Source organism: Oncorhynchus gorbuscha, linkage group LG13 (genome assembly GCF_021184085.1).
Source record: "Oncorhynchus gorbuscha isolate QuinsamMale2020 ecotype Even-year linkage group LG13, OgorEven_v1.0, whole genome shotgun sequence".
NCBI classification, from domain to species: Eukaryota; Metazoa; Chordata; class Actinopteri; order Salmoniformes; family Salmonidae; genus Oncorhynchus; species Oncorhynchus gorbuscha.
Genome location: NC_060185.1, coordinates 23,015,211 through 23,159,389, shown reverse-complemented (window position 1 = coordinate 23,159,389; position 144,179 = coordinate 23,015,211). Strand labels below are relative to the sequence as shown.

The 144,179-nt window shown below is 45.3% G+C and overlaps 2 protein-coding genes and 1 long non-coding RNA gene across 4 annotated transcripts; 1 reads left to right on the top strand and 2 right to left on the bottom strand.

The window, feature by feature from the left end:
- Nucleotides 1-48,846: 48,846 nt before the first annotated feature.
- Nucleotides 48,847-51,978, bottom strand: LOC123993989. The gene is made up of 3 exons (XR_006831550.1): nt 51,349-51,978; nt 50,307-50,776; nt 48,847-50,192 (listed from the first exon to the last, which is right to left on the bottom strand). It is a non-coding gene; the product is annotated as an uncharacterized LOC123993989 (long non-coding RNA).
- Nucleotides 51,979-54,079: 2,101 nt separating this feature from the next.
- On the bottom strand, nt 54,080-83,604 carry LOC123992589 (2-phosphoxylose phosphatase 1-like). Of its 2 annotated transcripts, XM_046293845.1 has the most exons (6): nt 83,447-83,604; nt 82,279-82,422; nt 71,051-71,239; nt 63,793-63,919; nt 56,261-56,400; nt 54,080-56,158 (listed from the first exon to the last, which is right to left on the bottom strand). In XM_046293845.1, exons 2-6 carry the CDS (start codon nt 82,355-82,357, stop codon nt 55,125-55,127), a joined length of 1,569 nt encoding a protein of 522 aa, XP_046149801.1. In that variant the 5' UTR covers nt 82,358-82,422; nt 83,447-83,604; the 3' UTR covers nt 54,080-55,124. The 2 variants fall into 2 exon arrangements, with proteins under 2 accessions (XP_046149801.1, XP_046149802.1); XM_046293846.1 differs by lacking the exons at nt 82,279-82,422; nt 83,447-83,604 and adding an exon at nt 76,973-77,112.
- Nucleotides 83,605-120,173: 36,569 nt separating this feature from the next.
- Nucleotides 120,174-142,830, top strand: LOC123992588 (solute carrier family 25 member 36-A-like). The gene is made up of 7 exons (XM_046293844.1): nt 120,174-120,616; nt 124,872-125,036; nt 128,310-128,387; nt 136,883-136,983; nt 138,885-138,951; nt 139,074-139,357; nt 139,551-142,830. The coding sequence occupies exons 1-7, from the start codon at nt 120,576-120,578 to the stop codon at nt 139,742-139,744; spliced, it is 930 nt and encodes a 309-aa protein (XP_046149800.1). The 5' UTR covers nt 120,174-120,575; the 3' UTR covers nt 139,745-142,830.
- Nucleotides 142,831-144,179: the final 1,349 nt, after the last annotated feature.

Genomic DNA, 144,179 nt, shown 5'->3' with positions numbered 1-144,179 from the left:
AAAAGAGCAGAACAGAGAGAGTGTTATTGAGCTTTCCAGGAGGGACGAAGACAGGAAAAGAGCAGAACAGAGAGTGTTATTGAGCTTTCCAGGAGGGACGAAGACAGGAAAAGAGCAGAACAGAGAGAGTGTTATTGAGCTTTCCGGGAGGGACGAAGACAGGAAAAGAGCAGAACAGAGAGAGTGTTAATTGAGCTTTCCGGGAGGGACGAAGACAGGAAAAGAGCAGAACAGAGAGAGTGTTAATTGAGCTTTCCGGGAGGGACGAAGACAGGAAAAGAGCAGAACAGAGAGAGTGTTATTGAGCTTTCCAGGAGGGACGAAGACAGGAAAAGAGCAGAACAGAGAGTGTTATTGAGCTTTCCAGGAGGGACAAAGACAGGAAAAGAGCAGAACAGAGAGAGAAGAAATGTAACTCTAAAGCCCGGAACATCGTAAATGACATGACTATAATGAAGTAGTTCTCTATATATTATCCTGGCATCTACTGGCTGGCCATGAACCTGGTGGACAGTTCTGAGTGAAATTAGAAACAAGTTAATTACGTAATTTAACGTGAACATTCAATGACCAGGATGCCAATGAACACTTAATGTCATTTAGAAATGGTGCAATACAGTGACAAACGAGGCATATCGATTTATGAGTTAGAACAGTTCCAAAGGACTGGGACTACTCAAAGACACAGAATGGCTACAGTAGCCCACAGTGCCATACCCTGGTAGATATCAATGCACTAATGAGAAATAAACACATGGCAGCCATTTTGTGCCAAAACCACCTTTCAACAGTCCTTTCAGCATAGAGCTCTACAGAATGAAAGGTAATGAACTAATGCAATTCATCATCAGGGAATCACTGTTTCATTCTCACTCAACAAAGGTGGGGCTGGTTGTCAAGGATATTCACTGATGGTACTGATGAGGCAATGATTCATCACATTGAAAGAAAGAGACTGTGGTTCAAGGTACTCAAGTCGCTGACAGGATCCAGACATACAACACACACACACACACACACACACACACACACACACACACACACACACACACACACACACACACACACACACACACACACACACACACACACACACACACACACACACACACACACACACACACACACACACACACACACACACACACAGGCATGCTTACACACGCATGAACAAACACACATACGCATAAATGCACATTCATGTAAACACACACGCTGAAAGCAACACAAAAAGGCTCTTTATTGACATTGACAGATCCAACCTGAGCAGAGATGATTATAGACAGAGAACTTGGTTTCCCATTTGAGTTCCAGTTGAAGAATGTCAGGCTAAATATAACAGTGTCTATCAGAGAACTGATCCAGCCCTGGCCGTCCTCACTCCCTACTGAATGGATCAAATCAAATCAAATGTTATCTGTCACATGCACCGAATACAACAGGTGTAGTAGACCTTACAGTGAAATGCTTACTGACAAGCCCTAATCAACAATGCAGTTTTAAAAAATTAAAATACAAAAAAATGATAAAAGTAACAAATGATTAAAGAGCAGCAGTAAATAACAGTAGCGAGGCTTTATACAGGAGGTACCGGTACAGTGTCAATGTGGAGGCTATATACAGGGGGTACCGGTACAGTGTCAATGTGGAGGCTATATACAGGGGGTACCGGTACAGTGTCAATGTGGAGGCTATATACAGGAGGTACTGGTACAGTGTCAATGTGGAGGCTATATACAGGGGGTACCGGTACAGTGTCAATGTGGAGGCTATATGCAGGGGGTACTGGTACAGTGTCAATGTGGAGGCTATATACAGGAGGTACTGGTACAGTGTCAATGTGGAGGCTATATACAGGGGGTACTGGTACAGTGTCAATGTGGAGGCTATATACAGGAGGTACTGGTACAGTGTCAATGTGGAGGCTATATACAGGAGGTACTGGTACAGTGTCAATGTGGAGGCTATATACAGGGGATACCGGTACAGTGTCAATGTGGAGGCGATATACAGGGGGTACCGGTACAGTGTCAATGTGGAGGCTATATACAGGAGGTACTGGTACAGTGTCAATGTGGAGGCAATATACAGGGGATACCGGTACAGTGTCAATGTGGAGGCTATATACAGGAGGTACTGGTACAGTGTCAATGTGGAGGCTATATACAGGGGGTACCGGTACAGTGTCAATGTGGAGGCTATATACAGGAGGTACTGGTACAGTGTCAATGTGGAGGCTATATACAGGGGATACCGGTACAGTGTCAATGTGGAGGCTATATACAGGGGGTACTGGTACAGTGTCAATGTGGAGGCTATATACAGGAGGTACTGGTACAGTGTCAATGTGGAGGCTATATACAGGGGATACCGGTACAGTGTCAATGTGGAGGCTATATACAGGGGATACCGGTACAGTGTCAATGTGGAGGCTATATACAGGGGGTACCGGTACAGTGTCAATGTGGAGGCTATATACAGGGGATACCGGTACAGTGTCAATGTGGAGGCTATATCCAGGGGGTACCGGTACAGTGTCAATGTGGAGGCTATATACAGGGGGTACTGGTACAGTGTCAATGTGCAGGCTATATACAGGGGGTACAGGTACAGTGTCAATGTGGAGGCTATATACAGGAGGTACCGGTACAGTGTCAATGTGGAGTCTATATACAGGGGGTACCGGTACAGTGTCAATGTGGAGGCTATATACAGGGGATACCGGTACAGTGTCAATGTGGAGGCTATATACAGGGGGTACTGGTACAGTGTCAATGTGGAGGTTATATACAGGGGATACCGGTAGCAGCAGTGTGAAAGAGTGGGGGGGGGGGGGCAATGTAAATAGTCTGGGTAGCCATTTGATTAGATGTTCAGGAATCTTATGGTTTTGGGGTAGAAACTGTTTAGAAGCCTCTTGGACCTAGACTTGGTGCTCCAGTACCCGCTTGCCAGGTGGTAGCAGAGAGAACAGTCTATTACTGGGGTGGCTGGAGTCTTTGACAATTTTTAGGTCTTGGATGGCAGGAAGTTTGTCCCCAGTGATGTACTGGGCCGTACGCACTACCCTATGTAGTGCGGAGGCCAGGCAGAGATGCAACCAGTCAGGATTCTCTCGATAGTGCAGCTGTAGAACCTTTTGAGGATCAGGGGGAGGGTGCTCTGCTACAGACAGTTAGTTACATAGAGCAGGGTTAGGTACACACACACACACACACACACATACACACACACACACATACACACACACACACTCACACACACATAAAGTACACACTCATAATAACACGCACACATGGATACACACATGCATGTACACGCAGGTACTCACACACACACCTAGGGCCAAGACATATTTCTTCAGCCTCCTGAGGTTGAAGAGGCGCTGTTGTGTCTTCTTCACTACACTGTCTGTGTAGATGGATCATTTCAGATCGTCAGTGATGTGTACGCCAAGGAACATAAAGTTTTCCACCTTCTCCACTGCGGACCCATCAATGTGGATAGGGGTGTGCTCCCTCTGCTGTTTCCTAAGCAGGCAGAAAGAAACAGAAAGATTTGACCGCAGATCAACTGTAAATATCACAGATAGAAGGAGCTTAGTTACCATCATCTTTGTTAATATGGCTTGTTCAAAAAAAGGAAAAGTTGACTCTGAAAACGGTATATTCAAAGATGAGTGGACGGAACAGTATGTATTCATTCTCCCCGTAACTAGCACAAAACCAATGTGCCTGATATGCAGTGAGTCCCTAGCTCTCGTGAAAAGTGCCCATGTTCAGCGCAATTATGAGACCAGGCATAGTAAATTGGATCAGACGGAAACACAGAGGGGAGAACAAACAAGATTAATCAACTCGAATCCCAATATGAGAGGTTCACCAAAGTCCTTGTCAATTCCCTGAAAGCCCAACAATGTGCAATGGGGTATTCACTGGGGATAGATTGGTTTTTGGGAAACACAACAAAAATATTTTCAGACGCTGAGATGGTAAAAGAATGAAGTTGCTGACACCTTTTGCTCGACGGTAAACTAAAATATGAGCTCAGGGAAAAGATCAAACAGATCCCACTGTCTGGTTCCAGATGTAACTTCACAACTTGGTGAGGCCATTCAGAAAGCACCGTGCATTTCATTAGATGTGGATGAATCAACAGATAACAATGATAATACCCAGCTTCTGGTGTTTGTTAGATTTGATAATAAATGAAAGAAGGAATTCTGTGAGGAGCTGTTGGTCTTAACACATCTGGAAGCACACACACACGGGGAGAGGATACCCATGAGGTCATCAACGGGATGCTGACCAAAAGGGGAAAGATCTGAAGTCAGTGGTCTCCATCACCACAGATGGAGCTCCAGCCATGACAGGAAGAGGGAGGGGACTGGTTGCACTTTTAAAAGAGGACTTCCCTGACCTGACATCCTATCACTGCATCATCCATCAATCTGTCCTGGGTGCCAGTCTAGGAAAATTGTATTCTGAGGTCCTGACAATGATGATGAAACTGACCAACTTTTTGAGAGCTACATCATCCCCACAACCCCGCCTGCTACGATGCATTCTGACAGAGGCCAATGCCAGTTTTGATGACTTACTACTGCACAACAACTTCAGATGGCTCAGCAAAGGCAGGGTTTTGGAACGCTTCTGGGCCATTGAGAAGCAAATCAAAGCTTTCCTATCAGAGCAAAAGAGTGACAAGACAACTCGGTTTTCTGAGTTTTTGGAATACGAGGAGAAGATGGAAACAGTTGCATTTTGGACAGACAATCCATCACACCTTAATCAACTGAATGTTAAGCTGCAGGGACGGGACAATACGAAAACAGCAGTCCAGGCTTTCCAGAATACATTTAGGCTTTTCAAGACTGATCTCCAGGGAGAACTTGTCCACCTCCCTGATCTTCTGGTGCAAACACAGGGAGACATAGATGACAAAGAAATGAATACCAAAATATAGTTTTGGGTGGAATTTTGGGTGGAATGCTATTAAATTAGATTTTTAGAGAGAGCATGGAGCATTCCTCTGTGTGGCTTTCTGCAAGAATTTTTGTGTTTATTTCTCTCTAAGTGTGAATGAGTAGGAGGCATGTTGTGTTTTTAGTGTGATGAGCTTTCAGTGCCTTCTGACTATCAGACTGTGTATTTTGGCTTGTGGCTAGTCCCTTCCCTCCAGTCCCATGGGACGCTCTCCCTCCTGCTCATGCTTTCTGTCTCTCTGGCACTCTATGACATACAGTTGAAGTCGGAAGTTTACATACACCTTAGCTTAATACATTTAAACTCAGTTTTTCACAATTCCTGATATTTAATCCCAGTAAAAATCCCTGTTTTAGGTCAGTTAGGATCACCACTTTATTTAACTAATGTGAAATGTCAGAATAATAGTAGAGAGAATGAATTATTTCGGCTTTTATTTATTTTATCACATTCCCAGTGGGTCAGAAGTTAACATACACTCAATTAGTATTTGGTAGCATTGCCTTTGAATTGTTTAACTTGGGTCAAACGCTTCAGGTAGCCTTCCACAAGCTTCCCAAAATAAGTTGGATGAATTTTGGCCCATTCCTCCCGACAGAGCTGGTGTAACTGAATCAGGTTTGTAAGGCCTCCTTGCTCGCACACGCTTTTTCAGTTCTGCCCACAAATTTTCTATAGCATTGAGGTCAGGGCTTTGTGGGCTACTCCAATACCTTGACATTGTTGTCCTTAAATTGGGGTCATTGTCCTTTTGGAAGACCCATTACAACCAAGGTTTAACTTCCTGACTGATGTCTTGAGATGTTGCTTCAAAATGTCCACATAATTTTCCTACCTCATCATGCCATCTATTTTGTGAAGTGCACCAGTCCCTCCTGCAGCAAAGCACCCCCACAACATGATGCTGCCACCCACGTGCTTCACAGTTGGGATGGTGTTCTTCGTCGAGCAAGCCTCCCCTTTTTCTTCCAATGGTCATTATGGCCAAACAGTTCTATTTTTGTTTCATCAGACCAGATGACATTTCACCAAAAAGTATGATCTTTGTCCCAATGTGCAGTTGCAAACCTTAGTCTGGCTTTTTATGGCGGTTTAGGAGCAGTGGCTTCTTCCTTGCTGAGCGGTCTTTCAGGTGTTGTCGATATAGGACTCATTTTACTGTGGATATAGATACTTTTGTACCTGTTTCCTCCAGCATCTTCACAAGGTCCTTTGCTGTTGTTCTGGGATTGATTTGCACTTTTCACACCAAAGTACTTTCATCTCTAGGAGACAGAACGCGTCTCCTTCCTGAGCTGTATGATGGCTGTGTGGTCCCATGGTGTTTATACTTGCGTACTCTTGTTTGTACAGTTGAACGTGGTACCTTCAGGCCTTTGGATATTGCTCCCAAGGATGAACCAGACTTGTGGAGGTCTTGGCTGATTTCTTTTGATTTCCCATGATGTCAAACAAAGAGGCACTGAGTTTGAAGGTAGGCCGTGAAATACATCCACAGGTACACCTGTCATGTTTGTCATTTATTGTCATGTCTTGTCCCTGTGCTCCCCATGCTATTCGTTTCCCTCTGCTGGTCCTGTTTGGTTCTTTCCCTCCTTCTATCCCTCTCTCTCCCCCTCCCTCTCTCACTCTCTCGCTCTCTCTTCTCTCTGTCGTTCCGTTCCTGCTCCCAGCTGTTCCTATTCCCCTAATCATCATTTAGTCTTCCCACACCTGTTCCCGATCCTTTCCCCTGATTAGAGTCCCTATTTATTCCTTTGTGATCCGTTCCTGTTCCGTCGGTTCCTTGTATTGTATTCACCATGCTGTGATTGCGTTTCGCCCTGTCCTGTCGTGTTTTTGCCGTGATTGTGTATCACCCGGTCCTGTCGTGTTTTGTGCCTTCATCAGATGCTGCGTGTGAGCAGGTGTCTCAGTCGACTACGGCCTGCGCCTACCCGAAGCGACCTGCAGTCTGTGGCCGCTTCTCCAGTTGTTTTCCCCTCTACAAATCTAGAGGATTTCTGTTATTCCGTTTTGGACTTTAATAAACTCTGTTTCTGTTAAGTCGCGTTTGGGTCCTCTTTCACCTGCATGACAGAAGGAACCGACCAAGGAATGGACCCAGCGACTTCAGACGCTCGTTACACTGCCGTCGAGATCCAAGGAGCCATGCTCGGCAGACACGAGCAGGAATTGTCTGCTGCTCGCCATGCCGTGGAGAACCTGGCCGCTCAGGTTTCCGACCTCTCTGGACAGTTCCAGAGTCTCGTCTCGTGCCACCTGTTACTCCCTGGCCTGCCGAGCCTCCAGAACCCAGGGTTAATAACCCACCTTGCTACTCCGGGCAGCCCACTGAGTGCCGCTCCTTTCTCACGCAGTGTGAGATTGTGTTCTCTCTCCAACCCCACACATACTCTAGAGAGAGCTCGGGTTGCTTACGTCATTTCACTCCTTACTGGCCGGGCTCGAGAATGGGGCACAGCTATCTGGGAGGCAAGGGCTGATTGCTCTAACAGATTCCAGAACTTTAAAGAGGAGATGATTCGGGTTTTTGACCGTTCAGTTTTTGGTGAGGAGGCTTCTAGGGCCCTGGCTTCCTTATGCCAAGGTGAACGGTCCATAACGGATTATTCCATTGAGTTTCGCACTCTTGCTGCCTCTAGTGAGTGGAACGAGCCGGCGCTGCTCGCTCGTTTTCTGGAGGGACTCCACGCAGTGGTTAAGGATGAGATTCTCTCCCGGGAGGTTCCATCAGATGTGGATTCTTTGATTGCTCTCGCCATCCGCATAGAACGACGGGTAGATCTTCGTCACCGGGCTCGTGGAAGAGAGCTCGCATCAACGGTGTTTCCCTGCTCCGCATCGCAACCATCTCCCTCCTCTGGCTTTGAGACTGAGCCCATGCAGCTGGGAGGGATTCGCATCTCGAATAAGGAGAGGGAACGGAGGATCACCAACCGCCTGTGCCTCTATTGCGGAGTTGCTGGACATTTTGTTAATTCATGTCCAGTAAGAGGCCAGAGTCCATCAGTAAGCGGAGGGCTACTGGTGAGCGCTACTACTCAGGTCCCTTCATCTAGATCTTGTACTACTATGTCGGTCCATCTACGCTGGACCGGTTCGGGTGCTACATGCAGTGCTTTGATTGACTCTGGGGCTGAGGGTTGTTTCATGGACGAAGCATGGGTTCGGAAACATAACATTCCTTTCAGACCGTTAGACAGGCCTACGCCCATGTTTGCCTTAGATGGTAGTCATCTTCCCAGTATCAAATTTGAGACACTACCTTTAACTCTCACAGTATCTGGTAACCACAGTGAGACTATTTCTTTTTTGATTTTCCGTTCACCGTTTACACCTGTTGTTTTGGGTCATCCCTGGCTAGTATGTCATAATCCTTCTATTAATTGGTCTAGTAATTCTATCCTATCCTGGAACGTTTCTTGTCATGTGAAGTGTTTAATGTCTGCCATCCCTCCCGTTTCTTCTGTTCCTACTTCTCAGGAGGAACCTGGCGATTTGACAGGAGTGCCGGAGGAATATCATGATCTGCGCACGGTCTTCAGTCGGTCCCGAGCCAACTCCCTTCCTCCTCACCGGTCGTATGATTGTAGTATTGATCTCCTTCCGGGGACCACTCCTCCTCGAGGTAGACTATACTCTCTGTCGGCTCCCGAACGTAAGGCTCTCGAGGATTATTTGTCTGTGTCTCTTGACGCCGGTACCATAGTGCCTTCTTCTTCTCCGGCCGGGGCGGGGTTCTTTTTGTTAAAAAGAAGGACGGTACTCTGCGCCCTGCGTGGATTATCGAGGCTGAATGACATAACGGTTAAGAATCGTTATCCGCTTCCCCTTATGTCATCAGCCTTCGAGATTCTGCAGGGAGCCAGGTGCTTTACTAAGTTGGACCTTCGTAACGCTTACCATCTCGTGCGCATCAGAGAGGGGGACGAGTGGAAAACGGCGTTTAACACTCCGTTAGGGCATTTTGAGTACCGGGTTCTGCCGTTCGGTCTCGCCAATGCGCCAGCTGTTTTTCAGGCATTAGTTAATGATGTTCTGAGAGACATGCTGAACATTTTTGTTTTTGTCTATCTTGACGATATCCTGATTTTTTTCTCCGTCACTCGAGATTCATGTTCAGCACGTTCGACGTGTTCTACAGCGCCTTTTAGAGAATTGTCTCTACGTAAAGGCTGAGAAGTGCTCTTTTCATGTCTCCTCCGTTACTTTTCTCGGTTCCGTTATTTCCGCTGAAGGCATTCAGATGGATTCCGCTAAGGTCCAAGCTGTCAGTGATTGGCCCGTTCCAAGGTCACGTGTCGAGTTGCAGCGCTTTTAGGTTTCGCTAATTTCTATCGGCGTTTCATTCGTAATTTCGGTCAAGTTGCTGCCCCTCTCACAGCTCTTACTTCTGTTAAGACGTGTTTTAAGTGGTCCGGTTCCGCCCAGGGAGCTTTTGATCTTCTAAAAGAACGTTTTACGTCCGCTCCTATCCTCGTTACTCCTGACGTCACTAGACAATTCATTGTCGAGGTTGACGCTTCAGAGGTAGGCGTGGGAGCCATCCTATCCCAGCGCTTCCAGTCTGACGATAAGGTTCATCCTTGCGCTTATTTTTCTCATCGCCTGTCGCCATCTGAGCGCAACTATGATGTGGGTAACCGTGAACTGCTCGCCATCCGCTTAGCCCTAGGCGAATGGCGACAGTGGTTGGAGGGGGGCGACCGTTCCTTTTGTCGTTTGGACAGACCATAAGAACCTTGAGTACATCCGTTCTGCCAAACGACTTAATGCCCGTCAAGCTCGTTGGGCGTTGTTTTTCGCTCGTTTCGAGTTTGTGATTTCTTACCGTCCGGGTAGCAAGAACACCAAGCCTGATGCCTTATCCCGTCTGTTTAGTTCTTCTGTGGCTTCTACTGATCCCGAGGGGATTCTTCCTTATGGGCGTGTTGTCGGGTTAACAGTCTGGGGAATTGAAAGACAGGTTAAGCAAGCACTCACGCACACTGCGTCGCCGCGCGCTTGTCCTAGTAACCTCCTTTTCGTTCCTGTTTCCACTCGTCTGGCTGTTCTTCAGTGGGCTCACTCTGCCAAGTTAGCTGGTCATCCCGGTGTTCGAGGCACTCTTGCGTCTATTCGCCAGCGCTTTTGGTGGCCGACTCAGGAGCGTGACACGCGCCGTTTCGTGGCTGCTTGTTCGGACTGCGCGCAGACTAAGTCGGGTAACTCTCCTCCTGCCGGTCGTCTCAGACCGCTCCCCATTCCTTCTCGACCATGGTCTCACATTGCCTTAGACTTCATTACCGGTCTGCCTTTGTCTGCGGGGAAGACTGTGATTCTGACGGTTGTCGATAGGTTCTCTAAGGCGGCACATTTCATTCCCCTCGCTAAACTTCCTTCCGCTAAGGAGACGGCACAAATCATTATTGAGAATGTATTCAGAATTCATGGCCTCCCGTTAGACGCCGTTTCAGACAGAGGCCCGCAATTCACGTCACAGTTTTGGAGGGAGTTCTGTCGTTTGATTGGTGCGTCCGTCAGTCTCTCTTCCGGGTTTCATCCCCAGTCTAACGGTCAAGCAGAGAGGGCCAATCAGACGATTGGTCGCATACTACGCAGCCTTTCTTTCAGAAACCCTGCGTCTTGGGCAGAACAGCTCCCCTGGGCAGAATACGCTCACAATTCGCTTCCTTCGTCTGCTACCGGGTTATCTCCGTTTCAGAGTAGTCTGGGTTACCAGCCTCCTCTGTTCTCATCCCAGCTTGCCGAGTCCAGCGTTCCCTCCGCTCAAGCGTTTGTCCAACGTTGTGAGCGCACCTGGAGGAGGGTGAGGTCTGCACTTTGCCGTTACAGGGCACAGACGGTGAGAGCCGCCAATAAACGCAGGATTAAGAGTCCAAGGTATTGTTGCGGCCAGAGAGTGTGGCTTTCCACTCGCAACCTTCCTCTTACGACAGCTTCTCGTAAGTTGACTCCGCGGTTCATTGGTCCGTTCCGTGTCTCCCAGGTCGTCAATCCTGTCGCTGTGCGACTGCTTCTTCCGCGACATCTTCGTCGCGTCCATCCTGTCTTCCATGTCTCCTGTGTTAAGCCCTTTCTTCGCACCCCGTTCGTCTTCCCTCCCCCCTCCCGTCCTTGTCGAGAGCGCACCTATTTACAAGGTACATAAGATTATGGACATGCGTTCTCGGGGACGGGGTCACCAATACCTAGTGGATTGGGAGGGTTACGGTCCTGAGGAGAGGAGTTGGGTTCCGTCTCGGGGACGTGCTGGACCGTTCGCTCATCGATGATTTCCTCCGTTGCCGCCAGGATTCCTCCTCGAGTGCGCCAGGAGGCGCTCGGTGAGTGGGGGGTACTGTCATGTTTGTCATTTATTGTCATGTCTTGTCCCTGTGCTCCCCATGCTATTCGTTTCCCTCTGCTGGTCCTGTTTGGTTCTTTCCCTCCTTCTATCCCTCTCTCTCCCCCTCCCTCTCTCACTCTCTCGCTCTCTCTTCTCTCTGTCGTTCCGTTCCTGCTCCCAGCTGTTCCTATTCCCCTAATCATCATTTAGTCTTCCCACACCTGTTCCCGATCCTTTCCCTGATTAGAGTCCCTATTTATTCCTTTGTGATCCGTTCCTGTTCCGTCGGTTCCTTGTATTGTATTCACCATGCTGTGATTGCGTTTCGCCCTGTCCTGTCGTGTTTTTGCCGTGATTGTGTATCACCCGGTCCTGTCGTGTTTTGTGCCTTCATCAGATGCTGCGTGTGAGCAGGTGTCTCAGTCGACTACGGCCTGCGCCTACCCGAAGCGACCTGCAGTCTGTGGCCGCTTCTCCAGTTGTTTTCCCCTCTACAAATCTAGAGGATTTCTGTTATTCCGTTTTGGACTTTAATAAACTCTGTTTCTGTTAAGTCGCGTTTGGGTCCTCTTTCACCTGCATGACAACACCTCCAATTGACTCAAATGATGTCAATTAGCCTATCAGAAGCTTCTAAAGCCATGACATAATTTTCTTGAATTTTCCAAGCTGTTTAAAGGCACAGTCAACTTAGTGTATGTAAACTTCTGACCCACTGGAATTATGATACAGTGAATTATAAGTGAAAAAATCTGTCTGTAAACAATTGTTGGAAAAATGAATTGTGTCATGTACAAGTAGATGTCCTAACCGACTTGCCAAAACTATAGTTTGTTAACAATAAATTTGTGGAGTGGTTGAAAAACGAGTTTTAATGATTCCAACATAAGTGTATGTAAACTTCCGACTTCAACTGTATTTGGGGAAAATATTGACTTATCGTCTCTCTAAAACGTTAGCCCAGAGGATGTGAAAGCTAAAAGGATGTTGAAAACAAAAACAATGCAGAATTCACCAACACAGACACCTATATATAGTATCCTGGTAGAGTCTCCCATCACACACTAATAGCGAGAGAGAGAGAGAGAGAGAGAGAGAGAGAGAGAGAGAGAGAGAGAGAGAGAGAGAGAGAGAGAGAGAGAGAGAGGTGATTGCAGATCCGAGTTAAAAGTCTGACATTCTTTCATAATGTGTTCAAATACCAATACAAGTCTCTGTTAGTTTAACCACCAATCACGTTTCTGGTTCCTGACAGCTAAAAGGGAAATATCTGAACACTTTACATGTAAACCCTGAGCTAGCAGCCTTTAATATACTCCCCCAGAATCCTCAGCAGGTTGAGGGCAATCTGGGAGGTGAGTGGGAGAATCCTGATGAAGCTGTACTTGACTGAATCAATATGGAACGGAGAGAAGGAGGAGGAGCTTAAAGTGTGTTCGTGTGTTTGTGCCGGTATGTTCACAAAGATTGAACACGCTTAGAAAAACCTCATTGATTGTGGTCATGGCTGGCAGTTCTCCTATTTGGTTACTAATCTATTTCTGCTGTGTGCTGAGATCAAGAGTTTCTCTCCCTCCTTTCTCCTCCTTTTCTTTTGAATCTCATTGATGGCCGAGCCAGCAGCTGGAAACCCAACTCTCTACTGAGCCAGTGAACAGAGAAGTTCATGGAAATGTAGAATTGCTCAGTTAGAACTTGTACAAGCAATGATCTGAATGTGCTCATATAAGAAACATCTTCAAGCACAAAGTATAAACCGTATAAGTATAAACAACGAAACATCACTATATCACTTTTGATTATCAGAAGCCCATTGAAGGAGGGGAGAAGTATAGCATGATTAAACAGCTAGGAATGTGTTTCTGAGTGAAACTAGCCATTGAAGGAACATAGTAATTGATTCCACTCATCATTCAATGTAAGTATACAAAGTTGAAGTGCACAAAAGTAAGAGGGCCTGGTTGTTTACTGTATGGCTTCCTAAAGTCATTCATCTCTCTGTCAACCCCACATGTGGAATCATGTGAAAACATGTGTTTTGGGACACTCTTTCAGGTGTAGTTTCATGTTATCACATGTTGCTTTACATGTTGTCACGTTATCACATTAACTTCACAGAAGATCACGTGTGATCACATGAAAACATGTGTTTTTGGAACACTTCTCATGTGTTCACATGTGAGCTTAAGAAAGAAAGTGAGATGGATGTAGGGAGGAGGGAGACACGGAGGAGGGAGACACGGAGGAGGGAGACACGGAGGAGGGAGACAGGGAGGAGGGAGACAGGGAGGAGGGAGGAGGGAGACACGGAGAAGGGAGACAGGGAGGAGGGAGGAGGGAGACACGGAGGAGGGAGACATGGCGGAGGGAGACACGGGGGAGGGAGACACGGCGGAGGGAGACACGGAGGAGGGAGACACGGAGGAGGGAGACACGGAGGAGGGAGACACGGAGGAGGGAGACACGGAGGAGGGAGACAGGGAGGAGGGAGGAGGGAGACACGGAGGAGGGAGACAGGGAGGAGGGAGGAGGGAGACACGGAGAAGGGAGACAGGGAGGAGGGAGGAGGGAGACACGGAGGAGGGAGACATGGCGGAGGGAGACACGGGGGAGGGAGACACGGCGGAGGGAGACACGGAGGAGGGAGACACGGAGGAGGGAGACAGGGAGGAGGGAGGAGGGAGACACGGAGAAGGGAGAAAGGAAGGAGGGAGACACAGCGGAGGGAGACACGGAGGAGGGAGACATGGCGGAGGGAGACACGGGGGAGGGAGAGACAGAGGAGGGAGACACGGGGGAGGGAGACACGGGGGAGGGAGAGACAGAGGAGGGAGACACGGGGGAGGGAGAGACAGAGGAGGGAGACACAGAGGAGGGAGACACGGGGGAGGGAGAGACAGAGGAGGGAGACACGGAGGAGGGAGAGACAGAGGAGGGAGAGACAGAGGAGGGAGAGACAGAGGAGGGAGAGACAGAGGAGGGAGAGACAGAGGAGGGAGAGACAGAGGAGGGAGAGACGGAGGAGGGAGAGACGGAGGAGGGAGACACGGAGGAGGGAGACACGGAGGAGGGAGACACGGAGGAGGGAGACACGGAGGAGGGAGACACGGAGGAGGGAGAGACAGAGGAGGGAGACATGGCGGAGGGAGACACGGAGGAGGGAGACACGGCGGAGGGAGACACGGAGGAGGGAGACACGGAGGAGGGAGACACGGAGGAGGGAGACACGGAGGAGGGAGACACGGAGGAGGGAGACATGGCGGAGGGAGACACGGAGGAGGGAGAGACAGAGGAGGGAGACACGGAGGAGGGAGAGACAGAGGAGGGAGACACGGAGGAGGGAGAGACAGAGGAGGGAGACATGGCGGAGGGAGACACGGAGGAGGGAGACACGGCGGAGGGAGACACGGAGGAGGGAGACACGGAGGAGGGAGACACGGAGGAGGGAGACACGGAGGAGGGAGAGACAGAGGAGGGAGACACGGAGGAGGGAGAGACAGAGGAGGGAGACACGGAGGAGGGAGACACGGAGGAGGGAGAGACAGAGGAGGGAGACACAGAGGAGGGAGACATGGCGGAGGGAGACACAGAGGAGGGAGACACGGCGGAGGGAGACATGGCGGAGGGAGACACGGAGGAGGGAGACACGGCGGAGGGAGACACGGAGGAGGGAGACACGGAGGAGGGAGACACGGGGGAGGGAGACACGGGGGAGGGAGACACGGAGGAGGGAGACACGGAGGAGGGAGACAGCGGGGATGGAGACAGGGTGGAGGGAGACAGGCAGGAGGGAGACAGCGGGGATGGAGACAGGGTGGAGGGAGACAGCGGGGATGGAGACAGGGTGGAGGGAGACAGCAGGGAGGGAGACAGCAGGGAGGGAGACAGCGGGGATGGAGACAGGGTGGAGGGAGACAGGCAGGAGGGAGACAGCGGGGATGGAGACAGGGTGGAGGGAGACAGCAGGGAGGGAGACAGCGGGGATGGAGACAGGGTGGAGGGAGACAGCAGGGAGGGAGACAGCGGGGATGGAGACAGGGTGGAGGGAGACAGGGCGGAGGGATACATGGAAGGATAAACAAAGACAGAAAAGAAAGAGAGATAGAAAGATAGACAGCGAGAGAGTGAAATGTATTGGCTGACAAGCTTGTGAACCATGTCAAAATCCAATACTGCAATTTCAGTTGAGGTATGTGAGAGATCAGAAAAAGTAGATTTTGGTTTTATTGCTAAAGAAAATTGAAGTGCCAGCTATTGAGCTCCATCAATTATAGATACCATCACGGCTTGTCAAGGTTGAGTTATCACTGTTATATCACTGTTATAAAGACACACGCACACACATGTACACCACACACAACTCATCCTTGTACTCAACCTCTTCCCTTTCCATATATTTCCTTCTACAGATTTTTAGAAATCTTTGCACCTTTATTCAAAATCTAAATCAGAAATACCTTATTTACATAAGTATTCAGACCCTTTGCTATACAACTCGAAATTGAGCTCAGGTGCATCCTGTTTCCATTGATCATCCTTAAGATGTTTCCAGAACTTCATTGTAGTCCACCTTGGTAAATTCAATTGATTGAACATGATTTGGAATGGCATGCACATTGTCCGTAGAGCTCCGATACATGATTGTATCGAGGCACAGATCTGGGGAAGGTTACCAAAAAATGTCTGCAGCATTGAAGGTCCCCAAGAACACTGTGGCTTCCATCATTCTTAAATGGAAGAAGTTTGGAACCATCAAGACTCTTCCTAGAGCTGGCCACCCGGCCAAACTCCGCAATCAGGGGAGAAGGGCCTTGGTCAGGGAACTGACCAAGAACCCAATGTTCACTCTGACAGAGCTCTAGAATTCCTCTGTGGAGATGGGAGAACCTTCCAGAAGGAAGACTCTACCAATCAGGCCTTTAAGGTAGAGTGGCCAGATTGAAGACACTCCTCAGTAAACGACACATGACAGCCCGCTTGGAGTTTTCCAAAAGGCACCTAAAGACTCTCAGACCATGAGAAACACGATTGAACACTTTGGCCTGAATGCCAAGCATCACGTCTGGAGGACACCTTGCACCATCCCTACGGTGAACCATGGTTGTGGAAGCATCATACTGTGGGGATGTTTTTCATCTAGTCAGGGTCGAGGCAAAGATGAACGGAGCAAAGTACAGAGAGATTCTTGATGAAAACCTGCTCCAGAGCACTCAGGACCTCAGACCGGGGTGAAGGTTCACCTTCCAACAGGACAACGACCCTAAACACACAGCCAAGATAACGCAGGAGTGGCTTCGGGACAAGTCTCTGAATGTCCTTGAATGGTCCAGGCAGAGCTCGGACTTGAACCCGATCGAACATCTCTGGAGAGACCTGAAAATAGCTGTGCAGCAACGCTACCCAGCCAACCTGACAGAGTTTGAGGATCTGCAGAAAAAAATGTAAATGTAAATGTCATATTTCAGTTTTTTTGCTTTGTCATTATGGGGTATTGTGTGTAGATTGGTGAGGGAAAAAACGATGTAATCAATTTTAGAATACGGCTCTATCGTAACAACGAAAAAGTCAAGGGAATACTTTCCGAATGCAACAGCAAATGCTAGTTGGGTTGTGAAAATCATCATCCTATTTTTAAATGTTCAGTATTTCTTTTGATTGGCATCGCCAACCTGTTCTACTCACCACCTCTGTCACTGTGAACTGGCCACATGGTGGAGTGTGTGCTGGTAAATTCATGGCTTTAACATGATTGCATGCGTGCCTCTCATTAGGGCAAGTCCTTTTAGGATGTCCGTTCTCCTCATTCAGGAAGTGCTGTTGTGAGGCAATTTTATAATTTGTTCAAGTGAAGTATTTTTTCCTTAATTTTTGATCATGTGTACATTTGGTAAATAACCTCTGGATCCTATCTTCTTATCACCTGTACTGTTTATAATAAATAAGACATACTTCTGCAGCTGATCCTCCCTCAGTCTCAACAGTTGCTTCTCTACTCCATCTAACTAGCCTGCTGGGCCATCTATCTCCACACTCTCTCAGATACTGCCTCGTAGCTGTGGAGAAAGTGCAGGCCTGTGTAAGTGTGCCTGTGTGCATGCTTGTAGAGCGTTGGTTGCAGCTCTGGCCTGGGTGTGTTTGCACTGGTCATACAGAGGTTTCAACGGGTTTTATTGCAGCACATTAGCAGAGCTTGTAGCAGTTATCACTGCACTGACTGCAGTGGGTCCACCATTAAGTGTTGATAAGAGACAATACAGCTAGTATGTGTTTATGTACTGTGACATACCAGTGTACAGCCGACAGTTGGGAAAGGGGAGGGCGGAGGGGTGAGGGAGAGGGCGTCAAAATTCCCTATCCCAGCAATGTCAACTATTTCATTCAGTTCTCTAGAGAGCTGAGCCATCTGTCAAATGGAGTACTCAGCTGTCTCCTTCCTCAGGCATTCCCACAGCCGTATCGCAGAGCCCCGCTTAACACTAATGCAACACTATCACTTACACCCACACACGCAAGCTCGCACACACGTCCCTACACACACAGAACATGTTTATAGTATGGGAGTGATGTAAGGTTAGATGGATATTTCACTATTAGGACCTAGAGTCTAGGTGTTCCTAACGGCAGCAGCACCAGATGTGCAGTATTATCTGCTAGTCATGTTTAGACATGCATGTTCAACATCACCTCATGTGTAATCCCAATTCATCAGTAATATTGCTGTGCTGTGTATAAGTATGTGAAGGGTGTTATGTCTCATAATGCTGATTTGTTATGATGTGACAGTAAACTGCAAGAGGACAGAAGGGGGTAGAGGGGAGGTGGGTGAGACGAGGGGGCCTCCTTGGGGAAGACAGAGGAGAGAGAGAGAGAGACAGAAAGAGAGAGAGAGAGAGAGAGAGAGAGAGAGAGAGAGAGAGAGAGAGAGAGAGAGAGAGAGAGAGAGAGAGAGAGAGAGAGAGAGAGAGAGAGAGAGAGAGAGAGAGCGTGTGTACATGCGTGCGTGCGTGTGCATGCGTGTGTGTGTGTGCGTGTATTTGTGTCTCATTATCAGGAGACCTGGGTGGAGAGTCCTCCAGGAGATCAGTGAGTGAGCCACGGGAGATGATGACTTCATTACCGCCTGAAAGGTAGATGAAAACATTGAATCCTCCCTCCCTCCTCCTCTCGTCCCTCCTCCTCTCATCTCTCCATCCGTAAAACAACCTTAAAGTCAAGCCCCAAATCTCTCCAGAGGCAGAGAAGAAAAACAAGGTAAAGAACATTCAATAATAGCAATCATAAAACAACATTATTTGGCCTGCTCTCTAGCCTCTCTAGCCTCTCTAGCCTCTAGCCCTCTAGCCTCTAGCCTCTCTAGCCTCTCTAGCCTCTCTTGCCTCTAGCCTCTCTAGCCTCTCTAGCCTCTCTAGGCTCTCTAGCCTCTAGCCTCTCTAGCCTCTCTAGCTTCTCTAGCCTCTAGCCTCTCTAGCCTATAGCCTCTCTAGCCTCTCTAGCCTCTCGACTCTCTAGCCTCTAGCCTCTCTAGCCTCTCTAGCCTCTCTAGCCTCTCTAGCCTCTCTAGCCTCTCTAGCTTCTAGCCTCTCTAGCCTCTCTAGCATCTCTAGCCTCTAGCCTCTCTAGCCTCTCTAGCCTCTAGTCTCTCTAGCCTCTATCCTCTCTAGCCTCTCTAGCCTATCTAGCCTCTAGCCTCTCTAGCCTCTCTAGCCTCTCTAGCCTCTCTAGCCTATCTAGCCTCTAGCCTCTCTAGCCTCTCTAGCCTCTCTAGCCTCTAGCCTCTCTAGTCTCTCTAGCCTCTCTAGCCTCTAGCCTCTCTAGTCTCTCTAGCCTCTCTAGCCTCTCTAGCCTCTCTAGCCTCTAGCCTCTCTAGTGTCTCTAGCCTCTAGCTTCTCTAGCCTCTAGCCTCTCTAGCCTCTCTAGCCTCTAGTCTCTCTAGCCTCTCTAGCCTCTAGCCTCTCTAGCCTCTCTAGCCTCTAGCCTCTCTAGTCTCTCTAGCCTCTAGCCTCTCTAGCATCTCTAGCCTCTCTAGCCTCTAGCCTCTAGTCTCTCTAGCCTCTCTAGCCTCTCTAGCCTCTAGCCTCTCTAGCCTCTCTAGCCTCTAGCCCCTCTAGCCTCTCTAGCCTCTAGCCTCTAGCCTCTCTAGCCTCTCTAGCCTCTAGCCTCTCTAGCCTCTCTAGCCTCTCTAGCCTTCAGCTCGTTCTTTGTTTTGCTGCACCTTTGATTTACTTTCATTATTCTGCTTCCCCTTGGCAGCGAGAGAGCATGAGGAATAACACAGAAACATATTCATAATCATAATTTAAAATAGCGCTATGGATTTCTGGTGTGAAGCCAGACAAGGCCTAGGTGGTGTATCGATTTTAACTCCAGTACTCCTGTATTCCCTGCTGCCTGGCTGCTGTCACAACAGAAACACAGCCACAGACGTTATTTACTGTTGAGACCGCCATGTCATGCTGAGCCACTTCTCCCTCTCTTATCCTCCCTTTACTTCTCCCTCTCTCGCTCCTCGAACCCCCCCTGTCCTTCATTCTACATCTCTTCCTCCCTCCTGTTACCCAACTGGTCCTGCTGTCCTTGTGTCTCCATAGAAGAATGATATCAAGGTGTCTCCCAGCTGGCTTTCTGTGTTTCTCCTCTGCATGATAAAGGTTACCCACAGTAGGAGCTGAGAGAGATTCAATTTGCAATCTGTACCTCTGACAGGGGCGCACCAGTCGTGTGTGTTTGTGTGTGTGTCCTAGTCATCCAAACAGAGAGACACACACACGCACACACAAACCCTGAATGGCGACACATGTCACTGTACACTGAGACCATATCATAGTTGCAGGCTAACATAACCACACCAATACATTCCATCTACATAACGACCTGAATCAACACACACAAACACACCCAGGACACGGAGAGGCGCCATGCTAGACCAGGTAGCGCCCAGAGAAGCCGTGTTAAGCCCATTTTATGTTCGGCCCCTGGGCCTGCAGGGATTCTCTTCCCCAGCCAGGAACCTCCTGACAAAGACAGGAAGTTGAACCCTGCCGCCTTGCAGAGCCCCAGGGGAATAATGTCAGCGTGACCCACGTGATAAGCTGCTATTCCAGAACTGCTGTTGACCTTCGCTCAATCAGTGGCCCTGCAGGCAGACAGATAGACGGCGTGGTGGGGACTCAGGTCCACACAATGGAACAGAACAAACAAGGTAATGGAGCCAAACAAAGCCACACTTCAGGAGGACTGCATGGCTTCTAGAGAAAGTTGTGCTCTACAGGAGGAACGTGAGGACGTGAGTTAAAAAGTCATCATTCATGAGATGTAGTTACAGGTGACATGATGAGATTAACCTTTTCCTCTCCTCAGAGGTACATGCCTCTTTCCATCTCAGACGGATTCATATGAATCAGACAAGTCTGTATCTTTCATTCCAATCCATTCCATTCTGTGGGAGATTCTCAATAGCATTCTCCTCGCATCCCCTCTCCTCGCCTCCTTCTCAAACCCCATTGGAGGAGACGGTCAGAGGGGAGGGGACAGGAGTAGTATGCAATTTGGATTCTCCATCTGTCTATGTGACTGCTCTAGAACTGCTCTCTCACACAATGTCTACTTCTCTCTTTCACTCTCTATCTCCCTTCTTGATCTCTCCCTTCTCTCTCCCTCTCTCTCAGCCCTATGCTGTACAGTGTAGAGGTCTCTCCAGGGAGTAGTGATTGTGTCCTAGAGATCAAAGACTCACAGACAGACCTGACCTATTTTATAGCTGAGGCAGACTTTTCTCCATCTCTCTCTGCCTCTCTCCCTCTCTATACCTGCCTCTTCCTCTCCGTCTGTCTCTGTCTCTCTCTCTAGAAGGATAGCTTCTATAATTTGCATTCTGAGTTCATCACACACACACACACACACACACACAGAGACAGAAATGCTCAGAAACAGACACACATACTCAATAAATATTTGTAGCAGAGTGAGTGCTGCTGCATGTGTTGTGATGGATCGCTAGCTGAATTAGCTCTTGACAAAGAAGTAACACAGCAGTAATGACCAAACTCAATTAGCTCAACTCTGTCTCTCCGGGTTAAGACTGTCCCTTAAAGCAGATAGACACCCATAAATCCAGATTATTTTAGCTAACAAACACCCACACCAGCCCCAATAAATCGCACACATACACACACACACACACACCCACACACACACACACACACACACACACACTGTCACGTTCTGACCATAGTTATTTTGTTTTCTTTGTTTTAGTGTTGGTCCAGACCTGAGCTGAGTTGGCATTCTATGTTGTGTGTCTAGTTTTCCCATTTCTATGTTTGGCCTGATATGGTTCTCAATCAGAGACAGGTGTTAGTCATTGTCTCTGATTGGGAACCATATTTAGGTAGCCTGTTTTGTGTTGGGTTTTGTGGGTGGTTGTCTTCTTTCTTTGTGTCTATGCACCAGATAGGACTGTTTCGTTTTTTTCACATTTGTTGTTTTTGTATTTGTATTGTGTAGTGTACTCGTTTATTGTCCTTATTAAACATGTTGAACACTAACCACCCTGCATTTTGGTCCTCCTTACCTTCAACGGAAGAAAGCAGTTACACACACACACACATACACACACACTTGTCTAGTAGCGAGCTTTCACAGGGTCCCTCATCTCTGGGTGTTTGCTTAAGTAAAAGTTTAATAACGACTAACATCTGAGAAAACACAGCAGGGTTTGTTCTAGACACTGACAGACTGGACACACAGAGTCTTTGGTCCTGAATTAGCTGACCCTTAGTCTGACACACACACACTTCTAGGCCCAATCCTTCACGGATGTCCCGTTGAGCTCTCTAAGAATATCACATTTCTTTGTTTGGCAGACAGGTTTGTGTTTTCTACACCAAGGTGCTTCTATATACTGTCAATGCAGATACAGTGCATTCAGACAGTATTCAGACCTCGAGACATTTTCAACATGTTATGTTACAGTCTTGTTCTAAAATTGATTAAATGTTTTTTTTCTCATCAATCTACACACAATACCCCATAATAATAAAGGAAAAACAGGATTTTATAAATGTATGCAAATGTATTAAAAACTCAGTACTTTGATGAAGCACCTTTGGCAGTGATTACAGCCTCTGTTCATCTTTGCCTGGATCCTGACGAGTCTCCAAGTCCCTGCCGCTGAAAAACATCCCCACAGCATGATGCTTCCACAACCATGCTTCACCGTAGGGATGGTGCCAGGTTTCCTCCAGACGTGATGCTTGGCATTCCGGCCAAAGTGTTCAATCTTGGTTTCATCAGACCAGAGAATCTTGTTTCTCATAGTATGAGAGTCCTTAGGTGCCTTTTGGCAAACTCCAAGTGGTCTGTCATGTGCCTTTTACTGAGGAGTGGCTTCAATCTGGCCACTCTACCGTAAAGGCCTGATTGGAGTGCTGCAGAGATGGTCGTCCTTCTGGACGGTTCTCCCATCTCCACAGAGGAACTCTAGAGCTCTGTCAGAGTGAACATTGGGTCCCTAAGGAAAAAGGTCTGAATAAGTAATAGAGTCACAAGAAGTTAACCGATTTATTTTATATATGAATTTATTTTTTGGTCCTTAAATTAAACTTGTATACTTTTTTATCACAATTTTCTTTAACCAATTTGGTCTTTAATTTTTTTGTTGCAATTAGTATATTTGAGTTTAAACGAAATATTTGTTATAATATTTGTTCTGTCTTTTCTGGTGGATTAAACTGAAATTGCAACAAACTTTCAATGGCTTGTTTTAAAAAAAGCAATATTATATTATAAAATAACCAAATGTGAGAGGTAATCGGAATAAAGGGGAAAAGGCCATTCTTGAACAAGGGGTGGGATATTCTTACTAATCTGCTGGAGAATCAATTCGGATTTAAGAATAACTTTTGTATGACTGAAGCCTTTAGTGAGAGGTTCAGTGCTTCAATATTTCATCATTTCTGCCTTCCGAAATCATATTAATTATAGAAATAGGCCCATTTAATTTTGTCTGGCTCATCGTTCGCCAGGTGTAGGCTAGGCCATAAGCAAATAGGTATACTGGGATATGACTACAGAGCTAATCAAGGTGATTTTAAAAAAAATAGACAGGTGTTTTCCTTTCCATGGCAGCAAGATCTTCTCTATTTTTGCTAACTTTCTATTAAAATGATTGCAGTGAGATAATTTATTTCTTTCAAGATAGGAATACCGGGTATGTCTACTTCGCCATCAGACAATTTTATTGGTAACCTACACGGTAATGTATAAGTTTTTGTGATCCAATACGTAATACAGTACAATAAAATTGGTTGTAAAAAGTATCTAGGTCCTCTCTGAGGTTGTTGATGGATCCAAATTGTGGATTTAAAAGAAAACCTGAATCATCTGGGTACAATGACACCTTTGTTTTTAAGCCCTGGATTTCTAGCCCCTTGATATTATTGTTGGATCAGATTTTAAAACAAGGTAAAACAAGGTTGTCCGATATCTGCATAGCTATTTATTATGGCCATCAAAACTGGCCTGGTTTCCCAGATTTTCATAGGGTTCTATTGTTTCCAGTACTTATATTATCTCCAATGTATCGTCCATGAAAAAAACCTGTCTGATTTGGATGAAAAACATCCAAAATTAGCTTAAATAAATTAAACCATTATTTAATTAGGAATCTATCGATGCACATGTGCGTCAATCAAAGTAACATCGTTTTAGAAATCCCCATCGAAATCTGTTTTTTTGCAATGGAAGGTGGCCGAGCTACAGCAACGTTTGTAGCTCGGCCACCTGTAGTGTCCGGTTTGGCCTACAAAATATTAAAAGGGGAAACTCAAGAACACAATGGTGTTCTCCGTTTTGTTTTACAGCCCCCAGAGGTGGACTCATCTGAAGTTGCTTCCGAACCGTCTGAACTAATATGACCCCACCATGGAAAGGGGAGACTCTCACAAACACGATGGTGTTCTCTGTTTTGGTCGATGGCCCCCACAAGTGTCACAGGACTCGTCTGAAGTTAACACATACAAACCAATGGGAGTATTGAGGTAGTTTTGTGCCCCAAAGCATAAGGGGTGAAATACAGTCGTATAAAAAAGTTTGGGCACCCCTCTGAGGCTGCATAATAATGTACTCTGTCATCACAGAAAAGGATGACAGTCGCATGCCATTCATTTTCTTAATAAAAGCTGAGTACTGGGGTATTGTCCAGACAAAGATTTTAGTGTAGCAATATTAAGTTGTATGAAATTAAAACAGATGTGAAAAATAGGCTATGTAAAAATTTGGGCACCCTTGTCATTCTGTTGATTTGAATACCTGTAACTTAGCACTGATTAATTGGAACACACAATTGGTTTGGTGAGTTCATTAAGCTTTGAACTTCATAGACAAGTGCATCCAATCATGAGAAAGCGTATTTAAGGTGGCCAATTGCAAGTTGTTGTTCTCTTTGGCTCTCCTCTGAAGAGTGGCAACATGCGGGCCTCAAAACAACTCTCAAATTACCTGAAAACAAAGATTGTTCAACATTATGGTTTAGAGGAAGGCTACAAAAAGCTATCGCAGAGATTTAAGCTGTCGGTGTCCACTGTGAGGAACATAGTGAGGAAAAAACAAGACACAGTTCTTGTTCAGGACAGAAGTGGCAGGCCAAGTAAAATATCGGAGAAGCAAAGGCGAAAGATGGTGAGAACGGTTAAAAACAGCCCACAGACCACCTCCAAAGACCTACATCATCTTGCTGCAGATGGTGTCACTGTGCATCGTTCAACAATTCAGCGCACTTTGCACAAGGAGAAGCTGTATGGGAGAGTGATGCGGAAGAAGCCTTTTCTGCACACACGGCACAAACAGAGTCGCTTGAGGTGTGCAAACGCACATTTGGACAAGCCAGCTTCATTTTGGAATAAGGTGCTGTGGACTGATGAAACAAATATTGAGTTATTTGGTCATAACAAGGGACGTTATGCATGGCGGCAAAATAACACAGCGTTCCAAGAAAAACACTTGCTACCCACAGTAAAATTTGGTGGGGGTTCCATCATGCTGTGGGGCTGTGTGGCCAGTGCCGGTACTGAGAATCTTGTTCAAGTTGAGGGTCGCATGGATTCCACTCAATATCAGCAGATTCTTGGGAATAATGTTGAAGAATCAGTCACAAAGTTGAAGTTACGCCGTGGCTGGATATTTCAACAAGACAACGACCCAAAACACTGCTCAAAATCTACCAGGGCATTTATGCAGAGGAACAAGTACAATGTTCTGAAATGGCCATCCCAGTCCCCAGACCTGAATATCATTGACAATCTGTGGGATGATTTGAAGCAGGCAGGCCATGCTCGGCAACCATCAAACCTAACTGAACTGGAGATGTTTTGTAAGGAGGAATGGTCCAAAATACCTTCATCCAGAATCCAGACACTCATTAGAGGCTATGGGAAGCGTCTAGAGGCTGTTATTTTAGCAAAAGGAGGCTCTACTAAATATTGATGTGATTTTTCTATTGGGGTGCCCAAATTTATGCACCTGTCAAATTTTGTTTTGATGCATATTGCACATTTTCTGTTAATCCAATAAACCTCATTTCACTAATGAAATATTACTGTGTCCATCAGTTATTTGATAGATCAAAATGAAATTGCTGTCCCCCCTCCCCCCCCCAAAGAAAAATGCATTGACAACCTCAAATCTATAGTCTGTTCTAGCGGAGACTACGTCCACAATGTCTGTTCTAGTAGTGACTACCTCCACTCTATATTCTGTTCTAGCAGTGACTACCTCCACACTGTCTGTTCTAGCAGTGACTACCTCCACTCTATAGTCTGTTCTAGCAGTGACTACCTCCACTCTATAGTCTGTTCTAACAGTGACTACCTCTACTCTATAGTCTGTTCCAGCCGTGACTACCTCCACTCTAAATTATGTTCTAGCAGTGACTAACTCCACTCATTAGTCTGTTCTAGCAGTGACTACCTCCACTCTATAGTCTGTTCTAGCAGTGACTACCTCCACTCTATAGTCTGTTCTAGCAGTGACTACCTCCACTCTATAGTCTATTCTAGCAGTGACTACCTCCATTCTATAGTCTGTACTAGCAGTGACTACCTCCACTCTATAGTCTCTACTAGCAGTGACTTCCTCCATTCTATTGTCTGTTCTAGCAGTGACTTCCTCCACTCTATAGTCTGTACTAGCAGTGACGTCCTCCACTCTATAGTCTGTTCTAGCAGTGACTACCTCCATTCTTTAGTCTGTTCTAGCAGTTACTCCCTCCACTCTATAGTCTGTTCTAGCAGTGACTTCCTCCACTCTATAGTCTGTACTAGCAGTGACTACCTCCACTCTATAGTCTGTACTAGCAGTGACTACCTCCATTCTTTAGTCTGTTCTAGCAGTGACTACCTCCATTCTTTAGTCTGTTCTAGCAGTGACTACCTCCAATCTATAGTCTGTTCTAACAGTGACTACCTCCACTCTATAGTCTGTTCTAGCAATGACTACCTCCACTCTATTGTCTGTACTAGCAGTGACTACTTCGATTCTATTGTCTGATATAACAGTGACTTCCTCCACTCTATAGTCTGTTCTAGCAGTGACTTCCTCCACTCTATAGTCTGTACTAGCAGTCACTAACTCCACTCTATAGTCTGTTCTAACAGTGACTACCTCCACTCTATTGTCTGTACTAGCAGTGACTACCTCCACTCTATAGTCTGTACTTGCAGTGACTACCTCCATTATTTACTCTGTTCTAGCAGTGACTACCTCCACTCTATAGTCTGTTCTAGCAGTGACTTCCTCCACTCTATAGTCTGTACTAGCAGTGACTACCTCCATTCTTTAGTCTGTTCTAGCAGTGACTACCTCCATTCTTTAGTCTGTTCTAGCAGTGACTACCTCCACTCTATAGTCTGTACTAGCAGTGACTACTTCGATTCTATTGTCTGATATAACAGTGACTTCCTCCACTCTATAGTCTGTTCTAGCAGTGACTTCCTCCACTCTATAGTCTGTACTAGCAGTCACTAACTCCACTCTATAGTCTGTTCTAACAGTGACTACCTCCACTCTATTGTCTGTACTAGCAGTGACTACCTCCACTCTATAGTCTGTACTTGCAGTGACTACCTCCATTATTTACTCTGTTCTAGCAGTGACTACCTCCACTCTATAGTCTGTTCTAGCAGTGACTTCCTCCACTCTATAGTCTGTACTAGCAGTGACTACCTCCATTCTTTAGTCTGTTCTAGCAGTGACTACCTCCATTCTTTAGTCTGTTCTAGCAGTGACTACCTCCACTCTATAGTCTGTTCTAACAGTGACTACCTCCACTCTATAGTCTGTTCTAGCAGTGACTACCTCCACTCTATTGTCTGTACTAGCAGTCACTACCTCCATTCTATTGTCTGTTCTAGCAGTGACTACTTCGATTCTATTGTCTGATCTAGCAGTGACTTCCTCCACTCTATAGTCTGTTCTAGCAGTGACTTCCTCCACTCTATAGTCTGTACTAGCAGTGACTAACTCCACTCTATAGTCTGTTCTAACAGTGACTACCTCTACTCTATTGTCTGTACTAGCAGTGACTACCTCCACTCTATAGTCTGTACTTGCAGTGACTACCTCCATTATTTAGTCTGTTCTAGCAGTGACTACCTCCACTCTATAGTCTGTACTAGCAGTGACTTCCTCCACTCTATAGTATGTTCTAGCAGTTACTCCCTCCACTCTATAGTCTGTACTAGCAGTGACTTCCTCCACTCCATAGTCTGTTCTAGCAGTGACTTCCTCCACTCTATAGTCTGTACTAGCAGTTACTCCCTCCACTCCATAGTGTGTTCTAGCAGTTACTCCCTCCACTCCATAGTCTGTACTAGCAGTTACTCCCTCCACTCCATAGTCTGTTCTAGCAGTTACTCCCTCCACTCTATAGTCTGTTCTAGCAGTTACTACCTCCACTCTATAGTCTGTTCTAGCAGTTACTCCCTCCACTCCATAGTGTATTCTAGCAGTTACTCCCTCCACTCCATAGTCTGTTCTAGCAGTGACTACCTCCACTCTATAGTCTGTTCTAGCAGTTACTCCCTCCACTCTATAGTCTGTTCTAGCAGTGACTACCTCCACTCTATAGTCTGTTCTAACAGTGACTACCTCCACTCTATAGTCTGTTCTAACAGTGACTACCTCCACTCTATAGTCTGTTCTAACAGTGACTACCTCCATTCTATAGTCTGTTCTAACAGTGACTACCTCCACTCTATAGTCTGTTCTAACAGTGACTACCTCCACTCTATAGTCTGTTCTAGCAGTGACTACCTCCACTCTATAGTCTGTTCTAGCAGTGACTACCTCCACTCTATAGTCTGTTCTAGTAGTGACTACCTCCACTCTAAATTATGTTCTAGCAGTGACTCTCTCCACTCATTAGTCTGTTCTAGCAGTGACTACCTCCACTCTATAGTCTGTTCTAGCAGTGACTACCTCCACTCATTAGTCTGTTCTAGCAGTGACTACCTCCAATCTATAGTCTGTTCTAGCAGTGACTACCTCCACTCTATAGTCTGTTCTAACAGTGACTACCTCCACTCTATAGTCTGTTCTAACAGTGACTACCTCCACTCTATAGTCTGTTCTAACAGTGACTACCTCCATTCTATAGTCTGTTCTAACAGTGACTACCTCCACTCTATAGTCTGTTCTAACAGTGACTACCTCCACTCTATAGTCTGTTCTAGCAGTGACTACCTCCACTTTATAGTCTGTTCTAGCAGTGACTACCTCCACTCTATAGTCTGTTCTAACAGTGACTACCTCCATTCTATAGTCTGTTCTAACAGTGACTACCTCCACTCTATAGTCTGTTCTAACAGTGACTACCTCCACTCTATAGTCTGTTCTAGCAGTGACTACCTCCACTCTATAGTCTGTTCTAACAGTGACTACCTCCACTCTATAGTCTGTTCCAGCCGTGACTACCGCCACTCTAAATTATGTTCTAGCAGTGACTACCTCCACTCTTATTATGTTCTAGCAGTGACTACCTCCACTCTATAGTCTGTTCTAGCAGTGACTACCTCCACTCTATAGTCTGTTCTAGCAGTGACTACCTCCACTCTATAGTCTGTTCTAGCAGTGACTACCTCCACTCTATAGTCTGTACTAGCAGTGACTCCTCCACTCTATAGTCTGTTCTAGCAGTGACTTCCTCCACTCTATAGTCTGTACTAGCAGTGACTTCCTCCACTCTATAGTCTGTTCTAGCAGTGACTACCTCCATTCTTTAGTCTGTTCTAGCAGTTACTCCCTCCACTCTATAGTCTGTTCTAGCAGTGACTTCCTCCACTCTATAGTCTGTACTAGCAGTGACTACCTCCACTCTATAGTCTGTACTAGCAGTGACTACCTCCATTCTTTAGTCTGTTCTAGCAGTGACTACCTCCATTCTTTAGTCTGTTCTAGCAGTGACTACCTCCAATCTATAGTCTGTTCTAACAGTGACTACCTCCACTCTATAGTCTGTTCTAGCAGTGACTACTATAGTCTCCACTCTATTGTCTGTACTAGCAGTGACTACTTCGATTCTATTGTCTGATCTAACAGTGACTTCCTCCACTCCATAGTCTGTTCTAGCAGTGACTTCCTCCACTCTATAGTCTGTACTAGCAGTCACTAACTCCACTCTATAGTCTGTTCTAACAGTGACTACCTCCACTCTATTGTCTGTACTAGCAGTGACTACCTCCACTCTATAGTCTGTACTTGCAGTGACTACCTCCATTATTTACTCTGTTCTAGCAGTGACTACCTCCACTCTATAGTCTGTCTGACTTCCTCCACTCTATAGTCTAGTTCTAGCAGTGACTACCTCCACTCTATAGTCTGTTCTAGCAGTGACTACCTCCATTCTTTAGTCTGTTCTAGCAGTGACTACCTCCACTCTATAGTCTGTTCTAGCAGTGACTACCTCCACTCTATAGTCTGTTCTAGCAGTGACTACCTCCACTCTATAGTCTGTTCTAGCAGTGACTACCTCCATTCTATTGTCTGTTCTAGCAGTCACTACCTCCATTCTATTGTCTGTTCTAGCAGTGACTACCTCCACTCTATAGTCTGATCTAGCAGTGACTTCCTCCACTCTATAGTCTGTTCTAGCAGTGACTTCCTCCACTCTATAGTCTGTACTAGCAGTGACTTCCTCCACTCTATAGTCTGTTCTAGCAGTTACTCCCTCCACTCTATAGTCTGTACTAGCAGTGACTTCCTCCACTCCATAGTCTGTCTAGCAGTTACTCCCTCCACTCTATAGTCTGTACTAGCAGTTACTCCCTCCACTCCATAGTCTGTTCTAGCAGTTACTCCCTCCACTCTATAGTCTGTTCTAGCAGTTACTCCCTCCACTCCATAGTCTGTTCTAGCAGTTACTCCCTCCACTCTATAGTCTGTTCTAGCAGTTACTACCTCCACTCTATAGTCTGTTCTAGCAGTTACTACCTCCACTCTATAGTCTGTTCTAGCAGTGACTACCTCCACTCTATAGTCTGTACTAGCAGTTACTCCCTCCACTCTATAGTCTGTTCTAGCAGTTACTACCTCCACTCTATAGTCTGTTCTAGCAGTGACTTCCTCCACTCTATAGTCTGTTCTAGCAGTGACTACCTCCACTCTATAGTCTGTACTAGCAGTTACTCCCTCCACTCTATAGTCTGTTTTAGCAGTTACTACCTCCACTCTATTGTCTGTACTAGCAGTGACTTCCTCCACTCCATAGTCTGTTCTAGCAGTGACTACCTCCACTCTATAGTCTGTACTAGCAGTTACTCCCTCCACTCCATAGTCTGTTCTAGCAGTTACTCTCTCCACTCTATAGTCTGTTCTAGCAGTTACTACCTCCACTCTATAGTCTGTTCTAGCAGTGACTACCTCCACTCTATAGTCTGTACTAGCAGTTACTCCCTCCACTCCATAGTCTGTTCTAGCAGTTACTCCCTCCACTCTATAGTCTGTTCTAGCAGTTACTCCCTCCACTCTATAGTCTGTTCTAGCAGTTACTCCCTCCACTCTATAGTCTGTTCTAGCAGTTACTACCTCCACTCTATAGTCTGTACTAGCAGTTACTCCCTCCACTCCATAGTCTGTTCTAGCAGTTACTCCCTCCACTCTATAGTCTGTTCTAGCAGTTACTCCCTCCACTCTATAGTCTGTTCTAGCAGTTACTCCCTCCACTCTATAGTCTGTTCTAGCAGTTACTACCTCCACTCTATAGTCTGTACTAGCAGTTACTCCCTCCACTCCATAGTCTGTTCTAGCAGTTACTCCCTCCACTCTATAGTCTGTTCTAGCAGTTACTCCCTCCACTCTATAGTCTGTTCTAGCAGTTACTCCCTCCACTCTATAGTCTGTTCTAGCAGTTACTCCCTCCACTCTATAGTCTGTTCTAGCAGTTACTCCCTCCACTCTATAGTCTGTTCTAGCAGTTACTACCTCCACTCTATAGTCTGTTCTAGCAGTTACTACCTCCACTCTATAGTCTGTACTAGCAGTTACTCCCTCCACTCTATAGTCTGTTCTAGCAGTTACTCCCTCCACTCTATAGTCTGTTCTAGCAGTTACTCCCTCCACTCTATAGTCTGTTCTAGCAGTTACTAGTCTGTTCCTCCACTCTATAGTCTGTTCTAGCAGTTACTCCCTCCACTCTATAGTCTGTTCTAGCAGTTACTCCTCCACTCTATAGTCTGTTCTAGCAGTTACTCCACTCTATAGTCTCCAGTTACTCCCTCTATAGTCTGTTCTAGCAGTGACTACCTCCACTCTATAGTCTGTTCTAGCAGTTACTACCTCCACTCCATAGTCTGTTCTAGCAGTGACTACCTCCACTCTATAGTCTGTTCTAGCAGTGACTACCTCCACTCTATAGTCTGTTCTAGCAGTGACTACCTCCACTCTATAGTCTGTTCTAACAGTGACTACCTCCATTCTATAGTCTGTTCTAACAGTGACTACCTCCACTCTATAGTCTGTTCTAACAGTGACTACCTCCACTCTATAGTCTGTTCTAGCAGTGACTACCTCCACTCTATAGTCTGTTCTAGCAGTGACTACCTCCACTCTATAGTCTGTTCTAGCAGTGACTACCTCCACTCTATAGTCTGTTCTAGCAGTTACTACCTCCACTCTATAGTCTGTTCTAGCAGTGACTACCTCCACTCTATAGTCTGTTCTAGCAGTTACTCCTATAGTCTCCACTCTATAGTCTGTTCTAGCAGTGACTACCTCCACTCTATAGTCTGTTCTAGCAGTTACTCCCTCCACTCTATAGTCTGTTCTAGCAGTTACTACCTCCACTCTATAGTTTGTACTAGCAGTTACTCCCTCCACTCCATAGTCTGTTCTAGCAGTTACTCCCTCCACTCTATAGTCTGTTCTCGCAGTTACTCCCTCCACTCTATAGTCTGTTCTAGCAGTTACTCCCTCCACTCCATAGTCTGTTCTAGCAGTTACTCCCTCCACTCTATAGTCTGTTCTAGCAGTTACTCCCTCCACTCTATAGTCTGTTCTAGCAGTTACTACCTCCACTCTATAGTCTGTACTAGCAGTTACTACCTCCACTCTATAGTCTGTACTAGCAGTTACTCCCTCCACTCTATAGTCTGTTCTAGCAGTTACTCCCTCCACTCTATAGTCTGTTCTAGCAGTTACTCCCTCCACTCTATAGTCTGTTCTAGCAGTGACTACCTCCACTCTATAGTCTGTACTAGCAGTTACTCCCTCCACTCTATAGTCTGTTTTAGCAGTTACTACCTCCACTCTATTGTCTGTACTAGCAGTGACTTCCTCCACTCCATAGTCTGTTCTAGCAGTGACTACCTCCACTCTATAGTCTGTACTAGCAGTTACTCCCTCCACTCTATAGTCTGTTCTAGCAGTTACTCCCTCCACTCTATAGTCTGTTCTAGCAGTTACTACCTCCACTCTATAGTCTGTACTAGCAGTGACTACCTCCACTCTATAGTCTGTACTAGCAGTTACTCCCTCCACTCCATAGTCTGTTCTAGCAGTTACTCCCTCCACTCTATAGTCTGTTCTAGCAGTTACTCCCTCCACTCTATAGTCTGTTCTACAGTTACTCCCTCCACTCTATAGTCTGTTCTAGCAGTTACTACCTCCACTCTATAGTCTGTACTAGCAGTTACTCCCTCCACTCCATAGTCTGTTCTAGCAGTTACTCCCTCCACTCTATAGTCTGTTCTAGCAGTTACTCCCTCCACTCTATAGTCTGTTCTAGCAGTTACTCCCTCCACTCTATAGTCTGTTCTAGCAGTTACTACCTCCACTCTATAGTCTGTTCTAGCAGTTACTACCTCCACTCAATAGTCTGTTCTAGCAGTTACTCCCTCCACTCTATAGTCTGTTCTAGCAGTTACTCCCTCCACTCTATAGTCTGTTCTAGCAGTTACTCCCTCCACTCTATAGTCTGTTCTAGCAGTTACTCCCTCCACTCCATAGTCTGTTCTAGCAGTTACTCCCTCCACTCTATAGTCTGTTCTAGCAGTTACTCCCTCCACTCTATAGTCTGTTCTAGCAGTTACTACCTCCACTCTATAGTCTGTACTATCAGTGACTACCTCCACTCTATAGTCTGTACTAGCAGTTACTCCCTCCACTCCATAGTCTGTTCTAGCAGTTACTCCCTCCACTCTATAGTCTGTTCTAGCAGTTACTCCCTCCACTCTATAGTCTGTTCTAGCAGTTACTACCTCCACTCTATAGTCTGTTCTAGCAGTTACTCCACTCCATAGTCTGTTCTAGCAGTTATAGTCTCCAGTGACTTCCTCCACTCTATAGTCTGTTCTAGCAGTTACTACCTCCACTCTATAGTCTGTTCTAGCAGTGACTACCTCCACTCCATAGTCTGTTCTAGCAGTTACTCCCTCCACTCTATAGTCTGTTCTAGCAGTTACTACCTCCACTCTATAGTCTGTTCTAGCAGTGACTACCTCCACTCTATAGTCTGTTCTAGCAGTCCCTCCACTCTGTTCTAGCAGTGACCTCCACTCTATAGTCTGTTCTAGCAGTGACTACCTCCACTCTATAGTCTGTTCTAACAGTGACTACCTCCACTCTATAGTCTGTTCTAGCAGTGACTACCTCCACTCTATAGTCTGTTCTAGCAGTGACTACCTCCACTCTATATAGTCTGTTCTAACAGTGACTACCTCCACTCTATAGTCTGTTCTAGCAGTGACTACCTCCACTCTATAGTCTGTTCTAGCAGTGACTACCTCCACTCTATAGTCTGTTCTAGCAGTGACTACCTCCACTCTATAGTCTGTTCTAGCAGTGACTACCTCCACTCATAGTCTGTTCTAGCAGTGACTACCTCCACTCTATAGTCTGTTCTAGCAGTGACTACCTCCACTCTATAGTCTGTTCTAGCAGTGACTACCTCCACTCTATAGTCTGTTCTAGCAGTGACTACCTCCACTCTATAGTCTGTTCTAGCAGTCCATACTACCTCCACTCTATAGTCTGTTCTAGCAGTGACTACCTCCACTCTATAGTCTGTTCTAGCAGTGACTACCTCCACTCTATAGTCTGTTCTAGCAGTGACTACCTCCACTCTATAGTCTGTTCTAGCAGTGACTACCTCCACTCTATAGTCTGTTCTAGCAGTGACTACCTCCACTCTATAGTCTGTTCTAGCAGTTACTACCTCCACTCTATAGTCTGTTCTAGCAGTGACTACCTCCACTCTATAGTCTGTTCTAGCAGTGACTACCTCCACTCTATAGTCTGTTCTAGCAGTGACTACCTCCACTCTATAGTCTGTTCTAGCAGTGACTACCTCCACTCTATAGTCTGTTCTAGCAGTGACTACCTCCACTCTATAGTCTGTTCTAGCAGTTACTACCTCCACCACTCTATAGTCTGTTCTAGCAGTGACTACCTCCACTCTATAGTCTGTTCTAGCAGTGACTACCTCCACTCTATAGTCTGTTCTAGCAGTGACTACCTCCACTCTATAGTCTGTTCTAGCAGTGACTACCTCCACTCTATAGTCTGTTCTAGCAGTGACTACCTCCACTCTATAGTCTGTACTAGCAGTGACTACCTCCACTCTATAGTCTGTTCTACTAGCAGTGACTTCCTCCATTCTATTGTCTGTTCTAGCAGTGACTTCCTCCACTCTATAGTCTGTACTAGCAGTACTACGTCCTCCACTCTATAGTCTGTTCTAGCAGTGACTACCTCCATTCTTTAGTCTGTTCTAGCAGTTACTCCCTCCACTCTATAGTCTGTTCTAGCAGTGACTACCTCCACTCTATAGTCTGTACTAGCAGTGACTACCTCCACTCTATAGTCTGTACTAGCAGTGACTACCTCCATTCTTTAGTCTGTTCTAGCAGTGACTACCTCCATTCTTTAGTCTGTTCTAGCAGTGACTACCTCCACTCTATAGTCTGTTCTAACAGTGACTACCTCCACTCTATAGTCTGTTCTAGCAGTGACTACCTCCACTCTATAGTCTGTACTAGCAGTGACTACCTCCATTCTATATTGTCTGATCTAACAGTGACTTCCTCCACTCCATAGTCTGTTCTAGCAGTGACTTCCTCCACTCTATAGTCTGTACTAGCAGTCACTAACTCCACTCTATAGTCTGTTCTAGCAGTGACTACCTCCACTCTATAGTCTGTACTAGCAGTGACTACCTCCACTCTATAGTCTGTACTAGCAGTGACTACCTCCACTTATAGTCTGTTCTAGCAGTGACTACCTCCACTCTATAGTCTGTTCTAGCAGTTACTTCCTCCACTCTATAGTCTGTACTAGCAGTGACTACCATAGTCTCCACTCTATAGTCTGTTCTAGCAGTGACTACCTCCACTCTATAGTCTGTTCTAGCTAGTGACAGTTACTCCCTCCACTCTATAGTCTGTTCTAGCAGTTACTACCTCCACTCTATAGTCTGTTCTAGCAGTGACTACCTCCACTCTATAGTCTGTCTAGCAGTTACTACCTCCACTCTATAGTCTGTTCTAGCAGTGACTACCTCCACTCTATAGTCTGTTCTAGCAGTGACTCCTCCACTCTATAGTCTGTTCTAGCAGTGACTTCCTCCACTCTATAGTCTGTACTAGCAGTGACTTCCTCCACTCTATAGTCTGTTCTAGCAGTTACTACCCTCCACTCTATAGTCTGTACTAGCAGTGACTTCCTCCACTCCATAGTCTGTTCTAGCAGTGACTACCTCCTCCACTCTATAGTCTGTTCTAGCAGTTACTCCCTCCACTCTATAGTCTGTTCTAGCAGTTACTCCCTCCACTCCATAGTCTGTACTAGCAGTTACTCCCTCCACTCCATAGTCTGTTCTAGCAGTTACTCCCTCCACTCTATAGTCTGTTCTAGCAGTTACTACCTCCACTCTATAGTCTGTTCTAGCAGTTACTCCCTCCACTCTATAGTCTGTTCTAGCAGTTACTCCCTCCACTCCATAGTCTGTTCTAGCAGTTACTACCTCCACTCTATAGTCTGTTCTAGCAGTTACTCCCTCCACTCTATAGTCTGTTCTAGCAGTTACTACCTCCACTCTATAGTCTGTACTAGCAGTTACTCCCTCCACTCTATAGTCTGTTTTAGCAGTTACTACCTCCACTCTATTGTCTGTACTAGCAGTGACTTCCTCCACTCCATAGTCTGTTCTAGCAGTGACTACCTCCACTCTATAGTCTGTACTAGCAGTTACTCCCTCCACTCCATAGTCTGTTCTAGCAGTTACTCCCTCCACTCTATAGTCTGTTCTAGCAGTTACTACCTCCACTCTATAGTCTGTTCTAGCAGTTACTACCTCCACTCTATAGTCTGTTCTAGCAGTTACTACCTCCACTCTATAGTCTGTTCTAGCAGTTACTCCCTCCACTCTATAGTCTGTTCTAGCAGTTACTCCCTCCACTCTATAGTCTGTTCTAGCAGTTACTCCCTCCACTCTATAGTCTGTTCTAGCAGTTACTACCTCCACTCTATAGTCTGTTCTAGCAGTTACTACCTCCACTCTATAGTCTGTTCTAGCAGTTACTCCCTCCACTCTATAGTCTGTTCTAGCAGTTACTCTGTTCTAGCCTCCACTATAGTCTGTATAGTCTAGTCTTCTAGCAGTTACTCCCTCCACTCTATAGTCTGTTCTAGCAGTTACTACCTCCACTCTATAGTCTGTTCTAGCAGTTACTACCTCCACTCTATAGTCTGTTCTAGCAGTTACTACCTCCACTCTATAGTCTGTTCTAGCAGTTACTCCCTCCACTCTATAGTCTGTTCTAGCAGTTACTCCCTCCACTCTATAGTCTGTTCTAGCAGTTACTCCCTCCACTCTATAGTCTGTTCTAGCAGTTACTACCTCCACTCTATAGTCTGTTCTAGCAGTTACTACCTCCACTCTATAGTCTGTACTAGCAGTGACTACCTCCACTCTATAGTCTGTACTAGCAGTTACTCCCTCCACTCCATAGTCTGTTCTAGCAGTTACTCCCTCCACTCTATAGTCTGTTCTAGCAGTTACTCCCTCCACTCTATAGTCTGTTCTAGCAGTTACTACCTCCACTCTATAGTCTGTTCTAGCAGTTACTCCCTCCACTCCATAGTCTGTTCTAGCAGTTACTCCCTCCACTCTATAGTCTGTTCTAGCAGTTACTACCTCCACTCTATAGTCTGTTCTAGCAGTTACTACCTCCACTCTCTAGCAGTACTACCTCCACTCAGTTACTACCTCCACTCTATAGTCTGTTCTAGCAGTGACTACCTCCACTCTATAGTCTGTTCTAGCAGTTACTACCTCCACTCTATAGTCTGTTCTAGCAGTTACTACCTCCACTCTATAGTCTGTTCTAGCAGTTACTACCTCCACTCTATAGTCTGTACTAGCAGTTACTACCTCCACTCTATAGTCTGTACTAGCAGTTACTACCTCCACTCTATAGTCTGTTCTAGCAGTTACTACCTCCACTCTATAGTCTGTACTAGCAGTTACTACCTCCACTCTATAGTCTGTACTAGCAGTTACTACCTCCACTCTATAGTCTGTTCTAGCAGTTACTACCTCCACTCTATAGTCTGTTCTAGCAGTTACTACCTCCACTCTATAGTCTGTTCTAGCAGTTACTACCTCCACTCTATAGTCTGTACTAGCAGTTACTACCTCCACTCTATAGTCTGTTCTAGCAGTTACTCCCTCCACTCCATAGTCTGTTCTAGCAGTGACTACCTCCACTCTATAGTCTGTTCTAGCAGTTACTACCTCCACTCTATAGTCTGTTCTAGCAGTTACTACCTCCACTCTATAGTCTGTCTAGCAGTTACTCCCTCCACTACTCTCCACTCTATAGTCTGTTCTAGCAGTTACTACCTCCACTCTATAGTCTGTTCTAGCAGTTACTACCTCCACTCTATAGTCTGTTCTAGCAGTTACTACCTCCACTCTATAGTCTGTAGTCTAGCAGTTACTACCTCCACTCTATAGTCTGTTCTAGCAGTTACTACCTCCACTCTATAGTCTGTTCTAGCAGTTACTACCTCCACTCTATAGTCTGTTCTAGCAGTTACTACCTCCACTCTATAGTCTGTTCTAGCAGTTACTACCTCCACTCTATAGTCTGTACTAGCAGTTACTAGCCTCCACTCTATAGTCTGTACTAGCAGTTACTACCTCCACTCTATAGTCTGTACTAGCAGTTACTACCTCCACTCTATAGTCTGTTCTAGCAGTTACTACCTCCACTCTATAGTCTGTTCTAGCAGTTACTACCTCCACTCTATAGTCTGTACTAGCAGTGACTACCTCCACTCTATAGTCTGTACTAGCAGTTACTCCCTCCACTCCATAGTCTGTTCTAGCAGTTACTCCCTCCACTCTATAGTCTGTTCTAGCAGTTACTACCTCCACTCTATAGTCTGTACTAGCAGTGACTACCTCCACTCTATAGTCTGTACTAGCAGTTACTCCCTCCACTCCATAGTCTGTTCTAGCAGTTACTACCTCCGCTCCATAGTCTGTTCTAGCAGTTACTCCCTCCACTCTATAGTCTGTTCTAGCAGTTACTCCCTCCACTCTATAGTCTGTTCTAGCAGTTACTCCCTCCACTCTATAGTCTGTTCTAGCAGTTACTCCCTCCACTCTATAGTCTGTTCTAGCAGTTACTCCCTCCACTCTATAGTCTGTTCTAGCAGTTACTCCCTCCACTCTATAGTCTGTTCTAGCAGTTACTACCTCCACTCTATAGTCTGTACTAGCAGTTACTCCCTCCACTCCATAGTCCGTTCTAGCAGTTACTCCCTCCACTCTGTAGTCTGTTCTAGCAGTTACTCCCTCCAGTCTATAGTCTGTTCTAGCAGTTACTCCCTCCACTCCATAGTCTGTTCTAACAGTGACTAACTCCACTCTATAGTCTGTACTAGCAGTGACGACCTCCATTATTTAGTCTGTTCTAGCAGTGACTACCTCCACTCTATAGTCTGTACTTGCAGTGACTTCCTCCACTCTATAGTCTGTTCTAGCAGTTACTCCCTCCACTCTATAGTCTGTACTAGCAGTGACTTCCTCCACTCCATAGTCTGTTCTAGCAGTTACTCCCTCCACTCTATAGTCTGTTCTAGCAGTTACTACCTCCACTCTATAGTCTGTACTAGCAGTGACTACCTCCACTCTATAGTCTGTACTAGCAGTTACTCCCTCCACTCCATAGTCTGTTCTAGCAGTTACTCCCTCCACTCTATAGTCTGTTCTAGCAGTTACTACCTCCACTCTATAGTCTGTACTAGCAGTGACTACCTCCACTCTATAGTCTGTACTAGCAGTTACTCCCTCCACTCCATAGTCTGTTCTAGCAGTTACTACCTCCGCTCCATAGTCTGTTCTAGCAGTTACTCCCTCCACTCTATAGTCTGTTCTAGCAGTAGCAGTTACTCCCTCCACTCTATAGTCTGTTCCTCCACTCTATAGTCTGTTCTAGCAGTTACTCCCTCCACTCTATAGTCTGTTCTAGCAGTTACTCCCTCCACTCTATAGTCTGTTCTAGCAGTTACTACCTCCTATAGTCTCCACTCTATAGTCTGTTCTAGCAGTTACTCCCTCCACTCTATAGTCTGTTCTAGCAGTTACTACCTCCACTCTATAGTCTGTTCTAGCAGTTACTCCCTCCACTCTATAGTCTGTTCTAGCAGTTACTCCCTCCACTCCATAGTCTGTTCTAGCAGTTACTCCCTCCACTCTATAGTCTGTACTAGCAGTTACTCCCTCCACTTATAGTCTGTTCTAGCAGTGACTACCTCCACTCTATAGTCTGTACTAGCAGTTACTCCCTCCACTCTATAGTCTGTTCTAGCAGTTACTCCCTCCACTCTATAGTCTGTTCTAGCAGTGACTACCTCCACTCTATAGTCTGTACTTGCAGTGACTTCCTCCACTCTATAGTCTGTTCTAGCAGTTACTCCCTCCACTCTATAGTCTGTACTAGCAGTGACTACCTCCACTCTATAGTCTGTTCTAGCAGTTACTCCCTCCACTCTATAGTCTGTTCTAGCAGTTACTACCTCCACTCTATAGTCTGTTCTAGCAGTTACTACCTCCACTCTATAGTCTGTACTAGCAGTGACTCCCTCCACTCCATAGTCTGTTCTAGCAGTTACTCCCTCCACTCCATAGTCTGTTCTAGCAGTTATCCATAGTCTGTTCTAGCAGTTACTCCCTCCACTCTATAGTCTGTTCTAGCAGTTACTACCTCCACTCTATAGTCTGTACTAGCAGTTACTCCCTCCACTCTATAGTCTGTTCCTCCTCCCTCCACTCTATAGTCTGTTCTAGCAGTTACTCCCTCCACTCTATAGTCTGTTCTAGCAGTTACTACCTCCACTCTATAGTCTGTACTAGCAGTTACTCCCTCCACTCCATAGTCTGTTCTAGCAGTTACTCCCTCCACTCTGTAGTCTGTTCTAGCAGTTACTCCCTCCAGTCTATAGTCTGTTCTAGCAGTTACTCCCTCCACTCCATAGTCTGTTCTAACAGTGACTACCTCCACTCTATAGTCTGTACTAGCAGTGACGACCTCCATTATTTAGTCTGTTCTAGCAGTGACTACCTCCACTCTATAGTCTGTACTTGCAGTGACTTCCTCCACTCTATAGTCTGTTCTAGCAGTTACTCCCTCCACTCTATAGTCTGTACTAGCAGTGACTTCCTCCACTCCATAGTCTGTTCTAGCAGTTACTCCCTCCACTCTATAGTCTGTACTAGCAGTGACTAACTCCACTCTATAGTCTGTACTAGCAGTTACTACCTCCGCTCAATAGTCTGTTCTAGCAGTTACTCCCTCCACTCTATAGTCTGTTCTAGCAGTTACTCCCTCCACTCTATAGTCTGTTCTAGCAGTTACTCCCTCCACTGTATAGTCTGTTCTAGCGGTTACTCCCTCCACTCCATAGTCTGTTCTAGCAGTTACTCCCTCCACTCTATAGTCTGTTCTAGCAGTTACTCCCTCCACTCTATAGTCTGTTCTAGCAGTTACTACCTCCACTACCTATAGTCTGCAGTTACTCCCTCCACTCCAGTCTACTACCTCCACTCTATAGTCTGTACTAGCAGTTACTCCCTCCACTCTATAGTCTGTTCTAGCAGTTACTCCCTCCAGTTAGTCTGTTCTAGCCTCCCTCCACTCTATAGTCTGTTCTAGCAGTTACTACCTCCACTCTATAGTCTGTTCTAGCAGTGACTACCTCCACTCTATAGTCTGTTCTAGCAGTTACTCCCTCCACTCTATAGTCTGTTCTAGCAGTTACTACCTCCACTCTATAGTCTGTTCTAGCAGTTACTCCCTCCACTCTATAGTCTGTTCTAGCAGTGACTACCTCCACCCTATAGTCTGTTCTGGCAGTTACTATCTCCACTCGTTAGTCTGTTCTAGCAGTGACTACCTCCACTCTATAGTCTGTTCTAGCAGTTACTACCTCCACTCTATAGTCTGTACTAGCAGTTACTACCTCCACTCTATAGTCTGTTCTAGCAGTTACACTCAGTGTCTATAGTCTGTTCTAGAAACAGTTTCTACCTCCACTCTATAGTCTGTACTAGCAGTTACTACCTCCACTCTATAGTCTGTTCTAGCAGTTACTACCTCCACTCTATAGTCTGTACTAGCAGTTACTACCTCCACTCTATAGTCTGTACTAGCAGTTACTACCTCCACTCTATAGTCTGTTCTAGCAGTTACTACCTCCACTCTATAGTCTGTACTAGCAGTTACTACCTCCACTCTATAGTCTGTACTAGCAGTTACTACCTCCACTCTATAGTCTGTACTAGCAGTTACTACCTCCACTCTATAGTCTGTACTAGCAGTTACTACCTCCACTCTATAGTCTGTACTAGCAGTTACTACCTCCACTCTATAGTCTGTACTAGCAGTTACTACCTCCACTCTATAGTCTGTACTAGCAGTTCCTACCTCCACTCTATAGTCTGTACTAGCAGTTACTACCTCCACTCTATAGTCTGTTCAAGCAGTTACTACCTCCACTCTATAGTCTATTCTAGCAGTTACTCCCTCCACTCTTTAGTCTGTTCTTGCAGTTACTCCCTCCACTCCATAGTCTGTTCTAGCAGTTACTCGCTCCACTTTTCACCTTTTCCTCTGCGGCTGTCTCTCAGCTCCATCCTGTCAATAGAATTCTTCCTCTTTCAAACCTGTACTTCTCCACATTTTGAAATCAATCTCTCTCTTCCTCCTTCTCTCTGCTGTTCCCACATCTGTGACTATAACTGTGGTTGGGCGTGTGGGAGGAGGGACCCTTACCCTTTCCGTTAACACAACCTCTCCCTCACCCCTCCCTCCTCCCTCCCTCATTTCTGTCTTTCTTTCTTACACTCAACACTCCTCCTCTCTCTCCCCCTCCCTCCCTCTGTCTGCAATGTCAAGCACTCCCTCACTTTATCACTCTCCCTCTATCTGGTTCCCATGTCAACAGAGGATACTCTATGTGTCTGATTGGCTCAGGTCAACAGCTTTGTTTGGGCATCTACATTCAGGATATGTTGGCATGGTTTAAAGGGAAAATAAGTCATGGTTTGGGCTCTGACAAACAAGCCAAGTAGCTAACATACATTCAGACTCAAACGCGTACACGTACACGCGTACACACACACACACACACACACACACACACACACACACACACACACACACACACACACACACACACACACACACACACACACACACACACACACACACACACACACACACACACACACACACACACACACACACACACACAAGCATACACAAAGCTAGTCAGTGCCGCAGGCAGCACAACACATTCAAGTTTGAGCTAAACCCGCTCCAGCTCTCAGGTTGTGGGAGGAAATTCCTGCTCCGCCCTGCTATACAGTATGACATCAGAGAGTGTATGGTAGTTGGTGTCAGACAGAGGCTGGAGGGCATGGAGAAACTGGCAGGGTGAGAGGGGAACAGCCTGGTCAGGAGAGGAGGGGTTCTATCAATAACAGTGATGTCAGTGCAGGATGAAGAGTAGAGGTCAACAAGACAGTATAGAAATCATATACTAGAAAATCTGCTTTGAAGAAAATATAGCCCAATAATGGACTAAAGCAGCCTAACATCACTCCTTAGTCCAAGGACCTGACATGTTCTGTTAAAAGGCTAATTTTCTCTGGAAGCCCAAAACAGCCAAATACTCAGTGTAAACGTGAATTGATTCTTATTTGCGGTAAGGTTCTAGAAACAGAAATTCCTCTACTTTCATATCACATCAAAATAACTGTTCACTGTTTTAACCGGTTTTATCACAGTTGCCGCCAACAGTATTTTTCATTGACAACACGTTTGTGACGTCCATCTTCCTTTACAAGCAGGTGTTTGAAGACGACAATAGATCATTATCAGGTAGTCCACTCAGTACTCTGTCTGTAACATGGAAATATGGCCTTGTGGGAACCCTAACCCTATAAAGGTGTCTATCGAAACCTTTTTTTATATTTTTTTATTGTTTCTCTCAGACATGAAAGATAAGGTCCTTATGCTTTCAAAACCATAAGTGATGCATGTATGAATGTTCAGACCAAGCGTTAGGGCTCCTAAAAAACTCCATATAGAGAAGATGACTTAATCCAATGTCTAATGTAATGGAAGGGCTATAAAAAACACAGGCAGTTAGTGCATAGTGTTACTGCCCCGGCACGAAGGATGACAATTAGCTTTAATAGCCAAATCCTGCACTTTTATATTGATGTGAAAACTGAAATGGGGTTAGTATCCGTGTCAATGGATTCCATAAATAGAACACGTGCATGATTCATACTACTTCAGACAATATCTGTCTGTTTTAGAAGGGTAGGGGCAAAATTCATTCATTACATTCCCTATTCCCCAATTTGTCAAGAAAACCCCAATGTGGATGTTGATGGCAACCTTGCCATGTTATTGCATTTCGCAATCAATATTGTTATTTTTCTGAGAGTTCTGGAAGTGGAAAGTGGGACAGGCTTACGAGGGCACTTTAGAAAATAAGCCTGCGGAATTGATGTTTTGTCATCGTCGGATTATGTTATTTATCGAGATGACACATTACTGGTCTGGGCTAGGGCCTAAGAGGGAGTAAGCGCTTTAGTTTTTATACATATATAAAATATATTGATTGTGCGTTAAGCCCTGTGGCACTCATGATAAACTATTTCTGTGATACTGGTGGATGGGGCACCGGGGCAGGCAGAGTGATGGTGGCTTCTATCAGTGAACGTATACTGCCATCTAGTGATATAGATTTAAATGAACATGAAAATGAGTCTAGGGAAGGCCATAAGCTTAGATAAACAACAAATCTTTGCATCATTCAAATTATGGCGTCTCTGGGAGCCCAGGAAGCGCCATTGAGGCCATCTCCATTAATAAGTACATTTTCTTCTTCTAATACTTCTAAGAGTTGGTAATCAAACTGAATGGGTGCATACTGCCACATGGAGTCTGTTGTCTGAAAAGGTATGAAGCTAAGGTTGGTGATTTACTGCTACCTGGAGTTATGGAATGTTTGCTCAAGTGTATAATTCACTGAATGATCCCTCCCGATGACCTAGATCAGGCCTCGTCAAAGGTTGACTCCGGGGCCCTATGCGGCATGCGGCCTGCGACCTGATTCAATACGGCCCACGGAATCATGCTGGGATCACATAAAACATTTGCGATAGTAAAGTTTTGAAAAACGTATTTGTTATTCAAATTAAAAGCCCAATGAATCCTCACCTTTGTGTAATGATTTAACTCCCACCACTTGTGGGACATTTTTTTTGAAGACACACGTCTCTGTTACAAATAGTAGCTAGCTAGAAATTGCGCAAAAATGTGTTTTTCAAAGATTTCAAAGAAGAAGACAATTAATGTAGGGTGTTCAAGCAAGAGTGGACATCGAAATATTTATTTATTGAGGTATCAGGGAAAGCTGTGTATGTAACCGGTGTGAAGTGGCTAGCTAGTTAGCGGGGAGCGATCGGTAACGATTCTTCGAGGGAGAATGTTGTTGATGTGTGCAGAGAGTCCCTGGTTCGAGCCCAGGTAGGTTCGAAGAGAGGGACGGAAGCAATATTGATGCTGTTGACCTGGACCACTGGCTGCTGCTGAAAAGGAGGAGGTCAAAAAGGGGGTGAGTGTTACTGGTGTGAAATGGTTAGCTAGTTACCGTGGTGCTCACTAATAGCGTTTCAATCGGTGATGTCACTCACTCTGAGACCTAGAAGTTGTTGTTCCCCTTGCTCTGCTTTTGTGGAGCGATAGGTAACGATTCAAGGGTGACTGTTGTTGATGTGTGCAGAGGGTCGCTGAGACGGAAGCTATACAGTTACATGTGCTTAGTGTACAAAGAGCGCATCGCTGTTTTAAAAGACTACAATTTGTCCAGACACTTCCAGACAAAGAATGCAGAGAAAGATAGGAATATCTCTTCTGAGCAGATGACAAGTGCATCGAAAGAGTTTCTCAGTTGCAAAAGCAGCAAGGATTTTTTACAAAACTGCATTCGGCAAAATTACGGAATTGCGAGAGCTATCTATGTATTGTCCCACAAAATTGCTAAACATAGCAAGCCATTCCTGAGGGCGGATTCATTAAAGAATGTTTAATTGACTCTGCAGCAATACTTTGCCCCGACAAGAAAGAGCTGTTTGAAAATGTTTCCCTGTCAAGACGATCAGTAACACGGCGTGTTGAGGACATCGCAGAGAATATGGAACAACAGTTGGAAGACGAGGTAAAAGATTGAACCTATTTCTCCATGGCCATGGATGAGAGCAGTGATGCACGTGATACAACACAGTTGTTGATATTCTTACGAGGTATAACTCCAGACTTTGAAATGACAGAGAAGCTTCAGTGCAGTCAATGAAGAGCACAACCACAGGGAAATATTTATTGGAGTAGGTTAATAAGTGTGTGACATTGCTGGGACTGAGTTTAAAAGTTATCCAATGTGACCACAATTGGGTGCCCAAACTTGTCAGGAAAAAACATTGGCCTTTTGAAAATGATAAAAGATCAAGTAGCTGAGCTGAACCCAGATCAGAAAAGTATTTTCCTGCACTGCAATATTCATTAGGAGGTGCTCTGAAAATGAGCCATGTTGTGGATACAGTCACTAAAGTGGTAAACTTCATAAGAGCAAAATCTTTAAACCACAGGCAGTTTGTCTCACTGTTGAAAGAGACAGAGTCGGGTCATGCAGATCTCCCCTACCTCACAAATGTGAGATGGCTGAGTTTGGGGAAGGTGCTTAAAAGGGTGTGGGACCTGAAGTCGGAGATTGCTGAGCTTTTGTAAAGGAAAATATGTGGATTTCCCTCAACTTCAAGATAAAGAATGGTTGGCTGATTTTGCCTTCACCGTGAACATAATGGCCCTCATAAATGAACTGAATTCCAAACTACAAGGACCTTTTTGCACATCAGATGTACAGCCTTGTCATAACCTTCAAGGGAAAATTACTCCTCCTGGCCCCCCAAGTAGAAGCCAACACTCTCACCCACCTCCCGACACTACTAGTCTGTTCCCTATCAGATGACATTACTAGTCTGTTCCCTATCAGATGACACTACTAGTCTGTTCCCTATCAGATGACACTACTAGTCTGTTCCCTATCAGATGACACACTAGTCTGTTCCCTATCAGATGTCTGTTCCCTATCAGATGACACTACTAGTCTGTTCCCTACATTTACTAGTCATTTGATCACTACTAGTCTGTTCCCTATCAGATGACACTACTAGTCTGTTCCTATCAGATGACACTACTAGTCTGTCAGATGTTCCCTATCAGATGACACTACTAGTCTGTTCCCTATCAGATGACACTACTAGTCTGTTCCCTATCAGATGACACTACTAGTGTGTTCCCTATCAGATGACACTACTAGTCTGTTCCCTATCAGATGACACTACTAGTCTGTTCCCTATCAGATGACATCAGATGACACTACTAGTCTGTTCCCTATCAGATGACACTACTAGTCAGATGACACTACTTCCCTATCAGATGACACTACTAGTCTGTTCCCTATCAGATGACACTACTAGTCTGTTCCCTATCAGATGACACTACTAGTCTGTTCCCTATCAGATGACACTACTAGTCTGTTCCCTATCAGATGACACTACTAGTCTGTTCCCTATCAGATGACACTACTAGTCTGTTCCCTATGATGACACTACTTCCCTATCAGATGACACTACTAGTCTGTTCCCTATCAGATGACACTACTAGTCTGTTCCCTATCAGATGACACTACTAGTCTGTTCCCTATCAGATGACACTACTAGTCTGTTCCCTATCAGATGACACTACTAGTCTGTTCCCTATCAGATGACACTACTAGTCTGTTCCCTATCAGATGACACTACTAGTCTGTTCCCTATCAGATGACACTACTAGTCTGTTCCCTATCAGATGACACTACTAGTCTGTTCCCTATCAGATGACACTACTAGTCTGTTCCCTATCAGATGACACTACTAGTCTGTTCCCTATCAGATGACACTACTAGTCTGTTCCCTATCAGATGACACTACTACTGTGTTCCCTATCAGATGACACTACTAGTCTGTTCTCTATCAGATGACCAGTCTGTTCTCTATCATATGAAGAAGTATACATCCCTGCTGTGTGCTTCGAACGGTGAGTTATCTCGTCGTTTTGAGGATTTCAAAGTGTTGGAAAATGACATGCTGTTGGTTTCCTCTCCTTTCACCTTGTGAATGTGGATAACGCTCCCACTGACCTGCAACTTGAGCTTATCGATCTTCAGTCTGATGCAGTGATTGGAGAACTATTCAAAACAATGTCACTGACGAGATTCTATGTTCTATGAGATTCACAGATGTTTGTACTGTTTGGGTCAATCTATGTATGTGAACAGACATTTTCAGTGATGAAATATGTGACTGACAAGCTCAAATCGGTCTTATGTAGCAAAATTTGAAATAGTTTTATTTTTATTGGTTAAAAGTAGAGACTCAGAGCTACAAAATGGTATATCATACACTACAGATGAGGAACAATGGGAATGTAATTCTGCTTTGAAAGTTGATGCACTTGTAAACTCACTTTTGAGAAAATGGCATTTGAAAGTTTTGGTACCTATTGGAGAGCTCTCCATTGTCTACACCCATTCAGCATTGTTCACACCCTCTTAAGCCTTAGCCCCATCCATCTCTTTACGGATTCACATGTGAGGTCATGTATTAAACAGTGAGTCTTGTAGGAAAAGTAGTAGCCTACAATAAGGAACAATTACAGGTAAACAGTGTCTAGATAAAAATGTTATAAATATTAGACACTTACCCAGACACACTTGTCTAAATTGATGGTCATGTGAAATAAATATTATAACCCCCAGCCTCATCCATTGGTGGAAAAAGTACCAAATTGTCAGAGTAAAAGTATAATTAATTTCAAATTCCTTATTAAACCAGATGGCACAATTATTTTGTTATTGACGATAGCCAGGGGCACACCAACAAATTTACAAACAAAGCATTTGTGTTTAGTGAGTCAGCCTGATCAGAGGCAGTATGGATGACCAGGGATGTTCTCTTGATAAGTGTGTGAATTGGACAATTCTGCTGTACTTTTGGTTGTGAAGGAAAATGTATTGAGTAAAAAGTACATTATATTTCTTTTTACGAATGAAGTGAAGTAAAAGCAGCCAAAAATTCAAAATAGTAAAGTAATGTACAGATACCACAAACTACTTAAGTAGTACTTGGAAGTATTTTTACACCACTGCCCAGATGCCTTCACACCAGTACAGTAGCATACTATGCTGTTACATATGCACTTATCACAATGTTCCATAAATAGGTTTCAACTCAAGGCCATGTAACCTGAGTGAGGTGCACATGTACAGTACATAAATATATGGCGCATGCATATTTTTATGTGGTGGACACTTGATACAGTCACATGACATTGTTGTGGTATGTTACAAAAATCATGTTACGACCATACATACATACATTATATATCAATATTTTTCGAAGTGGATGGTCTCTCTGCAGATAGTGCTGATGACTGGTCCGTCCAAACCACGCATGAAAAAGGGAATCTATTCGGAGAGCCTGTTTCTGTCCTGCACTTGACTTTGGTGCAGGGCATGTGATGTCCATAGCCTCTTCTTCGCAAAACTCCCTGATCTTGTCACAAAGATAGTTTGTCTAGCTGTGTCCAGTCCAGGTGGTGCTTTTACAGGCAGACCATCTATGGGAGGAAGAATGTGCAGCAGCCGAAACCTGGTCCCGACAGTCTGAACGCTCCTTGGCTACAACACCAGGCTCCAGACCATTGAAGCTGCAAAACAGGGAATAACAAAAAAAATCTGAAGACATTACAACACTACACAACATCAATTCACCTCCCAGGTTTAGATAAGAATAACCTCATACAATGAAAATTATGTTTTACCTGAAGTGCTGGTACTGCTTGATCTGTGGCAGCAGCCTGAAGTACAGAGTCAGGTATTGTTGTCAGCCAGCTTTCCACCAGCACCGTACCATCCTGCAGTCCAACCAGCTGTGGGATGTTGACCCATGTCACAGTGCTGTCCTTCACAACACCAGCAGTCTCAGACAAAGTGTTCACTCTGATCTTTCTGAAGTGCTGCTTGATGAGGCTGAAAGCACCAGTCAGGGGCAAACTTGGTGTGGCCTATGATCAGGAAGTGAGGGTCCAGATTGTAGTGGAGCTTGTGCATGGTCCCCCAGGGACAATACCAAAGCACAAACTTGTTCTTGTTTTGGCCATTGCAGTTTCACAATTCAGAGCCACAGGTGTTTTCCCAACTCTGTAGTTGGTGAAGAAATGGTGCATGTTGTTGATGACTGCGCTGCTGCCTTTGCTTGCTTAGGCCAGCTCTCTTTTTGATGACTGTATACCTATTTGATTAGAGTGAGGCGTGTTCTACTGGTTGTCTGGAATTTCTTCCAGCATCAAATATTTTAGCATTATTATACAATAGATGCGAAATGGTATTCTGAGATATCACTACACAGTTCATACAGGGAATGTTAGCTGCTGTAGCTATTGTTTAATGTCAGCTGGCTAACTAACAGCAAGCTTTAACCAGCAATACAGACAGATTGTCATAGCTAAAGTTAACCAATATGTTAGCTAGCTAACATTAGGCTATACTTAGCAATGCGAAATGGCATTCTGAGAAAACTACACTGACGTTACACACACTTCTTACACAAGTTAATGTTAGCGAGCAAGCCAGCCACCTAACCTCGGCTGACGTTTGCTAGCTAACTGGGGTCTTTTGTTAAGACATGTCACGCTAACGTTAGCTAGCTAAAATATGAAATATAATCCCAATCCATAGAGTAACGTTACTATCAATACAAACCGATGGCAAGCTATCATATAAAGCTAAAGCCATCGAACTCCAGCTGACTAGCTAACAGCAAGCTTTAGAAACGTATATCTGAATCTGTAGCTAGATTCTTACCTGTATACATGGATGAAAGCTTCACCGCAGACTGCTACACATTTGATAAAACCGCCGGTGTTGTTTCTATTTAGTTTTCACAGATTGTTTGGCCGGTTGTGTTCCACTGATTTCAAAACGTGTTATTTTCAGAGTGAGAGAGTCAGCATTGCATGGCACGATCGTCCAGATAGTAGTCCATCACAACTTTCTCACTGACCTTTGACGATAGTGTCACGTCAGTATGAATGAGTCGGAGACAGACGCAGGAATGTGTAATAGTTTTTAAATTGCACCCAAATTACAACCTGCGGTGTAAAAACACGGGGACGAAGACCAAACTAACACGTAACAAAAACAGGGTAGAAACCCAAAACAAAAGATCAAGGAGTACCTCGAATAAATAACACATGTGCACAATGATTAACACACAGGGTGAGACCCGTAATCATCTGCACAATGATTAACACATGGGGTGAGACCCGTAATCATCTGCACAATGATTAACACATGGGGTGAGACCCGTAATCATCTGCACAATGATTAACACACAGGGTGAGACCCGTAATCAACTGCACAATGATTATTAACACACGGGGTGAGACCCGTAATCATCTGCACAATGATTATCACATGGGGTGAGACCCGTAATCATCTGCACAATGATTATCACACGGGGTGAGACCCGTAATCATCTGCACAATGATTAACACACGGGATGAGACCCGTAATCATCTGCACAATGATTAACACACGGGATAAGACCCGTAATCATCTGCTCAATGATTAACACACGGGGTGAGACCCGTAATCATCTGCACAATGATTAACACACGGGGTGAGACCCGTAATCATCTGCACAATGATTAACACACGGGGTGAGACCCGTAATCATCTGCGCAATCCATAATGGCACAAAAGCCAAAACACACAGCACAGGTACTCACAAGCACCAACGGACACTGTAACAACAGCCCAATGGAAACCAAAGGGCACACTTATACAAGTACTAATCAATGGGAATAGGGGACAGGTGTGCGAAATGAAAGTTCCGGAGGGATACGTGACAGATCCTGATAAATTCAGGGCAGAAATGTTATTGAGAGCCCACTCATTATCTGAGCCAATCATGGCTAGTGGGAAGGTCGCTGGCTTTCTCTGTGGCTAAACCAACTAGGCTCGTAATATAACAATTTTATTCTTATTTACAAATGACATACAAGTTTGATATTAAGGCATGTGAAAGTTCACATGGTCGAGAAGGCATTTCTGCATTTAGATTTTTTTTTTTAAATGTTTCATGTTCAAAAGGCTCTCCTGTAAAGTCATGACTTGCGACATATGCCTAGTTTCCTGAATTGGGTCACAAATAACAAGTCAAGGCACAGATCATCTCTTACTGACTCTCACCTCAGCAATCTTGCGCATAGCGAAGTCAGAAACTATACCTGACTTCACTGCTCTAGTCAAAGCCCATCAGAGACTTCACTCCTCACACTGATTGAGTAGTTTAAATGTAATGTTGAGCTCTCTCTCGTTCTTGTGTTTTTGTGCATACCCATTATCAAGAGTTCTATCTGTGGTGCAGAATGCAGTGTACTTTTCCCTCCGTGTAGTTCATTGCATGTTTAATAATGAAAATACTTATCGGAAAGCTGAGAACCCATAAATATCAATATTCAAAATCTATGTTGATTTCTCTGTACAGTGCCTATATAAAGTATACAGTCCCTTGAACTTTTTAAACATTATTCTGCCTTAAAATTAAATCTATAAGGGATTACATGTTTTTATATATACAGATCTACACAGCCTACACATTTTCAAAGTAAAATAAAGTTGTAGAAAAATCATAATTGTATAAGTCTCCACCCCTCTGTTATTACTTGGTAGAAGCACATTGGGCAGCCATTACAGCTGTGACTAATTTTTATTAAGATTCTACCAACTTTTGACAACTCTTAGGGCAACATATTGTTTTTGTCCAATTGCTCAAGCTCATTCAATTTGGTTGGGAATCATTGATGGACAGAAATATTCAAACCTTGTTTGATTTTCAAGTAAATTTAAGTCAGGACTGAGACTAGACCGATACGGTCCTAGGAATATATAAATCCTTTGATGATTTTGTGCTGGAATTTGTCCTGCAGGAATTGATATATCCTGCAGAAATATCAAAATCCTGTATGATTCGGTTCTACAGGATTCAGGCTGGGATTTACTTGGTCCTTCAGGAATTGCCATATCCTGCAGGAATATCAAAATTATTCAGATTTTGGTCCTGCAGGAATTGTCATGGTCCTACAGGACTTGCCACAGGAATTGGTCTGCAGGATTCATGCTGGGATTTAGTTGGTCTTCCAGGAATATCAACGTCTTGCAGGTTTTGGTCCTGCAGGATTCCTGAAGGAATTATTATGTTTGTCCAGGATTCCTGTAGGACTAGTCATGATGGACTTTTTCTGCAGGATTTTGTCAAGCCTACAGGATTCCTGCAGGAAACCTACACAATTCCTTCACAAAAGGTTGAATTCCTGCAGGACTTTTTTGTTATACGCCCATCCATCCCAACCAAGCACCTTTTGTTTTAGCCTAAGTAACCTTCTATCTTATGTATCCATTTCAAACATAACATATCATACTCATTTGATTGTCCTGGATTTATGTTTCTTATATTACGTCTAGTCTGAGACTTGGGGAATTCAGAACAGTAATAAGTTAGCTCATACGTTTTCACACAATACAGAGACAGTTGTGAGGAAACAAGTTTTATTACTTCTTTGCAGACTGTGTAATGTGCTTTACAGTAAAAATTGTAATTATTCAAAATTATGAACATCATTAATAAAAATAGTCCCAACTGAAAAATGGTTTCCTTCATGTAGTGGAAAAATGGTTTCCTTCATGTAGTGGAAAAATGTACAATTTACTGATGACAACTGTTCTTACCATCTTACAGCAGCAGTGAAATCTAAGTACCATAAAAAACTAGCCTTTACTAAGGTGTGGAATACTTTCATTATTGAGTAAACATTGAGTGTAAATGGTTGGGATGACTTAAATCTTAACATTGAAATCAGCCTGAAAGTACAGTATGTGGCTGAGCTCTTTTTTTAGCAGTAAACTCAAATGAATTCATTATACAGAAAAAAATACCCTAATTCTATTGGTCTCCAGCACCATTTTAATCAAAATGTAAGAACAATATGGAGACAAATTATAATTAGCAGTTTCAACATTTTATATGAACTAATCCAGCATTCGTGTTTCCAGTTTCAATGTTCCTCTTTCCTATGCAGGAATTTGGGAAAAGCGGAATCTCAACATTCCCAGTTGGAATGTGCGAATAAAGTGTTTGAGTACTTAACTTTCACCCCAGAATGTCTTTCCCTTACAAACATTTCAAAAACTTAAAAATGGTAGAAAGGTCAACGTTCAAATGTGTATATTTGCAGGTTAAGTATCCGGGTGTGATTGTCAACACCACAAGGCTGTCAGTTTAAAAGTCCAACTTCATTGACAAATACATCTGATCAAGAAGGCATGAAGAGTGTGTATATAGTGTATAGGAATTTGTTGGTGAAAATGTGTATTCTTGCAGTGTGTTTGTGTGCATGACATGTATCAGTATCTATGCTTTCTAGGAATGTTTTTTGACTTTAGAAAAATGTCAAAGTTTTAAGATATTCAAATAATTCAATAGACCATCAAAGTGGGAAAAGAGCTATTAACAAATGACAAAATCAGCTAAATGATTTCCTTCCTCTCCTCCTTTTCTCTCTCCATCCCTCTGTCAGTCAGCCTGTCCGTCGGAAGCAGGCGTCGTGGTAGGACGTGGCGTTGAGGACATCGAACATGTCTTTCCTGACGAAAGACAGGAAGTTACCCAGGGGGCATAGCGGTTGTGTGGCATGGCGGTCATGTGAGCGACAAAAAGTGGTATGGAATGTTACGTCCTCTCCGTTGTACAGAACCCTCACAAACATGTTACCACCTTTTGACCTCTCCCCTTTCACCCCAGAAGCCTTATTCTGACTCTGTCGTTGCCCCTTACGTGGTCCCTGCGTTGCGTGCGGACTCTTCCACAGCTCAAACACAACCCTTGCTGCAAACCTCGGGAACAATGCCTCCTCCAAGCCCAGGGCGCTTAGTAACGGCGCCACGGTGACGTCGTGAGCCGAGGACAGGGTGAACACCTCCTCTCCAGCGCGGGGTTTTCGGCCCGGAGCGTAGGCCTTGGCGACGCGCTCCAACCTGTTGGCGGTACGGTTGAGGTAGGGGTGCATGGCGAGCACGGCGTAACGGCGATACAGTCCCACCTTCCTCCTGTCCACCTCGTCCTCTAACTGCTGCCTCCGGATCACAGCGAACTGGGCCAGAGTCAGACAGCCCCCACTCCCTGCTGACACACAGGGGAAGGACAGGCCGTGGCACAGGTGGCACAGCAGGGAGTCTATAGGGTTGGCAGCTCTGAGCTGGCGCGGGGGCAGACCTAGCGTACGGGCCATGTCTGCGTAGGTCCTCTCCAGTTCAGTGTCTGCCGCTCTGAGGCGGTACTGTCTCCTCTGCTCCTCCTCCAGATAGGGGTTCCTAGCAGGACAGTCGCAGGCTGAACCACAGAACAACGTGCTCCACTGGTGGTGGACTGTCAGAAGGCTCCAGTCAAAGTCTGGCAGGAACCCATACAGAAGAGCCATCCCGCTCTGGAGGGTGCGGCTCCTGCCCGTAGTCTCCACCCACACTTGCTTGGTCGACCAATCGGGCGGGAGGAGTTTGTGGCGCTTGTAGGCTTGGCGAAGGAGCTGGCCATTGCGTAAATGCTGCACTACACCTAAAGAGGGAAAGACAGAGATTGGTTGCACATTTCAGGTATAAAACCAGCCTGTTCGGGTGGTTCTTTACATATCTTTAATGTGATTGATTGGTTGGTTACCTGTCTGAGTGAGCTCGCCCATCTCACAAGCGCTGTGGTTAGGGAGACGGGGCAACGAGCTAAGAGTCCCCTCCCAGCGGCCATGTCCCCCCTGGGCCATGTGGCCAATGAAAGATTTTAGCTGGGGGTGGGAGGGCTTCCTGGAAGGGGGAGAGAGATGAAAGAGAGGGGAGGGGGGTGTTAAGTGACATGATTAACATGTGACATGTGGAAGGAAAGAACCCTTTGTATGGGGTGAAAACTAGAGTTAAAGTAGTATGCAGTCTTGCACTGTTATGTCTCTACCACCAGGGAGCTGTCTAAACAACACTGACTGAGCCTAGTTCGATGTGCGGTAGATAGAGTATGAGGGCTATATAAACACAATCAGCGGGGACATGGCTACAGAGACAAGAGCATCATCTTTACCTCACAGTGAGGTCAGTGTACAGTCAGGGCAGGGGATGATCAGTCAAAGATCTAAACGATTAGAGATGATAGAGGATTACAGTCTAATATATCAAATCTGGGAGCTGCAGCTCAACCGCACCATAGTTTTACAGATTAAACATTAATTATGGGGTGGCAGGTTCAACGGTACACACGAGCACGCACACACACACATACACGAGCACGCACACACACACATACACGAGCACGCACACAAATACATACACGAGCACGCACACACACACACACACACATACACGAGCACGCACACAGACGAGCACGCACACACACACACACACACGAGCACGCACGCACACACACACACACACACACACACGAGCACGCACACACACACATACACGAGCACGCACACACACACAGACATGAGCACGCACACACACACATACACGAGCACGCACACACACATACACGAGCACGCACATACACGAGCACGCACACACACACATACATGAGCACGCACACACACGAGCACGCACACACACACACACGAGCACGCACACACACACATACATGAGCACGCACACACACACATACATGAGCACGCACACACACACATACATACATGAGCACGCACACACACACATACATGAGCACGCACACACACATACATGAGCATGCACACATACACATACATGAGCACGCACACACACACATACATGAGCATGCACACATACACACAGGGACACTGGTTTCCATAACAATCCAGTTCTGAGACATCATCCAAAACCACATCACATCCTATCATTAGTCTCAGATTCGACAAGGTTTGTCATGATTGGTTGAAACATTGACCCTAAATATATGCCTTCCACCACAGAATAGTATTACATCATGAAATCCCGTTTGCCAAGCAGCCCATCTCTAACATTCAGCAGGTAGCTCCAGTCTCTAACTAACGTTTGCCAGGCAGCTCCAGTCTCTAACTAACGTTTGCCAGGCAGCTCCATTCTCTAACTAACGTTTGCCAGGCAGCTCCAGTCTCTAACTAACGTTTGCCAGGCAGCTCCAGTCTCTAACTAACGTTTGCCAGGCAGCTCCAGTCTCTAACTAACGTTTGCCAGGCAGCTCCAGTCTCTAACTAACGTTTGCCAGGCAGCTCCAGTCTCTAACTAACGTTTGCCAGGCAGCTCCAGTCTCTAACCAACGTTTGCCAGGCAGATCCAGTCTCTAAATAACGTTTGCCAGACAGCTCCAGTCTCTAACTAACGTTTGTAAGTCGCTCTGGATAAGAGCGTCTGCTAAATGACTTAAATGTAAATGTTTGCCAGGCAGCTCCAGTCTCTAACTAACATTTAAATGTAAATGTAAATGTTTGCCAGGCAGCTCCAGTCTCTAACTAACGTTTGCCAGGCAGCTCCAGTCTCTAAATAATGTTGCATTATGCTGGTGTTAGATTTAACATTCTTATATTCTATTGACGAGAGAGAGAGAGAGAGAGAGAGAGAGAGAGAGAGAGAGAGAGAGAGAGAGAGAGAGAGAGAGAGAGAGAGAGAGAGAGAGAGAGAGAGAGAGAGAGAGAGAGAGAGAGAGAGAGAGAGAGAGAGAGAGAGAGAGAGAGAGAGAGAGAGAGAGAGAGAGAGAGAGAGAGAGATTGAGAGAGAGAGAGAGAGAGAGAGAGAGAGAGAGAGAGAGAGAGAGAGAGAGAGAGAGACTAAAGAGGGGGAATAGTTTCCAGCTGGAGAGACCGCAGACAGACAGAGACAGTGGGTTGACTTGGCATGCTCGTGCCAGCTATGGGGAATTACATGCAGACACACACTCGAACAGTCCCCTAGGATCCTGCCTATAACCCATATGCTAGTGCAGAATAGATCCCCATAATTACACACTGGTCAAAATAAAAACAGACCCAGATTGTAGACCTTTATAAATAAGACCTTTATAAATGTAAATCTCTCTCTCCCAAGCACACACACATAATCTACACACACCCCAGAGACAAAACAGCCTGCTCAAACACACGTCGGCTGCATCTATTGAGGGCACTCGGAGTGTGGTGTCAGGAAAACAACCTCTCACTCAACGTCAACAAAACAAAGGAGATGATCGTGGACTTCAGGAAACAGCAGAGGAAGCACCCTCCTATCCACATTGAAGGGACAGTAGTGGAGAAGGTGGAAAGTTTTAAGTTACTCGGAGTACACATCACAGACAAACTGAAATGGTCCACCCACACAGACAGTGTGATAAAGAAGGCGAAACAGTACCTCTTCAATCTCAGGAGGCTGAAGAAATTTGGCTTGTCACCTAAAATCCTGACAAACTTTTACAGCCTGTTGGGCTGTATCGCCGGCTGGTACAGCAACTGCACCGACCTCAAGCGCAAGGCTCTCCAGACAGTGGTGCGGTCTGCACAACGCAATACCGGGGGCAAACTACCTGCCCTCCAAGACACCTACAGCACCCAATATCACAGGAAGGCCAAAAAGATCATCAAGGACAACAACCACCCGAGCCACTGACTGCTCACCCCGCTATCATCCAGAAGGCGAAGTCAGTACAGGTGCATCAAAGCTGGGACCGAGAGACTGAAAAACAGTTTGTGAAATATAACATACTGTTGAAGGCCATCAGACTGCTAAACAGCAATCACTAACTCAGAGAGGCTGCTGCCTACATAGAGTGTCACGCCCTGGCCATAGATAGGCTTTTATTCTCTATTTTGGTTAGTTCAGGGTGTGACTAGGGTGGGCATTCTATGTACATTTTCTATGTTTTGTTTTCCTTTGGTGTTTGGCCGGGTGTGGTTCTCAATCAGAGGCAGCTGTCTATCGTTGTCTCTGATTGAGAAGCATACTTAGGTAGCCTTTTCCCACCTGTGTGGTGTGGGTAGTTATTTTCTGTTTAGTGTGTTTTGCACCTGACGGAGCTGTTTCGGTTGTTTGTGTGTTGTTTAGAGTTCAGCTTTACCATTAAAATGACGAACACGTACCACGCTGCGCATTGGTCCTCACCTTCTTCCACCAACGGCCGTTACAGAACTACCCACCACCAAAGGACCAAGCAGCATGGTAAGGAGGAGCAGCGCTATCTGGAGAAATGGACATGGGAGGAGATACTGGAAGGCAAGGGACCCTGGGCACAGGCTGGGGAGTATCGCCGTCCACAGGAGGAACTGGAGGCAGCTAAGGCCGAGCGGAAACACTATGAGGAGTTGGCACGGCTGGCAAGGAAGCCCGAGGCAGCCCCTCAAAAAATTGGGGGGCACACGGGGAGTGTGGCAGAGTCAGGATTCAGACCTGAGCCAACTCCCCGTGCTTACCGTAAGGAGCCGAGGATGGAACCAGAGCCAGTCGGGGTGGAATTGGAGGTGAGCGAAGGGAGCGAAGCAGAGACAGTGAAGGAGTTAATGGGGAGATTGGAGGAGAGAGTTATGAGGGAGTTGCTGTGTTGGTGCATGAGGCACGACATCCACCCGACGGAGCGTGTCCGGGATTTGATGTCACCTGAGTCAGCTCTCCATACTCGCCCTGAGGTGCGTGCTAGCCGTCTGGTGAAGACTATGCCAGCCCCACGCACCAGGCCTCCTGTGCACCTCCCTAGCCCTGCACGTCCTGTGCCAGCTCGGCGCTACAGCTCTCAAAGAATCACCTTCATTTCTCAGAACAAGAATAGACTGATGAGTTTCTGAAGAAAGTTCTTTGTTTCTGGCTATTTTGAGCCTGTAATCAAACCCACAAATGCTGATGCTCCAGGTACTCAACTAGTCTAAAGACCAGTTTTTTTGCTTATTTAATAAGAACAACAGTTTTCAGCTGTGATAACATAATTGCAAAAGTTGTTTTTAATGATCAATTAGCATTTTAAAATCATAATCTTGGATTAGCTAACACAGCGTGCCATTGGAACACAGGAGTGATGGTTGCTAATAATGGGCCTCTGTACACCTACAGTATGTAGATATTCTATTAAGAATCAGCGGTTTCCAGCTACAATAGTGAGTCATTTACAACATTAACAATGTCTACACTGTATTTCTGATCTATTTTATTTTAATGGACAAAAAATGTGCTTTTCTTTAAGAAACAAGGATATGTGACCCCAAACTTTTGAACGGTAGTTTATATGTATAAATTCGTATTCCTCCCTTTAGATTTGTGTGTATTAGGCAGTTGTTGGGGAATTGTTAGATATTACTGCACTGACGGAACTAGAAGCACAAGCATTTCACTACACTCACATTAACATCTGCTAACCATGTGTATGTGACCAATAACATCTGCTAACCATGTGTATGTGACCAATAACATCTGCTAACCATGTGTGTGTGACCAATAACATCTGCTAACCATGTGTGTGTGACCAATAACATCTGCTAACCATGTGTGTGTGACCAATAACATCTGCTAACCATGTGTGTGTGACCAATAACATCTGCTAACCATGTGTGTGTGACCAATAACATCTGCTAACCATGTGTGTGACCAATAACATCTGCTAACCATGTGTGTGTGACCAATAACATCTGCTAACCATGTGTATGTGACCAATAACATCTGCTAACCATGTGTATGTGACCAATAACATCTGCTAACCATGTGACCAATAACATCTGCTAACCATGTGTATGTGATCAATAACATCTGCTAACCATGTGTATGTGACCAATAACATCTGCTAACCATGTGTATGTGACCAATAACATCTGCTAACCATGTGTGAGACCAATGAGACCAATAACATCTGCTAACCATGTGTATGAGACCAATAACATCTGCTAACCATGTGTATGAGACCAATAACATCTGCTAACCATGTGTATGAGACCAATAACATCTGCTAACCATGTGTATGAGACCAATAACATCTGCTAACCATGTGTATGAGACCAATAACATCTGCTAACCATGTGTATGTGACCAATAACATCTGCTAACCATGTGTATGTGACCAATAACATCTGCTAACCATGTGTATGTGACCAATAACATGTGATTTGATTTATTGCAGCTCCAGCAAAACAAAGTTCTTCTCTCAGGAGGTCCACAGTTCAACATCTCCAAGTCTACCTTCATCCCACACTCTCTCTCCGTCTCACACTCTTGTTTTCTCTCCATGAATCCTTCCCACTCTCTCCGCTTGGCTGTGTCACCTTGCATCTATCCATTTCTCTCTCTCTCCTCCCTCGCTCCTTTCAGCTCTAACTTGGAGTGGAATGTTGGTGCTGAGAGCCAGATGGCATTGAATACTGGTCAGAGAGAGAGGTGCACTGGGGGAAAGAGGGAGAGAGACAGAAAGGCAGAGAGAGAGAGAGCGCGAGTACAGACACAAACTCAGAATGCACGAGCGCTCATGTGGGTTTGAGTCACAGGAGGCTGCTGAGGGGAGGATGGCTCATAATAATGGCTGGAACAGAGTAAATGGAATGGCATCAAACACCTGAAAACCTTGTTTGATGTATTTCATACCATTCCACTGATTCCACTCCAGTCATTACAACGAGCCCAAATAAGGTGCCACCAACCTCCTGTGATTTGGGTTATGCCTTATTGTGACATGCCAAACATTAGTGAAGATTCATAGCAGACATTCACCAGTCCTCTCAGCTCTATGAAGGCCAGGCCCAGTGGCCACAGATGACTCAGATTACTGACTCTGCAAGACCCATCAGCTCAGAATGAAATGCCCATGATGAATTTGCAAATGGACATACACCAAGATATCCCCAAAAGAGGATTGGGGAGGAATTTATCAGCCATCTGTTTAGAATGAAGTCACCGGGAATCAAAGTAGATAGAACCCAAGTGCCCTCACACACACAAACAATCTCTCTCACACACACTCTTTTCACACACACTTTTGACTGAGGGAAGCCAGGTCTGAAAGAGCCCTTCCTGCCCTGATCTTTGCTTTTGAGAATGTGCAGCAAGAGCCACAGCAATGACTTCCCTCTCTATAAATAATATGTTATCAGAAACTGCCATCTGCATGATGAGAGGCAGAGCAGAGCAGTGGGATGAGATAGGATGACAGATGAATGAGGGGGGGAGGTGAACACAGAATAAAATACAGTTGTACACAGAGATAGAAAATGATTTGGGAAGATGAGAACATGAAAAAGAGAGAGGATATCAAAATGTTTGTCAGAAATACTCCACACATCATGTGCTAAGTCATTTCTCAGTGGAGAGTATTTCTGACAGAGACAGTATTGCTTCTTCACAGCAGCATGGAAAATCGTGTTTTTCAAATCAAGTGAGATAAGAGGCGGCAAAACCTTGTGTGTGTGTGTGTGTGTGTGTGTGTGTGTGTGTGTGTGTGTGTGTGTGTGTGTGTGTGTGTGTGTGTGTGTGTGTGTGTGTGTGTGTGTGTGTGTGTGTGTGCATCCATCTGCACCAGAGAGTGGCAGCAGAACAGCAAACACAACACCACAGTCTGGAGGGAAAACAAGTGGGAGAAAATGAGAGTGATAAAAGTCAAATGGAGACAGAATTATTTGGACAGTCAACATTGTCACACTTTGAAATAAGGAATGTCTCTGTGTTAGAGCTCAACGTGTAGTAGGATCACTCTGATGCTCCTAGGTGCCATTGAAAGTGAACCTGTGGCCCCAGGCAGGACATGCACCTCCCTGACACTCTTGATAATGACATAGGAAACACATCTCAGCTCTAACCCCGGAGGGAGCACTACATCTAACACAGTCAGACTGAACATCTTGTAGCTTCACATCACACACTGCATAACCATGGCTAATCACTTTAACTAACAACAACAGCTCGTTTTCTCTTCTCACATGCCCCTCTTCTTCATAGCAATAATTGCTTAAGTTTTCCACCGACATGCTAACCAGAAACTCTTCAAAAGACGGGGGGGTATCATTTTCTGGCTGCAGTCAAAACTGCATTTGATCTAATCTAATGATCTAATGCTCTAATGATGTAATGATGTAATTATCTAATGATCAAATTATGTAATGGAAACTGTGGAGCTGGAGGGAATAGCTAACATTTACAGTAGCCTCCAGTTCATTCAGGAGGACACCTTTATTTAACAGAAGGCCTTAATGAATGAATAATAGGAAACGAGAGACTATTTGTTGCATCATCATGGGATGTTCAGTCAGTGGGCGTTGCTCTCACCTCTTTGGGGACAGGGTGCAGTCGATGGCAGGCCGCTTGGTTTTGGGGATGGCGTAAAGGGGGTAACGGTCGCCATGGCGAATCATCACCTGGACAGACAGCAGCTTGTAGTCCACAGGGCTGTGTCCTGGGAGGGGAGAGGACCACACATTCATCATCATCATCATCACCATCATCACCAACACCATCACCATCAACAACATCCTCATCATCACCACCATCACTATCACCACCATCATCATCACCATCAACATAGAAGTAGTAGTGATTGTAGCTTTCATAGTAAGGCTAGTTACGGTAGTAATAGTGGTGATTTATAATAAAATACATTCTTGGTTTACAGATAACCTTGTAGTAGTATGTGATATAAGTAACTCCAATCCTTATTGATATGAAGTGTTACTGTCATGAGTTTGTGAGAGTGCATGGTTTGAATAAAGACTATAGTACTGTCCTGACTGACTGAGAGACCAACCATTTAAGCAGTCAGATGTTCTTCGAGACCACAGTGGCCTTGAGTCTTCTGGCCTGTGCAGAAGACTCAAGGTTTGGTTTCGGTTCAACTATTAAAAAAAAAAAAAATTCAATTTCGATAAAACATTTTTACCATGGCTCTCTATCCTCTGACCCATTATCCTCTCTATCCTCTAACCCTGACCCTTTATCCACTCTATCCCCTAACCATGATCCTCTATCCTCTCATAATCCTCTATCCTCCAACTAACCATGACCCTTTATCCTCTCTATCCTCCAACCATGACCCTTTATCCTCTCTATCCTCTAACCCTGACCCTTTATCCTCTCTATCCTCTAACCATGACCCTTTATCCTCTCTATCCTCTAACCATGACCCTTTATCCTCTCTATCCTCTAACCCTGACCCTTTATCCTCTCTATCCTCTAACCCTGACCCTTTATCCTCTCTATCCTCTAACCATGACCCTTTATCCTCTCTATCCTCAAACCCTGACCCTTTATCCTCTCTATCCTCAAACCCTGACCCTTTATCCTCTATCCTCTAACCCTGACCCTTTATCCTCTCTATCCCCTAGCCATGATCCTCTATCCTCTCATAATCCTCTATCCTCCAACTAACCATGAACCTTTATCCTCTCTATCCTCTAACCCTGACCCTTTATCCTCTCTATCCTCTAACCCTGACCCTTTATCCACTCTATCCTCTAACCCTGACCCTTTATCCTCTCTATCCTCTAACCCTGACCCTTTATCCTCTCTATCCTCTAACCCTGACCCTTTATCCTCTCTATCCTCTAACCCTGACCCTTTATCCTCTCTATCCTCTAACCATGACCCTTTATCCTCTCTATCCTCTAACCATGATCCTCTATCCTCTAACCATGACCCTTTATCCTCTCTATCCTCTAACCCTGACCCTTTATCCTCTCTATCCTCTAACCATGACACTTTATCCTCTAACCTTGACCCTTTATCCACTCTATCCTCTAACCCTGACGCTTTATCCTCTCTATCCTCTAACCCTGACCCTTTATCCTCTCTATCCTCTAACCCTGACCCTTTATCCTCTCTATCCTCTAACCCTGACCCTTTATCCTCTCTATCCTCTAACCCTGACCCTTTATTCTCTCTATCCTCTAACCCTGACCCTTTATCCTCTCTATCCCCTAACCATAATCCTCTATCCTCCAACTAACCCTGACCCTTGTCCGAGGTAAGGACGCAGCTAAACGTTTGTTCACTCTTCGCCAAGGAGCTCGCATTGTGGCAGACTTTATGATCGAGTTCAGGACATTGTCTGTGGAGAGTGGTTGGAATGAGGAGTCACTACAAGCGGCTTTTTACCAGGGGTTGTCGGAGCAACTCAAGGACGAGCTGATATCCTATCCAGAGTCTAGTGACCTAGACAGCTTGGTCACTTTATCTATTCGGGTAGATAATAGAGTCCGAGAGAAAAGGAGGGAGAAGCAGTGGGGCCCATCCAATCAATCAGCAACTCGGTTACCATTCGGTTCAGGAAGTGAACCAGAACGTATTGATCATTATTCCCCACACGGGATTAGTGGAGGGGTCTTGCCACCAGATCCTGAACCAATGCAAGTGGGGCGACACGGGCTAACTAAGGAGGAGCGCCAAAGTAGACGTGAGACCAACAGCTGTCTCTACTGTGGTAGCTCGGGACATTACATCTCTGCTTGTCCACAGCGCCCGTTAAACTGCCCGGCTCGCTAGTTTTGAGAGGAATTTTAGCGAGCCAGTTTCAACCTCTCAAAGATCCTGTCAGACCCCGTTTTCCTGCGACCCTTATGAATAAGGATCAGAGCTTAGAGATGAACGCTTTTATCAATTCAGGTGCCGATGGCAGCTTTATTGATGCCGACTTGGTGGAACAGCTGGGGCTTTCCAAGGAGCAATTGCCGGAAGCCATTGAAGCAACCACTCTGAACGGCAGTAGTCTGGCACGGATCACTAGGAGGACTGAACCGGTTAAGATGTTGTTGTCGGGGAATCATTCAGAGTTTATCTCCTTCTTCATTCTGTCTTCGCCCCATGTTCCTCTGGTTCTTGGTTACCCCGGGCTGAAGGAACACAATCCCTCGTTTGATTGGGTGACGGGTAAGGTAACTGGTTGGAGCATTGATTGTCATGCTAACTGCCTTAGGACTGCCTGTTCTCCTGCCGTTTCCAGTCAGGTCAGTGACTCTGCTCCTCCTGATTTGTCCCTGGTTCCAGAAACATATCACGAGTTGGGTGAAGTATTCAGTAAACAGAAGGCTCTGTCCCTTCCTCCCCACCGACCTTATGACTGTGCGATTAATCTGTTTCCTGGAGCTGCCTTTCCCAAGGGACGGTTATACAGTATCTCTCGACCTGAACGTGAGGCCTTGGAGACCTACATCAAGGAGTCTCTAGCTGCAGGTCTCATTCGGCCCTCGTCATCACCTCTGGGAGCAGGGTTTTTTTTTGTGAGCAAGAAGGATGGCTCTCTTCGACCGTGTATTGATTATCGGGGTTTGAATGATATTACGGTCAAGAACAAGTATCCCCTGCCCTTGATGAGCTCGGCTTTCGATTCTTTACAGGGTGCTACGGTTTTTAACGAAGCTTGATTTACGTAATGCTTATCATTTGGTTCGGATCAAAGAGGGGGATGAGTGGTTGACTGGGTTCAATACTCCGATGGGACATTTCGAGTACCAGGTGATGCCGTTTGGACTGACCAACGCTCCTGCTGTGTTCCAAAGTATGGTGAATGACGCTCTGGGAGATATGATTGGTATTTTTGTGTTCGTTTACCTGGATGATATACTCATCTCCTCGAAGGAGCTTTCTAGCCACGTTCAGCATGTCAAGCAGGTACTGCAGCGGTTATTGGAGAACCGTCTGATCGTGAAGGCTGAGAAGTGTGATTTTCACGCCCACACGACGTCCTTCCTCGAGTTCATCATCTCCAGGGGAGAGATCAAGATGGACCAAGAGAAGGTTCGGGCGGTTCGGGATTGGGTCCAGCCCGGTACGAGATTGCAGCTCCAGAGATTCCTGGGGTTTGCACATTTTTATCGGAGGTTTATCCGTGATTACAGCCGGGTGGCCGCCCCTTTAACTGTGCTGACGTCTTGCACCAGAAAGTTCTGTTGGTCTCCTGAGACAGACCGAGCATTTCTAGATTTGAAGAGCCGATTCACCAACGCCCCGATTCTCTCTCAACCTGACACTTCCCGTCAGTTCGTTGTGGAGGTGGATGCGTCTGATGTGGGGGTGGGCGCCATCCTGTCCCAGCGTAGCTCCACTGACGGTAAACTCCATCCCTGCGCCTTCTACTCTTGTCGTCTTTCTCCAGCTGAAAGAAACTACGATGTGGGTAACCGGGAGCTTCTCGCTGTGAAGCTTGCCTTGGAAGAGTGGCGTCACTGGTTGGAGGGAGTGGAGCAACCGTTTGTGGTCTGGACTGACCACAAGAATCTGGCTTACGTGCAATCGGCTAAACGTCTCAACTCCCGTCAGGCCCGGTGGGCTTTGTTTTTTGGACGCTTCAATTTTTCCCTGACGTTCCGACCTGGGTCGAAGAACGGGAAGGCGGACACCCTGTCCCGGATGTTCTCCAAGACGGAGGAGAGTGGGGCCAAGACTGAGATGATTCTTCCCCAGAACGTTGTCGTGGGAGCCGTTACATGGAGGATTGAGGAGGAGGTGATGGCGGCTCTTCGGACACAGCCCGGGCCCGGTAACCGTCCACCCGGTCGGTTGTTCGTGCCTGAGTCGGTTCGTTCTGCTGTCCTTCAGTGGTCCCACGCCAGCAAGATAGCTTGTCACCCTGGTGTTGCTCGGACTATGGCGCTACTGCGCAGACGATTTTGGTGGCCTGCCATGGGAGAAGATACCCGGAGGTTAGTTGCCGCTTGTCCTGTTTGTGCGCAGAATAAGAGTACCAATCGGGCCAGCTCTGGGCTTCTTCACCCCCTACCTATTCCCCGGCGACCTTGGTCGCATCTGGCCCTGGATTTTGTCACGGGGTTGCCCTCTTCTGTTGGTAACACGGTTATTCTGACCATTGTGGATAGATTCAGCAAGTGACATTGTTTCTGACCGTGGTCCTCAGTTTACCTCTGTGTCTGGAAATCCTTCTGTTTGGCCATTGGAGCTACAGTCAGTCTCACATCTGGATTTCACCCCCAATCTAATGGTCAGGCGGAGAGAGCCAACCAGAAGATGGAGTCCACGCTGCGCTGTCTTGTTTCCTCTGATCCCACCTCTTGGTCCTCTCAATTACCCTGGGTCGAGTATGCTCATAATACTCTCCCTTCATCTGCCACTGGGATGTCTCCCTTCCAGTGCCTGTACGGTTACCAACCTCCCTTGTTTCCTTCTCAGGAGCGAGATCTCTCGGTTCCTTCTGTCCAGACCCACATTCGTCATTGCCACTGCACCTGGCATCGGGCCAGGAAGGCCCTCCTTAAGGTTTCTGACCGGTATCAGATCCAGGCGAATCGTCGCCGTATTCCTGCCCCCGCTTATACCGTCGGAGATAGGGTTTGGTTGGCTACACGGGATCTTCCTCTACGGACTGAGTCGAGGAAACTGTCACCGAAGTTCATTGGTCCGTTTGTAGTGGAGAAGATCATTAATCCTGTTGTGGTCCGACTCAAGTTGCCTGCTACACTAAGAGTACATCCCACCTTTCATGTCTCCTGCCTCAAGCCGGTTCTCCTCAGTCCTCTGTTCCCCCCTCGTCCTCCTCCTCCTCGGATGATCGGAGGTGGTGCTGTCTACGCGGTGCGCCGCATCATGGACTCCAGACGGCGGGGTCGAGGATTCCAGTATTTAGTGGATTGGGAAGGATATGGTCCTGAGGAGAGGAGTTGGATTCCTCGGCGTCAGATCCTTGACGATGACCTACTTCGTGACTTTTACCGCATCCACCCTGGCGCTCCGGGTAGTCCGCCTGGTGGCGTTCGTCGGAGGGGGGGTACTGTCATGAATCCCGTTTCCTGACTCTGTTTTTTGCCTGTGTTCTGTCCTGGAGTGTTTTTTCGGGCGTCCTGGAACACACCCTGTCTGGTTGCCGGGCAATGTAGCCAGTTGGGAGTTCTGATTACCCGCACCTGTATCCCATCAGCTATCTGCACACCTGGTCCTGATCATCATCTCTCCTCTTCATAAGCCCGGACCTGACATCTATTCCCTGCCGGATCGTTAGCCATGAACAGTATGTTGTGCCATAGTATCGGCTTCAAGTTGTATAGAATTTGTTTTGTTGTTTTTTTACGTATTGCTTGACTTAAACTTACCTCCGTTTGTTCTGTCTTCAGTTACTCACCCGGATCATTTACCCCATTCCCGCCTGGTCGTCGGAGGATTCCGCTACCCCATTGGATCCACCTATTTACTCCCATCAACTCACCACCGCTGCCCACTACGCCACCTGGATATATCTACCCATTCACATTCACTTGTAAATAAATACTCACCTTCTTCCTACTCTCCTTGTCCTGGTCTGCTTCTGGGTTAGATTTTGAAAGAACGTGACAGACCCTTTATCCACTCTATCTTCTAACCATAAACCTTTATCCTCTAACCCTGACGCTTTATCCTCTAACCCTGACCCTTTATCCTCTAACCATGACCCTTTATCCTCTAACCATGACCCTTTATCCTCTAACCATGACCCTTTATCCTCTCTATCCTCTAACCCTGACCCTTTATCCTCTAACCATGACCCTTTATCCTCTCTATCCTCTAACCATGACCCTTTATCCTCTCTATCATCTAACTATGACCCTTTATCCTCTCTATCATCTAACTATGACCCTTTATCCTCTCTATCCTCTAACCTGGACCCTTTATCCTCTAACTCACTGTAACGAGAAATCCGTACAAACGAGGCTGCAAAGAAAACTAATGGGGCTGTAGCGACTGTGTTGACTTCAAAATCTGGGGTGTGAAATACGTTTCTACTAAAGCGTTGATCGACAGGGTAATTGCTCTATAGTATTGGAAAAAAGTTGAGAAAACTGACCCTCCGTTACATCGTGACGTGCCATAACGTACAGCACCAATAAAGCAACTATTTCTGTCTTACAATCTCTCTCCATCGTTTAAAAACAAGAAATTGACATTGACGGGGGTAAGGGGGGGAATTATTATTACCTATCCAGTGTATTAACCCTCTCTATACTCTAGCTAACCATGACCCAACACCAGTCTATCAATTCTCTTTACATGACACAACACATCTAAATGTTCTGTATTTCTCCACATGGCTAAGCCTTCCATGTTACTGACTGACTCCATATGGTTCTGTTCTAAACCCTTTGACCTGTGTTCGCTGATTGGTTGAGCAAATGGCTAACACGCTAGCAGACTGCAGAGGACTGAAACATTGCTCTTTCTTCCCACTTACCAATGGAACAGCAGATTAGATTGTGTGTGTGTCTCACCCTCCCAGGCCTGTGTGTGCGTGTCTCACCCTCCCAGGCCCCTGTGTGTGTGTGTGTGTGTGTGTGTGTGTGTGTGTGTGTGTGTGTGTGTGTGTGTGTGTGTGTGTGTGTGTGTGTGTGTGTGTGTGTGTGTGTGTGTGTGTGTGTGTGTGTGTGTGTGTGTCACCCACCCAGGCCCCTATGTGTGTGTGTGTGCGTGTCTCACCCACCCAGGCCCCTATCTGTGTGTGTGTGTGTGTGTGTGTGTGTGTGTGTGTGTGTGTGTGTGTGTGTGTGTGTGTGTGTGTGTGTGTGTGTGTGTGTGTGTGTGTGTGTGTGTGTGTGTGTGTGTGTGTGTGTCTCACCCTCCCAGGCCTGTTCAGAGCGGTCGGGTGTGTTGCAGTAGCCATAAGCCTCAGTGATGGGGTCTGGATCAGGATCCTCTGTGGGAGGGACAGGGATCACTCTCTTCCTGCTCTTCCCCTGGCCCTGAACTTGACCCTGATCCTGGGGGGGGCGCTCCTCTGCCATGGGCGTAGTGGGGATTAGGTGCACTGCAGATAGAGGAGAAGGGGGGGAGGGTCAATTCCTCAATGTTCAAGAGATTGTCAGGAAGAGAGAGACTGAATGAAAGAGCAGAGGAGGGATTGAGGGAGAGAGAGAGCGAGAGAAGTATAGCGCGAGAGAGAGAGAGAGAGAGAGAGAATGCGAGAGCGGGAGGAAAGTTAGCAAAGAAACAACACCAAAGCAGACCTAACCGTAGTAACAAACACCACTGACATCCATTGATCAAAGGACTCTCCTGTATAAAGGTCTATAACATCTATTAGCCTCAGCCCAGTCTTATGCCCTGCCTCCCCTCAGCCCAGTCTTAGGCCCTGCCTCCCCTCAGGCCCTGCCTCCCCTCAGCCCGGTCTTAGGCCCAGCCTCCCCTCAGCCCGGTCTTAGGCCCAGCCTCCCCTCAGCCCGGTCTTAGGCCCAGCCCCCCCTCAGCCCGGTCTTAGGCCCAGCCTCAGCCCGGTCTTAGGCCCAGCCTCAGCCCGGTCTTAGGCCCAGCCTCAGCCCGGTCTTAGGCCCAGCCTCAGCCCGGTCTTAGGCCCAGCCTCAGCCCGGTCTTAGGCCCAGCCCAGCCCGGTCTTAGGCCCAGCCTCAGCCCGGTCTTAGGCCCAGCCTCAGCCCGGTCTAGGCCCAGCCCAGGTCTTAGGCCCAGCCTCAGCCCGGTCTTAGGCCCAGCCTCAGCCCGGTCTTAGGCCCAGCCTCAGCCCGGTCTTAGGCCCAGCCTCAGCCCGGTCTTAGGCCCAGCCTCAGCCCGGTCTTAGGCCCAGCCTCAGCCCGGTCTTAGGCCCAGCCTCAGCCCGGTCTTAGGCCCAGCCTCAGCCCGGTCTTAGGCCCAGCCTCAGCCCGGTCTTAGGCCCAGCCTCAGCCCGGTCTTAGGCCCAGCCTCAGCCCGGTCTTAGCCCAGCCTCAGCGGTCTTAGGCCCAGCCTCAGCCCGGTCTTAGGCCCAGCCTCAGCCCGGTCTTAGGCCCAGCCTCAGCCCGGTCTTAGCCCAGCCCAGCCTCAGCCCGGTCTTAGGCCCAGCCTCAGCCCGGTCTTAGGCCCAGCCTCAGCCCGGTCTTAGGCCCAGCCTCAGCCCGGTCTTAGGCCCAGCCTCCCGGTCTTAGGCCCAGCCTCAGCCCGGTCTTAGGCCCAGCCTCAGCCCGGTCTTAGGCCCAGCCTCAGCCCGGTCTTAGGCCCAGCCTCAGCCCGGTCTTAGGCCCAGCCTCAGCCCGGTCTTAGGCCCAGCCTCAGCCCGGTCTTAGGCCCAGCCTCAGCCCGGTCTTAGGCCCAGCCTCAGCCCGGTCTTAGGCCCAGCCTCAGCCCGGTCTTAGGCCCAGCCTCAGCCCGGTCTTAGGCCCAGCCTCAGCCCGGTCTTAGGCCCAGCCTCAGCCCGGTCTTAGGCCCAGCCTCAGCCCGGTCTTAGGCCCAGCCTCAGCCCGGTCTTAGGCCCAGCCTCAGCCCGGTCTTAGGCCCAGCCTCAGCCCGGTCTTAGGCCCAGCCTCAGCCCGGTCTTAGGCCCAGCCTCAGCCCGGTCTTAGGCCCAGCCTCAGCCCGGTCTTAGGCCCAGCCTCAGCCCGGTCTTAGGCCCAGCCTCAGCCCGGTCTTAGGCCCAGCCTCAGCCCGGTCTTAGGCCCAGCCTCAGCCCGGTCTTAGGCCCAGCCCAGCCCCTCAGCCCGGTCTTAGGCCCAGCCTCAGCCCGGTCTTAGGCCCAGCCTCAGCCCGGTCTTAGGCCCAGCCTCAGCCCGGTCTTAGGCCCAGCCTCAGCCCGGTCTTAGGCCCAGCCTCAGCCCGGTCTTAGGCCCAGCCTCAGCCCGGTCTTAGGCCCAGCCTCAGCCCGGTCTTAGGCCCAGCCTCAGCCCGGTCTTAGGCCCAGCCTCAGCCCGGTCTTAGGCCCAGCCTCAGCCCGGTCTTAGGCCCAGCCTCAGCCCGGTCTTAGGCCCAGCCTCAGCCCGGTCTTAGGCCCAGCCTCTTTAGGCCCAGGCCCAGCCTCAGCCCGGTCTTAGGCCCAGCCTCAGCCCGGTCTTAGGCCCAGCCTCAGCCCGGTCTTAGGCCCAGCCTCAGCCCGGTCTTAGGCCCAGCCTCAGCCCGGTCCGGTCTTAGGCCCAGCCTCAGCCCGGTCTTAGGCCCAGCCTCAGCCGGTCTTAGGCCCAGCCTCAGCCCGGTCTTAGGCCCAGCCTCAGCCCGGTCTTAGGCCCAGCCTCAGCCCGGTCTTAGGCCCAGCCTCAGCCCGGTCTTAGGCCCAGCCTCAGCCCGGTCTTAGCCCAGCCTCAGCCCGGTCTTAGGCCCAGCCTCAGCCCGGTCTTAGGCCCAGCCTCAGCCCGGTCTTAGGCCCAGCCTCAGCCCGGTCTTAGGCCCAGCCTCAGCCCGGTCTTAGGCCCAGCCTCAGCCCGGTCTTAGGCCCAGCCTCAGCCCGGTCTTAGGCCCAGCCTCTGCCTGGCCTTAGGTCCAGCCTCCCCTCAGCCCTAGCCCAGCCTTAGCCCAGCCTCCCCGCAGCCCTAGCCAAGCCTACCCTCAGCCCTGCCTCCCCTCAGCCCAGTCTTAGGCCCAGCCTCCCCTCAGCCCAGTCTTAGGCCCAGCCTCAGCCCAGTCTTAGGCCCAGCCTCAGCCCAGTCTTAGGCCCAGCCTCAGCCCAGTCTTAGGCCCAGGCTCAGCCCAGTCTTAGGCCCAGGCTCAGCACAGTCTTAGGCCCAGCCTCCCCTCAGCCCTAGCCCCAGCCCAGCCTTAGCCCAGCCTCCCCTCAGCCCTAGCCAAGCCTACCCTCAGCCCAGCCTCCCCTCAGCCCTAGCCCAGCCCATTTACATGTGAACAGCAGCAGAACCCTGTACAGAACCCCTAACCACTACCACAGGGTTGCCTTGACAACCATTAACCTGTGAACCCTGGGCCAATGGGGAGATGGGGAGAGCGGTGGGGAGAGCGGTGTGGGAACCACTGCAGTTCCATTCAGAAATGCAGGATCCTGGGAATACACACACACACACTTACCTCAGAAACCCTGGTTGTCCTGAAGCCGGGCAGTGGAGTAGGTAAATATTACCTCACTTTGCAAATAGAGAGAGAACAAGACGCTTTCTAATCATCAAGGAGAGAGGCCCTTTCATTCCTATAACAACCTTTAAATAATCTCTCCCCAACAGACACAGACACACATACACTTATACAGGAACATAGAAACACACACATACACACAGGCTCACATAACTCTCACCCCCTCATAGTCAAGCACACACACAGAGTTTCACCAGCTCCCCCCTCCAAGCTCCAGCTGAAATCATAAAGTCAACAGTGTTGCTGGACAGACTTGCTGGGTGTTGGGGATTGCTGGGTAGGTAGGGGGTAGTGGTAGGAGGTCATGGGTGGGAGGTAGGGAGTAAGGGTAGGAAGGTAGGGGTAGGAGGTTGGAAGGTATGGGTAGTAGGTAGGAAGATATTGGTAGGAGGTAGGAAGGTAGGGGGTAGGAGGTAAGATTAGGAGGTAGGAAGGTAGGGAGTAGTGGGTAGGAGGTAGGGGGTAACGGTGGGAGATAGAGGGTAGGGCACTGGGTTGGACCTCGTTCAGACTTCCTGAACACAGTAGACAGAGAGAGCAGAGGGCTGGAGATAGACATTGGAGGCAGGGTATTTCACTTCCTGTCATAAAATTGTTACATCATGTTTTCACTTTCTTACAAACAAATAACTAACAGACTGTAGAAACACCACAGTTCTAGATCCAGCATTGGTCACACATCACCCTTAGATGATAAAGCTACGGTGGTAAAGTTCCATTGCTTATTCGATTTCTTTAGAAACAGACTACAGAGGAACTAGCCTAAATACAAACCACACTATCTTAATGTGAGGGTATCCATATTAACCCACACTCCCCATGTGAGAGGTATTGACATGTTGAATGTACCGAGCTGTCTGTTTGAACTACTGGCACACAGCTCAGACACCCATGCATACCCCACAAGACATGCCACCAGAAGTCTCTTCAATGTCCCCAAGTCCAGAACAGACTATGGGAGGCGCACAGTACTACATAGAGCCATGACAACATGGAACTCTATTCCACATCAGGTAACTGATGCAAGCAGAAGAATCAGAGTTTTAAAAAAAATCGATAAAAGTACACCTTTGAAGCAACACAAACATAGGCACAGACACATGCATACAAACACGCGATAACATACACACTATACACACACGGACACATGGATTTTGTACTGTAGATATGTGGTTGTAGAGTAGGGGCCTGAGGGCACACACTTAAGGTATTGTGAATGTATTGTAATGTTTAATAAAATGTATAACTGCCTTCATTTTGCTGGATCGCAGGAAGAGTAGCTAGAGCAGCTAATGGGGATCCATAATAAATACAAATACAGAATTCCACCTCCGGGGTAAAGGAAAGCCACAGAGTGTAGAAACGGGAAAGACATTTGAAGGTACAAAAACAGTGAAACCATGACCAGGAAAACTTGACGTGTCAAATTATATAGCATACGTAGAAATCCAATCCTCTGGTAAAACTCTTGGTCATAGATTGAGGTTAGAATGTTACTAGCAAAAGTTCACATCAGTCAGTTAACACCGGTCAGTTAATATCAGTATAGACGGTCAGTTAATATCAGTATAGACGGTCAGTTAATATCAGTATAGACGGTCAGTTAATATCAGTATAGACGGTCAGTTAATATCAGTATAGATGGTCAGTTAATATCAGTATAGACGGTCAGTTAATATCAGTATAGACGGTCAGTTAACATCAGTATAAACGGTCAGTTAGTATCAGTATAGATGGTCAGTTAGTATCAGTATAGATGGTCAGTTAATATCAGTATAGACGGTCAGTTAGTATCAGTATAGATGGTCAGTTAATATCAGTATAGACGGTCAGTTAACATCAGTATAGAAGGTCAGTTAATATCAGTATAGACGGTCAGTTAACATCAGTATAAACGGTCAGTTAGTATCAGTATAGATGGTCAGTTAGTATCAGTATAGATGGTCAGTTAATATCAGTATAGACGGTCAGTTAGTATCAGTATAGATGGTCAGTTAATATCAGTATAGACGGTCAGTTAACATCAGTATAGAAGGTCAGTTAATATCAGTATAGAAGGTCAGTTAATATCAGTATAGACAGTCAGTTAGCATCAGTATAGACAGTCAGTTAGCATCAGTATAGACAGTCAGTTAATATCAGTATAGACGGTCAGTTAGCATCAGTATAGACAGTCAGTTAGCATCAGTATAGACGGTCAGTTAGCATCAGTATAGACGGTCAGTTAGCATCAGTATAGACGGTCAGTTAGCATCAGTATAGACGGTCAGTTAGCATCAGTATAGACGGTCAGTTAGCATCAGTATAGACGGTCAGTTAGCATCAGTATAGACTCAGCGATCAGTTAGCATCAGTATAGACTCAGCGGTCAGTTAGCATCAGTATAGACTCACCGGTCAGTTAGCATCAGTATAGACTCACCGGTCAGTTAGCATCAGTATAGACTCACCGGTCAGTTAGCATCAGTATAGACTCACCGGTCAGTTAGCATCAGTATAGACTCACCGGTCAGTTAGCATCAGAATAGACTCACCGGTCAGTTAGCATCAGTATAGACTCACCGGTCAGTTAGCATCAGTATAGACTCACCGGTCAGTTAGCATCAGTATAGACTCACCGGTCAGTTAGCATCAGTATAGACTCACCGGTCAGTTAGCATCAGTATAGACTCACCGGTCAATTAGCATCAGTATAGACTCACCGGTGAAGAGGAAGAGGAGGAAGAGGTGTGTGTGAGCGAAAGAGAGCATTCTGAGATCTGCTTACTGGATAGAGGGCCAGACACACACTGGAACCCATTCACTGAACTGGTCACCCTCTCCCCGCACACACACTCACCGACAAACACACACACGCCTGGGTACTAGGCAGACCAACGGCCCAATTGGAGGCCTGCTCACTACCCTGGTCTGCCACAGTCACCCACACAAAGGGCCTTTTGTAACAGACAACAGACTACCTCAGAGTAGGAGCACACACACTGAAGAAAAACACACACACACACACACACATTGAAGAAACACACACACACACACACTGAAGAAAGACACACACACCGAAGAAAGACACACACACACACTGAAGAAAGACACACACACACACACACACATTGAAGAAACACACACACAGACACACCTGAAGAAACACACAGACACACACACACTGAAGACACACAGACACACACACACTGAAGAACACACACACACAGAGACATTGAAGAAACACACACACAGACAGACACTGCAGAATGACACACAGACACACACACACACTGAAGAAACACACACACAGAGACACTGAAGAAACACACACACACACTGAAGAAACACACACACTGAACACACACATACACGCTCTAAAGAAACACACACACACACACACACACACAACACTCACACTCTAAAGAAACACACACACACACACACACTAAAGAAACACACACACACACACACACACACAAACACACACACACACACACACACACACACACACACACACACACACACACACACACACACACACACACACATACACACACTAAAGAAACACACACACACACACACACACACACACACACACACTGAAGAGAAGAAACACACACACAAACCACACAAGCCCAGGGCATCAACGCCAACTCACACACCCGCAAACACAACAGTTGTTTACCCTGGAGCATGAACACACACACACACACACCCACATAAACAAAGGGTATACTACCAAAGCAATACACATGCTAGCCTAAGGAATCTTCCTACAGTACACACACAACATCAATGGGCCAGGTCTACGCAACAACTAGCTGGCCTTAATAAACATACAGCAGGGCCAGTAATTAGGGGTTTAGCAGGTAGTTCTGACTGTATGCATTGGCTGAGTGTTGAAAAAGGTGAGCCCATTACACTGATGAGGGCTTCCTTCCAGCATTACACCTCAGTGTTTTACACCGCCTACACTGTGGTAAAGAGTCAGCTGCTACAGTAAACCTTTAACACAGGATGGACCACGACTGCTCTTCCTCCCTCCATCTCTCCCACCAGAGAATTAAAACAGGTCCGCAACAAATACCACACACTACTGTCACGACCAAAACCTTACACTACTGTCACGACCAATACCACACACTACTGTCACGACCAAAACCACACACTACTGTCACGACCAATACCACACACTACTGTCACGACCAATACCACACACTACTGTCACGACCAAAACCACACACTACTGTCACGACCAATACCACACACTACTGGCACGACCAATACCACACACTACTGTCATGACCAATACTACACACTACTGGCACGACCAATACCACACACTACTGGCACGACCAATACCACACACTACTGTCACGACCAACACCTTACACTACTGTCACGACCAATACCACACACTACTGTCACGACCAAAACCACACACTACTGTCACGACCAATACTACACACGACTCTCTATTTCCTCTGATGTTATATCTCTCTTCATCTCTGTGGATTATTCTCTCCCCTGTCTCTATTTCCTCTGATGTTATATCTCTCTTCATCTCTGTGGATTATTCTCTCCCCTCTCTCTATTTCCTCTGATGTTATATCTCTCTTCATCTCTGTGGATTATTCTCTCCCCTGTCTCTATTTCCTCTGATGTTCTATCACTCTTCATCTCTGTGGATTATTCTCTCCCCTGTCTCTATTTCCTCTGATGTTCTATCACTCTTCATCTCTGTGGATTATTCTCTCCCCTGTCTCTATTTCCTCTGATGTTATATCTCTCTTCATCTCTGTGGATTATTCTCTCCCCTCTCTCTATTTCCTCTGATGTTATATCTCTCTTCATCTCTGTGGATTATTCTCTCCCCTGTCTCTCCTCTCATTAGATATGTACCTTTCTCTCTCTCTCTCTCTGTACCCTGCTCTCCTGCTTCAAGTCTTTACAGACACCAGAAGAGATTGCAATTCTGTGAGTGCATGTCTTAACTCTGCATTGAGAATGTGTGAACTCTGTGACCCTGTTGCCATCACTCCTCTCCCTCTCTCTCTCCCTCAAAAGCAGAGGTGTGTGTCTGTCTGAGGGGGATTGTAGGCTGAAGTAACTTTAATGCACTACTTAAAACCATTCTCTGCTCCTGCCCTCTAATCTTCTCCTTTAGCAAAAACAAAAGGCAATAAAAGATTATGCTGAATGAAATCCCTCTGTAAATTGTTACCATTGAGTGTGTGCGTGCATGCGTGTGCACGACACACATGCAAATGCCTAGGCTCATATGGTTCCCTTAATTTGTCATTGAGAAATGTGTCTTGACTCTTGATTGATTTCTCGATCACTTGAGGCAACATGGGATTTATGTAACCAAAGTATGGTCTGTGCTAGCGTCCTCTGCTTCCCTGTCATGTGATCTGTAGGTTGTCTGTGTGTTGGAGAGAGGCTGTCGTAACTTATTCATCAGACTGCAAGTCATTATCCTCTACTATAGGGGAAGGCCCAGTGGGACAGCAGCACTTCATGTTCCATTGATTGTCATTATTCTTTGTCCTCCACTTTCCCTCCCTCTCTTATCTATTTTCTGCTTAAGTTATCTCTCTCTTTTTCTATTTTAGCCTCTGACTGTTATCTTCCTGTTTTGGTCTGTTCTTTCTTACACTACTTCTCTCAGTTTTCCGCTCTTACTTCATCTTTCTTTTCTTTCTGATTATTTTGAACATTTGGAAAACAAGCTAGTGTATTGAATTTGTTTGAGTGAGGATTTCATTTTTTTTGCTGAAACTTGATTGATTTCGGTGTGTGATACAGACAGGCAATAACAGATGGTTTGCCATGACTCTGACACTCTGCCTGCCTCTACGACCTCTCTGAAATCTGGACTGGGGTCGCCACGGCAGCAGAGGCGTGACACCTGTTTGACAAGCGACAGGGAGTCCCCACAGTAAGAGAGGTGTGAAGCTTAGCGGAACAGAGGACTGAGAAGGAGGGAAACGAAAACCGGAGGAGAGCGATAGAATAGAGGAAAGGAGAGACAGAGAGAGATGACAGGAGAGGGAACGGAAGAGGAGAGAGGCGGAGGCAATAACATCAACAGAGCGATACAGGAAAATATCAACTACAGGAATTGAAGGGAAGATAAAAGAGAAAGACGAAAGGAGAGCAGAGAGAGATAACGTGATGGAGGAAATTACATATACAGTGGGGCAAAAAAGTATTTAGTCAGCCACCAATTGTGCAAGTTCTCCCACTTAAAAAGATGAGAGAGGCCTGTAACTTTCATCATAGGTACACTTCAACTATTACAGACAAAATTAGGGGGAAAAAAAATCCAGAAAAATCACATTGTAGGATTTTTAATGAATTTATTTGCAAATTATGGTGGAAAATAAGTATTTGGTCAATAACAAAAGTTTATCTCAATACTTTGTTATATACCCTTTGTTGGCAATGACAGAGGTCAAATTATTTCTGTAAGTCTTTACAAGGTTTTCACACACTGTTGCTGGTATTTTGGCCCATTCCTCCATGCAGATCTTCTCTAGAGCAGTGATGTTTTGGGGCTGTTGCTGGGCAACACGGACTTTCAACTCCCTCCAAAGATTTTCTATGGGGTTGAGATCTGGAGACTGGCTAGGCCATTCCAGGACCTTGAAATGCTTCTTACGAAGCCACTCCTTCGTTGCCTGGGTGGTGTGTTTGGGATCATTGTCGTGCTGAAAGACCCAGCCAAGTTTCATCTTCAATGCCCTTGCTGATGGAAGGAGGTTTTCACTCAAAATCTCACGATACATGGCCTCATTCATTCTTTCCTTTACACTGATCAGTCGTCCTGGTCCCTTTGCAGAAAAACAGCCCCAAAGCATGATGTTTCCACCCCCATGCTTCACAGTAGATGTGGTGTTCTTTGGATGCAACTCAGCATTCTTTGTCCTCCAAACACGACGAGTTGAGTTTTTACCAAAAAGTTATATTTTGGCTTCATCTGACCATATGACATTCTCCCAATCTTCTTCTGGATCATCAAAATGCTCTCTAGCAAACTTCAGGTGCAGGTCTTTTGTTTCTGGTGTCCTTTGACAGCTCTTTGGTATTGGCCATAGTGGAGTTTGGAGTGTGACTGTTTGAGGTTGTGGACAGGTGTCTTTTATACTGATAACAAGTTCAAACAGGTGCCATTAATACAGGTAACGAGTGGAGGACAGAGGAGCCTCTTAAAGAAGAAGTTACAGGTCTGTGAGAGCCAGAAATCTTGCTTGTTTGTAAGTGACCAAATACTTATTTTCCACCATAATTTGCAAATAAATTCATTAAAAAACCTACAATGTGATTTTCTGGATTTTCTTTTCTCATTTTGTCTGTCATAGTTGAAATGTACCTATGATGAAAATTACAGGCCTCTCTCATCTTTTTAAGTGGGAGAACTTGCACAATTGGTGGCTGACTAAATACTTTTTTGCCCCACTGTATGCACTATACAGCATATTTCATACCCAACATAATCTGGGACTAGGATTTTTCATTCAAATATGGATGTTATTTCTGCAGATCAATAATATTCTAGCCTTCTTTCTAATTATGTTATTTTCATATAACAGTGAAAGGACTCTTCCATCCACCCACAGTAAGAGTCTTAGGCATCAAATCGACTTGGCCTGTTTCCTTGTATTTATTACCATCGAAGGCACATATTTTATTTCTATGCACAGGGGAGATGGGGCACAATGACCTAACGGTGGCAGAGGCCATTTTCTACAGACACGTCATTGGGAGAACACTTAAGAGTATCTCAAGGTATCATAGTGGATAAGACTGGTCTAAATATAGAATGTCTCTAGAGGACTTGTCTTTGTTTCCATGTAAATGGGTCGCTTGGAGTGGAAAACACTAGTGGTCAGATATAATACACACACACCGTGTGATCATACACAAACATACCTGGATATACACACCAAACAATCACACACAAATAATGGCAGATGTAGAGACACTACAATACACCACACAAACACACACACAGTTTACTTACAGAATTGGAGGCTGAGACTCACGATGGCCAGCACCGCCCCCACCACCACCAGGAGGATGAAGCGGTTCCGAGCCAGCATCCTGACAAGTGATTGGTCCGTCTCCCTGTCAGTCAACCACCCACACCTTGCCCCATTCCTGCTGTCTAAATAGGCACAACAAAAACAACCAACATTATGAAACAAACATGCCTATAACACACCTCTGAACCAATAGAAGAAAAAACTTTACTGCACACAATGAACCACACAAATGAACTAAAGAAAGTAGTCAGCCACAGTTTGTAGCATTTTCCACTGTACATCCTGCCTTCTATGAATAGACCTATGAGAGAGCAGGGATATAGGAACAATCAGGGAGGGAAAAGCAGAAAGAACATGTAAAAAGCCCACCATTTACGTCAGTTAAACACAACCCTACTATTAGACAGACTAAAAATAAGAGCATGGCTAGATGAGGTCAAAATGGTGCCTCAATCATTATCCTCAATCACCTCCCCTCAGAAACTGCCTACATTACTTGAGATGTTCTCTCAAAACATGTTCATGCAAATATGAAACAATAAGGTTTAGAGTTGGACAAACTAAACTGTCTCAAAATTGTTTTTGCTTCTCAATGTATAAATGTTATTATATGTAGCTAACCTGTATGCATCTTAATATGGTAAAACTCTTCTGTGGAACTCCTGTAGTGATTAACGTTACTGAAACATTGTAGTAGGCTACCTGCGAGGAGATACTATTTCAAGATGATTGCACTAATTAAAACAATGTTGGCGCATTGTGACAGCTTGTCTGCTCGTCTCGGCCACAATGCTATGCTGACCAGCTACAAGGGAAGGGATCATTTGTTAGCTAGCGAACTGGCTATCTAGATAACTTTCATATTGTTATATCTAACACATGCAGTATGGTAGCATCAATGCTTCCGGTATAACAGCTAAATTTACAACTTGTAAAGCTAAATATGTGGTAGTAAACTTGTCGGCTTTTTTGCAGAATCGAATGGTTTCGGTGAATTCGTAGCTACCTTAATAATTACGTTATTACAAAACGCCAAGCCTTTGTTTACAATGTACCTACTCGAGACAAACTCGTGGGAAAATGCTAAGTAGCTAAACTGCCTAATTAACATAATGCTCGCTGGTCGTTTATCTCGGATCATCTTACCAAGTAGCGAACCTCAATCAGAACCTGAATCCACCAAGCGCCGTGCCGGCTTTTACTCCTCTGAACTACCTATCCGTGTGGCTATCCTGAGTCCTGCTTGCTGGCTCCACTTCGCTGTGCTAGCCTTCTACTCCCCTTTGAATATGCAACTGAAACGTAATGGCTCACTGCGCCGTCTCCTGGAAAAGCTTCGCAATGCCACCGATTGCACCCCTCTACTTTTGTCTCGCATCTCCACTATTCTGGTGTGAAACGTGGAGGATCATCCTGTCATCACCATTATTCTCTGGCCATCAACCGATATGATGTTGTGATAAAATAAATTCTGAACGATTGCATCAAAATAGGAATAATTTTGCTGAGAAAGAGCTTGAAGGTTATTTTTCCCGGCCCATAGTTCTACGTATATTAGGGCTATAATCAGTCGATGCTTTTGACCGTGGTGGAAAAAGTACCCAAAAGTCATACTGTAGTAAAAGAAAAGATACCTTAATAGAACATGACTCAAGTAAAAGTGAGAATCAACCAGTAAAATATTACTTGAGTAAAAGTCTAAAAGTGTTTGGTTTTAAATATACTTAAGTATCACAAGTAAAATTATTAATAGTTTCAAAATCTTTGTATTATGCAAACCAGACAGCACAATGTTATTTTACTTTACAGATAGCCAGGTGTACACTACAACACTGACATTTAAAGGCAGTAGGGATGACCAGGGATGTTCTCTTGATAAGTGTATGAATTGGACCATTTTCCTGTCAAAATATAACTAAGTACGTATTGGTATCAGGGAAAATTTAAAAAGTACATTATTTTCTTTAGGAATGTAGTGAAATTAAAGTAAAAGTTGTCAAATTTCAATAGTAAAGTACAGATACCTCAAAAAACTACTTAAGTAGTACTTTAAAGTATTTTAGTTAAGTACTTTACACCACTGGCTTTTGATGATGTAGAAGAGGCTGATGAAGAAAGGAGAGAAGAAGCAGAAAAGCAGCAAGAACATCAAGGTTAGAAGATGAGAATATTGGGATGTTAGAGAGTTAGAGAGACAACTTCCTGGACAAAACGTTTCACTGTAATAGTGAAGGTGTAAACTTGGCAGTGGGAAACCTAAACATTATATTTGACCTCTCAGCTTCCCTATCAAATACAAAAAATGTCATGCAGAAATCTGAAGAAAATGAATAACAATGGCAAAGGATTTTATGAAGAATGCAAAAACCTAAGAAAGAAATTGAGAAACCTATCCAACCAAAAACATTGAGAGCCAGAAAACCTGAGTCTACACCTTCACTATGGTGAATCACAAAAAAACGAAGGAACAGTGAGTCAGAAATTAGCTCAATGTAATTGAAGAATCCATAGACTAACCACTTCTGGGAAAATTGGAAGACGCTAAACAAACAAAATCTATGTTATGCAGGTGAATGAGGACCCAAAAGCGACTTAACGGAAACAGAGTGTTTATTCCAGTCTAAAACAAAAGCGATAATCCTGGATATTATCTAGGTAAAAGCAAAAACAGGAAAACTGAAATCCACTCGTCAGTAGAGAGGAATGACTGGAGACGCGACCACAGACTGCAGGTCGCTTCGGGAAGGCACCGGCCGTAGCTGACATTGACACCTGCTCACACGCAGCATCTGAAGAAGGTAAAACACGACAGGGCGGAACAAGGACACAGAACAGCGAACATCAAACAAGGATCCGACAAGGACAGAAGCGGAAAACAGAGGGAGAAATAGGGACTCTAATCAGAGGGCAAAATAGGGGACAGGTGTGAAAAGAGTAAATGAGGTAGTTAGGAGAATGAGGAACAGCTGGGAGCAGGAACGGAACGATAGAGAGAGAGAGCGAGAGAGGGAGAGAGGGAGGGGGAGAGAGAGGGATAGAAAGAGGGAAAGAACCTAATAAGACCAGCAGAGGGAAACGAATAGAAGGGAAGCACAGAGACAAGACATGATAATCAATGACAAAACATGACAGTACCCCCCCACTCACCGAGCGCCTCCTGGCGCACTCGAGGAGGAACCCTGGCGGCAACGGAGGAAATCATCAATCAACGAACGGTCCAGCACGTCCCGAGATGGAACCCAACTCCTCTCCTCAGGACCGTAACCCTCCCAATCCACTAAGTACTGGTGACCATGTCCCCGAGAACGCATGTCCATGATCTTCCGTACCTTGTAAATAGGTGCGCCCTCGACAAGGACGGGGGGGGGGGAAGACGAACGGGGGCGCGAAGAAAAGGCTTGACACAGGAGACATGGAAGACAGGGTGGACGCGACGAAGATGTCGCGGAAGAAGCAGTCGCACAGCGACAGGATTGACGACCTGAGAGACACGGAAAGGACCAATGAACCGCGGAGTCAACTTGCGAGAAGCTGTCGTAAGGGGAAGGTTACGAGTGGAAAGCCACACTCTCTGACCGCGACAATACCTAGGACTCTTAATCCTACGTTTATTGGCGGCTCTCACAGTCTGCGCCCTGTAACGGCAAAGTGCAGACCTGACCCTCCTCCAGGTGCGCTCACAACGTTGGACAAAAGCCTGAGCGGAGGGAACGCTGGACTCGGCGAGCTGGGACGAGAACAGAGGAGGCTGGTACCCAAGACTACTCTGAAACGGAGATAGCCCGGTAGCAGACGAAGGAAGCGAGTCTGCGGGGAATAAATAAAGTCTAAGGCGATGTGAGACCATGGTCGAGAAGGAATGGGAAGCGGTCTGAGACGACCGGCAGGAGGAGAGTTACCTGACTTAGTCTGCGCGCAGTCCGAACAAGCAGCCACGAAACGGCGCGTGTCACGCTCCTGAGTAGGCCACCAAAACCGCTGGCGAATAGAAGCAAGCGTACCCCGAACGCCGGGGTGGCCAGCTAACTTGGCAGAGTGAGCCCACTGAAGAACAGCCAGACGAGTAGAGACAGGAACGAAAAGAAGGTTACTAGGACAAGCGCGCGGCGACGCAGTGTGAGTGAGTGCTTGCTTTACCTGTCTCTCAATTCCCCAGACAGTCAACCCGACAACACGCCCTTCAGGGAGAATCCCCTCGGGGTCGGTAGAAGCCACAGAAGAACTAAAGAGACGGGATAAGGCATCAGGCTTGGTGTTCTTATTACCCGGGCGATAAGAAATCACGAACTCGAAACGAGCGAAAAACAACGCCCAACGAGCTTGACGTGCATTAAGTCGTTTGGCAGAACGGATGTACTCAAGGTTCTTATGGTCAGTCCAAACGACAAAGGAACGGTCGCCCCTCCAACCACTGTCGCCATTCGCCTAGGGCTAAGCGGATGGCGAGCAGTTCGCGGTTACCCACATCATAGTTGCGTTCCGATGGCGACAGGCGATGAGAAAAATAAGTGCACGGATGGACCTTATCGTCAGAATGGAAGCGCTGGGATAGAATGGCTCCCACGCCCACCTCTGAAGCGTCAACCTCGACAATGAATTGTTTAGTGACGTCAGGAGTAACAAGGATAGGAGCGGATGTAAAACGCTTCTTGAGGAGATCAAAAGCTCCCTGGGCGGAACCGGACCACTTAAAGCACGTCTTGACAGAAGTAAGAGCTGTGAGAGGGGCAGCAACTTGACCGAAATTACGAATGAAACGCCGATAGAAATTAGCGAAACCTAGAAAGCGCTGCAACTCGACACGTGACTTTGGAACGGGCCAATCACTGACAGCCTGGACCTTAGCGGGATCCATCTGAATGCCTTCAGCGGAAATAACAGAACAGAGAAATATGAAAGGCGCACTTCTCAGCCTTCGCGTAGAGACAATTCTCTAAAAGGCGCTGGAGTACACGTCGAACGTGCTGAACATGAATCTCGAGTGACGGTGAAAAAAAAAATCAGGATATCGTCAAGGTAGACGAAAACAAAGATGTTCAGCATGTCTCTCAGTACATCATTAACTAATGCCTGTAAGACAGCTGGAGCATTAGCGAGACCGAACGGCAGAACCCGGTATTCAAAATGCCCTAACGGAGTGTTAAACGCCGTTTTCCACTCGTCCCCCTCTCTGATGCGCACGAGATGGTAAGCGTTATGAAGGTCCAACTTTGTAAAGAACCTGGCTCCCTGCAGAATTTCGAAGGCTGACGACATAAGGGGAAGCGGATAACGATTCTTAACCGTTATGTCATTCAGCCCTCGATAATCCACGCAGGGGCGCAGAGTACCGTCCTTCTTCTTAATTAACAAAAAAAAAACCCGCTCCGGCGGGAGAGGAAGAAGGCACCACGGTACCGGCGTCGAGAGAAACAGACAAATAATCCTCGAGAGCCTTACGTTCGGGAGCCGACAGAGAGTATAGTCTACCCCGAGGGGGAGTGGTCCCCGGAAGGAGATCAATACAACAATCATACGACCGGTGAGGAGGAAGGGAGTTGGCTCTGGACCGACTGAAGACCGTGCGCAGATCATGATATTCCTCCGGCACTCCTGTCAAATCACCAGGTTCCTCCTGAGAAGAGGGGACAGAAGAAACAGGAGGGATAGCAGACATTAAACACTTCACATGACAAGAAACGTTCCAGGATAAAATAGAATTACTAGACCAATTAATAGAAGGATTATGACATACTAGCCAGGGATGACCCAAAACAACAGGTGTAAAAGGTGAACGAAAAATCAAAAAGGAAATGGTCTCACTGTGGTTACCAAATACTGTGAGGGTTAAAGGTAGTGTCTCACATCTGATACTGGGGAGAAGACTACCATCTAAGGCGAACATGGGCGTGGGCTTCCCTAACTGTCAAAGAGGAATGTCATGTCATGACAATCTATCCAAAATGGAGATGTATGGGTAAACCATTTCTCTAATCTTTTTGGCTCTATAACAAAGAACAAACAGCAAAAAACATACAGGATCAAATACAAATCTTAGAATCAACTATTAAAGACGACCAGAAACCACTGGATTCTCTGTTATGGTTTTCTTCCGTCGAAGGAGAGGAGGACCAAAATGCAGCGTGGTCATTTCGATTCATGTTTAATAAAAATATAAACACAAACAATACAAACAATAAACTTAACGTGAAAACCTAAACAGCCTTATCCACTCGCACCTGCCACTCCACATAAACTGAAACACAAGTCTCACTAGAGGCCTCCTCAGACAAGCCGGCAATGGGTAGATGTACGCCAAATACAAAAGAGACGGAACACATCCACCTTTAGGACCAGGACTTTGCCCATAAAAGACAAATACCTAGCCTTCCACATTGCTAGCTTCCTCTGTACCACTGCGGTACGCATGTTCCAGTTTAGCGTCGCTGAGCCGGAGGTCTCAAAATGGAGCCCGAGAATCCTCAGGGCCCCCTCACAGAGAGATAACCCCCCAGGCACATCCGTTCTACCGCGCCATCTTCCGAAAAACTTGACGGAAGACTTTGCATGGTTTAGAACTGCTCCCGACGCTCGGGTGAAATCCCCAAAGATAGCAAGGGACCTTGTCAGGCACGAGTCCTTGCACAGCAGCAAGGAAGTGTCGCCGGCGTACTGCGTCATCTTAACACGCAGCCCACCACTTCCAGGGATCAGCAAGCCTTCCACCCCTGTGTCTGCCCTAATGGCAGCCCCCAGAGGCTCCATGTACAGAACAAAGAGGAGAGCCGAGAGTAGGCACCCCTGCCTGACCCCAGACAAGAGGTCAAAAACGTCACCCAAGTGACTATTTACACTAACTCGGCACCCCGCTCCAACATATAATGTACGAATCCATCCTATGAACTTCTCCCCAAATCCTAATCGACCTAACACTCTGAATAAAAAGGATCTATTCACGCGATCAAAGGCTTTCGCCTGATCTAGCGCTGCTACCATTAAAGGCAGTCCTCCATCTTCAACCCAAGCGATGGAGTCCCTGATTAACTGTAGGTTCCATCTAATAGAGCGGCCCTCTACCCCGCACGTCTGATCCTCATAGACGACGTAGGGAAGGGCTGTGCGCAACCGGTCTGCTAAAACCTTTGCAAGTAGCTTGTAATCTACACACAGCATGGTCAACGGCCGCCAGTTGCCAAGGTCTGTTACTTCCCCCTTCTTATATAAAAGTGACAGCACACCAACAGCCATTGATCCCCCCGGGACCCCCGTCTCAAGGATGGCCTTCAAGACTTCGAGGACCACTGGTCCAAGTATACCCCAAAACTTGAAATAAAATCAGCCGGTAGCCCATCCATCCCAGGCACCTTCCCTTTTCCCATCCTCCTAAGAGCACTCTCAAACTCTTCTAGTGAGATCTGGGCCTCCATCACTTCTCTAAAGTCCTCCGGCAACCGCCTGGTCAAGTGTTCTAAAAACACATTTCCCTGCTCTACATCTATTTCCCTTTCCTTAAATAAACCTTGGAAATGATCAGTTGTCAACCTGACCATATCCTCTGGTTCTCTAACTATACTACCATTTTCTTCCCTAATGCCATGCATTACCTTCCTACTCTGTCTGGCCCTAACCGACTTAAAGAACAAAGCAGAACAAGTCTCATTATGTTCTAGAAAGCCACTATGCGCACGCTCCAGGAAAGCTCGAGCCTTCCGCTCCTGCAACTCCCTGAGGTGCGCCTTTAGGGTTGCGGCTCTCTCCCAGTCAAACGACCCGCCGAGGTTGCCTGCCTCGTATTCGAGTTAAATTAACCTTTGGATACGATCCACCTCCCTCCTCTCCTCCCTTTTTTTCCTCTTGCAATACCCTATTATAAAAGCCCTAATCCTCACCTTAACTAATTCCCACCACTCTAACACCCCCTCGCACATGGACCAGAGGCCTTCAAGCCTCCAAAAGAAACCATAAAACCCGTCAACAAAAGCCTGCTCCTCCAGCACATCCCGATCTAACTTCCAGTACCCCCTTCCAAAGAGGCAGACTGGCGACCCCACCTGCAGGAGCACCCCGTCGTGATCCGAAAGAAAACAGGCAACAGCTGCCCAGACAACTTACCCAAAGACCTGGGTACAAAAATATAGTCGAGCCTCCGCTCAACCCCCCTGGAGTTGCGCCATGTAGGACCGGCCATTTCCGGAGTAGTGTGCAGACCACCATCTACCAGACCATGGCAAGCCATTAGCCCGGCAATGGCGCCTGCACTGCTATCCCCCCCCCTATTCCTAAATCTGTATTAAAATCCCCCCCTATCACTAATTTCCTATTTGTGACACACAGGGGCGTCAGACAGTCCACCATCTCCCTCCTGTCTGCTCCTGTCTGCCACCATCTGTGGCCCATACACCACCACTAATCTAAATGTACAATCCCTTATTGTGACATCCACCCCTATAACCCTCCCCTGCATTACCACAAAAGAATCCTCCACTTTTTATCCTCCCTGTGCCCACACAAAATCCCTACCCTCGATGAGTGTACCCCCCCAATACCCCAAACCGACTCCCCCTTGTCCCACTCCCTCTTAAACCTACTAACACCCCCTCCATCCCTCAGGTGAACCTCCTGTAAAAAACAAAAATCAAACCCCACACCCTCCAAATAACTAAAAACCGCCCTCTTAACAAAATCTCTTAAACCCCTTACATTTAAACTAACAAAAGTAAAATTAGACCCCATGAAAAAATAAAATAAAAACATGTAATACACTCAAACCCAGACAGAAAAAAAACAGGAGACTCACCCGATGCTCCCCTGCTCCATATCTACCGGTGAGAACACCATCCGTACTCCCGACATCTCCCTCTTCCTCCATCTCACCATCCCAGGATGCAGGAATAGTGTTTGGCTCCGGGGTGCCCTGCACCCTGGGTCTACCCCCACACTCCTCCCCCTCCCCAGTGCTGCAGCTGGTTTGGAAGAAAAAAAAAAATCGGGGAGGCTGAGTCCCCAAACAAAAAACTCCCCACCTCCTCCTGTACCCAGTCCTGAGTCTTGTTAGGTGTGTCCCCACCCAACAGAAGTTGAGGGCCTGGGGAAACCAGCAGCAACCCAGAGGTTTCTCCCACCCCCATCACTCTCTTGGCCATCCCCTCCCTCTCACTGTCGGCCAATCGCACCCTCCTCTTCATTCTCTTCTTTGGTGATGGCGGCAGTGGAGAGATACCACCCTCCCCCCCCGCCAGCTCCTCCACCATAACCCTCATCTCTTCCACCAGGGCACTTTCACCCCAGTCCACTTGCTCTTCCATCGTCTCCTTCTCCACCACTCCTCCCTCGCTTTCTTCTCTCTCATGCTCCTCCACTCGGTTGCCTTCTTCTGCCGCTTTTCCTGGTTCTCCTCCTCCCGTGCCGTCCGTTTCCTTCTCTCTTCCATCCGCCGCTTCTTGCTCCTCCTCCTTCCTTGCGGCCTTCCCCTCTGGACCTGTACTCTGGTCATGAGGTGTGCTTCCTTCCCCTCCTCTTCTTCCCCCATCCCCCGCTCCTGCTCCCCCCCCCCCCCCCCCAGCCGCAGACGCATATGACCTCTGATGAGCCGGGCACCCCCGCCACAGGCGTGCTGACGAGCCACACCCATGGCACGTCTTAGGCTTGTCACAATCCCTCGCCTCGTGTTCCTCAGATCCACAAAATCTGCATTTTCTTGTGCTGCACGAGGCGAATATGTGTCCGTAGGCCATACAGCGCCTGCAAAATGGGGGCTGACGTGCATAAAACAACGTCCCCCTGTCAGCCCCTAGGGAGAACATAGCAGGAGGATGGAGGTAGCCACCAAGTCCCTTTGGGTCCTCTCTGAGGAGGGCCTGGAAACCTCTCCTCCCATTCCAAAACCCAAGGGAGTCTTTGAGGTGCCTTGCTGAGGAGACGTTATCCATATATCTCCCCAGAAAAGCCCCCACCTCTTCGTCCTTAACGTAAGGGTTGTAAATGTTGACAGTTACAACCCTAAAGTTATTCTTCGCCAGGCTTGTTATTTCATAGTGGCTCATCGGCCTCTCACCTCCCACTGCTCTTGCCCTTCTCAGGATATCATCGTGTTTCTCCTCTGTATATAGTGCCACGTCGTATGCTCCCTCCAACGAGTTGCCTTGGAAACAAAACACGTCCTTCACCGTCAGCTTTAGAATCCCCATTAATATTATCCTTCCAAAAGTTTCCCGTCCTAAAGGCTCCAACTCCTTTTCCTTCCAAGCAAACCGAATCGTGTTGGCTAGCCCAATCCCAGGGACCGACCGTGTTGATGTATTTTGCACCATCTCCGCAAGGAGAATGGCGCTCGTTCTCTTCTAAAACAAGGAAAAAATAAAAACCAAAGTGACTGAGCCTATTCTGGTGCAAACAAACACAGAGACAGGAACAATCACTCTTGAAACACTCAAAGAATATGGCTGCCTAAATATAGTTCCCAATCAGAGACAACTATAAACACCTGCCTCTGATTGAGAACCAATTCAGGCAACCATAGACTTTCTAGATAACCCCACTATACCACAATCCCAATACCTACAAAAACCCCAAGACAAAACACACCACATAATTAACCCATGTCACACCCTGGCCTGACCAAAATAATAAAGAAAACACAAAATACTAAGACCAGGGCGTGACATTCTCCAATTACATTGAATGAACTACAGGACAAAATACAAACCCACCAACCCAAAAAGGCCTGTGATGTTGACGGCATCCTCAATGAAATTATAAAATATACAGACAACAAATTCCAAATGGCTATACTTAAACTCATTCACATCCTCCTCAGCTCTGGCATCTTCTTCCATATTTGGAACCAAGGACTGATCACGTCAATTCACAAAAGTGGAGACAAATTTGACCCCAATAACTACCAATGGGACATGCATCAAAATCCTCTGCATTATCATTAACAGCAGACTTGTACATTGTCTCAGTTTAAAAATGTGCGGAGCAAATGTCAAATTGGCTTTTTACCAAAGTACCGTACGACAGACCACATATTCACCCCGCACATCCTAATTGACAAACAAACAAAGCATAACAAAGACAGTCTTCTCATGCTTTGTTGGTTTCAAAAAACCCTTTGACTAAATATGGCATGAGGGTCTGCTATACAAATGGATGGAAAGTGGTGTTTGGGGGAAAACGTTTGGCATTATAAAATCCATGTATACAAACAACAAGTGTGCAGTTAAAATTTACAAAAAAACACACATATTTCTTTCCAAAGGGCCTTGGGGTGAGACAGGGATGCTGCTTATGCCTCACACTCTTCAACATATACAGTTGAAGTCAGAAGTTTACATACACCTTAACCAAGTACATTTAAACTCAGTTTATCACAATTCCTGATACTTAATCCTAGTAAAACTTCCCTGTCTTAGGTCAATTAGGATCACCACTTTATTTTAAGAATGTGAAATGTCAGAATAATAGTACAGAGAAATATTTATTTCAGCTTTTATTTATTTAATCACATTCCAAGTGGGTCAGAAGATTACCTACACTAAATTAGTAATTTGGTAGCATTGCCTTAAAATTGTTTAAACTTGGGTCAAACGTTTCGGGTAGCGAACCACAAGCTTCCCACAATAAGTTGGGTGAATTTTGGCCCATTCCTCCTAACTGAACTGGTGTAACTGAGTCAGGTTTGTAGGCCTCCTTGCTCGCACATGCTTTTTCAGTTCTGACCACAAATGTTCTATAGGATTGAGGTCAGGGATTTGTGGATGGCCACTCCAATACCTTGACTTTGTTGTCCTTAAACCATTTTGCCACAACCTTGGAAGTATACTCGGGGTCATTGTCCATTTGGAAGACCCATTTGCGACCAAGCTTTAACTTCCTGACTGATGTCTTGAGATGTTGCTTCAATATATCCACATAATTCCCTTCCTCATGATGCCATCTATTTTGTGAAGAGCAAAGCACCCCCACAACATGATGCTGCCACCTCCGTGCTTCACGGTTGGGATGGTGTTCTTTGGCTTTTTCCTCCAAACATAACGATGGTCATTATGGCCAAACAGTTCTATTGATTTGCACTTTTTGCACCAAAGTACGTTCATCTCTAGGAAACAGAATGCGTCTCCTTCCTGAGCGGTATTACGGCTGCATGGTCCCATGGTGTTTATATTTGCATACAATTGTTTGTACAGATATAATGTGGTGCCTTCAGGTGTTTGGAAATTGCTCCCAAGAATGAACCAGACTTGTGAAGGTCTACAATTCGTTTTCTGAGGTCTTGGCTGATTTCTTTTGATTTTCCCATGATGTCAAGCAAAGAGGCACTGAGTTTGAAGGTAGGCCTACAGGTGCACCTCCAATTGACTCAAATGATGTCAACTAGCCTATCAGATGCTTCTAATGCCATGACATCACGTTCTGGAATTTCCTGAGCTGTTTAAAGGCACAGTCAAGTTAGTGTATTTACACTTCTGACCCACTGGAATTGTGATATAGTGCATTGTAAGTTAAATAATCTGTCTGTAAACAATTGTTGTGCAAATTACTTGTGTCCTGGACAAAGTAGATATCCTAACCGACTTGCCAAAACTATAGTTTGTTGAACAAGACATTTGTGGAGTGGTTGAAATGACGGCAACTTAAGTGCATGTAAACTTCCGACTTCAACTGTATATCAATGAAATGGCAAGTGCACTAGAACAGTCGGCAGCACCCGGCATCACCCTACTAGAATCTGAAGTCAAATGTCTGCTGATGATCTGGTGCTTCTTTCACCAATCAAGGAGGCCTACAGCAGCACCTAGATTTTATGCACATATTCTGTCAGACCTGGGCCATGACAGTAAATCTCAGTGAGACAAAAATAACAGTGTTCCAAAAAAGGTAAAGTCGGCCAGGACCACAAATACAAATTCCATCTCGACACCGTGGCCATAGAGCACAAAAAAACTATTCATACCTCGGCCTAAACATCAGAGCCACAGGTAACTTCCACAAAGCTGTGAGCCAGCTAAGAGACAAGGCAAGAATGGCCTTCTATGCCTTCAAAATGAACATCATATTTGACATACCAATGAGGATCTGGCTAAAAATACTGGAATCAGTTAGGGAACCCATTGCCCTTTATGGTTGTGAGTTCTGGGGTCCGCTCACCAACCAAGAACTCACAAAATGAGACAAACATCAAATTGAGACTCTGCATACAGAATTCTGCAAAAATATCCTCAGTGTACAACTTAAAACACCAAATAATGCATGCAGAGCACAATTAGGCCGATACCCGCTAAATATCAAAATACAGAAAAGAGACGTTCAATTCTACAACCACCTAAAAGGAAGTGATTCCCAAAGCCATCACCTACAGAGAGATTAACCTGGAGAAGAGTCCCCTAAGCAAGCTGGTCCTGGGGCTCTGTTCACAAACTCAAACAGACCCCACAGAGCTCCAGGACAAAAACACAATTAGACCCAACCAAGTCATGAGAAAACAAAAAGATAATTACTTGACACATTAGAAAGAATTAACAAAAAACAGAGCAAATTAGAATGCTCTTTGGCCCTAAACAGAGTGACTGACCCAAACTTAAGGACATAGCTTTGACTATGTACAGACTCAGTGAGCATTGCCTTGCTATTGAGACACTATGTTTCATCAACATGTTAATGAGATAAGGTATGACTATAGAGAATGATAGATGCCTCTTGTGCTCAAAAGCCAGTTTTATCATGGGCAGAGCCATTTTGAAGTGGTCAACTGGGTGGGACTTCCTATCGGTTAAAGAAGGATTACATAATTCCATCCAGGTTATTAGGAGGGATTAGCCAATGAATTACATTCGTGAGCAAACATTCCATAACTGCAGGTGGCAGTAAATCACCTACCTGGTCTTTATACCTGTTTAAAAACACACTCCAGGTGTCAGTATGCACCTTTTCAGATTGTTCACCAACTCTTAGTCGTAGTAAAATAAGAAAATGGACAACTTCAAAATGGAGATGGCCTCAATGACACTGCCTGTGTGCTCACAGATGCCATAATGGGATAGCTATTGTTCTCTATGGGTGTGACTGTTATTTCAATATTTCTTCCAATAGGGGTCATAGTAGACCCTGTATTTGACCTTGCCTTGGGGAACGCATGTGTTCTTCTACAAAGCCTTTTTGCGTCAACTCCCACTTTACCTCCATAGTCTGGTCTCCTTCACCACCAGCAGTTACCATACCCGGTAAGCTAGGTGGTTGCTACTTAAAGTCCCCAGGACATTCACAGTATTGGGCAAGACTGCCTTTTCTTCTTGTGCATCAGATGCATGGAATAGTCTACAATCCATGCTTCGTCGAGATATGTTAGTGCCACTGAATGAATTTAAAATATTGATGGGAGACTCTGTTACAGACGAGTGGAAATGCTTTTCGTAGGATGGATCATGTTGTTATATTGGTGTATGTTTTAATTCTGTAATGTATTGATTGTTGCTGCCTTCTTGGCCAGGTCTCCCTTGAAAAAGAGACTCTGGGTCTCAATGGGCTTTTCCTGGTTAAACAAAGGTTAATATATATATATATATATATATATATATATATATATATATATATATATATATATATATATATAAATATATATATATATCCTGCAACCTTGACCCTACCGATAATTAATCACCTACCAGTAGACACAACATATCACCATCAGGCAGAACTATCTAGAGGCGATTGTTTCTTTTGGAGGCAATTTTTAACAGAAGCTGGTGGGAGGAGCTATAGGAGGATGGGTTAACATTTAACATTTAAGTCATTTAGCAGACGCTCTTATCCAGAGCGACTTACAAATTGGTGCATTCACCTTATGACATCCAGTGGAACAACCACTTTACAATAGTGCATCTAAATATTTTAAGGGGGGGGGGGGTGAGAAGGATTACTTTATCCTATCCTAGGTATTCCTTAAAGAGGTGGGGTTTCAGGTGTCTCCGGAAGGTGGTGATTGACTCCGCTGTCCTGGCGTCGTGAGGGAGTTTGTTCCACCATTGGGGAGCCAGAGCATCGAACAGTTTTGACTGAGCTGAGCAGGAACTGTACTTCCTCAGTGGTAGGGAGGCGAGCAGGCCAGAGGTGGATGAACGCAGTGCCCTTATTTGGGTGTAGGGCCTGATCAGAGCCTGGAGGTACTGAGGTGCCGTTCCCCTCACAGCTCCGTAGGCAAGCACCATGGTCTTGTAGCGGATGCGAGCTTCAACTGGAAGCCAGTGGAGAGAGCGGAGGAGCGGGGTGACGTGAGAGAACTTGGGAAGGTTGAACACTAGACGGGCTGCGGCGTTCTGGATGAGTTGTAGGGGTTTAATGGCACAGGCAGGGAGCCCAGCCAACAGCGAGTTGCAGTAATCCAGACGGGAGATGACAAGTGCCTGGATTAGGACCTGCGCCGCTTCCTGTGTGAGGCAGGGTCGTACTCTGCGGATGTTGTAGAGCATGAACCTACAGGAACGGGACACCGCCTTGATGTTAGTTGAGAACGACAGTTTGTTGTCCAGGATCACGCCAAGGTTCTTAGCGCTCTGGGAGGAGGACACAATGGAGTTGTCAACCGTGATGGCGAGATCATGGAACGGGCAGTCCTTCCCCGGGAGGAAGAGCAGCTCCGTCTTGCCGAAGTTCAGCTTGAGGTGGTGATCCGTCATCCACACTGATATGTCTGCCAGACATGCAGAGATGCGATTCGCCACCTGGTCATCAGAAGGGGGAAAGGAGAAGATTAATTGTGTGTCGTCTGCATAGCAATGATAGGAGAGACCATGTGAGGTTATGACAGAGCCAAGTGACTTGGTGTATAGCGAGAATAGGAGAGGGCCTAGAACAGAGCCCTGGGGGACACCAGTGGTGAGAGCGCGTGGTGAGGAGACAGATTCTCGCCACGCCACCTGGTAGGAGCGACCTGTCAGGTAGGACGCAATCCAAGCGTGGGCCGCGCCGGAGATGCCCAACTCGGAGAGGGTGGAGAGGAGGATCTGATGGTTCACAGTATCGAAGGCAGCCGATAGGTCTAGAAGGATGAGAGCAGAGGAGAGAGAGTTAGCTTTAGCGGTGCGGAGCGCCTCCGTGATACAGAGAAGAGCAGTCTCAGTTGAATGACTAGTCTTGAAACCTGACTGATTTGGATCAAGAAGGTCATTCTGAGAGAGATAGCGGGAGAGCTGACCAAGGACGGCACGTTCAAGAGTTTTGGAGAGAAAAAAAAGAAGGGATACTGGTCTGTAGTTGTTGACATCGGAGGGATCGAGTGTAGGTTTTTTCAGAAGGGGTGCAACTCTCGCTCTCTTGAAGACGGAAGGGACGTAGCCAGCGGTCAGGGATAAGTTGATGAGCGAGGTGAGGTAAGGGAGAAGGTCTCCGGAAATGGTCTGGAGAAGAGAGGAGGGGATAGGGTCGAGCGGGCAGGTTGTTGGGCGGCCGGCCGTCACAAGACGCGAGATTTCATCTGGAGAGAGAGGGGAGAAAGAGGTCAGAGCACAGGGTAGGGCAGTGTGAGCAGAACCAGCGGTGTTGTTTGACTTAGCAAACGAGGATCGGATGTCGTCGATCTTCTTTTCAAAATGGTTGACGAAGTCATCTGCATGGGTTCATTGTAATGGCTGGTGTGGAATAAATGGAATGGTATCAAACACGTTTGACTCTGTTCCATTAATTCCATTCCATTAAAATGAGCTCCTCCCATCAGCCTCCTCTCCTATGCTTTATAATGAACTGAATTTTTTTTTAGGTAATGGTATCATAATGTATATGTATTGTGTTGTGTGTCTACACACTGTGTCTTTATTTGATGTTCAGGGCACCCCACAGCTTGCGGAAATTAAATGTCAATTTAAATTTATTTACAGGAGTGCTGTCCTATTTCTGTTCTTCTAATGACCTGCAGACCGACCCCTCTATGACTTTTCGTGTGTTTTCACAGACTTGATCTGTTTGCAGATATTTTTTATTTATTAATACACGTTAGTCTCATTGAGATAAAATCTCATTTTCAAGAGAGACCTGGTCCAACCAAGACAGCAGCACGTTGGATATAGAATTATACTGTTTCTACTCCATTCTACTATACTATTATTGTAAAAGTAGAGCTGACCATTAGAATTAAATGGTTGGTTAGAAGAACATCATTGTCAAATCAACTTTTTGGCAAAAAGATAAGGGGTGGATAGACGATGTAGGCTACCTTTTAGTGAGCATCAGTATTTTTAAGTGGTGTATTGTCCGCGACTAGCCTTCTACGAACAATACGGATCTCCTAACCTTACATTCTGTACGAGGCTAATCAGTGACAGCACCAATCTGACAAAAAAGAACAAATGTTATTTCATTTGCTCTGTTCTTTCACATCAGGGTAGGTGAGGGATGGGAAACAATGAAACAAAGGGATTTAAGATAAGATTTATTTTGAAGTCCTTTGAATGAGAACTGCTTTGTTAGAGCGCAACCTTGTGGACACATTGAACTTTGACAGCACTGATTATCTTGCGCTTGGCAGAGCAACTTTCCATAGTGCATCCCAATGGCTAGTTCCCCAAGTTTTTAATCACTCTCTATTATATTACAATGCAGATCAAACAAGGGAGATCACAACGATCTTCTGAGTTCTGGTTTTCAAAACAAAGTATCTGTGTCTGTCACAATGGAAGAATGCCCACTCTGGAGTTAGACATTTCCTATGTGGCTGTATGGCACATAGAAACATACTGAACAACAATATAAATGCTACATGCAACAATTTAAAAGATTTTACTGAGTTAATCAGGAATAAGGAAATCAGTCCAATTGAAATAAATTAATTAGGTCCCAATCTATGGATTTCACATGACTGGGCAATGGCGTAGCCATGGGTTGGCCTGGGAGGGTATAGGTCCACTGGGGAACCAGGCCCAACCAATCAGAATTAATTTCCCCCAAAAAGGGCTTTATTACAGACAGAAATACTTCTGAGTCATACTTAAATACACAGGAGGTTGGTGGCACGTTAATTGGGGAGGACGGGCTCGTGGTAATGAGTGGAACAGTATCCAATACTGAACATCAAACACATGGTTTCCATCTGTTTGATGTTATTCCATTCGCTCCATTACAGACATTAATATGAGCCGTCCTCCGCTAAGCAGCCTCCACAGCTTAAATACCTTATCTAAGTACTGAGGTCACTGAGTGTCTATTGATCATACCATATCGCTTCTTGAAAATGAAACAATGTCTGATAACACTAGGCCTGTTTCACTGAACCACTTCATGAATATCATGTTGGTGATCTCATTGCTGATTATAGTATAAAATATGCAAATTCTTGATTTATTTCTTACTGTTTTTATCGTGTGATTTGAACAGCCCATCCATTTGACCCGGAAGGACCCCTAACTAAGGAGCATCCCTGCAGTCCCGTGGCTTTCAGATGGCCCCTCGTGGCCCCTTCCTGTGTCCTGGGGCCAGGGTACAGAGTGCAGCAAGCAGGTCTCTGATTATTGATGATTGAATTAGGCATTGGTTCAATGGAGGATCCCAGGCTGTCCTGGGCTGGCCTGTCTGTCTCAAATTCCTGGGTTTGTCCCTGCAGTAATATCTGAAGGTATGACAGTCACATGAGCCAGGCTGCCTGCTAAACGTGCCTCGACTTAAAGAGGCCTCTTCCACAGGCCCATACGGCAATAAGAGTCATGGGATGGGGAGGGTGTGTGTGATTGGAAGTAGTGTGTGTGTGTGTTTCCTATATAGGCCTAGTCGGTATCTAATAATTGTTTTAATTGAGAATATATCTGCATCATGACACAGATGTTTAGTTTTAAGACTGCTGTCACACTGTTTGTTATATGCACTGCAAAAAATGTTGATCTTTTGGATTTGTATTTATTATGGATCCCAATTCGTTCCTGCCAAGGCAGCAGCTACCCTTCCTGGGGTCCAAAGCACCCACATTACATATAAAACAACATATAAAACAGTGAACTATGTTTGTACTGAATGAGCTAAAGATAAAACAGTACATCATATAACATCCCTACACCACCACATGTCCACAACACAAAATGTTCAATACCACCATACAACAATATCACAATGTGTCTGTACTTTTGTGTGTGTCTTTTCACAGTCCCCGTTGTTCAATAAGATGTATTTTTACCTGCTTTTTAAATCTGATTCTACTGCTTGCATCAGTTACCTGATGTGGAATAGAGTTCCATGTAGTCATGGCTCTATGTAGTACTGTGCGCCTCCCATAGTCTGTTCTGGACTTGGGGACTTTGAAGAGAACTCTGGTCGCATGTCTTGTGGGGTATGCATTGGTGTCCGAGCTGTGTGCTAGTATTTTTAACAGACAGCTCATTACATTCACCTCTTACAAAAACAACTAACTATGAAGTCAATCTCTCTTCCACTGTGAGCCATGAGAGATTGACATGCATGTCATTAACATTAGCTCTCCATGTACTTTTAAGGGCCAGCCGTGCTGCCCTGTTCTGAGCCAACTGCAATTTTCCTAAGTTCCTCTTTGTGTCACCTGACCACACTACTGAACAGTAGTCTAGGTGTGACAAAACCAGGGCCTGTAGGACCTACCTTGTTGATAGTGTTGTAAAGAAGGCAGAGCAGCATTTTATTATGGACAGCTGCCCTGGGGAACTTCTGATTCTACCTGGATTATGTTTGAGAGGCTTCCATTAAAGAACACCCTATGTGTTCTGTTAGACAAGTAACTCTTTATCCACATTATAGCAGGGGGTGTAAATACATAACATACATGTTTTTCCAGCAGCAGACTATGATCGATAATGTCAAAAGCCAGACTGAAGCCTAACAAGACAGCCCACACAATCATTTGATCATCTATTTCTCTCAGCCAATTGTGTAAGTACTGTGCTTGTTGAGTGTCCTTCCCTATAAGCATGCTGAAAGTCTGTTGTCAATTTGTTTACTGTGAAATAGTATTGTTTCTGGTCAATCACAATTTTTCCAGAAGTTTACTAAGGGTTGGTAACAGGCTGATAGTAAAGGAGGCTTTACTATTCATTTAAGTCATTTAGCAGACGCTCTTATCCAGAGCGACTTACAAATTGGTGCATTCACCTTATGACATCCAGTGGGACAGTCACTTAACAATAGTGCATCTAAAACTTAGGGGGGGGGGGGGTGAGAGGGATTACTTATCCTATCCTAGGTATTCCTTAAAGAGGTGGGGTTTCAGGTGTCTCCGGAAGGTGGTGATTGACTCCGCTGTCCTGGCGTCGTGAGGGTAGCGGAATGACTTTAGCTTCCCTCCAGGCCTGAGGGCGCACACTTTCTAGTAGGCTTTAATTGAAGATGTGGCAAATAGAAGTGGCAATATCGTCCGCTATTATCCTCAGTAATTTTCCATCCAGATTGTCAGACCCCGGTGGCTTGTCATTGTTGATAGGCAACAATAATTTTTTCACCTCATCCACGCTGACTTTACAGAATTCAAAAGTACAATTCTTGTCTTTCATAATTTGGTCTGATATACTTAGATGTGTAGTGTCAGCGTTTGTTGCTGGCATGTTATCCCTACGTTTGCTTATCTTGCCAATGAAAAACTCAAAGTAATTGACAATATCAGTGGGTTTTGTGTCACATCCTGACAATAGAGAGTCCTTATTTTCTATGGTAGAGTAGGTCAGGGCGTGACTGGGGGGTTAGTCTAGTTTATTATTTTTATGTGGGGTTCTAGTTTTGTTTTCCATGTTGGTGATTTTGTATGATTCCCAATTAGAGGCAGCTGGTAATTGTTGTCTCTAATTGGGGATCATACTTAAGTAGTGTTTGTGGGATATTGTATTTTGAGTAAGTGTATGTAGCACCTCTGTAGTCACGGTTCATTGTTCGTTTATTGTTTTTTGTTAAGTTTTACCCAATAATAAATTATGTGGAATTCAACATTCGCTGCGCCTTGGTCCATTTCTACAAACGATCGTGACAGAATATCCCACCACAACAGGACCAAGCAGCGTGCCCAGGAGGAGAGGGTATCCTGGACTTGGGAGGAGATTCTGGACGGAAGGGATCGTGGACTTGGGAGGAGATTCTGGACGGAAGGGATCGTGGACTTGGGAAGAAATCCTGGCAAGACAGGATCGCCAACCTTGGCGGGAGGCGCAAGGAGAGAAGGGAGAACAGCGACAACGCTGGGGTTCGCGGCCACAAGGAAAGCCCAAAAGACAGCCCGAAAATGTTTTTGGGGGGAAACACAGGGTGGTCAGGATGTGAACCAGTGACAACATGGGTGGAGGTAGAGAGGTGGTCGGTTGACCCAGGGAAAGTACCAGAGCCCGCCTGGGAGTCAATGGAACAGTGTGAGGAGGGATACCGGAGAATGGAGTTGGCGACGAGTATGCGGCAACGCAGGCGTTTGGAGGAGTGTGTCAATCTGTGCTGGTCCCACGCATCAATCCTCCAGTGCGCCTCCCCAGTCCAGTACGTCCTGTGCCTGCTCTTCGCACTCACCCAGATGTACGCCTCCACAGCCCAGTACGTCCTGTGCTAGCTCCTCATCGTTCCGGTACAATTTGTGCCGGCTCTACGTGCCAGGTCTCCAGTGCACCTCCACAGCCCAATGCGTCCTGTGCTAGCTTCTCGCACTTGCCGTGCAAGGTGTGTCATCGAACCGGTACCATTGATGGAGGCTATACTCACCAGTTCTCCGGTGTGCCTTCACAGCCCAGTACTTCCTGTTCCTTCTCCCCGCACTTGCTCTGAAGTGCGTGTCACCAGTCCGGTGCCACCTGTACCGGCCCCACGTATCAGGCCTCCAGTGTGCCTCCCCAGTCCGGTACGTCCTGCGCCTGCTCCTTGCGCTCGCCCTGAAGTGTGTGTCACCAGTACCGGCCCCACACATCAGGCCTCTAGTGCGCATCCCCAGTTCGGTACATCCTATGCCTGCTCCTCGCGCTCGCCCTGAGGTGCGTGTCACCAGTCCGGTACCACCAGTGCCGGCCCCACGCACCAGGCTTCCGGCGACAGTTCCCAGTTCGGAGCTTCCGGCGACGGTTCCCAGTCGGAGCTTCCGGCGATTGGTTCCCAGTCCGGAGCTTCCGGCGACGATTCCCAGTCCGGAGTTTCCGACGACGGTCCACAGTCCGGAACCTCCGACGGCAGTCCACAGTCTGGAACCTCCTGAGATGGTCAACGGTCCAGAACCTTCAGCGAGGGTCAACGGTCCAGAGCTTCCGAACATGGTGTCTGATCCAGCTCCATGGCAGGAGCCTTCCTCTGAGCTGATGTATAGTCCAAACACTCCGTCCAGTCCAGCTCCATGGCAGGAGTCTTCCCCTGGGCTGATGAATAGTCCAAACACGCCGTCCAGTCCAGCTCCATGGCAGGAGTCTTCCTCTGGGCTGATGAATAGTCCAAACACGCCGTCCAGTCCAGCTCCATGGCAGGAGTCTTCCTCTGGGCTGATGAATAGTCCGAACACGGCGTCCAGTCCATCTCCATGGCAGGAGTCTTCCTCTGGGCTGATGAATAGTCCGAACACGCCGTCCAGTCCAGCTCCATGGCAGGAGTCTTCCTCTGGGCTGATGTATAGTCCAAACACGCCGTCCAGTCCAGCTCCATGGCAGGAGTCTTCCTCTGGGCTGATGAATAGTCCAAACACGCCGTCCAGTCCAGCTCCATGGCAGGAGTCTTCCTCTGGGCTGATGAATAGTCCAAACACGCCGTCCAGTCCAGCTCCATGGCAGGAGTCTTCCTCTGGGCTGATGAATAGTCCAAACACGCCGTCCAGTCCAGCTCCATGGCAGCAGTCTTCCTCTGGGCTGATGAATAGTCCGAACACGGCGTCCAGTCCAGCTCCATGGCAGGAGTTTTCCTCTGGGCTGATGTATAGTCCAAACACGCCGTCCAGTCCAGCTCCATGGCAGGAGTCTTCCTCTGGGCTGATGAATAGTCCGAACACGGCGTCCAGTCCAGCTCCATGGCAGGAGTTTTCCTCTGGGCTGATGTATAGTCCAAACACGCCTTCCAGTCCATCTCCATGGCAGGAGTCTTCCTCTGGGCTGATGAATAGTCCAAACACGCCGTCCAGTCCAGCTCCATGGCAGGAGTCTTCCTCTGGGCTGATGTATAGTCCAAACACGCCGTCCAGTCCAGCTCCATGGCAGGAGTCTTCCTGTGGGCTGATGAATAGTCCAAACACGCCGTCCAGTCCAGCTCCATGGCAGGAGTCTTCCTCTGGGCTGATGAATAGTCCAAACACGCCGTCCAGTCCAGCTCCATGGCAGCAGTCTTCCTCTGGGCTGATGAATAGTCCAAACACGCCGTCCAGTCCAGCTCCATGGCAGCAGTCTTCCTCTGGGCTGATGAATAGTCCAAACACGCCGTCCAGTCCAGCTCCATGGCAGGAGTCTTCCTCTGGGCTGATGAATAGTCCAAACATGCCGTCCAGTCCAGCTCCATGGCAGGAGCACTCTGCTCCCATGCCCAGTCCAGACACGGCGTCCAGTCCCGCACCATGGCAGGAGCCTTCCTCGGCATCTGGGTCCTTTCCGGTCACAATGTTCAGCCTGGGTCCATGGCTGGATCCGCAGGATGAGCGGGTTCTTCGGCCCACACCGGAGCCGCCTCCGATGCTGGAGGATCCACGGGATGAGAGGGTTCTTCATCCTGCACCAGAGCCGCCACCGACACTAGACACCCCACCTAACCCTCCCTTTTGGTTTCAGGTTTTGCGGCCGGAGTCCACATGTTTGGGGGTTGGGGGTACTGTCACGTCCTGACCATAGAGTGTCCTTATTTTCTATGGTGGAGTAGGTCAGGTTAGTCTAGTTTATTATTTCTACGTGGGGTTCTAGTTTTGTTTTCTATGTTGGTGATTTTGTATTATTCCCAATTAGAGACAGCTGGTAATTGTTGTCTATAATTGTGGATCATATTTAAGTAGTGTTTGTGGGACATTGTATTTTGAGTAAGTGTATGTAGCACCTCTGTAGTCACGGTTCATTGGTCATTTATTGTTAAGTTTTACTATTAATAAATTATGTGGAACTCAACATTCGCTGCGCCTTGGTCCGTTTCTACAAACGAGCATGACATTTTGTGATAAATGAGCCATCTGATTCAATTAACGATGGAGCCGAGTTGGCTTTCATTCTCAAAATGTCATTGAAGGTGCTTCAAAGCTTTTTACTATCATTATTTATATAATTTATCTTTGTTTCATAGTATAGTTTATTTGCATTTTTATGTGCTGTGCTCTTGCAGTCATCTTTGCAGGAAAGCCACTCCTAGGGAGAGTAGCAAAAATGATGAACTTTTACCATTTATAGACAATTTGTCTTACCGTGGACTCATGAACATCAAAGATTTTAGAGATACTTTTGTAACTCTTTCCAGCTTTATACAAGTCAACAATTCTTAATCTTAGGTCTTCTGGGATCTATTTTGTTTGAGGCATGGTTCACATCAGGCAATGCTTCTTGTGAATAGCAAACTCACATTTTGTGAGTATTTTTATTAGGGTAGGGCAGCTCTAACCACATCTCCGATCTTGTATCTTTGATTGGACTCCAATGAGCTTTTGGAGAAGTTATTAGCCTAGGGGTTCACATACTTTTTCCATCCTATACTGTGAATGTTTAAATTATGTATTCAATATAGACAAGAAAAATTATATAATTTGTCTGTTATTCGTTTAAGCACACTATGTTTGTCTGTTGTTGTGACTTAGATGAAGATCATATTACATTTGATGACCAATGTATGCAGAAATCCAGGTAATTCCAAAGGGTTCACCTACTTTTTTTTGCCACTGTACACTATATTAGGCCAAGCCTTTGGAACTTTGGTTCCTAAATATGGCTATTGTATTGTGATCACTACATCCATGGATTTGGATACTGCTTTAAATCACATTTCTGCAGCATTAGTAAATATGTGATCAATACATGTTGATGATTTCATTCCTGTGATGTTCGTAACTACCCTGGTAGGTTGACTGATAACCTGATCCAGGTTGCAGGCACTGGTTACAGTTTGAAGTTATTTCTTGAGTGGGCGGGTTGATGAGAGCCAGTCAATATTTAAATCACCCAGAAAATATACTATTCTGTTGATATCACACACACTATCAAGCATTTCACACATATTATCCAGATACTGACTGTTAGCACTTGGCGGTCTATGGCAGCGTCCCACAAGAATGGGCATTAGGTGAGGCAGAAGAACCTGTTGCCATATTACTTTGACAGGATTTAACATTAGATCGTCTCTAAGCTTTACAGGAATGTGGTTTTGAATATAGACAGCAACACCGCCCCCACTTACATTTCTGTCTTTTCGGTAGATGTTATAACCATGTATTGCTACCTCTGTATAATCAAAGGTATTATCTAAGTGAGTTTGAGAGATAGTCAAAATATGAATGTCATCTGTTACAAACAAGTTATTGACTTCATGGACCTTGTTTCTCAGGCTGCATATGTTAATATAATATGGGCTATTTTTAGCACTTTTCTGGGTTGCTTGATTGTTTTTAATTCTTTACTGGGAAGAAGTAGACTTGCTCATGTTATTTATATTGGAGCTGATAGTGCAGGGTGAGCTGCAAAAGTGGTCTTCCTACTAGGGCACACCGCCTCAGTGCTAACAGTGTAACTCTGGTTTATAGGCTCATGATTACTGCTTACAATAGCTGAAGGATAAACAGTGGTATTCAGGGCAATTAGGTGGACATAAATTAAGTTATTTACATTGTGTCTGCCAGCGCCCCTAGGATAATGTACATTTGATGCAGCATTATGACGACTCATTGTCACATTGGTAGAGATTAACTGAGTTGGTCTTGGGTCATTGATAAGTCTTGTTTCAATGCAACCTTGAAATGCGTGGGGTCCAGGAGCCAAGATGATTTGGATGAACTCTGTCATTCCTGTCGAGTACCTTCAGTTTCTAGAAGGTTTCAAAGTTATCTATAAAAGTGACTCCAGCAGAGTACAGTAGTCTTTTATTCAGATGTGTAATGCCAGCAGTCTGCTGAATCTTTCACACCCGCGGCCCAACGATGGTACTGGACCTGAAACTATTGGCAGTTTTTTGGAGTCTTTTAATGCTAAAATCAGTTCTTTAAAATCAATTTTCAAATGTTCTGAGTTAGCCCTCCTGATGTCGTTTGACCCCACATGGACTACGACAGTGTCAGCTCCCAGCATGTGTCGTAGAACAGTAGGAAGCAGCTATGTGATGTTCTTAACTCGAGCTCCTGGGTAGCACAGGGTTTTTGGCTTGGGGACCGAGATGTTTCTCACCATAGATGTTTCTCACCATTCTCGCCTATGATGACAGCTGGTGATGTTGAATGGGCCGGTTTCTCAGGCAGCCTCACGGTCTGATAAGGTTGGGAGCTCTGAGGATCTGAACTCGAGGTAGAAGCCACCGGAGAGGGAGACAGAACAGAGGACGAAGACGTAGGTACCTCCGGATCCAATCTTGAATGGGAAGCGCTAGAACCTCTGGATCCAAGGCAGCAAAACCGTTTCTGGTCTGTGTCAGGTCTGGGCTCATCTTGCCTAGATATCTCTTACCATTAGAATGCATTTACTTGACATCTTACCAAGGTCATTTTCCATGGTAATAGAGTTACGCTGAGACTCTGTTTCTTCACTTTAAAATGAAGAATCAATGTTTATGAGTCTCAGCGTAATTCCGTTACCATGGAATTGCCGTGACCCGTTTTATTTTTTAATCATTTGGAGGCCTACACAAGTTCTTCAAACTACAGTGTGTAATTTTAACTCTCATGTCACTGTGGTTCTGTCTGGGTGCTCACACACACACATGAGCAGCAGGGAATGCTGGGAAAGGACTAATTTCTTCCAGGTCAACCAGTACCATACGTGGCATGAGGAAAAACCCAGCACCTGCGAAGGGTTAAAGTTTAACATTGCCACTGGTGCACACACAAACACACACTGTAAAATACACACAGATATATTAATAGCAGCTGCTTGGTATAAAGGTCAGTTCAAAGAGAGGTTCAGGAGCCAACTGGCTAGAGATATTAGTTGATCATTGTCTCTGCAGACATGTCTCTGGATCAAGAATAACACATTTTAAAAGAGCAAGTGATCAGGAATTTTTTCCTAATCAACATGTACTTGAAGGTACAGGTTAGTTCATACTAAGTAATATAGAGAATTGAGTGAAAGGTTAAATCTGGTGAAATGGTAAGGAGTTCAAGATATAATTTACAGTATAAGGATGATTCAGCTCAGTATTAGGCCTAGAAGACATTTTTAACATAAATGCACGTTATTAGTGTCCTAAGCATATCCACATGTTTACATGAACAAAGACATACCTGTAAAATATGAGGATCCCACCACTGGCTGTAAGGATATCCCTCCATGCCATGACAGTCTCCTTATATGGTGGATGTGAAAAGGAACCTAGACGTTCCCTTCTCTTCAGTCAGCTGGAGGAACGTCAACCATAGTGAACTGAAACTAACTTCTGGCAAACCAATTTTAGAGCATTGTTTATCATTCAATTGTCGTTTTATTTCAGTTAAAGACATTGTATTATGTGAGGACACATAATTATGTGAGGCATTTATTTTAGCTGGGGATTTTAACAAAGCTAATCTGAGAACAAATCTTCCTAAATTCTATCAGCACATTGAATTCGCGACACGATTTGGTAGCACTCTGGATCACTGCTACTCTAACTTCCACAATGATTACATAGCCCTCCCCTGTCCTCCATTTGGCAAATCTGATCATGACTCCATTTTATTGCTCCCCTGGTTATTGGCAAAAACTAAAACAGAAAACGCCCATGCTCAGGTCCATCCAACGCTGGTCTGACCAATCGGATTCAACACTTCAAGATTGCTTCGATCACGTGGACTGGGATATGTTCCGTATAGCTTCTGACAATAATATTGATGTACACGCTGACTCGGTGAGCAAACTACCTGCCCTCCAGGACATCTACAGCACTCAATGTCACAGGAAGGTCAAAAAGATCATCAAGGACAACAACCACCCGAGCCACTGCCTGTTCACCCCGCTATCATCCAGAAGGCGAGGTCAGTACAGGTGCATCAAAGCTGGGACCGAGAGACTGAAAAACAGCTTCTATCACAAGGCCATCAGACTGTTAAACAGCCATCACTTACATAGAGAGGCTGCTACCAACATACAGACTAAAATCTCTGGCCACTTTAATAATTGGACTTAAAAAAGGTATCACTAGTCACTTTAAATAATGCCACTTTAATAATGTGTACATATCCAACACTACTCATCTCATATGTATATGCTGTATTCTATTCTATATCATCTACTGCATCTTGCCTATGCCGCACGACCATCGCTCGTCCATATATTTATATGTACATATTCTTATTCATCCCTTTACATTTGTGTGTATAAGGTTGTTGTTGTGAATTTGTCAGATTATTAGTTAGATATTACTGCATTGTCGGAACTAGAAGCACAAGCATTTTGTTACACTCGCATTAACATCTGCTAACCATGTGTGTGACCAATTTATTTTGATTTGGACAGAGAGCTAAAGATCCTATTTAAACAGATATTTATGAGTAACATGTCTTGAGTAGACCAACAACACTGGTTCAGGGAATTTTATTTAACTAGGCAAGTCAGTTAGAAACAAATGATTTACAATGACAGTCTACCCCGGCCAACACTGGGCTGTGGGTTCTCATGATACATCTGTTTTGATTATTTTGACTTCCGAAACAAACTGGTCGTCCCTGCCAAGTTGTGTCTGACACTAGATCAATACAAGCACATGACTTTATGTCACAAAGGCTATTAGACTGACTTTTGGTGACGATACTGTAGATTGCTATTTTACATCCAGATGCATCTGTTTAATCATCGAGTGAAGAGTTAAGTGTATATTTACTCTATCCAGTACTGTAATGGCATTTAACAGTGAATTGCTTTATTTGAGCAACTTGTCCCTCAACGTCAGTAAGATCAAGAAGTTGATCGTGGACTACAGGAAATAGGGGGGCGAGAACGCCCCATCCACATCGACAGGGCTGTAGTGGAAGAGGTCAAGAGCTTCAAGTGATCCACACACACCCACACAGATGCGAAGAGGGCATGACAGCTCCTCTTCCCCCTCAGGAGGCTGAGAAGAATTGGCATGGGCCCTCAGATCCTCAAAAAGAAGCACCATTGAGAGCATCTTGACTGGCTGCATCACCGCTTGGTATGGCAACTGCACCGCGCTCAACCGCTAAGCATTACAGAGGGTGGTGCGAACAGTCCAGTACATCACTAGGGCCAAGCTCCCTGTCAGGACATCTATATCATTTAGGTGTGGCAGGTAGCCTAGTGGTTAGAGTGTTGGGCCAGTAACCAATAGGTTGCTGGATTGAATCTGTGAGCTGATAAGGTCAAAATCTGTTGTTCGTCCCCTGAACAAAGCAGTTAACCCACTGTTCCCCGGTAGGCCATCGTTGTAAATAAGAATTTGTTCTTAACTGACTTGCCTAGTTAAATAAAGGTTAAATTAAAAATAATATCAGGTGGTGTCAGGGGAATGCCCAAAATGGCCAAGAGCCCTAAGAGAACTACTACACTGTACCCACATCCACACACTGGTTTCAGTGTATTCCCAAAACAATGGGGAAGATCATGGGATATCATAGTGAGTCTTGGCAGAAAGACTAGGAAGCTGTAATCTTATTCTGATGAAGGGAACAAATTCTCAAGCTCTACCTTTGGCTCTATGCCAGTTTTGGACTGTATTACAAGTCCAGAGGATGTGTGATGTTCACACACAACATAAGGAAGTGAGGATACACCTCCCTATCTCGCTAAGCCTACAAGGAAAGGACTATTACATAAAACGTAGTAATGGATATCCACACGGTCAAAATCACTGCAGAGTAATTCCATAAGGACTCAGTGTTATTAGAGCATCTACAGATGTAGGATCTAAATTTGAGCCAGTTTGCTACAGCAGGAAAATAATCCTGCAGCAACAGAAAATGTTAATTATTATCTGGATTATAATTAATGGATATTCTTTTGTAGGGGTTGAATTTTTTTTTCGATTTGGCAAATGACATATGTATTTAATGTTATTTAACCAGGCAAGTCAGTTAAAAACAAATTCTTATTTACAATGACGACCTACACCGGCCAAACCCGGACAACACGGGCCAAATGTGCACCAACCTATGGGACTCCAAATCACGTCCGGTTGTGATACAGCCTGGTTTCAAACCAGTGTAGTGACACCTCAAGCACTGAGAAGCAGTGCCTTAGGCTACTGTAATCTGAGGGAAAAATGTCTCTAATATGGTCATACATTTGGCAGGAGGTCAGGAAGTGCATCTCAGTTTCCACCTCATTTTGTGGGCAGTGTGCACATAGCCTGTCTTCTATTGAGAGCCAGGTCTGCCTTCTTTCTCAATAGCAAGGCTATGCTCACTGAGTCTGTACATCATCAAATATTTCCTTCATTTTGGGTCTGTCACAGTGGTTTGGTATTTTGCCACTGTGTAGCATTCTATTTTGCTCTGTTTTTTTGTAAATTCTTTCCAATGTGTCAAGTAATTATCTTTTTGTTTTCTCATGATTTGGTTGTGTAATTGTGTTGCTGTCCTGGGGCTCTGTTTGTGTTTGTCAACAGAGCCCCAGGAAAAGGCTAGTAACGTCATCTGGGAGATCATGCAATAGGTTGATAACAGGAAATCCAATAGGCTAAAGTACAGGCAGTGAAGAGGCAAAAGGCGTCATTAGTGAGGCAGGCAAAAACTATCATACACATGAGGCGTAACTCACGGAAACCCACTACTCCAAATAGACGTGTGTCACAAAACAAACAATACTTCACAATGACGGGGTGCAAAGAACTGAACAAATACTGTGTGATAATGACATACAGGTGTGTTAACAGGTGTTCAGAATTAAGGTGATTGGGATCTGAGCTGCGTTCAGGGGACCTATGTGTTTGGGAGTGTGAGCTGGAAAGTGAGCTGCGTTCAGGGGATCTACGTGTTTTTAGAGTGTGAGTTGGAATCAGACGTTACAGGGGTTTTACGTTGTACGCGGAGGATATTTTTGCAGAATTCTGCATGCAGAGTCACAATTTGGTGTTTGTCCCATTTTGTGAATTCTTGATTGGTGAGATGGCCCCAGATCTCACAACCATAAAGGGCAGTGGGTTCTATAACTGAGTTATAGAAACCAAGTATTTTTAGCCAGATCCTAATTTGTATGTCAAATTTTATGTTCCTTTTGATAGCATAGAAGGCCCTTCTTGCTCTCTCTCTCTCCTCTCTTCTCTCTCATACAGAAAGCAGTCAGTCAGTAAGGTGATTAGCATAGAGCACCATAAGGCACATGATCTGGCCTGTGTTATAAAACCAAGTGCCATAATCATTTTATTTTCTAGCTCAAATGAGAACACTGCATTTTCTCCTTAATGCCAGGAAGGCTCAAGTCACCTCCCAGATACACTTAACTTCCAAACATACGCATGCACACAAACAAACAAATAGAGGCTAAATCCATTTTAGCATGCTATACCAACGTTGTGGTCACCAATGTCCCAATTCATCCTACACATGCATAAGTTGTATGCTACCAGAATATACTTATTCCCAAAGCCCACTTTGTGTTTGTTTTATGTGCAAAATATCCTAGTTGGTTACATAACAGCATTCCACGAGGGAGGTCAATATTATTGTGTTTGTGTGATTGACACTCCCTCTGAACTCTTGGTAAATGATGCCAAGGTTGTCTTTTTTCTCACTGGCCACTACAACAAGGACCTTTTCAAGGTGGCCATGTTGTTTTGGTTGGTAGTAGTGCAGCTGAAATGTTTACACAGTCAGACTTACTTTCCAACCACTAACTTCAAGAATGCGGTAAGAAGGATATTACATTGCAAAACACTGACATGCATAACATTTCACTTTAGTGATCTTTCTCCTTACTCAATAAGTTCTCTTTGCTTTCACCTACCTCTAAATCAAAGGCATCACAAGCCTGATATTTACTCATTCTAAATAAGAACTACCCTGCATTTCACCTTCAATGTTCATGTCAGTTACGCACTTACAAAGAATAGGAGTTGCAGCAGTTGAGGTAACATGGATGTGTACAAACAGACCAGCTATGCCCTCCATTAGGCAATCAACGAGGCAAAACAACAACACATGGACAAAGTGGAGTCTTAATTCAATGTATGTGGCAGGGACTCCAGACAATCACGGGATATAAGTCCCGGACAAAAATGACTTAAATGTAAATGTAAGTTAAAGACCTTCTTCGCCTGCTTCAAGGAAAACACTGAGCCGCTGACACGGGCCACCGATGCTCAAGAGGACTGCGAGCTCTTGTTCTCTGTGGCTGACGTGCGTAAGACATTTAATGTTCGCAAGGCTGCCGGAACAGACGGCATCCCAAGACGCATCCTCAGAGCATGTGCAGTCCGGCTGGCTGGAATGTTTATGGACATATTCAATCTCTACCTATCCCAGTCTGCTGGCCCACTTGCTTCAAGATGTCCACCATTGTTCCTGTACCCAAGAAAGCGAAGGTAACTGAACTAAATGACTATCGCCCTGTAGCACTCACTTCTGTCACCATGAAGTGCTTTGAGAGGCTAGTTAAAGATCAGTTAAGGACCTCTAACATGTACAACCCCAAATCCGTAAACACGGGCACCCTCATAGATATCATCCTGACCAACCTGCCCTCCAAATACACCACTGCTGTCTTCAACCAGGATCTCAGCAATCACTGCCTCATTGCCTGCGTCAGTAATGAGTCTGCGGTCAAACGACTACCCCTCATCACTGTCAACTGCTTCCTAAAACACTTCAGTGAGCAGGCCTTTCTAATCAACCTGGCCTGGGTATCATGGAAGGATCTTGACCTCATTCCGTCAGTAGAGGATGCCTGGTTATTCTTTAAAGTGCTTTCCTCACCATCTTAAATAAGCATGCCCCATTCAAAAAATGTTGAAACTGGAACAAATATAGCCCTTGGTTCACTCCAGACCTGACTGCCCTTGACCAGCACAAAAACATCCTGTGGCGTACTGCATTAGCATCGAGTAGGCCCTGCGATATGCAACTTTTCAGGAAAGTTAGGAACCAATATACACAGGCAATTAGGAAAGCAAAAGCTAGCTTTTTCAAACAGAAATTGGCATCTTGGAGCACAAACTCAAAAGTTCTGGGACACTGTAAAGTCCATGGAGAATAACATCTATTCCCAGCTGCCCACTGTACTGAGGCAAGGAAACACTGTCACCACCAATAAATCCACAATAATTGAGAATTTCAAGAAGCATTTTAATACGCCTGGCCATACTTTCCACCTGGCTACCGCTACCCTGGTCAACAGCCCTGCACCCCCCACAGCAACTTGCCCAAGCCTCTCCATTTCTCCTTCACCCAAATCCAGATAGCTGATGTTCTGAGAGCTACAAAATCTCGACCCCTACAAATCAGCTGGGCTAGACAATCTGGACCCTCTCTTTCTAAAATGATCTGCCGCAATTGTTGCAACCCTGTTCAACCGCTCTTTCGTAACGTCTGAGATCCCCAAAGATTGGAAAGCTGCCGTGGTCATACTGGAGGCTGAGACAGGAGGGGTCCGGAGACACTTTGGCCCCGTCAGACAATACCCCCGGACAGGGCCAAACAGGCAGGATATAACCCCACCCACTTTGCCAAGGCACAGTCCCCACACCACTAGAGGGATATCTTCAACCACCAGCTTACCATCCTGAGACATGGATAGGTAGACCTTTCCATAAAAATGGAGCTGTATAGGAGAAAGCCCTGCCTCCAGCTGTTTGCTTAGAAATTCTAGGGACAGTAAGGAGGCCTGCATCTTGTGACTGTAGTGTACGTGTAGGTATGTTTGGCAGGACCAAATCAGAAAGATAGGAAGGAGCAAACCCATGTAATGCTTTGTAGGTTAGCAGTAAAACCTTGAAATCAGCCCTTGCCTTAACAGGAAGCCAGTGTCGAAAGGCTAGCTAGATCAAATTTGTTGGTTCTAGTCAAGATTCCAGCAGCCGTGTTTAGCACTATCTGAAGTTTATTTAGTGCTTTATCCGGGTAGCCGGAGAGTAGAGCATTGCAGTCGTCTAACCTAGAAGTGACAAAAGCATGGATTAATTTTTCTGCATCATCTTTGGACAGAAAGAGTCTGATTTTTGCAATGTTACGTAGATGGAAAAAAGCTGTCCTTGATATGTTCGTCAAAAGAGAGATCAGGGTCCAGAGTAACGCAGAGGTCCTTCAGTGTTATTTGAGACGACTGTACAACCATCAAGATTAATTGTCAGATTCAACAGAAGATCTCTTTGTTTCCTGGGACCTAGAACAAGCATCTCTGTTTTGTCCGAGTTTAAAAGTAGAACATTTGCCGCCCTTCACTTCCTTATGTCTGAAACACAGGCTTCCAGGGAGGGCAATTTTGGGGCTTCACCATGTTTCATCAATATGTGTGTCCGCATAGCAGTGAAAGTTAACATTATGTTTCCGAATGACATCACCAAGAGATAAAATATATAGTGAAAACAATAGTGGTCCTAAAACAGAGCATTGAGGAACACCGAAATGTACAGTTGATTTGTCAGAGGACAAACCATCCACAGAGACAAACTGATATCTTTCAGACAGTTAAGATCTGAACCAGGCCAGAACTTGTCTGTGTAGACAAATTTGGGATCCCAATCTCTCGCGATGGTATCAAAAGCAGCATTAAGGTCTAGGAGCACGAGGACAGATGCATAGCCTCGGTCTAACGCCATTAAAAGGTAATTTACCACCTTCACAAATGCAGTCTCAGTGCTATGATGAGGTCTAAAACCAGAGTGAAGCGTTTTGTATACATTGTTTGTCTTCAGGAAGGCAGTGAGTTGCTGTGCAACAGATTTTTCTAAAATGTTTGAGAGGAATAGGAGATTCGATACAGCCCGATAGTTTTTTATATTTTCTGGGTCAAGGCATCGCTTTTTCAAGAGAGGCTTTATTACTGCCACTTTTAGTGAGTTTGGTACACATCCTGTAGATAGAGAGACGTTTATTATGTTCAACATAGGAGGGCCAAGCACAGGAAGCAGCTCTTTCAGTAGTTTAGTTGGAATAGGGTCCAGTATGCAGCTTAAAGGTTTTGAGGCCATGATTATTTTCATCAATTTGTCAAGAGATATACTGCTAAAAAACTTGAGTGCCTCCCTTGATCCTAGTTCCTGGCAGAGTTGTGCAGACTCAGGACAACTGAGCTTTGGAGGAATACGCAGATTTAAAGAGGAGTCCGTAATTTGCTTTCTAATGATCATGATCTTTTCCTCAAAGAAGTGAATGAATTTATCAATGCTGAAGTGAAAGCCATCCTCTCTTGGGGAATGCTGCTTTTTAGTTAGCTTTGTGACAGTATCAAAAATTCATTTTGGATTGTTCTTATTTTCCACAATTAAGTTGGAAAAATAGGATGATCAAGCAGCAGTAAGGGCTCTTCGGTACTGCACGGTACTGTCTTTCCAAGCTAGTCGGAATACTTCCAGTTTGGTGTAGCGCCATTTCCGTTCCAATTTTCTGGAAGCTTGCTTCAGAGCTTGGGTATTTTCTGTATATCAGGGAGCTAGTTTCTTATGAACAATGTTTTTTGTTTTTAGGGGTGCAACTACATCTAGGGTATTGCGCAAGGTTAAATTGAGTTCCTCAGTTCGGTGGTTAACTGATTTTTGTACTCTGACGTCCTTGGGTAGGTGGAGGGAGTCTGGAAGGACATCAAGGAATCTTTGTGTTGTCCGAGAATTTATAGCACAACTTTTGATGATCTTTGGTTGGGGTCTGAGCAGATTATTTGTTGCAATTGCAAACGTTATAAAATGGTGGTCCGATAGTCCAGGATTATGAAGAAAAACATTAAGATCTACAACATTTATTCCACGGAACAAAACTAGGTCCCAAGTATGACTGTGGCAGTGAGTAGGTCCGGAAACATGTTGGACAAAACCCACTGAGTCAATGATGGCTCCGAAAGCCTTTTGGTGTGGGTTTATGGACTTTTCCATGTGAATATTATCTGCCATGACTTCAAGGTCTGATAGGAATTCAGGGACCTCAGTGAGGAACACGGTATGTGGCCCAGGAGGCCTGTAAACAGTAGCTATAAAAAGTGATTGAGTAGGCTGCATAGATTTCATGACTAGAAGCTCAAAAGACGAAAACATCTGTGTTTTTTTATAAATTTAAATTTGCTATCGTAAATGTTAGCAACACCTCCGCCTTTGCGGGATGTGTGGGGGATATGGTCACTAGTGTAACCAGAAGGTGAGGCCTCATTTAACACAGTAAATTCATCAGGCTTAAGCCATGTTTCAGTCAGGCCAATCACATCAAGATTATGATCAGTGATTAGTTCATTGATTATAACTGCCTTGAAGTGAGGGATCTAACATTAAGTAGCCCTATTTTGAGATGTGAGGTATCACAATCTCTTTCAATACTGGCAGGAATGGAGGTCTTTATTCCAGTGAGATTGCTAAGGAGAACACACTGCCTTGTTTAGTTTTGCCCAACCCAGGTCGAGGCACAGACACGGTCTCAATGGGGATAGCTGAGCTGACTACACTGACTGTGCTAGTGCAGACTCCACTAAGCTGGCAGGCTAGGTAACAGCCTGTCCTGCACCCTATCTCATTGTGGAGCTAGGGGAGTTAGACCCCTGTCTATGTTCTTAGATAAGATGAGAGCCCCCCTCCAGCTAGGATGGAGTCTGTCACTCTTCAACAGGCCAGGCTTGGTCTGGTTTGTGGGTGAGTCCCAGAAAGAGGGCCAATTATCTACAAATTATATATTTTGGGAGGGGCAGAAAACAGTTTTCAACCAGCGATTGAGTTGTGATACTATGCTGTGGAGTTCATCGCTCCCCCTAACTGTAAGGGTGCAAACTTCAATTACTCGATGTCGACATCTTTCTAGCTGATTTACACGCTGAAGCTGTTGCGCTTTTGGTGACCTCTGACTGTTTCATCCTAACATTGTTGGTGCCGACGTGGATAACAATATCTCTATACTCGCAAGTTTTAGCTTTATCCAGCACCATCTTGGCTGTGGGGACTGTGCGAGGGGATGTATACTACTATATGTACTTACTGGTGGCACAGACGCGGTTTCATCCTTCCAACACTTAAATTGCCCATGCCTAACGATGGCGTCTGAAGCTGGGCTTGCAGCACAGCTATCCTCGCCGTAAGGCGAATGTTCTCCTGTATATTATGAGTACAGCGACTGCAATTAGAAGGCATCATGTTAATGTTAGTATTTAGCTTCGGCTGTTGGAGGTCCCTACGAACCAAGTCCAGATAAAGCGTCCGGAGTGAAAAAGTAGAAAGAAAAAAGTCGAGCGAGGGAAAAACAAAAAATATAAACATAATTAAAAAGTAAAAACCGTAACGTTGGCAGGTAGCAAAGTAAGGTTAGCAACCAAACGCACAGCAGCACGTAAACAAGTCTACAAGTTGTGACCGGAAATTAACAGCCTACTGTCTATACACACCATCAAATACATATTTATTCTAGACTCTGACATTGCTCATATGGATATTTGTTAATATCTTTATTTCAATGTTTTGGATTTCTTTGTATTGTTTTGTATGTTAGGTATGCTGCACTTTTGGAACTAGAAACATACGCATTTCGCTGCACCTGCGATAACATCTGCAAAATACTGTATGCGTACGCGACCAATAAAAATATTATTCGATTTGACTTAAGCTTGCTGTATCACCAGCTTGCAAAGCTTCCATTCAAAGTGAAAAAGTAGTGGTGACGGGGCGGGATTTAAGGCGTCATTCTACACATCCGCCAATCACAGCCTTTGTTTTGCGACTTCCCTTTCGATGAAAACCATTCTGTCATGTTGCTGTAACGTTCAGTGTGGCACGGCTTGGCGGCGAGGAATGTAACAATCATGCGAAACATATGTCGGGTTATAAGTATATCACAACGGTTTTTATTTATTCACTAGAAAAATACATCCACTATGGCAAAATAGTTTCCCTGTTAACACAGAACAGCCGCAAAGTCACTGTCGAGACCGCGAGGTTTTTAATCGGGGGAGGGCAACTATTAGCTTGTGAAGCTAACGTTACATATACTCGTTTTTGCTAGCAACTGACCTCTACCAAAACACGGCGCATTGGACTAGTGATCAATAAGTTACAAATTCCTCATCGTCAGCCCTCCTACCAACCCAAAGTGGTGCCCTGCGTACGGGTCCTGTGAATATGAGACAGAATGAGTCAGAGAGATACCCTGGTTCATCTGTTTGCTGGAGGGTGAGTATCATGGCTAATCGCTTGCTAGTAATACAGTCCACTGTAACAGTACTTAACATAATGGAATAGAAGATAAAGCTAGCTAGTAAACAATACAATTCAAATATGTATAGTTAGCTAGTTATCTATTAGTTGCTGTTAGTCTGGACTCCTTCCTGATGATGTGCCTGTAACACATGTTTTGCTAGCTTGTTAACTAGCTAATATTAGCTAGCTAAATTCAATGTCATATCTGACCCTGTCTGGTTTTGGTAGGACCGTTTATTTTGCGGCGTTATGTAGAAGTTTTGCGCCCAAATCAACATGGCCAGCTGTTCTATTGTATACGAGTTTTTATATTGCTATTCTCTAAATACTAACCTGATATATTGTCAAACTATTAGCCATAATCCAGGCACGTGCGCTCGGATGCCATTGTTTTGACCTTATTTCACATTCTAACGTTAGCTAATCTTAACGTTTCCTGTCATCCCTTACTATCAAATGATTTAGCTACTCGTGCAACTAATGCACCATTAACGCTCAAAAGAGGACGTCTAATATTATGGTAAGCTGTAAACTATCCGTTTTCTCTCACTGAGGTATAAGTATTATATCTCATAGTGGCATCTGATCAAGATGCGGCGTCAGAACCAAAACAAATGTTCTCCAAGGTCGTGCCATGGCCAGCTATACATTACCTGAACCGCCGCAGCCGATGGGGAACTCTTCTCTAATTAAACCTATACAGCCCAAGGTTGTACTGGTAAGTAGTCATGATGCCCACACTGCCCGTGTCACATTGAAGCGTGACTGATGAATGAATACTAGACCATTGAAGCGAGCCATGACTGATGGTATGAATACTAGACCAAGATGTGCTCATAAGGAGCCTAACGTTACCATTAAATGTTAATTAAGGTCCAAGCTATATGTTATTTTCAGATGTACACTTGCTTTGGCAGCCAAAACAACCAAATACTCGACCTAAACATAAATTGATTCTAAATTGCCATACGGTTCTACAAACTTAAATCCCTCTACTTTCATATCACATCAAAATAATTCCACAAATGCGAAATACACACTTACTGTTCACTGTTTCAACCGGCTTTATCACAGTTGCAGCCAAAAGTATTCTTCAGTGACAGCACATTTCTGGCAGCCTTATTCTGTTTCACCCAGGTGTTTGGAGCATGCACAATCGCGAATTAGCACAGGCGGTCCTTCTGTCTTCCGTAAACACGCGCTGTAACATCGAGATATGGTAGTGTGGGAACACAAACCCTATAAAGGTATCAATTCAACCTTTTGTTTTTAGAAAATTATTTCTCTTTGATATGAAAGAAAAGATAAGATCCGTATGCTTCTAAAACCGTACCGCAAGCGATGTGTGTTATTGTTCAGACCTAGCCCCAGGGCTCTTATAACAACATTTCCACATACAGAAGACTCTTCCAATGACTGTTATGTGTAATGGAACTTGAACTCAGTCATGATCAAGGGCTAGATGAGGATTTTATTTATAAATAACTGCAACATACAAGGGCTGTATGGTCAATAGAGTGAAACAACAGATGAGATGCTTTCAAGATTATGTGGAAGATTTCAGGACTCACATTTCAGCTGGGACGCTGTTGTGTGTGAAGGTGCATGTCAAGCTTGAGGCTGCAGGGCAAGAAGCATTCCTGTAGAAACACGGTAGTTAGGAAAAACTCCCTAGAAAGGCCTAAACCTAGGAAGAAACCAGGCTATGAGGGGTGGCCTGTCCTCTTCTGGCTGTGCCGGGTGGAGAATTATAACATGGCCAAGATGTTCAAATGTTCATAAATGACCAGCATGGTCAAATAATAGTAATCACAGTGGTTGTCGAGGGTGCAACAGGTCAGCATGGCCATGTGGACTGGGGACAGCAAGGAGTCATCGTGCCAGGTAGTCTTCAGGCATGGTCCTAGGGCTCAGGTCCTGAGAGAGAGAGACTTAAATTCACACAGGACACCGGATACATAACTTCCCTGGCCACTTTGCCAAGCACAGCCCCCACACCACGACATGAGTGAACCATTCTGGAAGGAATAGAGGTAATCGTTAGTTTATGATGGGCAGTAGCCTAATCTACAGGGCTGGGTTTTTCTGCTTCCTAGCCAACTAAACTCCGCAATTTCCAATGGAGTTGATATGTGACTAGACTGGAGTCCCGACTTTGCATAAACAGATTTCAACGCCCAAAGAATAGCCTGCATTTACACAGGACAATGTCCTGGGTGCTGAAATGTGTAGTTTTTAATATAAACGTAATGTCTGGAATTTCAGTCAGTCAGTCCACACTAGTCACTGCTCAACTCCATCGTAAATGGTTGAGTTTAATTGGCTAGCCCCTTCCCCTGTAACTGTGTCATGCGGGTTCGCCATAACATTCGGTTGCGTCTCCAATCGTTTTCGATCTTTTTACTGGCATCATAATAAAAACACAAGTTTGTTTCATTACGCATGGCAGACATATAGCGAAAAAGGCCTAGACATGTTCTCCTTTTCTTTCAAAATAACATCAGTAGCTTGACATAGGACTACTGGAAGAGATAGTTTAGCACTGCACCCTCCCATTGTTTACCTTTGCTAATGTCCTCCATGGTGCTCATGCTCTGTCGCATGTGTAGACATGCGCAGTCCACATGTGCCAGGCGTGCATGTTTAGCAGGTGGGCTTCCCTCCGTCTTTTTACTGTGGCCATCTCCCTCAATAGAAGTATGGATTAATGATCAACCACCGTATCTGTCATTTACTGGGGTTTGGCTGAAAAGATTCCCTCATATCTTTTTAAAATGATTTTGTAAAAAATATTTTATGATACAACACAGGGCAATTTCTCAGGGCTAGGTTATAAACACATACTTTCTACTTGCCATATTGCCCCCAAAGGATTTGTGGAATGTAGCCTTCTTATTTCAAATCATCCCACTTCCATTGCGGTCAAAACCATGTTGTATTCATGAGTTTATATGAAGAAGCTTAGACATAGACATTTGTGGATGTATGATAGTATTTCTGGTAGCCTGGTCATTTGTGTGCTTTTGGAAAGCATTAGGTCAAATTAGGTGTGTGAAGGGTACCTGCACAAAGTGTTTGTTATTGCATTTATTAATTCCAGACGAGAACAGTTTTTCCCCCAGACGGGGCATTACTGTGCTGACTCTCCAAAGCCAAGCCTTGCCTCGTCCCCACACTGCCCCACAAGCCTTTCCTCATCCCCACACTGCCCCACAAGCCTCTCCTAGTCCCCACACTGCCCCACAAGCCTCTCCTAGTCCCCACACTGCCCCACAAGCCTCTCCTAGTCCCCACACTGCCCCACAAGCCTCGCCTCGTCCCCACACTGCCCCACAAGCCTCTCCTAGTCCCCACACTGCCCCACAAGCCTCTCCTAGTCCCCACACTGCCCCACAAGCCTCTCCTAGTCCCGACACTGCCCCACAAGCCTCTTCTAGTCCCCACACTGCCCCACAAGCCTCTCCTAGTCCCCACACTGCCCCACGAGCCTCCCCTAGTCTCCACACTGCCCCACGAGCCTCTCCTAGTTCCCACACTACTCCACAAGCCTCCCCTAGTCTCCACACTGCTCAACAAGCCTCCCTAGTCTCCACACTGCACCACACTGCTCAACAAGCCTCCCTAGTCTCCACACTGCACCACACTGCTCAACAAGCCTCCCCTAGTCTCCACACTGCCCCACACTGCTCCACAAGCCTCACCTAGTCCCCACACTGCTCCACAAGCCTCCCCTAGTCCCCACACTGCTCCACAAGCCTCCCCTAGTCTCCACACTGCTCCACAAGCCTCCCCTAGTCTCCACACTGCTCCACAAGCCTCCCCTAGTCTCCACACTGCTCCACAAGCCTCCCCTAGTCTCCACACTGCTCCACAAGCCTCCCCTAGTCTCCACACTGCTCCACAAGCCTCCCCTAGTCTCCACACTGCTCCACAAGCCTCCCCTAGTCTCCACACTGCCCCACACTGCTCAACAAGCCTCCCCTAGTCTCCACACTGCTCCACAAGCCTCCCCTAGTCTCCACACTGCCCCACACTGCTCAACAAGCCTCCCTTAGTCTCCACAAGCCGCAGATCTTCTGGATTCCATCCACAGTGTATTTCTGTAATGGAATCAGCACAGCCAGTTTGTCTGCTGCTTTTCTTGAGCAGCTGAGTGATATGTGCTGCCACTTCAGAAAATCCCTATTTTCTTCCCCACTGTGTTCTCTCTCCCCCTTTCCTCCTCTAGGTGTGGGGGAACGGTAGGAGCCATCCTGACCTGTCCCCTGGAGGTGGTGAAGACCAGACTACAGTCATCCCACATCACACTCTACGTGTCTGAGGTGCAGCTCAGTACCGTCAATGTGCCCAGCGTAGCACGCATGTCCCCTCCAGGACCTTTGCACTGCCTCAAGTGGGTATTATATTCAGCCTGCACAACTTGATTTTCTAGCATTGTCATTAGGGCTGGGCGATATGACGATTTATATCGTGGGAAGATATAGAAAACCATCTTATCGTTTCATATTATGCTCTGTTTATTTCGTTGTGTCGCAAATCAAGCACTTTACGGCAATATTTTTTGTCAATTGGACGATGCTTTACGTTCTTCCACACGGAAATTTGCAACACGAACAAACATGGAGGAGAGTGAATGTGGCACGGAGACACGTTGCTCGTACCTAAAAGAGGGGCTACTTCTATTGCATTGACGTGGTTTGGGTATGAGTCTGACACGGACCAGAAAACTGTCCTCTGCCAAATATGCCGCAGGCTGGTTCTGACAACAGGCTAAAACACCACTAACCTCTTTTACCACCTATGCAAGAATTACGTGAAACTGTACGAAGAGTGTCTGGATGAGACTCCAAAAAGTACAGTCTAGTGCTCAAAACAAACCACTGACTCAGACGTTCCAAGAGGCTTTTGCCCGCGGCACACCATATGGCAAAGAATCATGCAGATGGAAGGAGAGAACAGCTGCCGTTACAATATACATCTGCTAGATATGGCCCCAAGTTACACAGTTTCGCGAGTTGGTGCTAACACTCGACCCAGGTTACCAAATGAGAATTGATATGACACCTATTAATGCCAAAATGACATGCAAAACAGGCACGCCCCCAAAAATATATATATTTTAGGCGGAAATAAATTTTTGTTTGCAAGTATAGTTTAAGTGTTTTCTATTTACCTTTTTTAGATTTTATACATTAATATTTTGTTACGTGCTTAATTTAAAATTTGTACAAGGGTTCTAAATAAGAGGAGAAATAATCAAATATGAGTAAGTACCTTTTTTATTTGTTGAGTATAATTCAAATGTAATAAGAAATAGGCCTTTGCATGTGGTCATTTTAATTAAACTATTTATTAATTGAGTTTACAGAAAATGTGCTATATCGTGATATGTACAGTCGAAGTCGGAAGTTTACATACACCTTAGTTAAATACGTTTAACTCAGTTTTTTCACAATTCCTGACATTCAATCCAAGTAAAAATGCTTAGGTCTTAGGTCAGTTAGGATCACCAATTTATTATGAGAATGTGAAATGTCAGAATAATAGTAGTGATTTATTTCAGCTTTTATTTCTTTCATCGCATTCCCAGTGGGTCAAACATTTACAAACACTCAATTAGTATTTGGTAGCATTGCCTTTTAAATTAGTATTTGGTAGCATTGCCTTTTAAATTGTTTTGACTTGGGTCAAATGTTTCAGGTAGCCTTCCACAAGCTTCCCACAATGAGTTGGGTGAATTTTGTCCCATTCCTCCTGACAGCTGAAACTGAGTCAGGTTTGTAGGCCTCATTGCTCACACTTGCTTTTTCAGTTCTGCCCAAAAATGTTCTATAGGATTGAGGTCAGGGCTTTGTGATGGCCACTCCAATACTCTGACTTTGTTGTCCTTAAGCCATTTTGCCATAAGTTTGGAAGTATGCTCGGGTTCATTGTCCATTTGGAAGACCCATTTGCGACCAAGCTTTAACTTCCTGACTGATGTGGATATATTGAAGAAACATCTGACAATTTTCCTGTCTTGTGATGCCATCTATTTTGTGAAGTGCACCAGTCCCTCCTGCAGCAAAGTATCCCCACAACATGATTCTGCCACCCCCGTGCTTCACGGTTGGGATGGTGTTCTTTGGTTTGCAAGCCTCCCCCTTTTTCCTCCAAACATAACGATGGTCATTATGGCCAAAAAGTATGATCTTTGTCCGCATGTGCAGTTGCAAACTGTAGTCTGGCTTTTTTTTATGGCGGTTTTGGAGCAGTGGCTTCTTTCTTGCTGAGCAGTCTTTCAGGTTATGTCGATATAGGACTCGTTTTACAGTGGATATAGATACTTGTGAAGATGCTGGAGGAAACATCTACAAAAGATCCTTTGTTGTTCTGGAATTGATTTGCACTTTTCGCACCAAAGTACGTTCATCTCTAGGAGACAGAACGCGTCTCCTTCCTGAACGGTGTGATGGCTGAGTGGTCCCGTGGTGTTTATACTTGCGTACTATTGTTTGTACAGGTGAACGTGGTACCTTCAGGCATTTGGAAATTGCTCCCAAGGATGAACCAGACTTGTAGAGGTCTATTTTAAAAAATAATCTGAGGTCGTGGCTGTTTTTTTGGGGGGTTTTTCCATGATGTCAAGCAAAGATGCACTGAGTTTGAAGGTAGGCCTTGAAATGGATCCACAGGTATACCTCCAATTGACACAAATGATGTCAATTAGCCTAATAGAAGCTTCTAAAGTGAAATAATTTTCTGGAATTTTCCAAGTAGTTTAAAAGGCACAGTCAACTTAGTATATGTGCACTTCTAACCCATTGGAATTGTGATACAGTGAGTTATAAGTGAATTAATCTGTCTGTAAACAATTGTTGGAAAAATTACTGCACATGCTACATGCACACAGTAGATGTCCTAACCGACTTGCCAAAACTATAGTTTGTTAACAACAAATTAGTGGAGTGGTTGAAAAACAAGTTTTCATGACTCCAACCTCCAACCAATGTACATAAACCTCCGACTTCAACTGTATGTATCTTTATCGGGATAAGAAATTTCGGCCATATCGCCCAGCCCTAATTGTCATCGTAACATAGACTATCAGCTCACAAGATCAAACAGGCATAGGCCTATATTCCAATGTCTAGTTATGTTTGTTAACCATCAAACTGTACAAATACAATACTCTATGCTTGTGTTATTGGTTTTGATAGTTTGGGATGTATTACTGTCATTTGCCCTTTGCACATTAAACTTCACAGTAAACAGTCCTAAGTAGCCTAATATGTAGAAGTCTCAAGAAACCAGAGTGAAAATGAGCTGGTGTATTTTGGGTGTTTACACGCCCTCCGCTCTACCCCCTGTCCTCTTGTGGGGTTTGGCAGCAGGATCCCTCCCTCCTCACGAAACCCCATGTTGTTTGCTCAGGCTCATGTCTACTCTGCAGGCAGTGCCATCTCTCTCCCCTACCTTCAGGGAAAGGCCTGTCTGGGGATCTGTAGCATACCTCAGCAGCAGGATGTATCACGTCGTATCCAACTACAATCATACTTCATGTTACAACCCAGCAAGGCTTTCAGCAGACCCTTTTCCTAGTTCATTGTTATGAACTCCACTGACGTTTAAGTGAAAATAATGTGAATATTTGTGAGTGGTGGGTAAGATGTGTTTTTGTCTTCAGGTTGATTCTTGAGAAAGAAGGAGCCCGCTCTCTGTTCAGGGGCCTGGGGCCTAATCTAGTGGGTGTGGCCCCCTCCAGGTAAGCACCCAACATTACTTAAAACATTTTAGATTAATTAAATTATATTATTGTATGATAATTTCATATTTCAGGCTAAACAATATAATTAACCACGTTTCCATCCAAACATTTCATGCAGAGTTACCTGACGCATAAAAAGTCTTCATTTCTAAACGGTTCACCTGATATGGATGAAAATAACCTCAAATTAAAGCTGACAGTCTACACTTTAACCTTTTAGCAATTGTATAATTTCAAATTGAAAGTGCTGGAGTACGAAGCCAAAACAACCAAAAATTTGACACTAACCCAATACTTTTAGAGCTAAATTACCGGTAGCGTATGTGTGCTCTACGCAGTATCTGCCCTATGGTTGCAAAGCTACCGGTAATTTACTAAAGTTACTTGAATCTTAACATAATCTAACGTAACTTTGGTAATTGATTCTTGAATAACTGTTAAAATAAATATCATATTAGGGCTGTTGGTTGACCAAGATTATTTTAGTTGCTCAATCGCAGATCTAAAAATGAATGATTTGCACCTGTCTCAGAGGACTAATCCATTGAGGAGGCAGCGGGGATGCCACAGTCCAAGAAGGAGTGTGGCTAAGATGCATAATGCACATCTCTCCTGAATGTGCTCTCTTCCGCTATTTCGTGCCCGTTCATTGGTTCATAACTTTGTGTGAATTGTTTGCCCTTGATTGTTAGTCTATCAATTCTCCATTACATAGATCACCAATAGTAGCCTACTTTTACCATTAATTCACATAATTGTTTACAGTCATTTCTGTTCATGCATTCAATATATTATTACAGTTTACTGTTCTCATTGTCGGAGTGGGCACCTTGTTTGCAGAACTCACAACCTATGCTACACTTGTGAGGAATATGTTTTGGTTTATTTCATTCCATTTGAGTTTTGTCAATTTATTAATTGTCTTTTGTTTGGAGAGCTCCTGTCAATGTTGAGGAAGGACACGCACCTGATTACGCATATAGGCTACCTGGCCTGTGAGCAAATGTAGGCCTATAAACCTGATCCAGTGGAAACGTCATAAAATACCTGATTTACTTCTCATCCCTTGAACAAATACCCCACAGCTGTGTCTGTCCTGACTGGCATGTTAGGTCATTGCCAACTCGTGCTAGCGAGGCTATGGCATAGAAGTCACTTTTAGATTTGTATAATTTTCATTTAGAAATAATTCAAATTCACTACATGACAATTATTTTGAGGTATACTTTGTATTATAAATTAAATGAAACTGTTCCACGAACATGTGCATATGAAAATCATAACTGGCACGCAGATCGGTAGACATGGTCATATTAATTGGCACTCCAAATGGAAAAGGATGCCAACCCCTGGAGTAGCAGGTTATTTTTCCTGTGGTTGATCGCTAGCTCCCTCTTGAGTCATTTGTCTTATTATTTAGTCAAACAGCATGCTCAAAGCATCAGAGAAGTTCCGTGTATATATAAACTCAGCAAAAAAAAATGTCAATTTTCCTTGTCTTTCAAAGATAATTCATTAAAATACAAATAACTTCACAGATCTTCATTGTAAAGGGTTTAACCTAGCGGAACCCCTCGACAACATTCCGCTGAAAAGGCAGTGCGCGAAATATGTAACTTTTACACATTAACATGTCCAATACAGCAAATGAAAGATAAACATCTTGTTAAAAACCTCTTAAGGCTAGGGGGCACTATTTTCATTTTTGGAAAAAATAACGTTCCCAAAGTAAACGGGCTATTTTTCAGGACCAGATGCTAGAATATGCATATAATTGACAGCTTAGGATATAAAACACTCAAGTTTCCAAAACTGTAAAAATATTGTCTGAGTATAACAGAACTGATATTGCAGGCGAAAGCCTGAGAAAAATCCCATCAGGAAGTGGCTCTTATTTTGAAACCCCTGTGTTCCTATGCATCCCTATTGCCCATTGAAAGGGATATCAACCAGATTCCTTTTTCTATGGCTTCCCTAATGTGTCTACAGTCAATAGACATAGTTTCAGGCTTTTATTTTGAAAAATGAGCATGAACGACAACATTGCGTCAGTGGTCAGGTGGTGGCTCTCAGAGTGATTTGTGTGTAATAAACAAAGGCGGCCATTGTTCCTCTCGCTCCTACTGAAAAGCCAATTGTCCCGGTTGATATATTATCTAATAGATATTTGAAAAACACCTTGAGGATTGATTATAAAAAACGTTTGCCATGTTTCTGTCGATATTATGGATCGTGACTGCAATTTCCGGTGGATTTCTTAATGAAACGTGGACAAGAAATGGAGGTATTTGGGCTATAAAAATCATCTTTATAGAACAAAAGGAACATTTGCTGTCTAACTGGGAATCTCGTGAGTGAAAACATCCGAAGCTCATCAAAGGTAAACAATTTAATTGGATTGCTTTTCTGATTTTCGTGACCAAGCTTCCTGCTGCTAGCTGGACATAATGCTATGCTAGGCTATCGATAAACTTATACAAATGCTTGTCTTGCTTTGGCTGTAAAAGCATGATTTCAAAATCTGAGATGACAGGGTGATTAACAAAAGGCTAAGCTGTGTTTCACTATATTTCACTTGTGATTTCATGAATATGAATATTTTTTTAGTAAGATTTTTTTTTGTCCGTTGCGTTATGCTAATTAGTGTCAGTTGATGACAATACTCCCGGATCCAGGAGGGGTAGTTTCAAGAGGATAATCTACCCATCGTGTCCGATTTCAAAAATGCTTTACAACGAAAGCACCACATATGATAGTTAGGTCAGAGCCAAGTCAAAAAAACAGCCATTTTTCCAGCCAAAGATAGGAGTCACAAAAAGCAGAAATATAGGTAAAATGATTCACTAACCTTTGATGATCTTCATCAGATGACACTTATAGTATATCATGTTACACAATACATGTATGTTTTGTTCGATAATATGGGTATTTATATCCAAAAATCTGTTTACATTGGCGCCTTACGTGCAGTAATGTTTTGATTCCAAAACATGCGGTGATTTGCAGAAATAGTCATAATAAACATTGATACAAGTGTTATTCACAGAATTAAAGATGGACTTCTCCTTAATGCAACCGCTGTGTCAGATTTCAAAAAAGCATAATCTGAGAACGGCGCTCAGAACCCAGAACAGCCAGAGGAATATCCACCATTTGAGTCCACAAAGTTAGAAATAACACCATAAATATTCACTTTGATGATCTTCCACAATGCACTCCCAGGAATCCCAGGTCGACAATAAATGACTGATTTGTTCCATAAAGTCTGACATTTATGTCCAAATAGCCACTTGTTGTTAGCGTGTTCAGCCCAGTAATCCATCTTCATGAGGCGCAGGCATTTCATCCAGACAAAAAAATTGAAAAGTTCCGTTAGTCCTTTAGAAACATGTCAAACGATGTATGCAATCAATCTTTAGGATGTTTTTAACCTCTTGCGACGAGCAAACCCGTATCCGGGAGCGTAATCATAGCCTCAAATGCATTAGCATAACGCAACGGACATAAATGCATACCCCTAGAAACTTTTCCTAATCATGAAAATCGCAAATGAAATAAATATATTCAAACACCAGCTTAGCCTTTTGTTAACAACACTGTCATCTCAGATTTTCAAAATATGCGTTTACAGCCAACGCTAGACAAGCATTTGTCATAGTTTATCATGGCAGGAGGCAACATTTTCACCAAAAATAAGAAAAGCAGATGCTTTCAGATGCTTTGACTCAGGAGACAGTTAGATAGCAAATGTTTTCCAAAAATATTATTTTTGTAGGCGAAATAGCTCCCGTTTCTTCATCATGCATGGCTGAGAAATCGACCGGAAAATGCTACAAATATAACGCCAAACTTTTTTCAAAATTTGCTCCATAATATAGACAGAAACACGGCAAACGTGGTTTAGGATCCATCCTCAAGGTGTTTTTAACATATATATACGATAATATATCGAGGCAATTAGTTTCTCATAAGAAGCGATTGGAAAAATGGCTACCTCAGTATTTTACGCAAGGTTTTCTGCGGGAGACACCATGTGACCACATACCATATATGGTCCCTTACAGCCATTCTTCAATGGAAATGCCTAAAAAGACGTCACAATGCTGTAGACACCTTGGGGAATACGTGGAAAACGTAAGCTCATTTGTAGCTCATTCACAGCCATATAAGGAGTCATTGGCATGAGGCGGTTGGATTTTTATCTGGGTCTCGCCTGGAACATCAGTTCTGTGGCACTCACAAACAATATCTTTGCAGTTTTGGAAACGTCAGTGTCTTTTCAAAGCTGTCTATATGCATAGTCTAGCATATTTTCGCGACAAAATATCTTATAAAGTATAATATAAAGTCAAGAGAAGAAAAGGCCTAGGAGGAGAGATCACTAGAAATGATTCGGTTGACGGTTTTGTGTGGATTAATTGTCAGAGTAGAGGACCTTGTGCATTTCAGGTAAAATAACACCCATGTTTATCTCAGGACAAATTAGCTGGCAACAGCAAGCTTGCTATAAATTGGCTTTTTACTTGTCCACAAATTAATGTAATTGGTTCAGAGTTTGTTTTGATATTTTAACCTACGTGTTGTGATCGCGTTTGGTGTGGGGGGACAAAATACATTTATACACGATGGCGCACCTGCGCAGCCAGTTTGGGTTCCGTGTTAGACTGGACAAACAGCACTAATGCACTGCATCAGGCTGTCCATCCCACAGTCTTAATGCTGTTACATAACACTGTCGGTCACTGTGGAGGATAAAGGAGAGAACAACCAAACTAGGGTTTCTGAGTGAGCGAGAGAAGCCGATCACAGCTACAATGATCAGGGCTCAGTGGCACTGTACTGTAGCCAGCCAGTGAGCTAACCATCTGTAGGAGTGGGAGAAAATATTTGTTGCTAAATTGCTACTAATGCTAATTAGCCCCGGGCCTGCTGATGATGATATGTCTAAGTGGTAGCTAATGGTAGGGGCTAGCTAATGCTATGTCTAACAAGAGCTTGTGCTAGTGTATGTGGGGTGCTTTGTTGACACATAGACGAGGGTAGACGAGTCAAATTGATGTAACACGAAATGCACTACATGGCCAAAGGTATGTAGACACCACTTCAAATATGTGGATTCAGCTATTTCAGTCACACCCACTGCTGACAGTTGTATAAAATCGAGCACACAGTCATCCAATTTCCATAGACAAACATTGGCAGTAGAATGGCCTGTACTGAAGCTCAGTGACTTTCAACGTAGCACCGTCATACGATGCCACCTTTCCATCAAGTCAGTTTGTAATATTTCTTACCCTGCTACAGCTGCCCCGTCAACTGTAAGTGCTGTTATTGTGAAGTGGAAATGTCTAGGAGCAACAGCGGCTCAGCAGCAAAGTGGTAGGACACACAAACTCATCGACTGTCCTTAGTTGCAACACTCGCTACTGATTTAATTATATATTTTTAATCCAAACTGCCTCTGGAAGCACAGTCAGCAAAAGAACAGTTCATCGGGAGCTTCATGAAATGGGTTTCCATGGCAGCCAAACACAATCCTCAGATCACCATGCGCAATGCCAAGCGTCGGCTGGAGTGGTGTAAAGCTCACCACCATTGTACTCCATATTAATGCCCATGATTTTGGAATGCGATATTAGACGAGCAGGTGTCCACAAAATGTTGGTCAAGTGTGTGTGTGTGTGTGTGTGTGTGTGTGTGTGTATAGCCTAGGCTAGACACACACAGTCTTGTACAGCTAACCTTGTAGGGACACACATTTCAGTTCCATTCAAAGTCCTATTTTCCTAACTCTTACCTTAACCCAAAAATGTAACCTTAAACTTAACTCTAAACCCAGCTTTTAAAAAAGTTATATAAGCTTTTATTTTTGTTTAAGAAAATCTAAATGGTTGGTATTGCTGATTCTATATATGATCATGAGTCATAATGCCCGATGAGAGCACCATCAAAAATAACACTGGATTTTCTTCAATGAAAACACGATTACTCAATGTGCGCTTGAAATCAATATGTAAACATGGCTCAGACATAGTATAGGCCTATGCTATAATACTTTCTTACAAACAGAAAAATATGGGCACTTGTGTGACTGTGTAGCACATACTTCTCATCATGATTTCTCATCTCTCAGTCTGGGGAAATGTGATGGGCTGTAGCCCTGGAGGTCCATCCATCAATAGTAAGCACAACACAGGGTGTGTTGGCTAATTCATTGACAACTTCAGCTTTGGCTTCTTACTGTGAATTTGGAAAGTATTCAGACCCCTTGACTTTTGTAGCATTACAGCCTTATTCTAAAATTGATGAGGATCTTTTTTTTTTTTTAATCAATCTACACCCCATAATGACAAAGCAAAAAAGGTATTTAGGAATGTTTGCTAATTTATAATTTACGTACGTTTTCAGACCCTTTGCAATGAGATTTGAAATTGAGCTCAGGTGCATCCTGTTTCCATTGATCATCCTTGAGTTGTTTCTACAACTTGATTGAAGTCCACCTTTGGTAAATTCAATTGATTGGACATGATTTGGAAAGTCACACACCTGTCTATATAGGGTCCCAAGGTTGACAGTGCATGTCACAGCAAAAACCAAGCCATTATGTCGAAGGCATTGTCTGTAAAGATCTGAGACAGGATTATGTTGAGGCACAGATCTGGGGAAGGATACCAAAACACCTCCATTCTTGAATGGAATGTCCGCCCAGCCAAACTGAGCAATCGGGGGAGAAGGGCCTTGGTCAGGGAGGTGACAAAGAATCCGATGGTCACTGACAGAGCTCCAGAGTTCCTCTGTGGAGATCGGAGAACCTTCCAGAAAGACAACCATCTCTGCAGCACTCCACCAATCAGGCCTTTATGGTAGAGTGGCCAGACATAAGGTACTGCTTAGTAAAAGGCACATGCCATCCCACTTGGTTTGCCAAAAGGCACCTAAAGACTCTCAGAGCATGAGAAGCACGATTCTCTGGTCTGATGAAACCAAGCTTGAACTCTTTGGCCTGAATGCCAAGTGTCACATCGGGAGGAAACCTGGCACCATCCCTACTGTGAAGCATGGTGGTGGCAGCATAATTCTGTGGGGATATTTTCCAGAGGCTAGGACTGGGAGACTAGTCAGGATCAAAGGAAAGATGAACGGAACAAAGTACGGAGATCCTTGATGAAAACCTGCTCCAGAGTACTGAGGACCCCAGACTGGGTCAAAGGTTCACGTTCCGACAGGACAACGACCCTAAGCACACAGCCAAGACAACGCAGGAGTGGCTTCGGGACAAGTCTCTGAATGTCCTTGAATGGCCCAGCCTGGACTTGAACCCGATTGAACATCTCTGGACAGACCTGAAAATAACTGTGCAGCAATGCTCCCCATCCAACCTGACAGAGTTTGAGAAGATCTGCAGAGAATAATGGGAGAAACTCCCCAAATACAGGTGTGTCAAGCTTGTAGCATCATACCCAAGAAGACTTGAGGCTGTAATTGCTGACTAAGGTGCCTCAAAAGTAATGAGTAAAGGGTCTGAATACTTATATAAGTGTGATATTTCCATTTTTTTATTTGTAATAATAATATATAATATATGCCATTTAGCAGACGCTTTTATCCAAAGCGACTTACAGTCATGTGTGCAAACCGTATGGGTGGTTTTGCTTTGTAATTTTGGGATAAACCTTTTGCTTTGTAATTTTGGGATATTGTGTGTAGATTGTGGCTGGAGAACTTTCACGAGGTGCTGAAACCTACTATTCTTCTCAACCACCGAGAATGGTTCATATCCACCGCCATTAACATACCGATCACTCTTGTCATTTCTGTTGCCCGATCAGAATCGACTGTGAATAGCTACTTGAATGCAGAGGGGAGACAAAGTTGTTCTTTTGCATTTCCGTCTTGCTCCGCTTGTTGGAATACTGAGGTTATGTTGTGAAAGTTTAAGATATTGGCAGCTGCATAAGCTATTGTTGATCAGTGGCCAAATATTTTTATTGTTTTATCCACAACTCTGTCCATTGCTGTTGTAATCTATTGAGAAACCAACATTTTCCCAAAGTGTAGATTTTAAACGTTGATAGAGAATCCTCCTGATTTATCGACCCTACCACTCGCCATCGTACAGAACTAGTTCCCGGCCCCGCCTCCAAAAAAAGGATTTTTAAATGCGTCATATTAAGACTCTAATTTGATTACAATGTGCGGATAGGCTCTGTTTCAACAGAATAGCCTGAAACAGATTTACTCCAGGCATACAACACAGCGTAGACATAGCATATAGACCTAGTGGTTTTTATGTTTTATATATATATTTTTAATGTATTCATTCGGGTTCACAGTGCGGACCGAACTGAAGTCCCCAATACCAAACGGTTCTGTATGAATACATGTACCTTCTACTGTATTCTGTAAGTTCCTTGGCAGGACAATGGTTTCCCCACCAGGGACGGTGAAGATGATGATTCCTGTGCTGTATGTTCTCATCCTGTCTCCTCCAGAGCCATCTATTTTGCTGCGTACTCCAGTGCCAAAGAGAGACTGAATGGAGTGTTTCAGCCGGACTCTACACAGGTCCACATGGTGTCTGCTGGCTTGGCAGGTAACCACACCAACCTCACCCACTTTCTAACACTATACCATGTAGTCTTTTTTTAAACGCTTTTATTTATAGATTTTTCATTAGTAGGTATACTTTTCAATCATCCATTTTTCTGTGAGTATTCAGTAAACTGTAGCTAGGCATTTTGGATGATAAGCTAACCTGGAGAGTCATGTGATGTGACTACTTCTAATGTGTTGGTCAGACATGCCAGAGAGCTGCACCTGACCGGTTCAGTGGTGGCAAGTCCAGTCAAACCCAGACTGATTAGTTCTGTAGAGGTCCCCTACCTTACCTTCCTATTCTAGGGTTAGGTTTCTATATTCTAGTCTCGTGCTACAGTATATCTGCCCAGCAGCTCTCAGCCTGTTGGTTCCTGTGACAGCTCCTCATATGACCTAATCCTCTAGCCGAGTGGCTAAACTAGTTTGACACGAGGCGTCCCTCTGTCTTTCCATCTGCATTTTGTTAGGACATTGTTGACTTTTCAAAGGCAAGGGAGTAGAATAGTCTATTTGTTGTTGAGGTTCTGTCTACAAACCCTTCTTCAAGACAAGTCTCAGTTAGGCCTAATATGATGCAAGAGCTCAAACCTAGGCCTCCTGTACACACACTGAATCATCTGTTTCCCCCTGGTCATTATGCACCTCTGCTTCAAAGTGACAACCCCATGTTAAACCTGGCATATCAGGCTGATGCAGGCAGAGCAACTCCCTGGCAGGCTGATGTAAGCAGTACTAGACATGGTAAAACCTTATTTTGGAAGATCGACTAAACAGCCTTCCTAGACGCAAGCTGGTTTCATACATGTTGGTGACATGAGATGTCCTGATGAAGGTCCACTGACTGGAAGCTCAGCCACAGTTAAAGACATTTGCATCTGACTGGAAGTATGCAGAGACCTTTTCCCTTTTTCTCCAGTTTTGCCTCCAGCAAAAGTATGTGGTAGATTCTACCTATTATCATAAAATTATATTGTAAAACTCCAACTTGTACAGTATTACACACACACACACTGGCCTTTTCTAGATGAGGAAATACATTCTCTAAATGATTATTTCTGTCCAGTGTCAGTGATCCTAGGAGCAATATGTTATGTAGCCTAGACTCCTGGCTTCTACCCTTTTAGAATTTAGGTCAGTCAAGCAAGCTGGGCTTTTAAAGAGCACTGCGTGTTTCTGTAATAGAGGACCGGGGAGGAATGTGATCCAGATCCCTCTAGGTGTTTTTGACAGGTTTACGTTAACACCCTTTCCCTCTGAGCAGCATGGCTCGGTCCTTCCACCAGTCAAATCAAGGCCCAAATACTCCCTCTAGTGGCCACTCCATGAGGTGCAGCTACCTGTAGAACCAGTAAGCCACAACAGGCTTCTTTCTCTCTGTGATGCAGGAGCTCAGGGAGGGGAATAGACTGGCTCTGGTATGAGACGGGTGTGCTGATAGGCTGGTGAGAAAAGAAGCCTGTTTGCCATTGGTAGAGAGTTGTGATACAGAGAGCTCATTGGTACATCGTAGATATGTGCTACAGAGAGTTGTGTAGCCAAGTGGCATCTGCAGAGCTAGGAATAACCCTGAGATCAGTGTCAACATGACTGCCAGGCTAAAGCAGTCGAACACTGAAATTACGGAAGTGTAACCTTACACACACTAACATGCTGTCACAACACAGATATCCTAGGCCTTGTCATACTGTGGTATGTTCATGAGCTTGTCTCTCTCTTAACGTGTTGACAAGGTTAACAGTTCTTCATTTCTGATGGTTTTACATTCCCTTTAGGGCTGATGCCCCAGAGAAGATTTGGACAGTGTTTTGTTCTGCAGATTGGTAGACAGACACTCCTGATGTTGGTGGTGTTTGTAAAGTTAAGTGTCTGAATCAGAGCTCTTGTCCTTCCTCTCAGGGTTCACAGCCATCACAGCTACCAACCCTATCTGGCTCATCAAGACTCGCATGCAGCTGGACTCCAGGTAAACACACATGTCTGAGTCAGTAGTGGCTATAGGTGGATTTAGGATGTGGTGTCGGTGTACAGCGCAGCGCCTCTGTCGCTTGTACCATTAGTAAATCCTTTTCCGCTTGCCTTTCATAGGAACCGCGGGGAGAAGCCCATGAATGCGTTTGAGTGTTTGCGGCGGGTGTACCAGACAGAAGGCCTGCGAGGGTTCTACCGGGGAATGTCAGCGTCCTACGCTGGAATCTCAGAGACTGTGATCCACTTTGTCATCTACGAGAGCATCAAGCGGCGCATCCTGGAGGCCAAGGCCACACAGCACATGGACGAGGAGTCATCCAAGGATGCCTCAGACTTTGTGGGGATGATGCTCGCCGCTGCCACCTCCAAGACCTGTGCCACATCCATTGCTTACCCCCACGGTGAGGTCGCACTGCATCCTGGGAGCAGGAGTGGAGGATGGGGGTTTATAGTCCGTCATGTGTTTGTAGTCCTTAGACTAGTTAAAACCTGTAGTTAGTATTGGTTCCAGTATGGAATCTAGTACTGGGAAAGTATTTATTTTAAATGTACCAGGAAATGAGCGTGCTCCTCTCCCTTTTCCCATCTTTACAGAAGTGATCCGGACCCGGCTACGGGAGGAAGGCACCAAGTACCGTTCCTTCTTCCAGACTCTGACCACGGTGCCCAAGGAAGAGGGCTACCGGGCGCTCTACCGCGGCCTCACCACCCACCTGGTGCGCCAGATCCCTAACACCGCCATCATGATGTGTACCTACGAACTAGTGGTCTACATGCTAAATGGTTAACCTTTGTCCCTTGACCTACGACCCCAGATTAAACCCTAGAGAGATGGGCCTACGCCCCACGTTGGACCAATGGCACAAAGAGACCCCCAAGAAACAGGAGAGGGACCAGGTACTCATCTCTCACACCCAGTCCCTCCATCCTGTCTAAAACTAAAGCAAATTGTCCCAAAAGCACCTTGTTTTGGGATGGGGTTGGGTTGTTTTCAGAGGTGCACGACACAGGAAGAGAGGTTGGTAGACAGGAAATCGCCATGTTTGTTTTGGGGATATGGTTTAAAGGGGTTTAAAAAGAAGCAGTGTCATTGAAAATGAGTTCTTAGGAGCCCTTTCTCCCTCATTTTCTTGCCCTCTCATATTGTCTCCTAAATAAGCTTCTTTACAAGAGCATAGCTTACTGGAGCAGGTACAGTGGGGAGAACACTCCAGCTATTTTAGTCTAACAATGCTAATCATTTCTCTGGTTTGTGTGTCAAGGGGGCAGTAGAGTAGAGGCTTGTTGAGTGCAGTGAGGTCTTAAGAATTGGGTTGAAGGTTTGAGCGAGGTGGATAGGGGACGTGCCTTGCCTTGCGTGACAACTTCAACTGACCGGTATAGATGCACAATAATGATGAGGAAGAGAAGCAAAGGTCAAACCAGCCCTTGTTTCTGGATCTCATTAAACCACAGATGGACCGCAGGCATTCAGAACCACACAATGCTGGTCGGGTCTGCTTTGCACTCAGGACCAAGCCTGGTCCCCTCCACCCCAGGTCAGCGAGCTCACAGGTCATCCCTACAGCCAGGTCTAACCTAACCGCTGGCTGGCTGGCTGGCCGGCCCCGACTAACACTAAGGCTTGAAACTCTGACTCATACAGCAGTCTTTACAGTGTTCTCTTTGTATGGATGTTCTGTAATGTGGGTGATGGTAAGAACCTTTTGACCCACTCCCTCATACCACCCAGACTGACCAGAATCATCCGCCATTTTAAACTACTTGAATGTTAATCAACACAAGGAATAACAAACGAAAGACTATGGGAGCATTGTCTCACATCAGATGGCAACTTTATGCATTTTCTCTCTTAGAATATTTACAGAGTTTACGAACTCAACACAATTCTGAAATCGTATAAATGTCTTCGTAACATTGTTGCATTTTTCTACCCAGTCATGGGAGTTTAAACTGTTTTTTGGGAGATTGGAGGGTGAACCTCAAGGGTTCCCCTCCTCCCCCCTTTGACATACAGTATTGTGTGATTCTTTCTGCACTTTTCTATAGACTCGCTGTGACCTCCAGTTGCATCTCTTCTATCCCTGCCTCAGAATCCACATGTTACCAATGAGACTATCCTTTGTCTGGTGTTCACTTTGGGAATAGATGGAATTCTCTTGTACGTGTGTGAAATGCTACACGATAAGGAGACCCTGTGTTGTCTATCCCCATACTTTATGCAGTATGTGTTTTTACAAGTTGACTACATTTGGAAAAAAAATAGTTTTTTGATGCCTTAAACAGAAAGATGCTTGCTGTCTACTTTCCACTCCCTTTATTTAGCTGTTATTTTCTGATTGTCATTTTGAAACTGTGAGAACTCAATGTTCACATTCAGTCTTGTGTAACCATAGAGATGACCTTACCTACTGACCTTTCCCCACTCACATGATATGAGCACGAAGAGCCTTCCCAGCACATGTAAGCATCACTGCAGCCATTCAGTCAAATATCCACAGGTCACACTAATGCTAGAAATAAGAATTAGGTTTATAACATGCTTACCGTTCCTTAAATGTGTTTGTGCACCCCCTCTTAAGTTGCACCTGTATTAGTCTCTGTCTCACTCGTCATAATTCATGATTTTAGAAACATTCTATTCTTACTGACTTTAAAATGTCAATACATTTACCATTTATTTCTATTGGGCACAAAATAATCTGAAACACAACCAAAACAAACAGCAAATGCATCCAACACATTTGTAGTCGTAATCATTGCGTGCTATGAATATGGGGCCAAATACTGAACATTTTACTACACCTAAGTGCATTTGTCCCAATACTTTTGGTCCCCTAAAATGGGGAGACTGCCAAAACAACGTGTCACTGTCCCAGTACTTGGAGCTCCCTGTATAATATTTTTTTTTTATTGATCCACGAGGGCCGTTTCTACACTGGGTCTGTGTGTGCTTATAACCAGAGACATTTGGTACTCTGTCCTTTCACATGGGTCTGTTCTCATCTTGTCCCTGAATGTCTATTGTGTGTTCGAGAGCGTGTTTCTGTTCCATATGATTCTTGTCCTGCCCTTTTTTTGTAGGTGTGTGTCAGAAGTATGCTCTCAGTCATTAATGGACTGTGTTTTTCCATTTGTTTCCTCTAATTTGTGTTTGCTCGTGAGGTCTTTGACCAGCCTCCTAGATGCGTGGCTGACTATGCATTCTTCTCACACCCCTGGTTTGGAAAACAAATTTCCATAAATGGGAAAGGGTGCTCAGGGCATTTGTGTGGTTTGATTGTTTCCAGAAAATGTCTAACTTTACCGGCAAGGAAAGAAACCGTTCACTGTTTTCATAACCAGCAGATGGCAGTATTGACTTCAGGTGCCTGCAGCAAACTACCAAGTCGCTTATAACAAACACACCCAAGTTTCCATTTGTATTAGTGGTATGTACGGGATACATGGCATACACCATCCAACTAAATGTTTACGTGCAGGTTCTTTCTTCAGTGCCACAAAGAAAATGGCTCCGTAAAATATTTGATCATAAGTATAATACAGGAAGGCACAATTTATAGTCCAATATGTGTTTGGGGGGGGGGGGGGGGGGCAGGTGTTTAAATAGTGCAGTATTTAGCGATCATAAGTGTGACAGTGAGTCAGTCCAGTTGAAGTGGTGCTAAAAGAATGACTGTCATGGGTCTACTGATGTTGACGTCAGCCAGACCCTGAACAGAGAAACAACCCTCCCACAGCTCCATACATGACATGTCCTTTCAGAGGAATTACCTTCACACAATACCCTCTACCACACGGTGGACGTCGAACAGCAGTGAGGTGCTCATTTGTCAAATTCTCTATCAATAAAGTCTACTTTCTTTCCATTCTTCATATGGTTGTCATTGATGTCACAGCAACAATGTATTGTAATGTTGAAAAGGGCAATGATCCTCCTCTCCCCAGTCCATACTAACACAGTACTTCAGTAGACTGATTTCCCCCCCCGCCTAGTCACTTTGGTTAGTTGACAATGGCCCCCAGGTCCATTCACAGGCCAGTGTGTTGTGACCACACCACAGCTCTGGGAAGACGAGATACCACCCAGCCATGTGCTGCTAACCTCGTTAGTGGTTCTGCCAGTTTTATTCCATGCCTGCCCTGACCACATTCACGGCTATTTAAAATGTGACTGACAGCTACCTACTTTGTGTGTCAGTGGAGGACGGCTCATAATGTCCATAACAGCGCAAATGGAATTGCATCAAACACCTGGAAACCATGTTTGATACCATTCCAGTAATTACCATGAGCGTGTCCTCCTAAATTAAGGTGCCACCAACCTCCTGTGGTGTGTGTCCTGTCTACAGGGCTGACTGAGGAGTCTACCCGTTGTTTAAAGATCATTAAAATAGGTCAAAGAAGTTTAGCTTTGAGAAGTCAAGAACTCATTCATTTGATCTGCCTTAGAGAACTTTTACACCACGCTCTGCAGAAGAAAATAACTAAACGAGTATACATTTCTTCATCTTCCCTCCATGCAAGACAACAGCCCTTCAACCGCTACATTCTCCCCCCCACCTCCAACCTACATGTCACTCACTACAGGATGAGAGGGAGGTAAAGGAGGGAGAAGAGTGAGAGGAATGTTGATAGGACATCATGGAGTGTGAATGCAGTAGAAGGGACAGGTGAGGGGAGATTACACCTTTCATTATGAAAGAGATGGAAAGAACAGCCATAAGAAAAAGGAGAGGAGAGTGCAGACAGTAATAATATGGATGATGGAAAGCTGCTTGGAGAGGGTGAGTAGTGGGGCGAAATAAATGGGTTGAGTAGGGAGAGGGGGAAGATTACGGAAAGGAGAGAGTCAATAGCCACCGTTGTAAGATTATACCCCAGTCAAATGGATAGACTAGAGCTGAATTGTAATCATAGCAGTGCAGATGCCACAACACACATCAAGAAACGGTGTATCAATGATAAGCCCCTTTTAAACAGGTCAAACAACTTCAGTTTTTATCCTGATTTGATCCTACGTTTCCGCGAGGGAGTAAATTCATTACGGAGTCGATATTCCAATACCTGGTTTTAGCCTCACGAATTGTGGTGTCCGGCGTCATGCCCCAAAACCGTTCTCATCCTTTCCTTCAAATCCTCGCTTCTCAACCTGAATTTCAGCACAAAAGCCTTCGCCTGAGATCCATGTGGTAGAACACCAGTTATGTACCCTTCTGGTAA

Excerpts from the sequence above, each read along its gene's own strand:
- LOC123992589 (XM_046293845.1), bottom strand. The coding sequence starts at position 82,357 with ATGCTGGCTCGGAACCGCTTCATCCTCCTGGTGGTGGTGGGGGCGGTG. Across the intron at positions 71,240-82,278 it reads GAGTCTCAGCCTCCAATTCT|TGCACCTAATCCCCACTACG; the intron begins GTAAGTAAACTG and ends CTCTATCTGCAG. Across the intron at positions 63,920-71,050 it reads CTCTGAACAGGCCTGGGAGG|GACACAGCCCTGTGGACTAC; the intron begins GTGAGACACACA and ends CTCCCCTCCCAG.
- LOC123992588 (XM_046293844.1), top strand. The coding sequence starts at position 120,576 with ATGAGTCAGAGAGATACCCTGGTTCATCTGTTTGCTGGAGG. Across the intron at positions 128,388-136,882 it reads GTGGGTGTGGCCCCCTCCAG|AGCCATCTATTTTGCTGCGT; the intron begins GTAAGCACCCAA and ends TGTCTCCTCCAG. Across the intron at positions 138,952-139,073 it reads CGCATGCAGCTGGACTCCAG|GAACCGCGGGGAGAAGCCCA; the intron begins GTAAACACACAT and ends TGCCTTTCATAG.